This window comes from Marmota flaviventris, chromosome 1 (assembly GCF_047511675.1).
Source record: "Marmota flaviventris isolate mMarFla1 chromosome 1, mMarFla1.hap1, whole genome shotgun sequence".
Classification (NCBI taxonomy): domain Eukaryota; kingdom Metazoa; phylum Chordata; class Mammalia; order Rodentia; family Sciuridae; genus Marmota; species Marmota flaviventris.
In genome coordinates this window covers 29,468,632-29,611,702 of record NC_092498.1, presented here as the reverse complement: position 1 = coordinate 29,611,702, position 143,071 = coordinate 29,468,632, and the positions used below count along the sequence as shown (strand labels likewise).

General features: G+C 47.9%; 2 protein-coding genes across 2 annotated transcripts; one reads left to right on the top strand and one right to left on the bottom strand.

The window, feature by feature from the left end:
* Positions 1-40,593: 40,593 nt before the first annotated feature.
* Positions 40,594-63,200, bottom strand: LOC114079097 (ubiquitin-protein ligase E3C-like). The gene is made up of 5 exons (XM_071612185.1): positions 60,350-63,200; positions 53,599-53,787; positions 53,427-53,493; positions 47,396-47,526; positions 40,594-41,996 (listed from the first exon to the last, which is right to left on the bottom strand). The coding sequence occupies exons 1-5, from the start codon at positions 60,596-60,598 to the stop codon at positions 41,826-41,828; spliced, it is 807 nt and encodes a 268-aa protein (XP_071468286.1). The 5' UTR covers positions 60,599-63,200; the 3' UTR covers positions 40,594-41,825.
* A 13,936-nt stretch (positions 63,201-77,136) lies between these two features.
* Positions 77,137-115,387, top strand: LOC139705963 (ubiquitin-protein ligase E3C-like). Its single transcript, XM_071613008.1, has 17 exons — positions 77,137-77,151; positions 77,636-77,689; positions 80,518-80,592; positions 81,030-81,176; positions 85,408-85,523; positions 89,625-89,794; positions 92,717-92,858; positions 93,214-93,434; positions 94,386-94,537; positions 96,758-96,945; positions 101,467-101,553; positions 105,213-105,370; positions 105,511-105,743; positions 111,994-112,098; positions 112,934-113,021; positions 114,651-114,901; positions 115,382-115,387. Exons 1-17 carry the CDS (start codon positions 77,137-77,139, stop codon positions 115,385-115,387), a joined length of 2,208 nt encoding a protein of 735 aa, XP_071469109.1.
* Positions 115,388-143,071: the final 27,684 nt, after the last annotated feature.

The following is a 143,071-nucleotide window of genomic DNA, read 5'->3' as shown; positions in this document are numbered from 1 at the left end:
GCAATATCTTTTATAACCCTCATTCCTCCTATGCTTTTCATTTCACTTGGAAAAAGTAGAACCAACATGATGTTATCTAACTGGGTTCACCAAGAACTGTCTTGATGTCCTGTTAGGAGCTATCTTAGCAGAGAAGAGGATGATGAAATCCAGCACAGTGATTGCATTTTAAAGCAAGAGACAGATTTGGAAGGTGGTGGTGGTGGTAGGGAATTTCTTACCGTGCTTCGTGTAAACTGTTGCCCTTTATTGAAGTGGCTGTCCTTTTTTAGCATGCAATGCAATTGCTGCTTGGATCCCTCTTTCCCTGATGCTTTTGATACCCAGGGCCAGTGGGTACCAAAATTTGTAACTCCTGAACATCAGGGCTGTGGTTAGCTAGCTTACCAAATTTTTTGATGCCCTGAAATTCTTCTGACTCAAGGCCTGCCAGAAAGCAGGGCAGAAAACATGGCTATCCTGATGAATGGATAAGCATATGCTAGGAAAATGTAAAGAGAAAGCTACCTCTCACTGGTGAAGAGTCAGAAAATGCCATGTGTTTGGGTAGAAAATAATAGAAACACAGACAACTTATCTTGGTCCATGAGTACAAATTTTCTAACTTTTTAACAAGTTTCCTAATTTTTAATTCTAAATGAAAGGTAAAACTAATGAACATAAAATGTATGGAAAAGGATTGGTTTTGAAAAACTCCTGAAAATTATTTATTGCTAAATGATTTTAATACTCTGGCACCTTGTATAGGCAATTGTACCATCTTATAATCTTCTTGTTAAGAACATAAATACCCAGAAATACACATATATGTAGACAGTAATTTTTCTATATATGATTTATATTTACATGTACAATTGATATTCCCACTGAGACTGTTTTATCTGGTTGGCTTATTTGTGATTTTCATGTTTGAAAAATATATTTTAAGAGACTTTATTGTCTTATGTTTGCCTTTTTTCATTCAAGGGTAGTTCAATAACAGAGAATTAAATATAAACTTGATTCATAGAAAAGAAATCAAGGACAAAATTTTCTCAAACCTTCTATTGTCTGGTTTAAACATATCATTTATTTAATGTTCTCTAATGAATTTCTTTTGGCATACTATTAGGTATATGAACACACACACACACATACACACACACATACTTTAAAGGAGATAGGAATAAGCCTATAGGAAATTAAAAGTAATAGAAATATGACTATCACAAATAATATTGAATCTGTGGAGTAGTATTATATTCTCTTTGTATCAGTATTAATCACTCTTGGAAGTCCTTATATTGGGGCAGGGTATATCAAGAGGAAGAGGCTGCTTGATTTTTAGTTCCTTAGAGAGTTGGACTATTTGGCCAGAGTTATGGAAAAGGGATTGTGTCACAAGTGAAGTTATGGTTTCAGGATTGTTTCCAAATATTCCTGCTCTGGTTTTTGGGGTAAAGAGCTGAGGCTTCTTGAAGTAGTCTTTTTTGGTCAAATAACTTAACAGGCAGTGGATCTGGTGCCAGTGATTCCATTTCTAAAGGATTTTCCTTTGAAGTGTGTGTTCCCCAATATGTTTTTTCCAGCCAAACATATGCCTGTGATTTGAAATCAGCTCAAGAATTTTCTTTCACACTTAGTGTTCATGTTTAGTTTGCTGGCATTATAAGATTCAGTATTTCTGGGTACTTATGTTCTTAATAAACTTGTTTGGTTCCTAGATCTTTACAGTGATATTGCCACTCAGGTTGATTCTCATGGGTAGAGTTTAGTTATCTCTGACTATAGATACTCACTTGGAAGTTATTTTTTCAATGAACCTAATTTTGGGTAATAGTTAAAAGAACATGTGTTCCAGCTTGTGTATACTTTGCATCTTCTAGATTTGTTTTGAAAAGTACTTCCTATTTTTTAGCATAGTCTTAATAGTTCAATTTTTTTTAATTCTGCCAGGAATATATGGGTTATTCTTGGCCAGCTTTGTGTCTAGATGGTGACCTGAAATTCTATTGATTGGATTACTTTCCCTTGAGAATTCATTGAGTATGGGAGCAAAAGATTGAAGACATTGAGATCTTTGTGTGTCCTTCCTTGTTCTAGAGCTGTGAGACTTGTGTTTGAGAAGACATGGTATTCTGATTCTGTTAGTATTGTGAATGGTCATTTGGATTCAAATCATGAATGCTGGAGAAAGAGGCCAAAGTGAGAGCATTAGCTTATTAGAATAACTGTGATGGCATCTTCTGGAAGTAACCAAGGAGAGGTGTAGGTTCTGTACTCTTGACTTTGAAAGTAAGCCTTAGATTTTCTTTTCTGGGGAACTAGTTTTCAGATCCCGAAGGACCAATTTTGACAGTAGAAACCTTCCTAAAACTCTTCCTTCTTTTTTATCTTTTTTTTGTGGTACTAGTGATGGAACCCAGGGGAGGTCTACTGCTGAGCCCTCTCACCCCTTTTTGCCATCCTCCTGCCTCAACCTCCCAAGGAGCTGGGATTGCAGACATGTGTTACAATGCCTGGCCTAAAACTCTTCTTTCATGATAACCAATATAAAAAATATTTTAATTTACTCACACACAAATTTACATTGTAAGTAAAATTCAGATCTTGTATTTTTAGTTGATGCCATTTCTTGGATTTAGGTGACTTCTCATTATAGCGGTTTGTCTAAGTCATTTTCCTTCAGTCGCATAACTAAGGTCATTCTGAGGCCTTGTGACTCCCACATAAGGTGCCACTTTGTTTCTGTCCTTCCATGAAATCATTGGCTCATGAATAGTCATTTGGATTCAAATGCTGGAGGCTGAAGAAAGAGGTCAAAGTGGGAATTAGGTACTTTTCACTCAAGAGACTGACTTCTCTTGAGAACTCCACATGACTCTCATTTCCTCTCAGTGGAGCCTCACCATGCTCAGGGGCCCATTGTCAAAGGAAACCAGGATGAGAGAGGCTCATCACATTTGTTGGCTCGGTTTGTAGCTCTGTCTACTTCTCTAGACTTAAGACTTGGAAGGCCAGGTGCTTCCAGAGATAGACTTTTAGTTATCACATTCACAATGAATACCTTTAAAACATACAGTGTATCTTCATACATATGAGTCTAACTAGGTCATAAAACTGATATTTCATAGAGATTTTGGAAAAAAAATGGCTTCTTTTAAATTTAATATTGTCCCAACTTTTGAGTTAAACTAGAGCTCTACCCCATCTACTCTCTTTCAAAAGACATCTAGTTCTGGGGAGGCTGAGGCAGGAGGATCGCAAGTTCAAAGCCAGCCTCAGCAACTTAGTGAGGTCTGAAGCAACTCAGTGAGACTCCATCTCTAAATAAAATATAAAAAAAGGCTGGGGATGTTACTCAGTTGGTTGAGTGCCCCTGAGTTCAATCCCCGGTACCAAAAAAAAAAAAAAAAAAAAAAAAGGAGAACCAGTTCTTCCTTCTATAACAGGCTGTCTTCATTTTATTCATCCACTCAACACACATTTTTTTTTGTGACTTGTGTATTGATAAGCTTTTTGTGAAGAAGTGACTACTTAATAATAAATATGTATGGGTTTTGCCCTCAGGTAGCTCATGATCTAGGAAGGTCCTGGCTTATTAGTAATTAACTCTAATAGAATATATAAAATGATACCACAATGGCACAAATACATAGGGACACAAAGAGCTTTCATTCTTCCAGAGGACTAGGCAAGCCTACCCACAAGTATATTCCAATAGTTCTGATGTCATCTTTGAAAGATTGGGGTTCATCCAATCATGGATATTCATCTTGATAAGTACATTCTTGTTCTCCATCTACTAATTTCAAAAGTCATGATGTGGAATTATATTAGTAACAGTAATGGAAATATTGGGTTGCATTTTTCTTTTCAAGGACAGACCCTAAAAAAGAAAGAAAGAAAGAAAGGACAGAAGATGATGATTGAGGTTTAGTGGGAATGTCATTAAAATAATTAAATTAATTTTGCTCTTTTCTCTACTAAGACCTACCTTTTGACAGCAGAGAATTTTTTATTTGTGCTTTTTAGTTATACATGACAGTACAATGTATTTTGACATATTATACATACTTGGAATATAACTTCCCATTCTTGTGGTTGTACATGATGTGGAGTTTCACTGGTCATGTATTCATATGTGAATATAGAAAAGTTATGTTCTATTCATCCTACTGTCTCTCCCATTCCTACCACTCCTCTCTTCCCCCCACTCCTCCCATTCACCTCCATCATGCTATTGTGAGTCAGCATCCACGTATCAAGAGAACATTTGGCCTTTGGTTTTCTGAGATTGGCTTATTTCACTTAGTATGGTAGTCTCCAGTTCCATCCACTTACTGGCAAATGCATCATTTAATTCTTCTTTATGGCTATGTAATATTCCCATTCTATCTATCTATCTATCTATCTCATATTTTCTTTATCCATTCATCTGTTGAAGGGCACCTAGGTTGGGTCCATAGATTAGCTATTGTGAATTGAGATGCTATAAACATTGACGTGAGTGCTTCATTACGGTATGCTGATTTTAAGTTCTTTGGGTATAAACCTAGGAGTGGGATAACTGGATCAAATGGTAGTTCCATTCCAAGTTTTCTGAGGAATCTCCATACTGCTTTCCATAATGGTTGTACCAATTTGCAGGCCCACCAGCAATGTCTGAATGTACCTTTCCCCCACATCTTTCCAACATTTATTGTTACTTATATTCTTTATGATTGGCATTCTGATTGGAGTGAGATCAAATCTTAGAGAAGTTTTGATTTGCATTTCTCTAATTGCTAGTGATATTGAGCATTTTTTTTCATATATTTATTGACTGATTGTATTTCTTCTTCTGTGAAGTGTCTGTTCAGTTTCTTAGCCCATTTGTTGATTGGGTTTTTTTTTTTTGTTGTTGTTGTTGTTGTTATTAAGTTTTTTGAGTTCTTTATATGTCCTAAAGATTAATACTCTAACTGAGGTGCATGTGGCAAAGATTTTCTTCCAATCTGTAGGCCTTTGTGTTCTTGATTGTTTCCTTTGCTTTTAATAAGCTTTTTAGTTTGATACAATCCCCTTTATTGATTCTTGATTTTACTTCTTGAGCTTTACAAGTCTTGTTGAGGAATTTGCTTCTTAAGCCAACATGATGGAGATTTGGGCCTACTTTTTCTTCTAGTAGGCACAGGGTCTCTGGTCAAATGCCTTGGTCCCTGATCTACTTTGTGTTGAGTTTTGTGCCGAGTGAGAGATTGGGGTCTAGTTTCATTTTATTATGTATGGATTTCCAGTTTTCCCAGAACCTTTTGTTGAAGAGGCTATTTTTTCTCCTCTGTATGTTTATGGTGCCTTTGTCTAGAATGAGATAACTCCAGTGGGTTTGTCTTGACAGCAGAAAATTTGAAAGGTATCAGAGTTTTCTATTTGGAATGAGACACATTTTTAGGAAATGTGGAACTACAGATATAAGTGAACGAAGATAAAGAAAGGAGGCATTATCGTTCCAGAATTTTCATGTAGGACTTAATTGGGATGGCTATCTGACAGAAGGGGGAACAGGGTAATTTTATGTAGCTGTAACCAGTCTAGTGGTTTTACTTAGGCATGATTGTTTATTGGAGTGGACTGGAAGGAGCTATTGGACACTGTGCATGTGTGTTTGTGTTTGTGTGAGAGAGAGAGAGACGGGGGCGGGGAGAGGGAGAGGGAGGGAGGGTCAAGTCATTCCTTTGTGCTTCCATTACAGATAAGGTAGTCAGGAAAAAAAAAGAGCAAATATTTTTACTGGATGGAAATTCATTGTATGAAAGCATTTTCATACAAAGGGCCTTTTTCCAATTTTAGAATGGAGCCCTGAGATGGAATTTAGAAAGTCTGTCATAAAGATTTGTTGAAAGGAGTTTCAGTTGATTAAAAAAAAAATCAGTGTCTTATCCATGATATAATTTCAAGAGATGAGCTTATGCAGTTCAAAGAAACAATTTCTCTAACCTCAGGGGAAGAGAATAAGGAAGTGTCCAAATATCACCACAATTTTCCTCTTGTCTTACTTGCCTACTCCCTGCTCCATGCTCTTTGTTTCGGGGCCTGCAGTGCTAGGGAAAACAAAACAAAACACACCCCTCTTCAAGTGTGCCAGGGGCCGGTGCCTTTCCATCCCTCCTGAAAACCAACTGGTTAGATGAATCACTAAATGTCTCTCCACTCTGTCTGCTTAGCGCTGCATCGTCCTGGATCATATCCACATTCCTACCTTTGACTTTAAACCAAAGTTAGGACTTGCTTGTTCCTTTTGGCACATTTTCAGATTGTGAGCACATTTTACGATATGTCCATCTGCACAGCTATCTAAATAAGAGCAGTCTTATGGGGAGTGTGGCTGAGAGTTCACTTAAGATCCTTCACAGGCTCCTGCCTGCCTCTTCCAGATTGGCAGCCACAAATGAGGTTAATCATGACTGTGTTCAATATAGTAGAATGGTCTGGTCATACATGACACCTGGGAGTGTTGAGTACTGCTCTGAATCGAATGCCTGGTACTGTTTTGGTGACTTGAACTTTGAGCTGTGTTGACTTGTCAGGGGGACAAGTTAACAAATCTTAGTTAAATAGTTCATGATATATTACTAGGAATGTTAGATAAGGCAGTTCCATGTAACTCCTGTCATTATACATTCTTGGATTGAAAATAAGCCAGTCTCTCAACAGTTTGGAGAGAAAGCCTTAGAACTGGCCCTTTGAGCACCAAGAAAAATGATAATGATATGTGGTGATGTTCGGAAGGGCATCTCTGTGTCCTCCAACTTGCTAATGTGAAAAATACATTACTGCTAAGAAAATACAAATGTGGACTAAACAGTTTTTAATAGCTGAAGATCTATATGCTTTTCCCCAAATGGTTACTAAAGTAATGCAATCATAGCTGCTTTAATTTAGTGTTAATGCAACTCTGTAAACCATTATGGACATTATCTGTGACATTCCTAGTCTGTAATCAATAATTGGACTGGGGTAGTGGCTCAGCGGTAACACATTTGAGGAACTAAGTTTGATCCTCAGCACCACATAAAAATAAATAAAATAAAGGTATTGTGTTCAACTAAAAAATGAATATATAAAAAATAGTGACATTAAGAAAAGAGAAAAAAATTGTTAGCAGTGATAAACATTTAATTAATGTCCATAAAAAGGCTTGTGAGGACATGATTCATCATTGGATTTTTGGAGGGCAAATTTCCAAAGAAGCACATGTTTATTACAAACTAAACTTAGAAAGTTTTCCAAGGATCAGTCATATATTTAATATCTTGCATAAAAGCAACGTGATTTCATCAGAACTTCTGAGTAACAGAAAATGATGTCATAAGTAAACAATCTTTAGTTAATAATGAAAGAGTAACCATCAAATGGTTTTGCTCCTATTCAACTATTATAAGATAAGCAGCTAATTGCAATTTACAGGGAGGTAAATTTTCCAGCTTTAAATTATGAATGACACCAAAATGTGGCATTATCATTTAATGGTGGATCATCTTTGCCAGCAGCAGCAGCAGTAGCTCAACTTTGACTTCCCAAGGAAGGGCAAGCATGCCCATTATGTGTGCTGCTTTGGTTTGCAGGTTTTTAAAAATTCTATTCTAAAGTTTTCAAGTGATACCTGATCTGCTCATGCACTTGGTAAGGATTAGTTATTTGGCTTTATTCTATGGGAATAGGAAATTGGCAATCGAGTGCATACTTACAGTTTATAATCTTGTTCCACAATAGAAAGAGATGATTAGTGCTTATGTATTTCATTTGATCATGTGTATTTGACTTTTGAAGGTGGATCTATTCATAGGAGAATAACTTCAGTTTAGTTGTAAAAAGGAAATGGCCTCCTCTCCAGTTGACAGTAACTAGATGATTGGCAATAATTTGATACCTAAAAGAATGTTCATTTTCATATTTTACCTCCTTTTAAAAATTGGCACATCTCCAGATAGGATCTTGTAAGAAATTTCATTTTAGCCATGCTTCTAAATCCAACTTTCTTAGAATTTAGTACATGGATACTATTTGGGCTTGATTTTGCTTTCTCAAAAGCAACAACTTAGATAGGACTTTATACTTTGCTTGAAGTGTCTTGCCTCTTTTTACCCATATAGTATCTGTTTTGCAATCAAGTATATGATACGAAATTTGTCACTATCATAACCTCAGAGTCTTGGAGTGTGTTGTCAAGGAAGCCTGGAGAGAACTCCAAGAGCTCAGGCAGCTTTTCACCCTGGATAACTAGATATTTAATTGCATAAAAGCAGATAATCTCTAGAGGTTCTTGTGCTATAATGTTAACAATACACGTGAAGCTTTCTTCAGAGATAAAAAAAATTAAAATAATTAGCTAAAATATTGTTTTATTGCTCAATAATACCCAGGTTCTCCATAGCCCTGAAGCATTTTATTCACTTTCCTGATCGTGTCTGTTTCTGGATTGTGTTAAACAAAACTCTTCTTCTCATTGCTGAATTCCCTATTGATACCTTGATTTTAGGTTATGACAAACACAAGAGCTTTCTACCTAATATTGTAAAAAATTATTTTTGAGAGTAGTTTAGGGGCAGGGGCTGTAGCTCAGTAGTAGAGTGCTTGCCTTTCATGTGTGAGGCACGGGGTTCAATCCTCAGCACCACATAAAAATAAATAAGGATATGTGTCTATCTACAACTATAAAAATTTTTTAAAAAGAGCAGTTTAGAGTGAGAAGGAAAGTGAATATGAAAATGTGTAGGTCTATCTCATGGAAACAGTAGTGCATATTGATTATATAAAATTTGAAAAGGTGACTAAGTATGAATAAGAAAACTCTTACTTTTAAGACACTCGGTTTCTATTAGACAAAACTATTTGGAATATGTGGACAATCTCTCACCCGGCTCAAATTATGAATGTTCTATTATGTACACATCTTAACCTACATATGACGACCTCAGTTGTTTGGCCACTAGGAGACATAGAATACCTTCTTCCCTCTCCTATTACTTGGGATGCCCTTCAATCCCATCTTCCTTCATTTTCTTCTTGAAGTCACAGACTTAATTGTTGCTTTTGTAGTTACTGCTTCCAAATCTGCTCCTGTCTGACATGGCAGGTAGGGACTATTAGCTAGTACATTGGGGTGGATTGTGGAAGAAGAATTGGTAGGTGAAAAGCCCAATGGAATGAGATGAGAGGGGTATATAACCCCTTTGGACTTTCCCATTTCCTTCTATTCTTATATTCCATTCAAACCCTATTTTCAATTAATACCTCTAGCGAATATCTCTCAGACATCTAGATCTATATATTTGTTGCTGACTTCTCTGAAACTTCTAGCTGTCTTCTAGGCATTTCCTTATCAACATCTATTTAATTTGCTCCCTTCTTTTAATTCCAAAGTTTGAATCCTTACTATATCTTTCAGTTACCAATGAATTGGTCTCTCTGATTCTAGTTTCTTTTCCTTCTAAGTAGTCTGGCACATTGCCACTAAATTCATTGTATGACTTAACTTTACCCATTCAATAAAGTACTTGTTCTTCAGCATAGCATTTGAGATTATCTACTGTTTGACCCAAACTTACAATATTAGTGTAATTTTTGTATGCAACAGACTACTACTGGGTTTTCATCCCACACTGTGTATCAGGATATTGTGGAGATTTAAAAAATTAAAAAGCTGGGGGCCCATTTCTAGAAATTCTGGTTGTTCAGCTTGAGGGAAGCAGATGCAAAAGTCAGTATGTTTTCAAAGCTTCCCAGATGATTCTGATGTTTCTGTGTGCAACCAGGATTAAAAATTGCTGTTTTAACTCATGTGAAATACTGTTGTTGACCTATGGGTGAAAGATGGGATTAAGGGACTCCCAGCAGCTGCCAGAGCCATTTAGCTCTGGGGAGTTCCCTGGGTCCTTATCTACATCTTAAGGATTATGCCACCTCTGTTTACTTAAAAAGAAGGGACACTGAATGCAGTAAAGCCAGTCACACTGGGACCCTTGATTTTACACCTATAGTTGCCTCTACGTGAAAACATCTGGTCCACTCATGGGAAAGTCTATGGTGCCACTGATGGGAGTCATAATTAAATGAAAGTTCAAAACCTGGAGAGATATTTTCTTATCTGGTTGTCTGATTGTTTCTTAGGGATAATCTAGGTTAAATGTGTGTCTAAAAAAATATAATAATAATTTTTTATTGTAACAATCTGGTATTGAAAGACCCCAGCCCAATAACTTTAGGCCCAGTAATAAATCACCAGGGCTTGCTTCCGCACCTGCACAGACGTCAGATGTATTTTTCAGAAAATCAGTTAAGTGTAACCGATTAAGAAAGGACAGGATGGTTGGGAAAGGAACCGGCACGGTTGGGCAAACGGGATCATACAATGAAAAACCATACAATGAATAACAAATGGTTTTTATGTGGTTTTTCCAGGAACCTATAGTGAAAAACAAGTTTACCCTTTAAGTGACCTATATGCTGGATTCAAAAGAGCCAATGAGATACCTGTTACTGTGCTAGGAGGGAAACTGACCACTGTACCCTATAAAAGATCTGTACCCCAAAGCCCGGTGTGCCAGTTCACCGAAGCTCCTGCTGAGGTTTCGCTGAGCACCCGCAGGTGCCTGTGTATCAATAAATCGCCTCTTGCTTTTGCAGCCAGTGCCTCGTGCGTCTTTCTTGGACAGGGAATCGGTGGGTCTTTCAGTATCTGAATGGGTTTCTAAAGCATTGCACTATCTTGCAGTTAAAAGTTGGGTTTAAGCAATTGTTTAGTTTGATTTCAGATAGTTTATGCTAGAAAACTTAAATACTTGGGTTTAAAAAAAAAATTTAAAGAGTTTCAATTTTGAACTGGGTAGCCTGAAAAAAAATTAAAACGTTGGTCTGGCTCATAAAAATGACATTAGATAATTAAATAGCAATAGTCTTAGAAATTTTCAAAGCTTAATTTCAGATATATATGGTAGTGTGTGGGCAAATTTAATGTAACTCAATGCTACTTTAGAAACTTCAGAACAAGCAAAGTGGCTTAGAGGTACTAAAGAAATTTCTTCTGATGGTAGAGATCCTATTTCCAGTTTTATGTGAACAAGTTTTTCTAGTGTAAAAAGATATAAAATTTTAAATTTTGGAAATTGCTTCTTAAATTTGTATCATAATTTTCAACATCTAAACCTGGAAATATATCTTAAGGTTAAAACGCCTTAGGCCTAAAGTGTCTGCTCAAAATAGCAGTTTTTTTTCCCTGCTCCTTCCAGACCTTGGTCAGGGCTTAAGCTGATATGCAAACAGAAGCAGCTTGGAGCTCAGGCCCAAGGAAAAAAAAAAAAAAAAAAAAAGAAGGTAAAAGTGTCTTTTTACCTGAACTCAAACTAGACCAAACCAAGAAGTAAATTGTATGGTATTTACTAACTACTGGCCAGTCATCTTTTTTTTTTTTTTTTAGGACTCTTGTTTTTTTCTTAGATTCTGTATTATTTTTTGAGCTCGTGATTCTGATCCTGCAGACCTAGGTTAATGTTTTTCTGATCAGTGAAGTTTTTAAAAAAAAAACAAAACAAAACATTGCAATGGAGATTTCATCTGCGAAAAGCTACGAGGCCTTTATTATTGTTATGTGTGCACACTCTTGTTATGTGTTGTATGTCGGTATGTCTGTATGTGTGTATATCCATATATCCTGCAGTGATATAACAATTGACAGATGAGGAGCGCTCATAAAAAAAAAAAATTTGAAGCACAACAAGGATGGTTTGAACATTGGTTTAACAAATCCCCATGGTTAACTACTTTGCTATCCACCATAGCGGGACCTTTAGTTATTCTGCTAATAATCCTAACGTTTGGACCCTGCATACTCAATAGATTGGTGCAATTCATGAGAGAGAGACTTTCTATAATCCAAACTATGGTTCTAACTCAACAGTACCAGTTGCTTAAACAACAAACAGGGTCACACACAAGCTTAATCCAAGAACCTGAGCAAGCAAAACAATGGATATAAGATTCTATCCATGATAAAGAAAAAGGGGGGAATGAAAGACCCCAGCCCAATAACTTTAGGCCCAGTAATAAATCACCAGGGCTTGCTTCCGCACCTGCACAGACGTCAGATGTATTTTTCAGAAAATCAGTTAAGTGTAACCGATTAAGAAAGGACAGGATGGTTGGGAAAGGAACCGGCACGGTTGGGCAAACGGGATCATACAATGAAAAACCATACAATGAATAACAAATGGTTTTTATGTGGTTTTTCCAGGAACCTATAGTGAAAAACAAGTTTACCCTTTAAGTGACCTATATGCTGGATTCAAAAGAGCCAATGAGATACCTGTTACTGTGCTAGGAGGGAAACTGACCACTGTACCCTATAAAAGATCTGTACCCCAAAGCCCGGTGTGCCAGTTCACCGAAGCTCCTGCTGAGGTTTCACTGAGCACCCGCAGGCGCCTGTGTATCAATAAATCGCCTCTTGCGTTTGCAGCCAGTGCCTCGTGCGTCTTTCTTGGACAGGGAATCGGTGGGTCTTTCACCGCCTGCCATGCTGAGGTCCTGGTTCCATTCCTGGTACTGTCATGAATAATGACAATGTGGTTATGTTTATTGACATCAGGCATATCCAAGACACATTAATGAGATAGTAAGTGTAGCAAAACATAGTTTTTTTAAAAGTCATATTAATGGCCTGGGTTATAGCTCAATTGGTAGACTGTTTGCCTCACATGTACAAGGCCCTGGGTTCAATCCCTAGTACCACACAAAAATTTGTATATTTATATATATATATATATATATATATATATATATATATATATATATATACACACACACACACACACACACACAGAGAGAGAGAGAGAAAGTTGGAGGAATGGTCAGGAAGAGCTTTAGATAGAGACAGATGCAGTTTCACAGGCCTGTAATCCCAGAGGCCTGGAGGCTGAGGCCTGAGCATTGCAAGTTCAAAGCCAGCCTCAGCAATTTAGTGAGGCCCTAAGCAACTCAGCGACTGTCTCTAAATAAAATACAAAATAGGGCTGGGGATGTGGCTCAGTGGCGAGTTCCCCAGAGTTCAATCCCAGGTATTCCCCCTCCCCCCAAAAAAATTGCTTTAGATGGTGGTATTTCTTTCTTCTTTGTGATTTTATCAAGTTTTAATTTTGATTACTATAAATATAAGAAATAGATTGACTTATTTATTATCACTTTTCAAAAAGAGTAAATTTTTATAAAATGAAAACCACAAATGACAGAAAGCCCATTCAGAATTCTGTTCGTGTGGCTTTGAGGTGCTTGAGTTTGAAGTAAAGCCATAGACAGAACATAGGAGGGTATTACCATTCATCCATTGAGCAGGTGTCAGTAGCCAAGGGACACTACTTTGGGCTTCCCACACAATCTCTCTCCCAGAGACAGGATCTTAGGGCCTCAGCCTGAAGCAAGGACCCATCCTTTGTTTTGGTGCTGGTGCTGAGGGCTGGGGAGCAGCTCCAGCCCAGAGAAGGGACTGGCAGATTAGCATCAGAGGGTGGGGGTGAGTTAAGAGCTAAAACCCTGGCTGGATTGAGAGTTTCAGCATCAGGGACCATTGCCAAGGGTAACCAAGAAAAGAAAAAAGAAGATAAAAGGGTATGGTTTTTAAGAGAAGCTGTTCCACATTCTTCAGATGAAAACAGAATCCCTTTGGGAAAACTTTTAGGTGGGGGGGTATAAAAAAGGAAGACCATGCCTGGCACTGTGGCCACGCCTGTGATCCCAGCAACTGCAGAGGTGAGGTGGGAGGGTGACAAGTTCAAGGCCAGCCTCAGGAATTTGGCAAGACCTTGTCCCAAAATGAAATAAAAAGGGCTGAGGATGTAGCTCAGTGGTAGAGTGTTAAGAGTTATGGAAATAATAATTCTACAAAAGAGCCCCCAAAGAAAAGCAGAGAGACAAAGCAACTCAGGAGGAGGTAGAGGAAACTAGCCAAGTGTTACCCTTCCCCATAACAATGGGTCCTGGGAAGGAGGCCAATACTGAATGTCAGGCTCTGGACTTTGACCTTCCCCCATTGCAAATCAGTCCTAAAAGGACACACAGTAAATACTTAACAATGGGCCCTGAAGGAAGGAGGGAATACTGAAACCCTGGGAGACAATAAATCCCCGAAAAAGAAACACCCATCCCTCCCAGTCCCGACTCCTATCTCCCCAAGTAACCTAGAGCTTCAACCTTTACAGCTGCCCTCCTGAGTTTTAACCCACAGAGCAAGCCCCTCACAGTCTGAAGGGCACACCCACGAGTTCCAATGATGAAACCACCCTAATGTACCCTATAAACCAAAACCCTCTCTGTAACCACTGGCCATTTTTGCATCTAGAAAATGAGTACCCAAGGCGCCAGCTTTCCTGTGAAAAACCAGCCTCTACCTCAGAGCAAAGCCTGTCCAAGGAAGGGGGTGTGACCCTTGTCCTGGGAAAGACCCACAGAGCACTCCTAGGCACATACCCACCCTGCTGAGTTGTTTATCTACAAATAACAGGAGAGGTCTGCAGCACCAGGTGTCCCTGACTCAGTCAGGCTAGGTGGGGACCCATAGCAACCCCCTAGCAACCATCAATCAGCATGAGACAGGGAAAATACCTGGGATGCCAGACGACCCTCCTAGTAGTTTATGGTGGTTGATAACCTGTTGGGAAACCCTGTAGTTCAGCAAGAACTCCCCTCTTGGCTTAAAACCAATCAGTTTAAACAAATCCCCCTTGCTCTGATGTATGTGAGGTCCCTGCCTTCCCCAAACAGTGTATAAAACTGCTGCAAACCCTGGACTCGGGGCCTCTCAGCATCACCAGTTGCTGTGTGCTCGCGGAGAACCGAGCTAGCTCGCAATAAGCACCTCTTTGCTGCTTACATCAATCTTGGTCTCTGGTGGTCTTTTGGGGGTCCCGAATTCGAGCATAACACCTGAATCTGTGGAAGTCTGCACCCTCATTTTGCGCTTTCAGAGTACCTCTGGGTTTAATGGTCAGTAGCAAAAAAAAAAAAAAAAAAAAAGCTACTTGGCTTCCCTTGGAATGTCCGTAGTGGGAGCAGGATTAGGATGTAGCAGGGGTTCACTTGATGCTTTGACTATGTCCCTTGTGGCTTGGAAACTTACATTTTCCCCCACTCTTCTCTTCCCTAACCTTCCTGATCTCCTCCCTGATCTTCTTTTCCCTGATCTCCTTGCGGATCTCTCCTCCCTAATCTCATTTTCTCTGAATCACATCTATCAAAGCCCCCTGTTCCTATGGATGGGCAGAATCACTGTCTTTGGGACAGAAGCCCCTGTGTTTCTCCTTTGCTAGCAAAGCAGTAAACCTTCTTTTTGCTTTTTCTCAAGACTGTGCCTCATATTGGATTGGCCTTGAGGACAAGGACCGAGCTTCCGGTGTCGAGAGCTTGGCATCTCTGTCTCATTTTGTGTCTATCTCAGTCGCTCCACATCCCTCCCCTTGGCTTCCAGGGACAAGGGGCTGATCCACTGAACACCTTGTGATGGGAGGAAGTGCCCTGACTAGGACCCGCCTGGCGGGCTGTGGAGCAGACCTGATGAAGATCACCTGCTCTCCCTGGCTGAGCAGACTCCCCACTGTGGCTTCCATTCCCCTCTCTATAAAACTTAAAAGTCACTGTCAGCCACTGGAAGACAGGGCTGAGGACAGGGGTCTTTCCTATCCCTGCATAACATTGCTGCGTGAAGTACTTCTCCTGATTTTCGCCATCACCTTTTCCAGTGGGTTTTTGCAGGAGGGGCCAGTCCTGATATATGGGATCCCAGGTCAGGCCTCTGGGCTAGGACTTCAGTGGCACATTTGGAGTCTGGTCTATCTCACCAAGACTGGGTCCCCACAAAGCACTGCACCTAATCCCAGATGACTAAAGATCCTACAGTGGTTATCAGGTGACACATCTGGATTGTTTCTCAGCCCTCTCTTTTAACGCATTGATATTAACCAAGCCTTCTCCAAATTCCTCCCACCCTTTTTGGTACTGAGGATTGAACTCAGGGGTGCTTTACCCCTGAGCTACATGCCCGGTGGTTCTTTTTATTTTTTATTTTGAGACAGAGTTTGGCTAAGTTGTTTAGGGCCTCACCAAATTGCTGGGACTGGCCTCAAAGAACTTGAGGTCCTCAGCCTCAGCCTTCAGAGTTGCTGAGATTATAGACGTGTGCCACCATGCCTGGTAATGCTCATTTAAAAAATAGTTAATCCAGCTCAGTACCCTGTTTTGGGACATTTACTAAGCTCGGTGCTCTTCTGACTCTACAGATTAAAGGTGTGTTAATTATCTCCTGAAAGAAAATTTCAACCAACAAATGTACACACCTTTAGGGAAATGGGATTTTAATAAAAGCTTTAGGGTATGCAAAGTCCCCAAGGCCCTTTTGTTTCCTTACATGGAGTGGGTTCTGTAAGGACGTTCAGCTGGCCCTGGAGCAAGCAGAGTTTCCAGGGAAGGGGGCTTGGAGATGAGCAGGTCTGGATAGGAAATGGGCTTGGAGGCAACAAGGGATGTGGGGTCCTGGGTTTCGGGAAGTGGAAAGCGGTTCAGGGAGGCTCTCCAGAGAGTGACATTCCCCTGTCCTACCTGGGTGGCCTAGAGGAACTTCCACCCCGCCCAAATCCTGCTGGTCTCTGAGTTCAGGCCACCTGAAGGCCAGGAGTGGCTCTGGGGGGGGGGGGGGGGGAACTGGCCCAAACTGGAGGGATCTAAAGGGCTTCCAGTGACCCCAGAGGACCTGTGACCTCATTGTGATCAGGCAGGGCTGTTCCTCGTCTCTGCACTCCTTTGCCCTGGCATTATCCAGGCCCATCTCAGGGTGGGAAGTGGGTTGGAAGCTCAGCTCCTGCTTGTGCTTTTCTTGTTGTTGTTATTGGGTACCAGGGATTGCTGTAACACTGGGCCACACCCCAGCCCTATTTTGTGTTTTATTTAGAGACAGGGTCTCACTGAGTTGCTCAGCACCTCACCATTGCTGAGGCTGGCTTTGAACTCAGGATCCTCCTGCCTCAAAGTCTCCCTCACTGCTCATTCAGTGCTTGGTCTTGGTCTTGTTATTGGTTATATAATTGCAATTCCAATTGCCCTCAGAAACTGAGACCTTGTGTACAAATTTTTTAAAAGGGGTTATGTCAGGGACTAGAAGGAAATTCTCCTTCAAAGAATAGCCTGACACTTACAAGAAACAGCCCCCTGGGAGACATCCTGCCTGGGAGACACCCTGCAGCCATCTATCTCCCTGAGACATCCTGCGGCCACCTATCTTCCTGAAACCTATCTTCCTGAAACATCCTGCGGTTATCTCACCTTGTGCAGACATCCAGCAACTGCCCATAAGAGAGCTTCCCCATCCCCAGCATATAAATACCCCTGTGTGAACAATAAAAGTTTGCAGCTTGATCAGAACTCTTGTCTTGCTGTCACCTTTCGTGTCTCTTGTCCCTTCATTCCTCCCCATCTAGGTTCGCTGCCCACGTTGATGTGTCCTGCCGGACGGGACATTTGGCGCCCAGTGTGGGGCTCGAGCCTTTGACTGAGGGGGAACGCCGTCCTCCGGGAAGACTTGGCCAAGCGGGAGCGCGAGATCGCCTCGGCAGACACGACCGAGAGACAGATCCAGGAGGAGAGTGAGGACGACGCAAGGTGAGTGACCCACCATGGGACAAGCAGTTTCGTCACATGAGTTGTTTTTGTCAGGCCTCCTAAGACACAGACACGGGGGGGGGGGGGGGCACGTGTTAAGAAAAAGGACTTAAAATTATTCTTTTCATACATAGGAGAATTTCCTTCTAGTCCCTGACAGGGTTAGGTGTGTGACTCAGTGGTAGAGGGCCCCCACGTTCAATCCTCGATAAAAAAGAAAAAGGCCAGCCAAATCACAAAGACCAAAGTCGCAAAGAGCACCAGCAGGAAGGAGCGTGGGTCCCAGAACAGGCTGGTCACTTGCTTTTGTCTCTAAACCCAGAGCAAAAGAGTGTGCAAATTCTGTCCCCAAACAGACACTTGGCTGCTCCTGGGTGTCTCCACGTGTGCACTCAGCAGCACCCCCACAGCGAATGCATGTTCTCTTTTCTCAGGAAACTGTTAGGTTCCTCAACATTTCACTTTTTTTGAAATAAGGAATTTGGGAAGTTGCCTTTACTTTTTGTTTATTTTCTTTTTCTTGGTGCTAGGGTGGGAACCCGGCGCCTCAGGCATGCTAGCTAAACAGAAGCTTTACCACTGAACCACCTCCCCAGCCCCAATTCCTTCCTCAGGTAGCACCCACACCTGCACGGGCCCTTCCCTGAGCCCTGAGGAGTCTCCTGGAGGAAGGAAAGGCCTGCTGCTTTGACCAGGAGATGCTCTTGAAGCCAGAATTAAAAAACAGAAAGATCAATTGGGCCAGATTGAAGAAAACAGACCAAAGGTTGGAAACTGTGCCCCTGGGAGATTGAAATGTGAATGTGAATGTTCCCAGAGCCCAGCCTGGACTGCCCATCCTAAAGAATTGTTAATGAAGCAGCTCTACGCAGCCAGGAACTGCTGATCAACTCACCCTAGGCCCTTCCCGCCCGGATCACTCCCTCCTGGCCCCTCCAGCCCACCTGTTTCCCACGTTTTGGCCATCCCACCGAGCCGTCCTAGGCCTAGTCACCGGAAGGAGATAGAGGGGAAGGAGAACAAAGGAAGCCTAGGACTTACATAAAAGGGCAGAACGCCCTCCTTCCTTGGGATATCAGGATACCAGCTATGGCCCCCTTCTCCCTCCTGGGAGAAGTCTATGTTACTTACCGCTTTTTAAATAAACCCTGCTTTATATGCCTGCCTCGGCGTGCTTCCCTAATGTTCAGACTTCAACATGTAACCAGCGGTATTGAAGCCAGATTTAAAAATTAGGTAGTCAGTGTAGTTAGGTAAATCGGGTCTAATATGGAGTGAAATCTAAAATGGAGGCCATGTTGAGAATGAATTTCCGGAAAAGTTGAGCAACTCTTGGAATGCTAATGAACCCCGGGAAACAGCCCACAACAGATTTGAAGATAGCCCATCCCAAAGAAATGTTAATGAACAGCAAACTTGACTCGGAAGTGCCCAGATTATATCTTTGGCCCACCTGTGTCCCAACCCTTCGGGCCTTCCCACCTACCTTCCATCACAAAAACTATAAAAAGGGGAATACATTTGTCCTTCAACTGGTTCCACCTCTTGGGTCCCCTTCTTCCTCAGGAAGAAGTCTTTTCTGCTATCCTTTAATAAACTTCTAATTTTCCACTCTGACCTTGCTCCTCTGGTGTTATTCTTCAACATTGGGGAAGCAAGGACTCGTCACCGGTCAACAGCGGTAACAGTATCACTCAGACTGGGGACAGTCACCTTCAGACTGAGAGACCCTGTTGGGTCGCCCAAGCCCCCACACACTTCTCTTGTATCCAGAGGGCCCAGACCAAGTGCTCAACTCAGTGTGAGGGTCAAGCAGGGACGAAGGACAGGCGAGGTTGCTCAACCCTGTGAGTCTGATGGCTGAGCACTTGGGGCAGGAAGACTGTGACACCGCTGTCCTCACTTAGAACACTGTGCAACTTGCAGGGTAGTGGGCTGGGGAGATGTGGCTCAAGCGCTCGCCTAGCATGCGTGCGGCCCGGGTTCGATCCTCAGAACCACATACAAACAAAGATGTTGTGTCCGCCGAAAACTAAAACAATAAATAAATATTTTTTAAAAAAATTATTAAAAAAAAAGAAAAACTTTCAGGGTAGTTCTGAAAATACTGTTAATCCCAACAGGAAATTCCAGGGTGGGGCTCAATGGTAGAGTGCCTTCCTGGGAAGCCTTGGGTTCGATCCCCAGCACTAAGAACAAGAGAATTCCATTTTAGGATGGCTATGAGATTGGAAATGGGGAAGCTATCCTTTGCTTTTTTTTTAAATATATTTATTTTTTAGTTGTAGGTAGAAACAATATCTATTTCATTTTTATGTGGTGCTGAGGCTTGAACCCAGGGCCTCACGGGTGCTAGGCAAGCGCTCTACCACTGAGCCACAACCCCAGCCCCTATCCTCTGTTTTAATCTGGTACTTTTCCTTACTTCACAGTAAAAATAATTTTAAAGTCGGAAAATCATGGCAATTGCGTGGCTCATTCATGAGAAATGAAGTCATAATGTGCTCATTGTTGTTTTGCCAGGGTGACAATTGCTTCTTTAGCTGTTAACACAGGGTAACAATGGCTCCCTTTCTCTCTGGCCTCAGGTGATCTGAGTCCTGATTAACTGACCTGGAAGGGTGCTGGGGCTCTGAGCTCACCAGCCAGCCCGGTGAGTGTGACTGTGGCTTCCCAGGCTCCTTCTTGGCTCCCTCCTGTCACCAGAGTAGCCCTAACACCCTCTCCCCCTGGTCAACCAGGAGTGCTCTGTTAAGGAGCACCACAGGCTGTGGAGTGGGACCCTGGGGGACATTGAAATACCTTAAGACCCTGAGAGTGAGGAAGTAGCTGCATCTCTATGGGGTTTTGGGTGTTGTTCCTGCCCACCTACAGGATCTGTAGGGGGGATCCGGATCCAGAAGGAGTTCCTCCTCTGGGTGGGCCACACCTTCCCGTGGATGGGGTGGGGGCAGTGCAGTGGTTACAGAGTCCAGGGCATTGGGAAAGAAGCCTCAACCCGACCTGTGGGAAAACATCTCTGTTTCAGAGTCCATAAGGTAGGAACCGCGTCCTCCTTAGAACTAAAATCTCCACCTGGTACATACCTGTAATGACAGCATCTCAGGAAACTGAGGCAGAGGGCAGAGGGGAGTGCTCTGAAGGAGCAGGAGGGCAAGAGGCCTCCACCCCAAAGGCTGAGGGCCCATGGTACCAATCTGAGCTGGAGATGTCCTGGGCAAGGGTCAGTTCCTGGCAAAGGACCATAGGAGCTTTCTCACACAGCCCAGGGCTGCCAGACCTGGCAGCTGGGCCCCCCGTGTGCCCTGCATGGTGAAAGCCCTGTCCAGGGGAAATGGCTCCCTGGAGCTTTTCCTGCACCTCCATCAGGGCAGGGAGAGGAAGACCAGCTGAGGGGACCAGGAACCGAGAGGCAGCTTCGCAGAGAGGGCCTGCGACCTGTGGCTGAGGCCTGGACAGGCAGAGGGGAGAGCTCTAAGCCTCTGGGCGAGCTCTGGGCTTGAGAAGCCCCCTCTCTCAAGGCACAGAGGCTTCCGGGATGGAGGTGCAGCCTGCGGTGTGTCCTCTCAGGCCATGGAAGAGCTGCCCCCGCCCACTGCCCCCTCCCACACACCTGCGGTAGCTCCACAGGGTTACAGGCTTGTGCCTCCCACTGCTGTCAGCTCGATGTCTACTGTTCATTGTCCTTTATCTAGTGCCACTGTGCCAATGTCCCTGACGAATCTGCATGGCCAGACGAGTACTACTGAAGACGGCCTGATTGAAAAAGTTTAATTATGGGCAAGGACCTCAGCAACCCAGGGAGACCCTGTCTCAAAATGAAGAATAAAAAGGGTTGGGGGGGCTGGGGATGTGGCTCAAGTGGTAGTGCGCTCGCCTGGCATGCGTGCGGCCCGGGTTCGATCCTCAGCACCACATACAAACAAAGATGTTGTGTCCACCAAAAACTAAAAAATAAAAAATTGAAATTCTCTCCCTCTTTAAAAAAAAAAAAAGGGTTGGGAGTGTCAGTGGTGCAGGTTTTACCTGGCGTGCTCAGGCCCTGGGTACAATTCCACTACAAAGAAAAAAAGCAACACGAGAGGGCAAACGCACAAGTGCCAGGAAGAAAACTGGCCCAGAACCCTGCAGCTGCAGCCCGACTCCGTCCCTCCGTCCTGGAGGGTGTCTCTCCCTGGGAGAGGGCCGCCTTCTGCCTGCAGTGCCCATTCCTTCACCCCAAAGGCCCTGCTGTCCCTGTTGCCCAGCTCTCCTGGTGCACCTGTCCAGGCCGTGGCTGGAGCATGCAGAGATTCTTTTCTCCGGGGTGTGCCAAGAGCTCCGCTGGCCCCGAGTCCAACTCCCCCTTCTCTCCAGGCTCCTCCTCTCCCTGATGGTGTCCCCCGGAAAGATATGTGCAAGTCCTAGCCCCCAGTACCTCCAAATGTGACTTTATCACTACAGATGCAGCTGAGATGAGGTCTCCCTGGAGCAGGGCGGGTTCTGATGGGACGTGACTGGTGCCCTCATGAGACACAGAGGACACACAGGGAAGACCTCAGGCAGCAACAGAGGCGGGGGTCGCAGAGGTACAGCTGCAAGCACAGGAACAGCCAAGCAGGAGTGTGGACAGTTCCTCCCGGAGCCCAGGGACCAGAGCCCTGAACTCAAGTGAAAAGAATCAGCATTGCTTTTTTTTTTTTTTTTTTTGTGACACTGAGGCTTGACAGTTTTGGGGGACTTAAGTTAACCCACAACAGCCACTAGGTGGTCCACTGGTTCTGAGGAAGACAGCCTGCTGTCCCTCCTGGGGCTCTCTGAGCACAGCCTGCAAAAACCTCCTGAGGTCACAGGTCCCTCACAGTGGCCTCCGTCCGTCTTCGAGGTCATCGACACACACCAAGATTCGTAAATTCATGCATGTAGCAACTTTTGTAGATGAATAATATGCTCCTAGAGATGTAGGAGACAAAATATGTAGTGTGTTTCAATCTATGAGGTTCAGACTCATTCAGAATGTCACTGGTGGGCACAGTGAGGCATGCCTGTGACCCCAACCCTCGGAAAGCTGGGGCAGGAGGACCTCGATATGCAGGCCAGCCTCAGCCACTCAGTGAGACCCTGTCTCAAAATAAAAAGGACAGTTCAGTGGTAGAGCACCCCTGGGTTCAATCCTCAGTACCAAGAAAAAAGTGAGTGGACCGTGATTACGGGATCGCTTGGAATTCTCCCTTCCAATATAAACCAAATCACAGTCCCTACCACTTGAGAGGCCACAATGATTTCCTGAGGTTAAATGTGGTGGTTTTTATTTTTTAGCTGTAGATGAACACAATACCTTTATTTATTATCCATTTTATGCGGTGCTGAGGATCAAACCCAGGGCCTCACGGCATCCATGCGAGGCGAGTGCTCTGCACTGAGCCGCAGCCCAGCCCTAAATGGGGTTCTTATCCTCACACCATGGAAGCTCTCTGCTCTACTAGGCCACAGGCCTCCTCTAACAGCCTCAAAGGCCAGCAACCGGGGGGAGAGGACTCAGCACTCTGAGGAGGGACCTGGGCCCAGAGGCCATCAGTAAGACCACCCTGCCTGCAGCCCCAGGTACCAGCTCTGACTCAGCACCTCTTTGAGGCAAGGTGGGGGGATGTAAACCCAGATCCTGGCCAACTGGTGACACCGCTGTGACCTCATCAGGGAGTTCCTTGCCTAATTAGGTGCCAGGCAGGGAGAGGTGCCTATTGCCCAAGCACAATCACCTGGGACATTCCTGACAGTCAACGCCTCCAGGGGATGTCTGCAGGAGGCTGTCTCTATTTTTTGGCTTAGCAGAAACTTCATCTGAACTCTGGAGAATTCAGAGCTGGCCCCTGGAGAGGAGAAGGCAGTGCTGCTGTAAAGGGAATGCCCTCAAGCCGGTCACACGGCTCCCGGGCGACCCTGCCAACCACAGACTTAACCAGGGCTGGGAGTGTGTCTCCGATGCTTGCCCAGCGAGTGTGAAGCCCTGGTTAGGAAAAAAGATCACCAGCACCATTTCTGCAACCTTGGAAACAGCAGCTGGAAAGAGAGTGCCAAGACAGGGGACAGAGGCCCGCTCTGGCCTGCTCTGCCCAGGGTGCCCACCTCCGAGAAGGGAGTGCCCTCAGCCATGCCACAGTTCTCTGAGCCCCAGCGGGGCCTGGAGACAGAGCCTCACGTGGGCACACGTGGCTCTTCCGCAGTTCTGTGCTCCTGAGAGTCTAAGATGCTCAGGGACTGCAGTGCCCGGGAAGGGAAGGCCCAAGGCCCCTCGCTTGTCCTGAAGGGGATGAGTGGCAGGTGGCCCTCCATGGTGAGATGGTCCCACTGTCCTTCACCTCCTCTGACTCAGGTGTGGCAGTTCCCTGGGTGTGTCAGCAATGACCTGCCCCAGGAAGAGGCAGGTCCTTGTCTAACCAGGGCCTGGGCCTGTATAAGCCCACAAGATGGGCTTTTGGGGGCTGGATCTGGGAATCACCAGGGCAGCTGCTCCATGCCTGCCTGTGAAGGGTGGGACGGAACACCAAAGACCAGCCCACCCCCTGCCAGTCCTTACTTGCACCAGGTGCTGTAGGAGGCACCTCACTGTAGCTGCCCTGTGGCTGCAGGTCCACAGCATGACCTTGTACCCCTCAGACCTCTCCCTGCAGAGACTTGGAAGGTCGGGAGATTGGCCCAAGTGCCCCTGCAGAGATCACTGTCCAGCTGTGGCTGCACCCACCCTGTGCTTCCTGTAGGACCCCAGGTGGCCTCCCAGGACAAGGCTGGGCCAGTCCTGCTGTAGGGCCACATGCACCTGCACCAGCACCCCCCCACACACACACAGAGGCATATGTACTCACACACATATACCTGTGCATATACTTACAATGCACATGTACTCTCATCTCTCCAGAGAGCTCCCACACCACAGCCTGCTGTTCACTAAGGTCTGGGGGTGGTGCATCCCTCTTACACTTTTTTTCTTTTTTTTTGTGGTGCTGGGGATTGAACCCAGGGCCTTGTGTGTGTGAGGCAAGCACTCTACCAGCTGAGCTATATATGGGGGACTGAACTTGGGCGCTCAACCACTGAGCTGCATCTCATTCCCCTTTAAAATACTTACTTTGGGACAGAGTGTCCCTAAGCTGCCCAGAGGTCCTCCGGCCTCACAGATGTCTGTTTCCTCCACTCTCCCAGTTGGTCTTCAGGACCTGTGTGCAGAACTACCTGTCCACCACCCGCCCGCTGTGCAGGCCAGCTGCTGGTCTTCCTCCCAGAGGCCTCCAGAGCCAGGAGGAATTCGCACACCTGGGTGGCAGACAGTGCCAATGGAGGTGCACTGCACAGAATAGGCACAGCTAGAGGGTGGGCTGGATAGCACTTGCCACGCTGTTCTGAGACTGTGGCGTGGCCACTTCTCCTCCCAGAAGCCCTCCTACCCGGAGGCTGAGCAGGTGTACCTGCCAGAGTCCCTGCACCTTCGTGCTCTGCCCACCTCCAGCTCCTCTCCCAGGTCCTCCAGGGGCTCAGCCTGGGCCTCCCTCGGAGAACACAGGCATTTCCAGGACGTCCCTGCCTATTGCCACAAGGCTGGACGGGCCGGCTGTTTTCTGTCTGTGGCTGGCAGATAAGGCGACCGTTGGGCACAGGAGCCCTGGCAGGCAGCTCTGGCTTCAAAGGCATGCTGTAGAGCACCCCCCATTGCCCCTGGCCCTGCCTCCCTCACAGCAGGCAAACCTGTCTGCATCCCCCAAGACTCAGCCTGCCCTGGGACTGGGCCTGACCGCCCACCTTCCCACCAGCACATGCACACTGAGGCAGGGCAGAGACAGTGAACCAAGCTCCTAGGTGCCCCTGAGAAGACCCTCCTGGTGCCCCACGTGCGTGGGCTTCCTGGTGGCCTCGGCCTGGCGGGCTCTCCTTCAGTCATTCCCATGTTAGTGAGAATCAGCTGACCTTGCCATCTCACTGAGACAGGCCTGTTCAGGGAAGAGGAAGTCTGTGGAGCAGAGGAGCCCGGCATTTCCAGGAGAGCAGGTCTGGGTGGGGCAAGGCTCAGAGAAGGTCTGGGATGCCCCAGGTGACGTGCTCTTGGGCAGGGCTGCAGCGGGGGCAGCAGATCCCACAGGAAGCCCCCACTCGGGCAGTTCTGCCTGGGAGCTGATCTTTCCAGGCATTTGGAACCAAGGAGCAGGGATGATTTTTTCTTCTTGTTTCCGTCCCTTGTGGGGCAGCAGCTTCGTGACGAGGGCCTGTCCTCTGCTCCTTGTGGGATTCCCTCCTGGGTGCCCCCAGCCAGGACCAACACTCATGGGCAGCCTAGTGAAAGCCGAGCTCCTAGGGCAGCGATGAAAGCCTCAGGACTCTAGGTCCTTCCGGCGGTCAGTGGGCTGTCTGTCCCGGGGTGCTGGGGAGAGGTCTGGCCCCGGCTCCTGGCAGTCTTCATGAGGGATCCCGTCCTGAGGCGCATGGTGTCGCCCACAGCTGTGGGCCCCAGTGGCCGGGCCTGGGAGGGAGCCGAGCCTCTGACCCAGGGTCCCCTGTCTTCAGATGGGCTGGCCTTTCTGCACTGTCCTTCTGCCCTTCCCGCAGGGCTGTGTGGTGGCAGCACCTCCCGGGATCTTGCTGAGTTAACCCAGGTGGGTCTGGAATCTGGGATCCTCCTGCCGCAGTCTCCTGAGTTGCTGAGACACCGGTGTGTGCCACTGTGCAGAGCTGACTGTTCCTTATTTTATTTTATTTTTTGAGGTACTGGGGATGGGACTCAGGGGCACTTGACCTCTGTGACAGGGTCTCACTGAGTTGCTTGGTGCCTCCTCATTGCTGAAGCTGGCTTTGAACCCCCAATCCTGCCTCAAACTTCAAAATCGCTGGGATTACAGGTGTGTGCCACCGCACCTGGTTTACTGTTCCTTATTAAACAAAACTTTTTTTGTTTTACTTGGCAGTGTTGGGGATTGAACCCAGGGTCTCATGCATACTAGATAAACACTGCACTGAGCTACATTCCTGCACTGCGTCTTCTTTATTTATTTATTTTGAAATTTCAATTAATTAATTAATTGATTAGTTATTTTGGGTACTGGGGATTGAATCATATCCCCAGCCTTTTTTTTTTTTAAGAGAGAGAGAGAGAGAGACAGAGAGAGAGAGAGAGAGAATTTTAATATTTATTTTTTAGTTTTTGGCGGACACAACATCTTTGTTTGTATGTGGTGCTGAGGATCGAACCCGGGCCGCACGCATGCCAGGCGAGCGCGCTACCGCTTGAGCCACATCCCCAGCCCCCCCTTTATATATATATATATATATATATATATATATATATATATATATATATATATATATATCTTACTTAGAAACAAGGTCGTACTGAGTTGCTTAGGGCCTTGCTAAGTTGCTGATGCTAGCTTTGAACTCCAATCCTTCTGCCTCAGCCTCCTAGCCGCTGGGATTACAAGTGTGTTTCACCATGCGCAGCCCTAATCTTTGTAAAACAGTAAAACCCAAAGGTTTTCTTAGGACCTATCATAGAAAAATGATTCACTCTTACTATTACTGTCAGTCAATACTATGAAAAATGATGTGTAATGCAGAAATACACACTGACTTGGGGAATTTCCATTAATTCCCAGACAGCAGGCTGTGCCCTGTTCTGAGCTACTCCCTTGTGTACAGAGGAACAGTTCTGAGGCTGTGCCTGCCCTAGTGACTCCATGGTGTACAGAGCAGAGCTCTCAGGCTGTGCCTGCCCTAGTGACTCCATGGTGTGTAGAACAGCAGTCCTCAGGCTGTGCCTGCCCTAGTGACTCCATGGTGTGTAGAACAGCAGCTCTCAGGCTGTGCCTGCCCTAGTGACTCCATGGTGTGTGGAACAGCAGCTCTCAGGCTGTGCCTGCCCTGTTGACTCCATGGTGTACAGAACAGCAGCTCTCAGGCTGTGCCTGTCCTAGTGACTCCATGGTGTACAGAGCAGAGCTCTCAGGCTGTGCCTGAACATTTTTTATTCCATTAAGTACTGAGGCAATGACTCTACATCCTTAATTTGCAAGTAAACAACCACCATTGGCTTGGCCCCACCATAAGGGACAGTCATAAATGTACTAGTTGTGCTAATAAAAATGACCACATTTTCATATTGTTCAGAGGCACAACTGAATCAATCAGAAGCACCTGGATGCACGGGTGTATCAAAAACTATCGGGCCAGGTGCGATGCCATACTCCTATAATCCCAGTGGCTGGGGAGGCTGTTACAAGAGGATCATGAGTTCAAGGCCAGCTTTAGCAACTTAGTGAGGCCCTAGGCCATTCAGTGAGAGACCCTATCTCTAAATAAAACATAATAAAGGTCTGAGGATGTGGCTCTGTGGTTAAGGGTCCTTAATGTAATACCTGGTACCAAAACTGCTCCCCCCCAAAAAAAAAAAAAAAAGATCTTCTTGGAAAAACCAGGCCCATGAGCTCATCAAACACTCTAGACCAACAGCTGACCATCCAGTGAAGAAACCCCTTCCCGTGAAGCCTATAAAAGGAACACACCCCCCCCACACACACACACATACAAAGTCACCCTGATCTATCACCTGGTCACCTGCCAGGAGCCTCACCCATGAAAATCGTCACAGCAACAAACCTCTGAATCTCTGTCCTCGGGCTTTAGCAGAGTCTGGTTTCTCCTGCCCATGACAACCAAGCAAGTCCCACTCCAAGCTGACCGTCTGACACTGCCATCCATCGGGACCTTGGCCTAGAAGTACCTGCACTTTGACAGGGTGTTCTGCACCCTGCACAAGCTCCTCTGCTGGGTCTCAGTCTTCTCTGGCCACCAACAGCAACCAGGCTTCTTTCTGGCTGCCCTCTGCCTTTGCCCTCAGTTCAGCCTCCTGAACCCTGTGGCTGCCTTGACCCTTCCCAGCCTTTCTGTGACCTACGATAAATGTGTCAAGGGGATGTGTGGCCTGAGCCTTATGGATATTAGAAAGTAAGATTGGAATAAAAGAACCTGCGACTGCCTGGCTTACGACAACCAGGTGGCCCACAAGTATTCTGTGAATGCCAGTGACGGAAGTGGTGTCGCTTGTGAATTTATTGTTACTCAAAAATTCTGACATTCGGGCTGGGGTTGTGGCTCAGAGGTAAAGCGCTCACCTTCATGTGTGAGGCCCTGGGTCAGTATTGTGTCCAACTACAATTAAAAAATGAACATTAAGTAAAACTCTGACATCACTGTGGAGAGGCGGTGTTTGGTCTGTGAAGGACACCGCTCGCTCACAAGAGACCCCAGGGCTTCTGATTGCCTTCCTGATTTCTAACAAGAACCAGCCAGGGATGTGAATCCCAGGGTCGCGCCCCTCCCTGCGGCCCATGGCAGGTGCCGCTGACCCCTCTCCCTGGCGGCATTGGGCCCCGGTTCACTCACACAGTGGTCACTGTGTGAGACTGGCCAGAGCCGGCCTTGGGTGCCAGGGGGAAGTCTCTCCAGGCATCCTTTAGCGCATCACCTCCGCGTGTGGCTGCTCTGCCGCCCACAACATGCACAGCCCGCGGCCGGGGCCCTGCAGGTGGAGCGGCAATTAGGCCCAACGCCATGAGGTCAGCATGGAGTCGGAGGCCCTGCCTGGAGGCCACAGCCCTGATTCACAGGGCATGGGTCAGGAGTAGCAAGGGTGACTAAGAGTCAGCCCTTGGCAGCCCCAGACAGCAGGCGTGGAGCGGGCTCTCGGGTGGTGAGGTGCGGATCCACAGAGCGGCCCTGCAGGATGGGACTCACCTCCAGAGGAGAGCCAGGGCAGAAAGTGGCTGGGGCTCCGGCTCTGCGCTCTGCTATCTGGCTGTCCCTCCCTGGACCTCATGCTGGGGGTGTGGGACCCATGCTCCTGCAACCTTGGGGCAGAGGCTGAAGGCCAACCGCTGCCTCCAACTCACCAGCCAGCTCTGGGGTCCTGTGCACCCTGCGACCCCTCCCCAGGGGGAAGCTCTGACGGGTGCATCCAGGTGTCTGGCCCACCCCAGTTGGAGTCTTCTGGGAACAGCTGGCCTTTCCCTTCCACCCTCCTGTCCCCTCCCATGTGCTCCAGGCAGGGTGACTCCTGAGGGTTCCCTGAACCGCAGGCCGCGTCCCTCTGCGCCTTGCCAGGCAGACCGGAGTCCTCACCACCCCCTGACGTTGGGTTCAGAAGGCCTGCTCCCTAGAAGTGGGTGCGCTGCGTCCTGAACTCTGACCTCTGCAGCCCGCAGCTGCTAGGAAGGGGCACCTTTGTCTGCACAGAGGCTGGAGCAGGAGGATCCTGGCTCACGGGAGGGCAGTGCTGGCAGGCCCCATGGCTGCAGCCCGCACTGGGCTCCTACCTGGCCTCTGGGGAGTGTCCTCCACAGCCTTGCATCTGAGGGCCTCGGCTCCTGGGCCTCGGCTCCTGGCCCCCGGGGAAGGTGTGGCCCATGAGGATGAGGACAGCCGGACACTGCCCCAGAGAAGTGCCCCCAACTGGGCTCTGCTGTCCCTTCCTTGGGTGTGAGGGGTGGGCTCCTCGGTCTTGCTGTCCCTCTCCACCCGGTAGCCGGGCGACTCTGCAGTCACCCTCGATACTCTTAATCTCTGTACCTTTGCATTTGTGGGATTCTCTTGGGAGGCGCGGGGAGTGAACCCAGGGTTTTCCCACTCAGTCACATCCACAGCCTCTTTTTTTCTTTTGAGACAGGGCCTCACTACGTTGCTCAGGGCCTTGTTAAGTTGCTGAGGCTGGCTTTGAACTTGTGATCCTCCTGCCTCAGCCTAAGGAGCTGCTGGGATGCAGGAGTGTGCCTGGAGCACCCAAGGGTGGGTGGGGACCTCCTGATGGGAAGTCCCCCATCCTGGCATCCAGGGCCTTGGCGCAGGGTGAGGGGCTGCCCGTGGAGGGGGCCGGTGGGGAGGGAGCGCCGGGTCCTGGCTGCTGCTCTGCACACCCGTGTGGACCGCCGGATGGGACCAGTCGTTTTGAAAGACGTGAGTGCCCTTGTGCCTTGATGTCTTCGGGTTGGCTGCAGGACCCCGCCCACACCCTCATGCATCAGGCTCAGGCTCTCCCATGGAGCACTGCAGCATTGCTGAGGACCCACACGCCTTGTCCCTAAGGACACCCGACACATCAGACTTGCTGCTCTGAAAACCGTGGTTCCTGGGGAAGAGCAGCCAGAGGAGCATCTGGGTGCCATGAGCAGGGTGGAGCCTTCCCTGGACACGTTCAGCTGGGGTTGAATCTGCAGATGTGCAGGCCACAGCTGGAGAGGCGGCTGTCACTGGAGCTGCGTGTTAAGTTCCCTGCAGGATCCAGTGTCCTTTGTGACCCTGGCTGGGCCCTGCACTGCCTGCCCATGGACACTGGATCTTCATGTCACCTGAGCACCAACAGCTGCAGAGGCAGCAGAGGAACCCTGCTGAAGAAGCATGTTTCTGGGGAAACATTTAAGGGCGTCCCCATGGTCCCCCCCGCTGGGCACAGGTGCCCTGGGCAGTTCTGGGCTGAGCAGGGCTTCTCTGAGCAGCACTGTGGCCTTGGACTGATGTCCTTCGTCCTGTGCTTGCTAGGAGGCTGCCAGCATCCTGGCCTGAGCCCAGCAGATGCCAGCAGCTATGATGACCTCAACTGTCTGCACATGTGGCCAAGTCCCTGGAGAGACAGGACAGCACAGTGGGTTGTGCCTCAGGGGGTGGGTGTTCTGGAAGGAAGTCACCTGGGCCCAGGCAGCTAGTGTCAGCACTCAGGTCCCCCCTCCAGTAGAGACTCAGCGCAGCTGAGGTGGACATGCCTGGTTGGTCCCTGAGTCCCCAGAAGGCAGGAGGAACGGAGCCCAGCAGCCCAGCCCAGATGGGACCGTGAGCTGGTTCCGCCCAGCACCTCTGGGAGCTCTGCATTCCCGGAGGAGGAGGAGCCAGTCAGTTACTTAACCTGTGCCTTGGTTGGCTCATGGTCCCGCTGAACGGGTGGCCCTGGTTCCTGGGAAGGTGACCTGAGTCATTCCTGAGAAACCCAGAGCATCTGCTGGGCCTTCCACGCCCTTGGTGGCAGCTGGCCATGGTCAGGGGTGTGCCTCCCGAGGAGCTGCTCTACACGTCTCTCTGCCAATTTGCTGGCAATGCCAGTCTGACCCTGGGAGCTCTGTACCCTCCTTCTAGACCCCCGGCTACTCCCTAGCACTGTCCAAGTGAAGCCCGAGGCCTGCAAGGCCCCCTTCCTACACCTTCCCACACCAGCTCCTGAAGGTCCTCCCAGGCCCCAGCGGCTGGCACCTGGCTCCACCAGGCCCTCCCCTCTGCACCCAGCTCTCTCTCCCCCATCCCAAACACAAGTGGACTGGACTCCCTGACTGAGCTGATAGAGGACGCCCAGGGCACAGAATAAGGCCTGGTGCAGGACTTAGGCTCTGTAAATATTTATTGGAAAATGCAGGAGTAGGAAATGAAATCAATTCATCACGGTCAGTTCAGGTCAGGCAGATGACCACTGTAAATAGAGCATGCTCCGTGGATCTGCAGACCCCATGGTCTGTGGCCCGGCAGGATCTGAGAGCCAAGGGTCCTCCATAGAGAACATGGGGTCCAGAGGGGCCCCCACCCTTGGACGGGCTTTTCTTCCTGCCACTCGTCCCTGCCTGCCTGCTCTGGGCTGCCGCTGCCCATCAGGGAAATGAACTGCTTCAGGGTGAGGCTTCTGCCAAATGCAGGGTGCCCCTTGAAACCCGATTTCAGATAAGCGACAAACAAATTTTTTACAAAAAGTATTTTTCACTCATTGAGAGAGATGTGTTTGTGCTCCAGTCCATCCGCAGTCTCTGTGAAGCCCTGCCCTGACTCGGGTCCTTGCTCCCTTCTGCCCTGTGCTGCCCCAGGAAGGAAGGGCACCTGGCAGCAAGAGCCCTTCTTCAACAGGCCTTGAAGAGTCCTGGGCTCCCCTGCACGCGCGGGTGCTGTATCTGTGCAGTGCTGCGGATTGTTCCCAGGCCCTCCCCTCCAAGCCACACCAGCCCTCTTTTTTCCCCCTGGTACCAGGAATTGGGCTCAGGGACACTTGACCACTGAGCCACCTCAGTAGCCTGTTTTTTTTTTGCTGAGGCTGGCTTTGAACTCTTCATCCTCCTGCCTCAGTCTCCCAAGCCACTAGGATCACAGGCGTGTGCCACCATGCCCGGCTACCACCAGCCTTTTTTTTTTTTTTAATATTTATTTTTTAGTTTTTTCGGCGGACACAACATCTTTGTTTGTATGTGGTGCTGAGGATCGAACCCGGGCCGCCCGCATGCCAGGCGAGTGCGCTACCGCTTGAGCCACATCCCCAGCCCTACCACCAGCCCTTTTATTTTTCATTTTGAGACAGCGTTTTGCTAAGTTGCTGAGACTGGCCTTGAACATGGCAGCCCCCTACCTCAGCTTCCCAAGCTGTTGGATGGCTGGCATGAGCCAACACATCTGACCTTTTTAAATTTTGAGACAATTTATTTTAAATTGCCCAGGCTGGCTTCAAACTTGTGATCCTCCTGCGTAACAGGATTACAGGCATGAGCTACCAGTGACACTGCACGTGTAGTTTTAACAAAGGGAGATAGTAAGATAGATGTGGTGGCGCATGCCTATAATCCAGGGGCTCCAGAGGCTGAGGCAGGAGGACCAAGAGTTCAAAGCCAGCCTCAGCAACTTAGAAAGGCACTAAGCAACTCAGGGAGACCCTGTCTCTAAATAAAATGTAAAAAAGGGCTGGGGATGTGGCTCAGTGGTTAAGTGCCCCTGGGTTCAATCCCTGGTACCAAAAAAAAAAAAAAAAAAGGGAGACGCTAAAATGAATTTGTATGCTGAAGTGTGAGGATGAGCCAGGCCTCCTGCCCACAGCCCAGGAACTGTCCGACCTGGCACAGGACGCCACACAAAGAGCCTTGACCCACTTGCCCAACTTTCATTTGCAACCAGGGAGGCTGAGGCCCAGAGAGGGTCAGTGGTATAAGGGAAAATATTTGAAAATAAAAACCATTGACAAGATAGGGGTGAAGCAGCCTGACGGTGCCCTCCCAGAATGTGGGGTCCTAACCCCTGGGACCCATGCCCGCCATGCAAAGGTCTAGAGCTCGAGATGTGCCGAAGTTGTGAAGGGTGTCATCCTGGTGGGCTCCCCATGCCATCGTGTGTGGCTTCAGAGGGACAGTCATGGACAGTGAGCCGCATGATCACCTGGCCGAGGTTGGGAGACAGCCCTGAGCCCAGGGGACCGAGGGGCCGGATTTGGAGTCCTGAAGGAGCAACACCTTGGTTTTGGTTCAGTGTCACCAAGACAGGACTTCCGCCTAGAGCAGGGCAGGACGGGCTGGTGCTGCAGGAGGCCACCAGCCCACAGCAATGGCCAGGAAGGCCAGCCACGGGCACCGGAGGGACCCTTGCTGCAGTGGGGGGAAGGCTGAGGCCATGACGGGGTACATGGTGGCGACGGCCTGTGTGGAGATGGCAGGAGTGGTGACAAGCAGGCGTCTGTGACACAGGTGTGTATGGCAACTTCAGACACACGGTGATGGCTTGTGTAGACGGCTGTGACCATGGCGTGACCACTGCTTCATGAGGACTGCACATGTGACATGACGTGTGCTCACTGCATGTGACATGGTGCGGTCATAGCGGTCCGTGGGGTGACTGCGGGGGGACAGGTCCAGGGGTGCTGGTCAGCAGGTCAGCCCTGCCCGGCGGCTGGCCATCTACCTCACCCACTTCCCAGCTGGAACCCAGGCCTGGGTGTGGAGGCCCGGGGTCATGCGTGGGCGCTGTGAGCTGCTGCCCACTCCCAGTGCAGGCTGGACACTGAGAGGGCAGCACCAAAGAGCCTGCGCACGCTCCCCTCTGGTGGAAGGGGGTGGCGGACACGGCGGGCACTTTCCAGTGGAGAGAATGCTCAGGCGGGTCAGTGCAGTCCGGGTCCCCCTGCACGGGGACCACGGGAAACCTGGTGGGCAGAGAGGCGGCATGGAGAGAGTCAGCCTCTACTACCCTGGAGGTAGAGGGAGGGCTCTAAGGACAAGGGTGGTCTTAAGGCTGGGAAGGCAGGAAGTGAGCTGTCCCTGTGGGCCCACCGTAGGATTGTTTTCATTTCTTTTTTTTTTTTGGGGGGGCACTGGGGATTGAACCAAGGGATGCTTTACCAGGGAGCTACATCCTAGCCCTTTTTTAAAAAAATTTATTATTTTTTAATATATATTTTTAGATGTTGATGGACCTTTATTTTATTCATTTATTTATATGCAGTGCTGAGAATTGAACCCAGTGCCCCACACATGCCAGGCAAGCGCTTTTACCACTGAGCTACAATCTCAGCCTCCTTTTTATTTTCTTTGAAGTAACTCACTAAATTGCTGAGGCTGTCCTCCAACTTGTGATCCTCCTGTCTCAGCCTCCTGATATTGGGATTATGGGTGTACACCAATATGCTTAGTTCATTTTTAATTTTTTTTTGTAATTGAGATTGAACCCAGGGGAACTTCACACACACACTCTCTCTCTCTCTCTCTCTCTCTCTCTCCTCAGGATCTCACTAAATTGCTTAGGGCCTTGCTAGTGGCCGAGGTTGGCCTGAAACTTGAGATCCTCGCACCTCAGCCTCCCCAGTCACTGGGATTACAGGTGTGTGCCACAAAGCTCACCTCATTTTCATCCTTTGATGATGCAAATCTCACAAATATAAATAAAAGGCAATAGAACTGCTTAAGCCAATTTTATTGATATGATCCACAATCTACAATCCACTTTTAAGGTCTATAATCCTGTTTTCAGTACATTCACAAGGATGGCAATGACCACCACCATCTGAGCATTTCCATCGGCCCACAGAGACATGCAGCAGTCCTGAGCTGTCACTCCCTCCTGTCCCCAGGCACTGGTGGCCACCACAGCACTCTCCTCTCTGTGGACCTGCCCTTCTGGTGATGTCCCACAGATGCATCCGTACCGTGTGTCCTTTCGTTTCTGGCTTCAAGGCTCATCCGTGCTGCGGCGGATGTATTCTGTGAAAGGGGATCTTGCCATGGTGCCCAGGCTGGCCTCGACCCCCCAGCCTCCGGCAGTCCTCCTGCCTCAGCCTCGGCAGCTCTGCCACAGTCCTGCATTCTCATGTTTTCCGGGGTATGGATGGACCACTGTGTGCTGATGGGCCAGCAGGGGACAGGCACTTATGTTTTCTTGGCCTGCGGACAATTGTGAATTGTGGCTTTCTGGACGCAGGTCTTGTCACCCAGGAGTGGAACAAAGGGCCAAGGTGACAGACATGAGCATCAGCTGTATCTTTCCATCACTTTAATGGCCACCTCGAGGTGCGGGCAACAAGTGGCAGCAGCACTTCAGCTGCAGCCAGCAGCAGGCATGGGACCTCCCAGGGTGGCCAGGGTGCAGACCCTGGACTGGCCACTGGGTGGCGCCAACGCCCCGTCCTGGCAAGCAGGTGGGCCCATCTCCCAGTCAAAGGCAGGCTCCCAGGGGTGCGCGAAGATCTGGGCCCATCAACAAGAATCTGAACACTATAGAACACTATAGATGGGAACTTGACCAGCTGCATCCTGGGCCTTATTCTGGGTGCCTGGCACTCAGTGGGCATCTACAACACCACACAGTGATATTTATTCTGGGAGGAAGGTGGAGAAAATGACCAGTGAGATACATAAGTCTGTCAGACTGCACTCGATGCCACAAGAGAGGCGTGAACAAGGAAAGGGATGTGTGGGGGCACGCGGTGGGTCTGAGACGTGCACTCTGGAATGTCAGAGACCTGGGCAGCCGAGGCTGGAGTGTCAAGCTCAAGGCCATCCTCACAAACCCAGGGAGACCCATTTCAAAATAAAAATGAAAAAGGCTGGGGATGCAGCTCAGTGGTCAAGCACCCCAGGTCCAATGCCCGGCACTGGGGGAGGGTGGGGCGAGGTGGAGCTGAGCCGAGCTCCACCAGCCCAGCAGGGAGGGTGCCAAGCCCCAAGGCAGGAGCTGTTGCCCGTGGGCCCAGCACAAAGGTGGGGACAGGGAGGAGGGAGAGTGACTGTGAAGGTGTGACACAGCGTCTGGGGACTGAGTGACAAAGGCAGAGATGTCCAGTGGCACTGGCCCAGGGGTGCTGGTCAGCAGGTCAGCCTTCGATTGAGCAGGCAGCTGTGCTCGGGCAGCAACACGGGGTGTGGCCTGGGCCAGGCCCTCCAGTGAGACTCTGCTGCCTCCCTCCCAGGAGCCTGGGCATCAGGAACCCTGCAGGAGACATGCCAAGCCCCTGGCGAGAGGCTGCCCTGCCATCCACCCTGGGCTCAGCACGGAAGGATACACGGAGAGTATGTATCTCCAAACACTGCCGGGAAGGTTGACCGGGGACGCTGGAGGCAGACTCGGGAACCACAGGGCAGAGCCCCAGTGCCCTCAGTGTGGCACCGGTGCCAAGAACTCTTCACTGATGGGCAAGGCCTCGGCTGCATGAGCATCTCCAGAGGAGGCGAGCCACCACAAGGACAGCTGAATGCACACAGGTGAGAGACGGTGGCCACTAGGGGACCCCACGCCCCAAGTCCCAGAACCCAGGACGTGGCTTTATTTGTGGAGAAGGCTCTTGGCTGCTGTAACTGAGGATCAGTGGGCTTTGATTCCCATGGACAGCTGTCCTCGTGAGACAGGCGGCCACATGGCTGGGGGCTAGGGGGCGCAGCAGGTGCCAGGAGCTGAGGAGGAGGTTCCTTCCCAGAGCTCCCAGAGGGAGTGCGGCCCCCAGAACTAGGAGTGCTGCTGTGAGTGCCATCTGTCCTGACTTGTGATGGCGGCCACAGGAAGCTACCGACCGACACACAGGCTTCTCTTCCCCCGTGACACGCGCCTGTCCTGCTCCCCACTCTATACCCTAAGGAAGCTTATTTCTTTTTCTTTGGCACTGGGGATTGAACCCAGGGGCATTTGCCCTTTTTGTCTAATTTTGAGATAGGGTCTCCTTGAGTTGTCCAGGCTGGCCTTGAACTTGTGAACCACTGCCCGAGCTGCTGGAACAACAGGAGCAAGGATGGTCATTTCTTTTCAATACCAGGGATCGAACTCCAGAGCACTCGACCACTGAGCCACACCCCCAGCCCTATTTTATATTTTTTCTTTAAAGACAGGGTCTCACTGAGTTGCTTAGCGCCTCGATGTTGCTGAGGCTGGCTTTGAACTCTTGATCCTCCTGCCTCAGGCTCCAGAGCTGCTGGGATTAATGATATTTCTGATGGGCATTGCCTCCTCTCAGTATCCAGGAGCGTGCGGGGAGGAGTCCAACATTAGCTGTCCATCTTGAGCCACAATGTAAATCATCCTTTAAAAACAAACATGCACGGTAACAAGGAGGTTATGACCCTACATGCACATGTGACTGCACCACCGCAGCCAGAGGGAGGAGGAGTTGTGCTCCATTTCCGTACAATGTGTCAAAATGCCAGATACAATGAAAATGCAGACACCAGGATCCCTGGAACCCCCACCCCACATTACTTCACAATCCCCGGGCTATGGAAACGGATGGGGCATGAAGCCCAGGTGGACCTCGCTGCCCATCTCCATCCAGCCTCCAGGTGACCAGGCAGGCTGTCCAGGAGCAACGAGGCTCAGGAAGAGACCTTTTCTGAGCAGCAGCCCAGCAGTCAGGGCCCCTAGGGTACAGCTGTGCGCCATCCGGGCTCTGTGGTCCATTCAGAACTCGGGCAGAGCAGACAGGCCAGGATCGTCACAGTGGTGGGCCAGCACTGGCTTCAACCTGATGTCACCGCTGTGCAGGCGCCTGACAGGAGAGACACCCGCCCGGCTTTGGAGCCTGGCACTGACTTCTCTCTGCTGTGAACACCAGGGGCACGCTGGGCACATGCCCTGCCACTGAGCCTCAGCTGGCCCAGAACCCTGCCCTGGACGAGGCTCCGGCTTGAGGATGGGCTGTGGCTGGCTTCCCTCCTGTCCAGGCCCATGAGTCTCGGCACAAGCAGCTGCTGCGCTCTCTTATCCCTTGCTCCTTCACGGGGCAGCGCGTGCCATGTCCTTCCCCAGGACTTCTTCCGCATTCACAGCGTGGCTATCGGCTGGAGGCCTGGCTGCTGGCCTCCTCCACGGTGCCATCATTCCAGCTTCTGATTCAAAGTGAGAGGTGTGCAGCTCTTCCTTTCCCTGGGACACTCCAAGGCCGCTGTTGGGCTGCTACTGGCCTAACTTCAACACAGTTGTGTCTCAGGGCACAGGGAGGCCAAGGGGGACAGCGACGGGGCGATGGTCAGTGGAGCAGTCAGAACACAGGACAGAGTTCATAGTCTTATCTGGGTGCAGTTCATGGTGCCCCCAAACAATTCCACTTGTGGCAAAGACCGCTGCTCACAGGTCACCACCACAGACATAAGAACAGAGTTGGAAATGTCGTCAGACCGCTGAGATGCGGCCTTAGGGGATGCGCACCTGTGATTCCAGCCACTCAGAAGGCTGAGACAGGAGGATGGAAAGTTCAAGGCCAGCCTCAGCAATGTAGGGAGGCCCTAAGCAACTTATTAAAACCCTCTCTCAAAATAAAAAGGCCTGGGGAGGGGCTGGGGATGTGGCTCAGCAGTAGAGCCCTTGCCTGGCGTTTGAGAGGCACCAGGTTCCATCCTCAGCACCATATAGTACAATCAATTCATTATGTCCACCTAGAACTAAAAATATTTTAAAAAGAAGTAACCTTCAACTGGGTGTAGCGGTGCAGGTCTGCAACCCTAGCTACTTGGAGGCAGAGGCAGGAGGATTACAAGTTTGAGGCCAGCCTGGGCAACACAGGAAGACCCTATCTCAAAATACAGTAAAAATGGCCAGGAGTGTGGCTCTGTGGTAGAGCTTGCCTGGCATGTCTAGACCCTAGGTTGGATCACAAAACAAACAACAAACAAAAAACCAACCTTCAGAGGCTTCTGGAATCGGAGACCGTGTGGTCAGTGCATCTTCCCACTGGACCTGTGTGTCCACAGTCTCGACAGATGGCCATCCAGCACCAGAAGCCCTGAGGCTAGTGGGGCCACCAAGTGCACGACTGAACAGTCTACTGGCCGTCCTGGGAGGTAGGCTCGGCGGCAGGAGAAGCTGAAAGAGAGTCCCTTCCTCTCACGCTGTTTATTTCTTTTTAAGGGACGAGACAGTTCACGTGGAGCCCCCCCATGCTTGTGCAGAGCTCACTGTGGCTTGCATGCTGGCACTGCGTGGCCAAGCAGCACAGCTGAGCAAGGGTAGACTGCAGGTCAGACTGGGCGGCCCTGCAGCTGGGCTGTGCCGCTCTGAGGCACGGCATGGTGTACCCTGACAACGCTGCCTTCACAAGCCCGATGGCAGACGACAGCTCGACAGCTCGTAGAAATGCCTGCAATAGCCAGCTACGAACTCAGCACTGAGCTGAAACCAGAACAGAACAGAACCTAGAAAGCAAATAAAAGGATGAATGAGTCCTCTCTGAAAACTTCTCAACAGCCTGAGGCAAACCAGAGACCTTGGAAGGGCTGGGGTGTGGCTGGTGGAGAGGGCTTTCTTAGCATGGGTGAGGCCCACATATAAATAAGTGAATAAAATAAAGATCCATCCACAACTAAAAAAAAAAAAGATCTGGCAAGACAGCATCTGAGACTGGGCGGGCACTGGCCTCTCAACATCCTCCTGGCCCTCGCGGCCCCACGTGGCATCCAGGGCCCACAAGGAGCACCCTGGCCAGCAGCCTGCCTGGGGAGCTGTCACCTCACTGCAGCAGCCCTCCGGGGCAGGGCTCCAACACCATCTTGGGGAGAAAATAGAGTGCAAACCCTCAGCCACTGGAACATGAGTAAGTAAGTGCAGAGGGCCAAGGAGAGACATGGCCTGCGTCCCCGCCAGTCCTCTTCAATCTCAGACACTCCAGGTCTAAAATACCAATAATCAAATACACAAAGATATGAACACTCAGCATAAACAACCTTAAAAAAAACAACCCAAAGACAAATGCTATTTATTTGTTTATCAAGACTACAAATAGCACTTAAACACTTAATTTATTATTCAAATTAAGAAATTATACATTTTGTTTTGATAACGGTCATTGTCTTAAAAGTGTCGTTCTGTTTTCCCATTTAGAAGCGTATTGCTAATTCTGGTCTATTGACTTCAATGGCGGACAGGCCTCCAGCGGAGGGGATGCGGGAGCACAGGGACTGGATCTGCAGCACTCCCCAGCACCAGCTCGGCAGCACCCGGTGCTGCTGAGGAGACAGAGGTCCTGATAAAGTGCCTTCGTGAGACTCCCCCTCCCCACACACGCCAGGAACAGCCCGTCTCCATGTCAGAGCAGCAGCCGGAAGCACGGGAGTGAGGTACCCCAAGACGCCCTGGGTGATAGGCACTGCAGCCGGACTGAGGAGGGCGCGTGTTCACGGAGAGACGCAGCCCGCCACTTTGATTCAAATGACTTTAATAGAAGCTGCAGGGCCTCCACGCCCCCAGCCACCACTCACTGCAGGCCACACGCGTGCGGTGGTATGTGGACCCTCCTTGGCCTCCCCCGGAAGCTCTCCAGGCAGCACGTGGAGACAGACAGACAGAATGCATGACCACCTCACACCCCACAGCAATACCCAAGCCATCATGATGCAGGTCAGCGCTACACTGAGAACAAGCATGCCGGTCCCACCTGGGAGAAGTGGGGAGAGAAGCACAAGTACACTACCACCACCTACTGTCCAACCTAACCACGGGGAGGCAGCAGGAAGTGCCTTTAGTTTTAACAATAGGCTGTAAACAATCAACCACAGGAGAAGCAGTGGCCCCAGAGGGCGGCGCCTTGGCCCCTCAGTCGGTCTGTGACCGTGGGGTGCCCCACAGGAGGTGGCAGCCGCGGCTCAGAAGGAGTCTAACAAGGTCAGCAAAGCCAAAGCTTCATCTTTGGTTAATTTCACTGAGTTGCCACTAGTCTAAAAACTGTGCTCTTCTTGGCAAAGTTACTACATCAGCCACCCGGCACAAAACAATTGTTAAGCAATGTCCATCTAAATAAGTGACCATGTTGTAATAAAAATCATCTAAAAAATGAGGGAGGGAGGAATGCCAGGAGGAGGGAGGAGCCTGGAGAGCCGGGGTCCAGCCGGAGCACTCTCTGGGCCTGGGGAGGTGCTGGCTGCTCTGGGAGGGTCGGGTCCAGCTCAGCTCAGCTCAGCTCAGTTCAGCTCAAAGCCAGCAGCACACTCGATGGCATAGAGCAGCTTGCTTCGCAGAAGGGTCTCATCGTAAAACTCTGGGAGCTTCAGTAGGTTCATGCAGGTGCTGGCTGTGGGGAGCCGCTCGAGGTCAGAGCCTCCGTTGTGAATGCAAAAGGCCGGGTACAGCTCCTGGAAGACAGCAAGGCACAGGACACACCTTACCCACACAGTCCTGCAGAAGCACGCAGGCGAGCGCACACAAGGACACCCACTCCACAAGGAAGGGCCGAGGAGGACCTGCTCGGCATCAGCCCAGTGCTGTGCCCTGTGCTCGAGGGGCAGGTGCACGCGGGCTTACTGGAGGCCACCTCTCCAGGGAGCAGGGTTCCCGCAGGCTCTGCCGTTGGACCTTTAGAGATGTACTCAATGTGTGGAAGGTGCAAAGGTCAAGAGCTGACTTAGGGCAGGGTGGGGTGGCCATCAGCTGATGCAAAGGTCAAGTGCTGTCTGTGTCACTGAAGGGCCATGCAGACAGCCATGGACAAGCCTGATCCAAGTGAGAGGAAGAAGGGAAGGAACCCGCTGACACTGGGGAAATTAAACAGAACCCTCTACCTAATCCCTGGTCCAAGCACGGGAATAAAGGTCATCACTGGGAAAAGAGACCAAATAGAAAACCAAAGGAACTCGGGAACAGGGTGCACACCTACGATCCCAGTGGCCTGGGAGGCTGAGGCAGCAGGATTACAAGTGCAAAGCCACCCTCAGCAACTTAGCAAGACCCTATCTCTAAATAAAATAATTATGACTCAGTGGTTAAGCATCCCTGGGCTCAATCTCTGGTAATCAAAACAAAACAAAACTTACAAGTCTACATCCATTTTTTTTTTTTTTTGGTAGTGCAGAAATGAAACTCAGGGGCTCAAACATGCTGAGTAAAACACGGCAGCCCCACACCAACTCGCCAGCCTAAGTCGGAGCCGGATAGACTGAATTTGAACACGCTTTCTCTATTCCTGACCAATGGGCAGCAATAAGCAGGATGGTCTCAGACCCTGCCCCGCCCCCCGATGGACCTGCCTTGGAATCTTTGTCACTGCCAAAGGAGAATCCACATTTAGAATGTGCAGGGACCACTACTGTTTTATGAGATACACAAAGAAGCCACTAGTACCCTCACTAATGACGAGGCAAAACAGAGGGGACCCAGAAGATGAGAGGAGATTAAAGAGACACACTGTGCGGACACGGCCTGCTGGCACCGAGCGGCGAGAGGAGCGTGGGCATCTTCTGGATACTGACGGTGCTAAGGAACTTTTATCTTTTAGATGTGGTAAGGCACTCTACAGTTAGGAGAAAGTGTGCCCTCACTCCCAAAAGCCTGTGGTTTCTTACACAGTGGGAAGTCCTGGTGACCCTCCCCAACCAGTTTCTCATTCTTTCTTTTTTTCTTTTTTTTTTTTTTGGTACTGGGGATTGGAGTCAGGGGCACTCGACCACTGAGCCACATCCCCAGCCCTATTTTGTATTTTCTATAGACAGGGTCTCACTGAGTTGCTTAGCACATCGCCACTGCTGAGGCTGGCTTTGAACTTGCGATCTCCCTGTCTCTATCTCCCAAGCCTGTAGGATTATAGGTGTGAGCCACCGTGTCCTGCTACTCTCATTCTTTCTTGAGGGTGCATATAAGTAGCATTATTTATTAATGGGCATGGGGGCTGTTTCAACGATTTACAAATAATTATGTGATTAATAATTATGTTCTGAAGTCTACAACTGTCCATGTGTAACTGCAGGCTAAGTACCCACACATCATGCCCGGCTAAGTGCAGACCTACTGTGAGAGATCTAAGGAGAAGTGGTCCCTTGGACACTAATAACCAGTGACTATGTCCTGCTCTTGAGCACAGACAGCGTCAGGTCACAGCCTGGTGTTCCCACCCAACAGAGGGACGCCCGAGCACGGCCTGCCCTGGCCTGCTGGCTGCAGAGGCTGGCGGTCCATCTGGTTTGGCCCCTCACCGCAGGCATGCAGATCAGGTCCGGGAAGCCAAGAGTTACCAGCCCGAGGGGCGCCCCCAATGCCCTTGTGGGAGGGGAGAGGGCAGGCTTCACTTAGTAGCCCAGGACAGGAGGTCAGGACCGAACCCAAGAACCATGACCTGAGGGTATGCGCATGCCACACACACCTCTTGGGAGCTGTACCCCAGCCCAAGGTTACACAGGGTGGAAAAGCCTGCCCACAAGCCGATCACGGGGATACACACAGGATGTACACATGGCACTCATGACATGAGAGACACTGATCCCCCCCAACCACTCGAGTAGAGAAGGGAAAGCAGAATTGGAGCAGAGTTCCTATCCTGATGGGATTTCTGGGAGCAGCTGTCCATAGTCCCACATTGCTGCCGGCCAGAGCTTCTTACCCTCTGCCTTGCAGTCCTCTCTACTGTTAATAACCTCCACAGGAAACGCATGTGGGGCCAGGCGTGGTGGGTCAGCCTGGAATCCCAGCAACAAGAGGCTGAGGCAGGAGGGTTCCAAGTTCAAAGCCAGCCCCAGCAACTTAGCAAGGCCCTGTCTCAAAATGAAAAAGTAGAAGGGGACGTGGCTCGGTGGGGATGCGCTCCTGGGTTCAATACCCAGTGCCCACCCCTAAAAGTACACAGATCGTGTGCGTGCGCAGACACAGACACACACACACAGAGCATATAGTATTTGCTAAAAACCACTGTTTCTCTAATTGTAGTTTATATGCTACTTTTAAATTGCTCATGAAAATGTTAGAACAGGAACCAAAGGACAACTAGAAATTACATTTAATTTACCACTCACCATTTTGAATATTCAGGGCAACTACTCTCTCAAGTGCTTGAAGAAACTAAAATAAAATCATCCTGTTTTTGAGGCAGAAAAGGATCTCTGGTGACAGAGGTGGTGAGTGCTGGCAAAGCCTCTGAGTAAGTGGGAAGCTCTCAGTGAATTCTGCAGTGAAATGCCACCCTGTAGGGTTTCCTTCCTAATGCTAATTGAATTTTCTACTTGCAGCCTAAAAGGTAAAAAAATGAAGTTCTTCATTGAAATCCAAGTCGAGGGCACCATTCTGTGTATAATTAAACATAGCACGACGGGAATCTGCATTAATCCAGAGTGAGAAAATCATCCATTTATTATGTGGTCTGATGGTAACTCAGTGCTTTGGTACAGCACTTTAATGATTTTTTTGGTCTGTAACAACCACATTTATTAAACACATTAAACTTTAATTAGCTTTAGCAGATGTTATTCTTCTGCAATAATCTGGAACTGAAACTGAGGGTTTTGTCACTTTTAGCGAGTCCTGCCTCTGCAGCCTGCAGGATGACAGCCCCTCCAGCCTGCAGGGTGCTGGCAGCCTCCTAGGGGCATGCCGAGCCACGTCACAGGACAGCTGCACAAACACTTAGCATGGAGAACTCTAAGTTTTGTGTGCAGCACGTAAGACAAAGTCCAGAACAGGAAGACCATCTCCTAGCACAGCACAGCGTACCTTCCTGGCCTAGCAACTCAGTCATGCCTGCGCAGGGCCCTGTCAGGGAGACAAGTTCTCACCACCGTTTGTTTGGGATTTTAAAAGGTAATGAACCAAAGCCAGGCACAGGAACGCGTGTCTGTATTCCCAGCGATTTGGAAGGCTGAGGCAGGACAATCAAAACTTAAAGGCCAGCTTCAGCAACTTAGCAAGACCCAGCCTCAAAATAAAAAATAAAAGGGATGATGGAGATGTGATTCGGTGGTCAAGTGCAGCTGGTTTAAATCCCCAGAATTAAAAAAAAAAAAAAAAAAAAAAAAAAAAAAGAATGAAAGAAAGAAAAGAAAAGCAGGGTGTGGTGGTGCACGCCTGTAATTCCAGTGGCTGGGGAGGCCGAGGGAGGAGGATTGGGAGTTCAAAGCCAGCATAAGCAACTTAGTGAAAATTAAATACAAAAGAAAAAAGAAAAAAAAAGGGCCGGGGATGTGGCTCAGTGGTGAAGCATCCTGGGTTCAGTACCCAGCACCAAAAAGGAGCTAAGGAATATGCCCTCCCCAATGTCTATGACCCCTGTGCAGGAGATGGTCTGGAGGTCTCTGCATGCCAAGGCAGGCTGGCATTCTCTTGCACTCTCCCAGGCGGGCTCCCCCATGCCCACTGGTTGGCACTGACTGCTCGACAGGAGAGCATCCCTGGCCCACTCTCTTTGCAGGGGAACAGGACCCCACCTAGGCTCTTCCTGGAGAGTCGCGACCTCGAGGTTGGCACTGTTTTGAAAGGAAGATCCCAGAAGACCTGTCTCTCAGGGCAAGTGTTACTGGTAAAATCACCTAGTGGCATCGAACTCTCAAGCTGCATTTGGGTGACGTGGCACACGCCTGTAACTGCCCAATTCTGGAGGCTTGAGCCTAAGTAACACCATCTACTTGGAGACTTTGCCAGCACTCGCCATCCCTGCCATCAGAGATCCTTTCTGTCTCAAAAAGGTAATGCTTTCATTTTAGTTTCTTCAAGTACTTGAGAGAATAGTGTCTTGTGTCCTCAGAATAATGCTGAGTGTTGAATTATTAATGTTATTTCTAGTTCTCCTTTGGTCCCTGTCCTAACATAAGATCAACGCCAGCCTGGGCAACGTGGTGAGACCCTGTCACAAAATAAAACAATGCTCGATGCGGCTCAGTAGCTAATGCCCTGGGCTCGATCCTCAGTACCAACAACAGAACAGCAGAAAAACACACTTCAGTGGCAAGACTATTTTGGGTGCTGCACATGGCGCTTGCACTCTTTCACCTGCCGATGCCCTGGGGGCAGGCAGGCAGTGCTCCCTGCCACGAGGGCCACTCTCCACCCATGGGAGGAAGAGCCAGCCAGGAGCATCCCCTGGTGCAGTGCCGCTTGCACACTCAGGACCACACACTTTTTGTGGTACAGAGACTGAACCCAGGGCACTTTACCATTGAGCATCATTCCCAACCCTTCTTATTTTTTTCTGAGACAGGGTCTTGCTAAGTTACCCAGGCTGGCCTGAATCTTGCACCCTTCTGCCTCAGCCTCCTGTATTTATTTATTTTTTGGTACCAGGGATTGAACCCAGGGGTGTTTAACAACTGAGACACATCCCCCCTTTTTTATACTTTATTTAGAGACAGAGTCTCACTAAGTCGATTAGGGCCTTACTGCATTGCTGAGGCTGGCCTTGAACTTGTGATCCTCCTGTCTCAGCCTCATCAATTCAGTGAGGCACTCTGCCACCATATCCAGCTCCTGCAAGCAATTTCAATTGCTAAAAATAATAATCCAAGTTATATGAGATCAACATTAATACCCAGAGGTAGAGCTAGACAACACGAGGTACACGGCTGCGAGGGTCAGGACGTTTTCTTCCAGTCATGCTAAGAACTGCCCCAGACCCCGAAGATCCACGAGGCTCCTGCTTGTCCACACAGCTACTCCAGCTGGATGCAGGGTCATCCCTGGGCCACTCCAGCACAACGTGCGCTGCCATGGCAGCAGGCTGGTGCTGGGCGCATTCCAGGCCGGGGAACTCGGCGCAGAGCAATGCATGCAGGTTGTGTACCTTGAACCCCAGGAGAGGGGGTCGGGAACAGCTCGTCACAAACTTGAGCAGCTTGCGCTTCTCTTCATCAGTGAAACCTTCTACGACTCTCCAGAAGATTTTAATGACAGGGTGATCGGCAGAATAGCCTCCTACAATAAAACGGACAGACATCTGATTGAAAGTAAAACACACAGGGCTGGGGCGGGGCTCAGTGGCAGAGCACTTGCCTACCCTGTGAGAGGCACTGCCCACATGACTGAGTCTGCTCAACCCTTAACACCACATGAAAACAAATACATAACACATGCAAAAGCAGGGTGCTCTTTCTTGCTCTCTGTGGCACTGGGCTGAACCCAGGGCCCCGTGCTTGTTGGGCACATGCTCTGCCACAGAGCCACACCCCAGCCTTTTTTACTGTTTCTGTGGAGACAGTGTCTCACTGAAGCGCCCAGGCTGGCCTGGGACTTGGGATCCTCCTGCCTCATCCCCGGGAGGGGCTAGGAATAGAGGGTGTGCTGCTGTGTCTGGCCAGCAGGGTCCGTGGGATGCTCTGAAGCCCTGAGGTCAGCAATCAGAGGGAACTGCAGGTTCCACCAGGCCTGTCTTGAAAGCTAATCCTAAAAAAAAATCTGCCCCTAACCCCAGAGACGGTGGGCAAAGCATGAGGGACCAAGTGTCAGAGGGCCGAGGCAGACAAGAACAGAACAGGGAACAGGCAGGTGGTTGGTCACTGGTGGCACGAGGCTCTGCTTTCTAGGAACTCTGCTGGTCAGAAACCAACACCCTGCTGAGCAAACCAGAACGTGCAGGGCTTCACATGTGGTCAGCGCACCCAAACACGGTGGACCCTGGGTACTGGCCATGCCTAACAACCAACCTCACATGTGAGCAGGAGACTATTGTAAATGTTGGGTCTGCTACTTACAACTTTTAATCTCCTTAAGTGCTTCCTAAAACTAAGATAATTGCTCTAGTTGTTCCCTTATTGTTAATACACTACAGAAATAACATCAATAAGACATCTTAAGTGCATCAATTGGCACCAAATGAATATGGTAATTCTTTAACCCTATTTACTGGAACAGTCAAGATCATTCAAGGTGGAAGGTTTCAGTGAGAGCGGGTCATTCAAACCACCCAAGACAAATTCTTGGCAAAGAAAGGTCAGATGGATTTCACTTTCTTAAGCTTATGACCCGAGAGTGAGGACAATGTGATCCTGGTGCTATTTGCCTTCTCATAAAATCTGAGCTCAAATTTAGAGCAAACAGGTTAACTACAGAACACACACACACACACACACACACACACACACACACACGTGATATTGAACATATTTAGAATTTTACAACTGTGCAACAAAATCCGGCTTTGAATATTTCTATGTCCTCAAAAAGATTCTAATCCAAAGACAACCATGAACCTACTGTATGGGTAAACATACGTTTAGGTGTTTCATATACAAACAGCATTCAGCAGAACACAGGGAGCTGGGTAGAATTTGTTGTTGTTGTTATGGTGGTAAAATACATAAAATTCACCATTTAAACTACCCCACCCAATCCCACACTGGGGATTGAACCCAGAGCCCTTTACAACCCCTTTTGTTGATTTATGAGACAGGGTCTGTCTGAGGCTGGTCTTGAACTTGGGATCTTCCTCCCCAGCCTCCCCAATCACTGGGATTACAGGAATACATGACTCCATCTGTATATCTTGATGGTTTCTTTTGAAACACAAAATATTTTAACTCAGAGGAAGAAGGAGGTATCGATTTCCTTTTCTGGATCACATGTTGGTGTCACAACTACAATCCGACTGCTCTAAAGCCATGAAGCCCCTGCCGCATGCTCTTCACAGATTCTGGAGCCCTAGCGCTTACCTATCCTGAGTTCACCTTTGGGTGTATGTGACATAAGGTTCTAAGTGCAGTCATTCTCGGATGGGTACCGTCCCAGTACCTGCCGAATCATCCTGGGTCCTCCTGAAACGCCAGCTGACCACAGCTGCAAGGACTTGTTTCTGATTCCAAACTGGGTTCCGCTGAAGGCGCGTCTGTGCCTAGGCCAAGACCACGCTGCCAGACCACAGTGGCTTGGTACTGAGTTCTGAATCAGGACTAGGTCTTTCAATCTTCTTCTACCAAATTACTTTGGCTAACCTTGATCCTTTTTAATTTTTAAAAATATTTTTTAATATATATTTTTTTTAGTTGTAGATGAACACAATACCTTTGTTTATTTTATTTTATTTTTTTTTAAAAGAGTGGGAGAGAGAGAGAGAGAATTTTTTTTAATATTTATTTTTTAGTTCTCGGCGGACACAACATCTTTGTTTGTATGTGGTGCTGAGGATCGAACCCGGGCCGCACGCATGCCAGGCGAGCACGCTACCGCTTGAGCCACATCCCCAGCCCCTTTGTTTATTTTTATGAGGTGCCGGGGATCAAACCCAGTGCCTCACACATGCTATGCGAGCGCTCTACCACTGAGCCCAACTCCAGCCCCTTGATCTTTTTAAAATTCTTTTTTGGTCCCAGGGATGAACTCAGGGGCAGTTTACCACTGAGCCACATCCACAGCCCTATTTGGTATTTTATTTAGAGACAGCGTCTCACTGAGTTGCTAAGCGCCTCACCACTGCCAAGGCTGGTTTTTAAGTCAGGATCCTACTGTCTCAGCCTCCTGAGCTGCTGCGGTTACAGGCATATGCCACTATGCCTGGCTTGATCCTTTTTTAAAAACACACACATATTGTAGATATTGTAGATGGACACAATATCTTTATTTTATTTACTTACTTATTTTTACGTGGCACTGAGGATCAAACCCAGTACTTCACACATGCTAGCAAGCACTCTACTCCTGAGCTACAACCCCAGGCCTAATTTTTTTTTTTTTGGGGGGGGGGATATAGGGATTGAACTCGGGGACAGTCGACCACTGAGCCACATCCCCAACCCATTTTGTATTTTACTTAGAGACAGGGTCTGAGTTGCTTAGCATCCTTTTGTTGCTGAGGCTGGCTTTGAACTTGTGATCTTCCCGCCTCAGCCTCCCTACCCACTGTACCTGGCCCCAGGCCAAATCTTGATCCTTTATGTTCAAAATAAATTTTAAAATCAGCTTTATTATTTCTACAAAAAAATCTGCTAGGATTTTGACAGAGACCAGACTAGATTTATAGATCAATTTGAAGGGAATTACCATTTTAACGATATGGAATGAGTCTTCAATCCATGTACTTAATCTCCTTTAATTTCTCTTAACAATGTTTGCAGTCTTCAGTGTACAAGTCTATATTTACCTTGCTAAGTTTATTTGGGTTTTATCCTTTCTAATGCTATGATGAGTGGAGTTATCTGATTCCATTCTTGGACTGTATACAGAAATACAACCGGTGTCTATGTATCAACCTGAACAATCCTGCTGAGTTTTCAGGGCTTTTTTTGTCACTTTATCCATGACAAGTTTTACTTCTTTCTCTGGTTTTCAAACTGACGTCTTTCTTCCCACGTTTTCTTCGGTTTCCTACTGCCTGCCTGCCTTGTTGCACCAGCTAGAGACCCAGAGCCACGCTGCAGGAATGGTGGCAGGCCACCCTGTCTGGTGTGCCTGGCACTCAGGGTGCTGCCAGGGGCATGCAGGGTCTGGGGCAGGCTCAGGGGCTCCCTCCCAGCCCGGCCGCCTGAGCATTTTGTCTTGAGTTCAGAAGCCTCCGGTGCTGGCTTTCCCTCTACCGAGAGGCTCCTGTGGGCTCTGTCCTTGCACTGCCCTGTGCGGGGCTGCACCAATGCACCTGCGGGTGTCTGGGTAAACACCCCTGGCTTAGTCCCTTCAACTCGCTGCAGCTTCAGTTCCCATTCCCCAACCTTGCTGCAGTGCTGGGGACTGAACCCAGTGCTCCACCTGAGCCACACCCCCAGCCCTTCTTCCCTTTTCACTTTTAGACAGGATCTTGCTAAGTTGACCAGGCTGGCCTTGGACTCATGACCCTCCTGTCCCAGCCCCCAGAGTTGCTGGGATTGCAGGTGTGTGCCAACGTGCCTGGCTCCTGGATTCAGTTTTCTGATGTTCTGCTCAAGATTTCTACTTATATGTTCATAAGGGATATTAATCTATACTTTTATTTGTGTGTATTTTTTGGTCTGCTCTGATATTAGACTAATGAAGACCACTGAGCAGGGGATCTTTTGATCTCCTTTACCTGGGCTGAAAGTCCTGCCCAGGGTATGTGTTATGGCTTAAAAATTATTTGAAAAGGAATGTACACTAATTTCAAGATGTAAAAAAAAAGAACAACACATTGAAAATGTGGGATGACACAGACTGTTTCAGAATCTGCTGCGTCTTCCACTCCAAGTGTTTTCTAAGAGCCACATAAAGTACTCAACGTGTCAGGGCCCATGACAATAGGGATGGGTGGCTCACAGTGCCCGCCCCTTTCACACTCCCATTGAGCCTGGTGTCCAGGTGAGGAAGGGCTGCAAGGGCAGAGGGTGTGCTCGGCCTGGTCAGGGGCTGGCGCGAGCCAGACCCACTTGCAGTTCACCTCCCGGGATGCGCACACCCTGTGGAGAGCAATCCTCCACCTCGCGCCTAACTTCTACAGAGACAAATGACGACAGGCAGGGACACACTCACTGTGCTCTGAGGTCAAATACACCAGATCAACTGCACCAACAGGGACAGCGCAGAAACACGTTTTTACTACTGATGTTACACAAACACACAAAATCCCAGAATATCTGCTATAAACACAAGCTCACACAGTACTAGAGTAATGAAGTACAATGGAAGACCACACCAACACCACAGTGATTGTGTAAAATCCTGCATTAAGGGCGACCTTTTTCTTTTTCTTTCAACTATTGCTGAGTATACACAGGGCTTAAACAAAAGAAAGCAAAGCAAAACCCAGGAACTTGTAACACTCAGGATGTCGGAGGACTCTCCACGGGCCTAGGGCCATGTGCCTTCTTGGGGAAGTAGAGGTTTAAGGCTTTTTGCCCATTTGTATAAGTGGGATTTTGCCCACTCAATGAACTTACAGAATATTAAAAATATACTCTAGGTCCAAATTCCTTTTCAGATATATGTATTCTGAACATTTTTGACTCATTTGTGCCTTTTCATTTTCTTAAAAAGGAGAAAGGTATACATTTAATTTAATCAGAAAGTAAATAGTGTTGTGGGAGGATTGTGAAGTGAAATCAAATTCCATGCATGTACGATTTTGTCAGGACAAACTCAATTACTGTGTATGACTACAATGCTCTAACAAAACCTGGAGGGTGAGTACTTGAGTCGTGGCTCAGTGGTAGAGTGCTTGCCCGGCACGCACAAGGACCTGGGTTCAATCCCCAGCACCATAGGGGGAAAAAAGTCTCTTTATTAAGGCTAATTCTCAGTCATCATTATCAGTGTGCTTGTGTGCATGGGGGTGAGCCTATTTGTTTCTTGGTGCTGCACCTCTCAGCCACAGCCCCAGCCTCTAGCTCTCAAGTGGAGACAGGTGTTGCCCAGCTGGGACGTCCCAGGTGTGCCCCCGTGCGCCAGACCCAGCACTGCTTTTAACAGCAAAAGACTGGAAGCACGTCTGGGGTGGGGCTCAGGGGGAGCTTGCCTCCCACACGGGGACCCTGGGTTCCCCCTTCCATCCCCAGCAACACCCCCCTAAAAAAAAAAAAAAAAAAAAAAAAAAAAAAAAAAAAAACAGCAAATGCTCACAAATGGAAACTTACGGAGGGAGGATATGAAGAGGCAAAGAAGCCCAGGGACAAGGGGACAGGAAGAGGCTTTCGCCAGGCACTGTGTCCAGCACTCTGTAGTCTTGTCTTTCTTTTTGGTGCTGGGGATCGAGCCCAGGGGTGCTTTAATAGTCAGCCCCAGCTCCAGCCCCAGCCCTTTCTGAGACAGGCAGGGTCCTGCAAGTTGCACAGGTTGGTCTGGATCTTGAGATCCTCCTGCCCCAGTCTCCTGAGGAGCAGGGATTACAGGCAGGTACCTGACTAGCACTCCAGTGTTTGAGCAATGCAAATTAAACGTACCTGAATAGTTCATAAAGGATTTTAGGTCCTCCAGACTTATGGGAACTTGTGCACCAGAAATTAATACCTGGGGGGAAAAAAAAGTCTGAATAGTAGCACATGAGGTAGATTTTAAGGAAGCCTTTTTATTCCTCGAGACGACTACGTCCCTGAGCATCAGCAGTCAGGGTACCTGAATTTCCTGCTGGTCGAACATTCGGAGCCACTCCAGGCTGATGACGTTAGCCAGGCCCTGTCGGAAAGCCAGGCAGTGTGGGCGGATCTGCTTGTTCAGCCTGTAGTCTGCCACCAGGTGGATGTACGCGATGCGGTTGGCACTGGTGACGGGGATATCCTTCCCACCAAGCTTGAGTTCAACCACCTGGGAGTAAAATACAGCACCATCAGGACCCTCCAAGCATGTGACAGGGCAAAATGAGGCTCCCTGCGGGTTTTCGAGAGCCACCATTCTGCCTTTTGCAAGCACTAAGGCACCCCGCAGCAGCGTACCCCAGGTCTTCATTTTAAGTCAGTGGTCACAGTGGGCAAGGACACGAGCCCAGGGGTCACCCCGGTAAAGGGTCCACGCGGGAGGAGACACCCTAAGGAACTAAGGCTGTGGGAAGCAGCCACTCGCGTCCGTAGCACTGCTGGGCTTCTCCTGTGAGGAGCCGGGCTCAGGACCCCGCTCCAGGGCCTGCAGCAGCGCTGGTGACACAGCACTGTGGTGAGGATGCACAGCCAAGGGACACGGCTGCCCCTCACTGTGCCCTTAAACCTCTCCCCAGGACGAAACCGTGCAGCCTGCTTTGTGCACCTGGAGTGTTGTGAGGGTGTAGCCGTCTGGAAGAACCCCACAGACCACCCAAACACAGCAGTGCCATCTACACAAGAGCTCGCTTTTATTTTATCTTGCAATGCTTGGCTCAACCCAGGGTCTCACTCATGCTGGACAATGCTCTACAACTGAGCCACACCCCCAGCCTAAGAGTTGACTTTTAAAGTTCCTTGAAGGGGCTGGTTCAGTGATGGAATGACATATTGACAAGGGCGCTACTCTGGTGGACACCAAGAATGGCCCACAGTGGGCTCTGTAGCCTGTTTTGTTTTTTTGGGTACTAGGTATTGAACCCAGGTACACTTAACCACTGAGTCACATCCCAGCCAAGCCCTTTTTATTTTGTATTTTGAGACAGGATCTTGCCAAGTCCTTAGGGCCTTGCTAAATTGCTGAGGTTGGTCTCCACCTTGCAATCCTCCTGCCTCCGGCTCCCGAGTCCCTGGGATTATAGGTCAGTGGTGCCGTGCGGGGCTTGCTAGCCTTCTCTCAAACGGCCCGTCATCAACACCCCCAATGGCTTTCTTCTCACAGCCTTTAGACCTTGTACACGTTTCACATTCCCAGAGTGACAAGATGGGGCCGCCCTCTAGGCGATGGCTCATATACCTGATCTCTTACCGCATCACAGAAAAGCCATTTCAATCACCCTACATTTGCATAGTCTGCTCATTCTTAATTTTATAAAGATTATGTACCTTTAAACCTCAGAGTTGAATTTGTTGAATTTCTTTGGCTCCGTCTTTCTTCTGATGAACTTGCAATTGTAGGAATAATGGGTCTGACAGTGAGCTTTCAAACCGTGGCCTCTGGGTGAGCAAAGACTGCCCCTTACCGTAAGTCCTTCACTTACACTCCAACAGTCCACCTGTTGGCCAAGTCTCACCAAACTAGCCATCACATTTACATGCATTAAACTTTAAACTGATAAAGGCAGGTAATAAGTGATGACATGCCTGTGTGATCTGGAAGACAAAGGACCAGTGAAGTTCTCAGCTAAAGGAACATATGACCCTGCCTCATCACACAAAACTGCTATTTCTAACAACTTTAAAATGCCTGCATTACTTTTAAACCAAAATCCTCTCTCAGGCTAAATCTAAATAACTGTGTGTGTCTGTGTGTGTGTGTTTGTGTACACACACACATTTTTTTTTTTCATAATGTCTTATATTTTTTTTTTTAAGAAAGAGTGAGAGAGAGAGAGAGAGAATTTTTTTTAATATCTATTTTTTAATTCTCGGCAGACACAACATCTTTGTTTGTATGTGGTGCTGAGGATCGAACCCGGGCCGCACGCATGCCAGGCGAGCGCGCTACCGCTTGAGCCACATCCCCCACACACACATTTTTGAGGGGCGTACTGGGGACTGAATTCAGGGGGCACCTGGCCACTGAGCCACATCCCGAGCCCTATTTTGTATTTTATCTAGAGACAGGGTCTCACTGAGTTGCTTAGCACCTCGCTGTTGCTCAGGCTGGCTTTGAACTCACGATCTCCTGTCTCAGCCTCCTGAGCTGATGGGATTATAGGCTTGTGCCACTACGCCTGGCACAACTATGTGTATTTTAAAAGTCACATCAAACGCCTACTGAAATTCAGGGTGGGAGGGCTCACTTAAAGCGGCTCCCCCAGCAGGCACTGCACCTCTGGGCTGGTGATGGCTGGCTGGGACCTGCTGCTGCACTGCTCACTGACCCTCTAGCACCATCTTTCTGAGTGAGGAGGTGGCCTGCCCAAGGCCACGGGGCTCAAGTGCGGCCTCCCACGTGGCAGATGACCCTCACGGCCCTGCTCCAGGAGGATGTGCATATACATCAGCAGTCTAAAGCTCCATGTACATTATTAAACGGCACAGACACAACCATATTGATTATAGCTAAGAAAACGAATCTGGCAGCAGCAGCAGCATTGCTGTGAAAGGGAAGAATGAACAATGAACAATGACCTGCCAGCAGGATGAAGGATCTGTGCATTAAAGATCTTTAAATCACAGTGTTATAAACGTAACCCTAAAGAGAGGACTACCTATGTATATCTACCTCTACAAAAAAGCCAAAAGATTCTCTCCAAACTAGGTGGCTTTACCACTGACTTTCTCAGTTCTTCTAATGAGCATCTTTAGTGCAATTCTTCTCCTTTTTTTTTTTTTTGAGAGGGGTGCTGGGGATTGAAACCAGGAGCTTTCAACTACTGAGCCATATCTCCAGCCCTTTTTTGTATTTTATTTAAAGACAGGGTCTCACCGAGTTATTTAGGGCCTTGATGTGTTGCTGAGGTTGGCTTTGGGATTATAAGTGTGTGCCAGGGTGCCCAGTTGCAATTACTCTAACACATTGCCATCTATAACTCCTAAACTTAGTAGGCAATCTTTTGCTTGTAGCAGACTCCAGCACTGCCTGCAGGGACCTGATGGAGGCCCAGGTGGGTGGCACAGCTCTGCAGGGCTCAGGAGCTTTCACTTGCTCTCACAAGTTACCCAGGAGGCACAGAGCACATCGCCCTGAACTCTGAAAACAAACCTCACCTGCCAACTAACTTTGGAATTTTGCGCTATTGAGACTTTGGCTGTACACTACGAAGAAGACACCAAAACTAAAGCAGCTACATAAGTTGCAACAAAATTAAAACATGGTCCTGCATCTCTTGTCCCCCCCACACACTTATTTTGGTACCAGGGATTGAACCTGGGGTGCTCAACCACTGAGCCACATCCCCAGCCCTCCTTTTTATATTTTATTTAGAGACAGGGTCTCACTGAGTTGCTTAGCACCTCGTTAAGTTGCTAAGGCTGGCTTGGAACTTTTAATCCTCCTGCCTCAGCTCCCAAATAGCTGGGATTACAGGTGAGCACCACTGCCTTCAGCTAAAACTCTTATTTTTCTGTGGTGCTGAGGATCGAACCCAGTGCCTCATGTATGCCAGGTGAGCACTCTACCACTGAGCCACAACTCCAGCCCCTAAAACTCTTTTCTGATTGTGACCCCCAGGTACAACTTTTTTGTGGGCTGGCTCAGAGCCCGTCCCTGCTTCCAGGCCCTGCGCACTCAGTCGAAACCTCTTCTTCTGCAGAGGTGCTCAAACATGTCCTTGCTCCTGGTTTTTCCACCAGCTGACACCACCCACTACAGGATGTCATACACTCCAGGCCCGACACGCCCAGCACCAGCTCTGGAATGACACAGGGGCTCTCCCTGGAGTCCAAGAGGAAGCTGACTTCCTAGCAGGTGAGACCCGACAGCCACCTGCATCTTGACCTTCCTCTTGCCTTGGGTTCCGTTTCCTCCTCCTCCATTTTTGCTGGAGCATCACAATTAATGTTACAGTGGGCTTTGTTACACATGTGCACACACACACCGTAACACCACACTGGCCACACCCAGCCAGCACTTCTCTGCTCCCTTTCCTCCTCCCACTGGGTCCCTTTCCTCGACTGATCTTCCTTTGATTTTCATGAGATCTGCCCCCATCTTTTCCTTTTTCCTCTCTAGATTCCAGATGACCCTTGACCTCTGAGTTTGGCTTATTTTACTTAACATACTGTTCCCAAGACCCATCCACTTTCCTGAAAATGACATCATCCCATTTTTCTTTATGGCTGAGTCGAACTTCGTTGTGCGTGTGTGCCACAATTCCTCCATCCACTCACCCACTGATGGACCCTAGGCCGGCGCCATGTGTGGCTATTATGGACTGTGCTGCTATATACACGGGGATGCGCATGTCACATGACTTGAGTTCTTCAGGTCAACACTGAAGGGTAGAACAACTGGGTCACGTCTAGTGGTTCCGTGTCTAGTCTTTTGAGCCTCAGCCTCCTGAGCTGCTGGGATCACAGGCGTGTGCCACCACTGCACCTGGGTATTTTCTATTTTTGAGACAGGGCCTCACTAAGTTGTCCAGGCTGGCCTTGAACTTGTGATCCTCTTGCCTCAGACCCTCATGTCACTGGGATTACAGGTGTGTGTGTCACCATGAGCAGCTCTAAATTTACCTTTAAGTGATACATAAAAACAAAATTGTATGAATTTATGGGATACTATAGGTATTTGAAACATTTATGCACTGTGTAATGTTTGAGCAGGTTAAACATACCCATCTCATCTACCATTTCTGTTATGGTGAAAACATTCAAACTCCTTTCTTGGGGCTGGGGCTATAGCTCAGTTGGTAGAGTGTCTGCCTTACATGCACAAGGCCCTGAGTTCAATCCCCAGCACCACAAAACAAGCAACAGACTTCCTTCTGGATTTTTACTGTTGTCTGTAGTCAGCCTACTGTGCACACCAGGTGTGATTTTGTGGTGTGGGGATGGATGCCCCGGGCCCACACCCACCTTGCACCAGAACTTATCCCCATCTAGTGGAGGGATTTCTAAGCTGGGCAAAGCTCATGAACGACCCGAAGGCCTAGATTAGAACCGGGTGATAATATCCATTTGAGAAACAACTGCAAAGTTTACAACAGTATATTTGTGGGTAAAATCCAGCTGTTAGATTCAGAAAAGCTCTGCTCTAGAGAAACACCAACACACCTGTCTTTCCTGTGACTTGAGTTTTTACTCTGAAAAGGAAATGTGAATTGATAAAGCACAGGAAGTCACTTACACATCTAACAAGTCTGGGCCACATGAGATATTAACAAGTATGCCTTCCAACTCCTGGTGGGAGCCTCTCGCGTCATCCCTGAGCGGTCTGACTGTGGCCGTTGTGTGTGGGGATGACCAAGGCTGAAGCGGACAGGCCCTGCCAGCACCTCAGGTGCTGCTACCTCAGGCCATCCAGGCCCACTGAGCCCCACCTGCTGCCTGCGCTCTCCATGTCTAAAGCAGGGCTCAGGTGGCAGCCACTCATCTACACATCTCAGCATGCTGCACACATGTCCACTGCAGCCTTCGGCCAAAAGGAGGACGAGGAACCAGAAAAAGGAGCCCAGTCCTGGTACCCACAACTGCACAAGAACGCACGAGAGTCCATGGTATGAAGTGTTCCAGGAGGCAGGTGGGGAGAGCCTAAGTGGGCTGCGGTGCTCGAGATACGGCAGGGGCTACTGCTGACGAGCAGTGTCTTTTCTAGGACAAACAAAATGTTTTGGTTGGGTGCAGTGGTGCCCACCCACCTGCAGTTCCTGTGAACTGGGAGGCTGAGGAGGGAGGACTGCAAGTTGAAAGCTAGCCTCAGCAGTTTAGTAAGGCCTGTGGCAACTTAGTGAGACCCGTCTGAAAATGTAAATAAAAAGGACTAGAGGGCAGGGGCTGTGGCTCAGTGGTAGAGCACTTGCCTCACATCTGTGAGGCCCTGGGTTCGATTCTCAGCACTGCATATAAATAAATGAAAAAAAATAAGGTCCATCAACAAGAACAAGTACAGGGCTGGAGCCGGGCACTGTGGTGCACGCTTGTAATCTCAGCAGCATGGGAGGCTGAGGTGCTAAGCAACTCAGTGAGACCCTGTCTCAAAATAAAATATAAAAACGGATGGGGATGTGGCTCAGTGGTTAAGTATCAATGGGTTCAATCCCCAATGCCAAAAAAAAAAAAAAAAAAGGCTGGAGATATGGCTCAGTGGAGAAGTGCCTCTGGAAGAACTGAAAAGGAAACACTCTAAAGGTGGCTGCTCGATTCTACAAACACATCAACACCACTGAGCTGCTCCAGTTCATGCTGTGACTTCTCTCTCAGTAAAGTTGTTTCTGAGAGAGTTAAGAGGGTGCAGGTCAGTTGCAGAACACTGAAAAAAAGGGGAAAAAAACCCCAAAACTAAACCAAACCCCCCAACACAAAACTTAGTTTGAACCTCCAATATAGGCCTTCTTTTCCTTTTAAAAAAGAAAAAGTAAAGGAACAAGGACCACCACTCATTCAGCGAGGCCAGGAAGCCTCCCACACGGGCTGCACCTGGAGCGGCGTACTCCCAAAGGTCCCGTCCTGGCGGTGCTGCCCCATGCCGTGGCACAGGAGCAGAGGACACGGGTCTTGATGAAGGCAGGCGGGCAGGCCCGGCCGGCCTCTCACTGCAAGGCTCACCCGCCCTCTCGGGTGAGTCAAAAGGGCGGTGGAGGAAACGCTGCCCTGGGGCTGGAGACAGACGCAGGGGCCCTGCTCACCTGGGCCTCTCCCAGGTCGTTGTTCACCACAGTGAAGTTCAGCCCCAGCTCCTCCATGTCCTCCTCGTAGCTCTTGAGGAACAGCAGGTTCCTGTAGACCTCGGGGTCCAAGGAGGCCAGATGGTGGATGTCCACATCGGCACTGGTGCCCAGCAGCTTGGAGAGGAAGAAGCCGGCAAAGGGCAGCTCCACCAGCATGTTTTCATAGAGAGCCTTCAGACAGGACAGAGCAGGGCACAGGGTTAGCATTCACAGATACTTCTGTCATGCTTCCTCAACTGAACAGGGTCCTAGGGCAGCGGCTCTTTCTCCGCGGCCACGGCAGGGTGAGCCCGCGGGCCAGGCCTCAACCGAGGCACTCCCTGGGAGCGTTCAGTCTGCCACAGCTCACTGCAGACTGTGCGGGGCTGAGACACAGTGCTGAGACAGAAGGGACGTGGGCCACTCCTCTGCACTCCCAAAGGGTCAGAGGGGATGGTAGACGTAGAGCCCTCACCGATGTCCCAAGAATCACCAAGAACAAAGCAGCAGCAGCAGCAGCAGGGATCCGTTCACAGCCCACAGGACAGAGCCTGGGGCCAGGGTGCAGGCAGGGAGACTCCTTCAGAGTTCCCAGCTCCTGGCTCTTCTCAAAGTCACCCTCCCTGCGTGTCTGCTTTGGAGGTACTGGAGCCTAAACTCTTTCTCTAAAGACTGGCCGCTGACTTTGAGACCCACTCTGATCTAGCACTGACCCCATTTTACTTGAGTAAACCTGCACAGACCCTGTTTCCAATGAAGTCACATTCACAGGCAGGGGATGTTAGGTGGTGAGCAGAGCTCCTCAGGCTCGCCGGCCAGACCATCTCTGCCCCACTGTCCCTGCAGCATAGCGTACGTGTGGCTGTGTTCCACAATGGACTTCATGTGATTTCACAAGTTGAGAAATACCATTGATGCCCACCTTCATATCTAAGGATGTGGACATATTTATAGTATAGTTTGTAAGCAGTGAAACATACACAGCTGGTCATACCTGAGCAGGGACCCTGAAGACCAGGATGTGGAGCCCTAACCCCACACACGGCACTCTCGCCCTTCCCTCACACCCTCTGCAGTCAACCCCTTGTTGCTGCTACGTGGTGGGCAGGGTTCCCTGGTGTCAGGACCTCCCGGAGGGGGCACGCAGCATGCAACCCTTTGTCTGAGATGCCCGATGCTGCCTGTTCTTTTGTTTATTGCTGTGTGATGTCTTTTCCTCTTCACCTGGCGGTGGACACACAAGCTGATGAGTAAATACTGAAGGACAGGCCTGGAGAGCACTCAAGGCTGGGCATGGGGTGTGCTTGCCCACATTAGGTACTGCCCAAGCATTCTCCAAGGTGCCCAGGGCTGGTGTCAGCACCAGTAATGTGGGTGTCCGTGGCCACATACTCCTGGGCATGGCACTGTTGGCCTTCTCATCTCAGCCATGCTGGGTGTAGCAGGGGGCACCTCGCTGACTCTCCTGGTAATTAAAGGAGTCAATCAAGCCCTGGTGCTAGCATATCACGCTCCAGAGACCCTCTAGTGAATGCAAGGTTCCCTGCATCACGTCAGGGGTTCCTGTGGCCCAAGGCTGTAAAATCCAACAAGAACCAGAATTTCACTGTGATGTTTTCAGAAGTCTTAGTATTTTGTTTGGACAGATGGGCCTGGAAGCCACAATAAGCCTTTCTAATGTAGCAGCTGGCTGCCTCCTCCCAGTTCTCACTATGTGTAGGTGCCATGTTGAGCACAGTGTAGGACATCTGTGACCTCCCATACATGTGGCTCTGGGACAAGGTCAGAGGATGGCTCCCACAGAGGCCAAGAGAAGACTGGATTTCCTCCGTGAGCGCCTCGTCTGTGGAGGTCTGCGTTCACAGTGACCCCATGAAATGCTCCCCGCCTTACCTTCCCAGGACAAGAAGCACAGTGCGATTACCCTACTTGGTAAGTGGAGAACTTGGGCCTGGTTTTAAAGTAAAAAGTGCTCTCTAGCAGAGGGGTCGAGAACCTGTCTTGTGTTTGGAGTACATGTGGTCCTGGGACCCTGCCTAGGCCTGAGGGACACCAGCAAGGACAGACAGAGGCCAAGAGCTGCACTGGCCCCATACCGAGGGTTGTGCTGAGGAAGATGTGCTTGGACATAGCCAGGAGTCCTTTGTCCCAGGATTTAGAGAAGCACATGTCGCTGGGTGCCTCATGAAAGGCCCTGACAGACAGCTGCTTCATCTGTGGGGTAGCCTCCCACAGATGGCCCAAACAGGAGTCACTCTTCTGCCAGATCATGTAACACACACTCAGGCAAAAGCTAATGGTCCAGAGCAAACAGATCCTGGGAGGTGGGGTGCGCGAGGTGCCTCTGGGGAGCTTCTAGAAAGCAGCCCCGGCGCTCTGTCATGGTTCCCAGCACAGCACAGCATTCAGTCACCTCTTTCAAGCTTTCTATAAAGTCGCGAGCTCCTAAACACACGCTGAAGCCTATATACTCCAATAGAGCGTGCTCACATCCCCCCCCCCCCCGCCCGCATTTGGTACCGGGACTGAATCCAGGTGCTTAACCACTGAGCTACATCCTTAGCACCTTTTATTTTGCATTGAGACAGGGACTCACTACGTTGCTTAGAGTTTTGCTAAGGTGCTGAAGCTGGCCTCCCACCTCAGCCTCCTGAGCCTCTGGGATTACAGAGGTGTGCCACTGGCCTGCTCAGATGCCCTTGAGGTATGTAATCTAAGGACTCACCTGTTGCCATCACCAAAAGACCCAGAAACAGCTGTGAAGGTTTTCTCAAAAAATAGTGAACATTTCAATGTCATGAATCATGCTGGTCACTTTTTTTTTTTTTTTTGCCTGGTGGTGCTGGGGATTGAACCCAGGGCCTTGGGCATGCGAGGCGAGCACTCTACCACCTGAGCTGGTCACTTTTGACAGGCACTCTGGAGAGTGCTTTTTCCCCGGGCTGTCTATGTAAGAAGCTCAGGATCAATCAGGTCATAGCAGCCCCTCCAGGAGACCCTGGCATCCCCGGCTGGGCCAACCACAGCACCCTGGCCTGGTGCTCTATTTCTCATCTGAAGATTAATGACTGCCCAATTAATTCTGAAAAGATGGCCAAAAAAAGACCCCTTAAGGACAGAAGGAGTAATAAAATGGCAACTCACACTTAGTCATCTATCTACTGACAATGCCAACGAAAAGCTGTTCCCCAAAGCCACGGCAAGTTCAGAGCAGTCAGAGCTATTAACCTGGAGCATGGATGCGCACCATCACGTCCAAGTCAACACTCCGCAGAGCACTGGACGGTGGGGCCCAGGTGTCGAAGAAAAGCCCTCATTTGTACAGCAAACTCTAAAAGTAAACTGCTAGCGTAAATCACCTGACGTTCAATATTTAAGGTCATTGTTTGCCATCTCTGCATTAGTAACAATAAACCAGCAAGATTCTTTAAATATATCAGAGCTACCTGAATTTTAAACAGAAATCCCACTGTGACTCATAAAATGCAAATGCATAGGTATAATTTTTTACATAAGGCAGGTTTAAACCTTTAGAGCATTTAATATACAAGCACTAATAAATGATAGCACTAAAAACTATGACTGCATCAGCTAAATGGATTATAAATTAAATTTCTATAATGTATGCAACTGAGATACAAATGTAAGCATAAATCAAGGTATTTTCTAAACATAGGTTAATTAATTATACAACTTAAAAACTGCCTATTTTTTATGCAAAATAATCCACTTAGCATTTTTCAGCCAGTCGCACAACACTTATTCCTAGAAGCATATCAATAACTACCTGTCATGAAAAAATAGCAATAGGTATATGGAAAAAACCTGTAACGTATTTTTCAACTGTCTGCCCTTTATGAGTGTTTATAGCTAGAAATTGTGCCAAAATGATTTGAAATAAAAAGGATTAATTATAGTAGAAGCCTTTTAATATAAGTGAGTGCAGTTGCTGTGCAATTAATGCAAATTGTGGCTCTATCAGGAGAAGAGATGTGAGCCCATCACAGGTCATTCCTGTTTGCTGCCAAATAACTCCAGTAATTTACTACATTAAGAATCAATAAAAAAATAATGCTTTCCAAATGCATCTCTATCAATCTTCAGGTAGTTCTAAAGTGAACATTTATAACTTAATCTAAAAACTATATGAGATGATGTCTTGCTTTAAGGCCATCCTAACTGAGTAAGCAGATAATAATTTTAATGATTTCAAGTCATGATAACCACAGAGTTTAAAAAAAAAAAAAGAAACATAAGGTAAGGATACACCATCTAACCGTGTGTGCTTTGGAACCAGCAACTGGGAACAGGAAACGTGGCCTCTGGACTGGCTGCTCCCTGCAGGAACATGCTGCGCCTCCAACACAGGGCCCAGCACAACCACGGCACCCACGCACTGACAGACGTGCATCGAGTGCCCACTGCACACCAGGGCCCACCTTGCACGGGGACTGTGCACCCGTGAACTGGCCTGCGAGTCCTCCTCTCCTCACTCGACCTTTCTGGTTATGCAGGAATGTGTACACTGCAAGACCCACTTCAGGCCCTGGCCGACCACGATCCTCTTCCAGGCACCAGTCTACACTGTCAAGTCCTGTAACACTTGTCCACACAGCTACCCCCACGCTCACACCCACACCTGTGCTCCCTGTGGTGTTCTGGCATCTCACGGGCAGGACCATCACCTGGAGGTCGCCATGCTGCCTGAGGCTGGATGGGCTCCCACCCACTGAACCCTGCCACACCTAATGCTGAGCACAGTTCAGGTTTGCTCGAGTCAGCAGAGATGGACGGCTGCTCACTCACAGCCCAGCAAATGGCCAGAGCTGGCTTCTGCTGCATGAGGCAGGAGCAACTCGGTTACCTTGGAAATGTGGAAACCCCGCCTTTCCCAGGATGGCCCCCTCCTGTGGGAGGCTCCCAAGGCCCCAGGACGCAGGCGCCTGCATCTTCTTTGAGACTCTGGTTTTCCAGAAAGGCATTGAGCCTGGCAGGCCCTGCTGTCTAGACTGTTGGGGCTGCCTACTCCGGTAGTCTCACCCCAGCTGCCAGGACCAGGAGCCAACCATGGTTCTGATAATAGCCATGCCAGTGGTATCTCTCCTCTTCCTTCAGAAAACCCACAGGGAATGCTGGGAGGGTGGGCGGTGCAAGGCTGGCCTCTCACAGCTTCCTGTCCCTGCTGGAAGCACAGGAGTCGGCCCACAAGGTGAAACCTCGGCTGGCTTGGAGCGGTCCTCCAGGGGTGGGCAGTACCACTCTGCTCAGCCATGCCCCAGCAGGGCCCTCTGCCTGGGTCTGCTGGGACATGTCTGCCTGCTGGGCTTCCTCTGGTTTCTGCCCATCTTCAGCAGCACCCACCAGCGGTTCTGGCAGAGGCCTGATGGTGGCTGTGAAGGGGTATGCCAACCCTCTGGCTCTTCCGCCCGTTTCCGACTCGCTGTCTGTCTTTCTGGGCTGGAGCCTCGGTATGTTCCAGAGGCCAGTTCCTCCGCTCACGTCTGACTTACTGTTAATCGCCAATACAACAATCTACGATTCATTAAAAGCATGCTGAATTCCACTGAAATACACAATTATAAGCCATGCTGAAGTTATACGATCTAATTAAAATTTTCAAATATATGACCAAGATATTATTGATTTATAGACATTCTGTTCCAATTAAATCAATATTCTTCAGCAAGAAAAAAAGAGCTATTTTCAGACAGAATTCAAATATGATAAAGAATTGTCTTCAATAAATATTCTGAACTTCATTGGCTTAAATGGACCCCGGTGCTTCTACTGTAGGGAAGTTCACACAACATTACCACATCCTTGAGCTGTTTATTTATTCCCCACCGGGAGGCTGATTTACAGGCGATGGAGTGCAGTTGTGACCCACCCCAGAAGCAAGAACCATCTGCTAATGGAACTTTTAACTGAAAAGTGACCAGTGACACAAGGCAATTCTTCCCACACAAGATCACTCTTGAAGACCTCTTTGCACTTTATCACAGTAAACAATCACTAACATATGCATTAAAGAAAATTTAAATACATTATGACCCAATAAATACCAATATCAATCAATATGCAGTTTTCCTCTCTTGAAGATTTAGTGTCCAGGTACCACACTATTAGTGCTACACTGTCTACTTAGACCTGGACAATCTTAGCATGTTGATACAAAGTTAACCGTTTGCAATCAGATGACACTTGTGTGAGAAAATAGTACCTCTTTAGGAATTTCCATTCAGAAAGCTATGTAAGAAATATCTTAAATATGTGGAACTATAATTAATTGCCATCCTCAAATAAGTATTGTTTTTAAGAATTACTTTCACTTTTTATCAATCACACACATCAGCGGGGTTCAGTGAGACATTTTAATACCCATGTGCAATGTGCACGCTGAACCACCCAGCTAGCTGCCCTTCATCACCCTCCACCCCTTCGCAGCCTCTCGTCCTCACTGCTGGATACCCAGGCTGGCTTCTTCCAGCATCCACCTGGGAGAGGACAGGCTCCGGTGTCTGTCTGGCTTGTTTACTTGACAGGCTGTCCTTTAGTCCTTTTTTTTTTTTTTTAATAATTTATTTTTTAGTTATAGGTGAACACAATCTTTTTTTTTTTTTTTTTTTTGGTATTGAGGATTGAACCCACTGAGCCACATCCCCAGCCCTTTTTTATATTTTATTTAGAGACAGGGTTTGCTGAATTGCTAAGGGCTGAGGCTGGCTTTGAACTCGCAGTCCTCCTGCCTCAGCCTCCCAAGCTGCTGGGATTACAGTTGTGCGCCACTGTGCCCAGCCAGCCCTACTTCTTAGAGCTGAATGATCCGCCCGAGTGTACCTGTGCTCCATTTCCTTTGTCCCTCCTCTGCCGGTGGGCACCCAGGTCCAGTCTAGGCCTTGGCTGCGGTGGACCTTCAGGCGTCTGGGCCAGTTCTGTGGTCTTGGATACACACCAGAACCTGTTTTCAGTTTCTTGAGGAGCCTCCGTCCGTATGTTCTTCCTAAAGGTCCAGTTTACGTTCCCACCAACAGGGTGCAGGAGCTCCCTTTTCTCATTTGTGACTCATTCGTCCACTTACTTTCTGAGGTGCTAGGGATTGAACCAGGCCTGTGCACGTGAGGCTGGTGCTCACCAGCTTGGCCGTGTCCCCAGCCCGAGTGCCCGTGTCTTTACGTTTTCACCAGGTTACTTTTTTCTTTTTGATAACAGATAGCCTAATTGAGGTGAAATCATTTCCTTGTGGTTTTAATCTGTGTTTCCCTGATGGCTAATGATACTGAGCATTTTTTTCAGATAATTGTTGGCTTTTTGTATGTCTTTTCTTGAGAAGTGTCTCTTCAGATCATTTGCCCTAGAATTAAGAATTGTTGTTTTCTTGATTAAGAACCTATAGAGTGAAATTGTATTGAGTGATTTGAGTGAATAAAGCATTGAGAAGGGCAAAAAACAAACAAAAAACAAAACAAAATTGATTCTGTGCCGGGAGTAGTGCGGCATGCCTGTAATCCCAGCAGCTCGAGAGGCCGAGGCAGGAGGATCCCAAGTTCAAAGCCAGCCCTAGCAAAAACCAGGCGCTAAGCAATGCAGTGAGACCTGTCTGTAAATAAAACACAAAACACGGCTGAGGATGTGGCTCAGTGGTGGAGTGCCCCTGAGTTCAATCCCCCGTAGCCACCCCCCCAAATCGATTTTGTAATGGTAGTTGTTTTCTGAGAGGCTTACGTGTTCTGGATACTAACCCATGAGGTGAATAGCCGGCAGGTGATTTTCCCATTCAGTGGTTGTCTCTTCACTCTGTGGATTGTCTCCTTTGCTGTGCACAAGTTTTTTTATTGAACAGAATCCTGTTTATGTATTTTTACTGTGTTACCTGAGCTTTGGGGATTCTATAAAAATATCAGTGCCTATGCCAATATCCTGAAGTGTTCTCTCTCATTTCCTTCTGAAAATTTTATAGCTTCAGGTCTTAAATTTGGGTCATTGATCCACTTTTTTTGAGGGGGCATGGGGTACCAGGGATTGAACCCAAGGGTGCTTAATCACTGAGCTACATCCCCACCAGCCCTTTTTATTTTTTTATTTTGAGTCGACATCTTGCTAAGTAGCTGAGACGGGCCTTGAACTCGAGATGCCTCAGCCTCTTCTCTAGGATTACAGGCGTGCACCACCACCTGCAGCCCCTGATCCACTCTGCGCTGATTTTCATACAGGGTGAGAGAGCGTGGACAAGGTCGTTCTTCGGCATGTGGGTGTCCCCTTTTCCCAGCACATCTGTTGAAGACGCTGTCCTTCCTCCAGTGTTTCTGACATCTGTGTTGGGAATCACTTGGCTGTAGATGGCGGGTTATTCTGGGGTCCCCAGTCTGTCCCACTGTGCCGTGTGCCTGCTTTTCTGCCAGTGCCATGCTGTTTTGGTCAGTGTGGCACTCGACCACGTCTTGAAATCAGGTCTTGTGGAGCCTCAGCTTTGTTCTTTTTGTTCAAGATAGCTTTGGCGACTGGGTCTTCTGTGCATCCACGTGAGTCTTAGGATTGTTTTTCTCCATCTGTGAGGGGTGTCCTTGGTGTTGATGGGGATTTCTGTAAATTGCTTTGGGGTCCTAAGGACAGGCCAACAGTAGTTCTTCAGTCCGTGAACCTGAGAGGTCTTCCTCTTCTATGTGTGTCTGCAGTTCCTTGTGTCAGTGTTTTGTGATTTTCACTGTAGAGGCTTGTACCAGCTTGGTGTGTTCTGTGAGTGTGTTTGTTTCTAGTCTGTTTCTGGCTTTTCTGTTCTATTGACCTGTCTCCTCTTCATCGAGACCCCACCATCTTGATCACTGTAGTTTTACAGTGTCAGTCCCTTTGCTGTCTTTAGTCTTTGTCCCTCCACACACCACTTTGTCAGTATTCACAGAATTGCTTTGTGATTCTGACTTGGATAATTTTGAATCTATAGATCAAATTGAGAAGAATTGATATCTTGACAATATTGAGTCTGGGAACATGAGGGGCTCTCCATTTGTTCAAGTCTTCTTTTTTTTCCTTTTCTTTCCTTTTTTATTTTTAGTGGCACTGGGGATTGAACCCAGGGGTAATCTAGAGTCACATTCCAATTCATTTTATTGTATTTTGAGATGGTCTCAGAATTTCCAAGGCTGGCCTGAAACTTTCAATCCTTCTGCCTCAGCCTCTTAAGTCACTAGGATTTACAGATGTGCACCCAACTTGTTCATTTCTTCTTTTATTTCTTTCAAAAAGGTTTTGTGTTTTGCCTTGTGCCTTGTACATATTTTGTTAGATTTAATCATGCCTAAGCATTATTTTGGTGCCAGTGTAAATGGTTTTGTTTTTTTTTAATTTCAAATTCCCGTTGCTGTTTCTGAAGGTGGCTCAGGACTCCCAGGGATACCATTATTGAGACATCATCTGCAGAGTGGGAGGCCAAGTTTGTGCCCATGTTTGGACGATAGCAGTCATGCAGTCATGTTGAGAGTTTACTGGGGAGGGGATAAAGGCAGCATGTCATACAGCAGGCCATGGGGAGTAGCTGCACCTTCCTCAGGAAACACCTGAGTTCTTGATGCCCTGCTATGGTTCCTGATCTCTGTGTTGGTCATGGGCTCTATGCCCCTGGTTCTCTCTACCAAGTATAGAACGTTTTAAAAATGTTTTCTAACAATAAAGTTTTATTTTAAAAGCTTTTGTGCATGCTTATTGTGTGAGCTTTGTATAAGCTATACATGCTTATCCTTTATTTGGGGATTTTTAGGTTGTTTCTGTTTTATTGTGATCAACATGATAGCCAGCAATTTTTAATTGTTTTTTAGGATAAATGGCAGAAAGAAGTTGAACTGCTTGCATGTTATTAAGGCTCTTGAAACACTTTGTTCTCTGGAGAAATTATGTGGATTTCTGTTCCCTGGTCTATGCAGTTAAGAGCTGTCCCTGCATCTTTCTTTCACTGCAGAGTGAAGATACAGTGAGCCCCAGCCCCAGTGATTTCTTTCAGTCCTTATTTGTTGCAGCTAGATACTCTGCTGTGCTCAGTATTCAGTACTTAACCCCTGTTGCAGGACGCCTTCCATGGGACCTCTCAGTTAACCTTCCATGTTCTGTGAGGCAGAGGTGTCTGTACCATGAGAGAAGAGTGGAACCCACTGTGCTGGACGTGTGAGCTCTGGTCTGCTCATCCCGGAGTGAATCGGAGGCTCTGTCTAGCCTGCACCCCGGTGTCTGCCTCCTGTTTGAAGTGTGCACTCCTGTACCTGCAGGAGCAGAGACGGGCTTTCACGTCCTATGAAAACATGCACAACAGCTTTTAAAATAAAACTTTATTGTTAGAAAACATTTTTAAAACGTTCTATGTTTTTAACTCAGTTTCTTTTTTTTTTTTTTTTTTAATATTTATTTGTTTATTTATTTTCTTAGTTCTCGGCGGACACAACATCTCTGTTTGTATGTGGTGCTGAGGATCGAACCCTGGCCGCACGCATGCCAGGCGAGGGCGCTACCGCTTGAGCCACATCCCCAGCCCCTTAACTCAGTTTCTTTATGATGTAGCTTTAGGTTGCCTGATTATGTTAAAAGTGTTAGTAAACTAGTGTGTTGGCAGGTAGCATGGTTTCTGGGACATCTCTCTCCTGTGGGAGAAGTTTACAGCAAAAGTCAGAACTGTCAGGTATGAGAGGAACCTGAAGAAATGTTGAACTACCAACTGTGGCGTAGCTGTTCGTCGTTTCTGGGCTCTCTTGGTCACATCTTGCAATTTGAAAGTTGTAATTCTTGATAAGAGAAAGTTGGGTAGATTATCACTAATTTTCCTTGCTTTAAAAATGTTTCCAATCTCCAGTTAGTGGCCTTTAAAATTTAAAAATTTTTTTAATTGAGGGGAAATTTAAAGAAGACCTTCTAAAGGGCACAGGGTGACATCTTCTTTTACTGAGACCCTTCACTTCCCACTGTGGCTGTTTCCTTGGTGTCCTTTCAGAATTGGTCTAAACATGATTAAACATCTCCCCTATTTTCAGAATGAGTAAGAGAATGAATCATTCTTCACCTCCCACTATATCTTAGTGATCCCGCAGGAACTTTTTTATGCCTTTTATTTTATATTTATACACACACACACACATTTAGTTGTAGATGTATACAATACCTTTATTTTATTTATTTTTATGTGGTGCTGAGGATCGAACCCAATGCCTCACAGGCGTGAGGCAAGCTCTCTGCCTCTGAGCCACAGTCCCAGCCCCATGTCTGTTACTTTTAATGGATGCATAATGTTCCATTGCTTGGATTATGGCACCCTTAAGATAATCACTTCCCTATTGATGGATACAAAAAGACTGTGGATTTGGTATTAAAATAGTGCCATTCTTGGGTGCAAGGACACATGCCCATAATCCCAGTGGCTCTGGAGATTGAGGCAGGAGGGTAGCAAATTTGAGTCCAGCCTCAGCAACTTAGCAAGGCCCTAAGCAATTTAGTGAGACCCTGTCTTAAAAAAATAAATTTTAAAAAAGAGCTGGGGTGCTGGGGTTGTAGCTCAGTGGTAGAGTGCTTGCCTGGTATGTGTGAGACCCTGGGTTCAATCCCCAGGACTACATAAAAAACTAAATAAACAAAATAAAGGTATTGTGTCCATCTACAACTAAAAATATTTAAGAAAATAAAAGTCCCATTGACAAAAAAAGAGAGAGACAAAGTGAAAAAGAGCTGGGGATGTGGCTCAGAGATAAAGTGCCTCTGGTTCAATTCCATTGCCCCCCACCCTGGAATAGTGCTATGTTTACCATTAAATTCTGATGTAAGAAAAGAACATCTTTTGGAACTTATGAAAATGCGATTTAAACTGCATTTTGCTTATTTATTTTTTATTTTTTAAAAATACCTTTATTTTATTTGTTTACTTTTTACATGGTGCTAAGGATTGAACCCAGGGCCTTGCACATGCCAGGCAAGCGCTCTACTGCTGAGCCACAACCCCAGTCCCATTTTGCTTAGTTTTAAATGTGCTCTCCTGACTATAATGTGATAGGACATTTCTCCCAGTCTCAGTGGGTTGTTGGTCTTCTTCTCCCAGACACGTACTTAGGAACTTCTTGGTTATCGAGCTCTTCTTAAAACTTTAATTTCTTATTGTTTCCTTAGTTTTGTATTCTGAAAACATGGGAAAATAAGAGGTACATGTCCAAGGGTGATAATTCAGAATAAACATTCAAGCAAGCTGCTGAAAGTCTTCATTCCTTCCCTCCTGCCCCTGTCTCCCCAGGGTTGGCTCTTCCCTCAGACTCAGGCTTTGGGCTTCACAGGGGCCAGAGCTGCCCCCTGAGTATGTCGGCAGATGCCTCTTCCTGGGGAACAGAGGCTGGGGTCCTGGCTCCATGCCCTCCCGTCCCCTTGGTGGTGTGTCAGGAGGTGGTTCCAGCCAGCACAGGACCTGCTGCCCTGCAAACCTGCTCCTGCGGTTTGGCTCTCATATATTTTAATCCTATTTAGGTGGTTTTCAGTTGTTTTTTTTTTTTTTTTTGGTGTTGTTTGTTCTTCTCTAGTTCAAGTAGCATTGCAGTGAAGACCCTTGTATGTGTGCCGTTAGAGTTGAGGTTTTCATATTTTAAAGATTTTCATTTCTCTTTACACTGTTTGTATCTTTGGTTAATTTTTGTTTTATTGTTGGTCTTTTCATATTGAATGCTTTTACAAATAGTTATTTTTGTGATATTATAGACTTTGTCACTGTCTTTAACCTTGGGTAGAAAATTTGAATATCTATGTAGTCAAATTTATCAGTAAAATAAACTAAGGTCTTTGCATCCTTCTTTTTCTTCCTTTTTTATTTTTTATTTATTTTTGTTGTTTTGTTGTTCTAGATGGACACCATACCTTTATTTTATTTATTTGTTTTCATATTCCTCACACATGCTAGGCAAGAGCTCGGCCCAGTTCCGTTTGCTCCCTCACACTCAGGGCTGGAGGGCCAGGTGCCTCGCAGCAGTGATGCACAGCTTCACCGACACTTTAACCCAGGCACCCTGTTGGCTGACTGTTCTCAGAGCACGCCTGGTTCTTTCAAAGCTATCTCACACCACAGCTGCAACCCTTGCCCACCCTAAAACATATAAACCACAAACTTCACTATTTGCTCTGTGAGCATGAGGCACATTATCTTTCTTCTCAGAAAATTAAAGATGGTCAAATTTCACAGATACCACTTAGAAGTTTTTAAATGGGGAGAACTGCTTTCTTTATATAATAGCATGACATTAATAGTTTAGATTTAATTAAAGCATCAGAACATAAAAAATTTTATGGTCAAAAACTGAAGTATAAGGGCTGCAGTTGTGGCTCAGTGGTAGAGCGCTTGCCTAGCATGTGTGAGGCACTGGGTTCAATCCTCAGCACCACATAAAAATAGATAAATAAGTAAAATAAAGGTATTTTGTCCATCTACCACTAAATGTTTTTAAATCACATGATAATTTTCATAAAGCCAAATGCTCAAATTTACTGCTAGCCATTTATAATTTTTTTTTGTTACTAACATCTTGATTAAAAAATGTGAGGCAGCCGGTTTCATGTTTTGGGGTTATCTTTCATTAGCAGCTGTTATGGTTTGGGTGAGACAGTAGTGAGAAGGATCTAAGGGGGAGTGATTGGGTCTTAATCCTAATGGGATTAACTGAGTGGTAACTGAAGGCAGGTGGGGTGTGGCTGGAGGAAGTGGGGCACTGGGGGCATAACTTTGGGGTAGGTATCTGTATCTGGAGAGTGGAGACTCTGATCTTCGTGTGAGCTGCTTCCCTCTGCCACACTCTTCCGCCACATTTTTCTGGCTTATCTGGAAACCTGAGGAATAAAGCAGCTGTCAATGGACTGCCACCTCTGGAACCATGAGCCCTCAAATAGACTTCTCCTCCTCTATTGTTGTTCTGGTCAAATCTGGCAGTCACAGAGGCAAAACAGCTGAGTAAAACAGCAAACACCTACTCCCCTTAGGTATGCAAACAAAACATCTAGCTTCATGCCAGCCCTGATCCATGCCTCCTGGCTCTCGCACACTAACACACCACTAACATTTTACTTGATTCACAGACTGGTCAGCTCAAACACTTCCCGAGGAGTAAAAGAAAATATTAAAAGTGAACAGAAGTATCTGTGAATAATGCATAGCCAACAGGATGTGTGGTTTTCTCTTTCTGGGTAGACCTGCGTAAGAGTCTATATGAAAACCTAAGAGCAATCAGTTTCACATATGCAAGTAAAACAGTATCAGCCACCAATAAGCTTTTAAAACAGAATGCACAATGATTCCCAATTCAAAAACAGTTTTCAAAAAGACCAGATGATGGCGGGGCACCAGACCCCGCCAGCCTTAGGAAGTCAGGGCCCCCCTCCTGCCCAGCTGAAGGCTGCAGGGAAGCCTCGCCTGGAGCCTGGGAGACAGATTCTGTGGAGTGTCAGCCCAAAAAGAAGATGGGAAGTGACCCTTCCCAGGGGAAGCAGACCTCAGCACAGGGAAGGAGTTGTGAGAAACCCCAAGAATAGTACAGAGTTAAGTTTCTGAGTTTCTTGAACCAGTGGGCAGTGGCGCAAGGCAAGACAGCCTCCCCTGCTCCTTTACTGGGCAGTGCACTATGCAGAAGGGCACAGTTGGACCAGCCCCAGAGAGTTTTGGTTTTTAAACTGGTGTGTGTGGGTGGGTGGGGGGGATTCAGAATCCAGTTCTGTCAAAGAAGGTGACAAATGCCATTTGCCTGACCCAATTATGGACCTATGAGTTAGGTTCTGTGTTGGTTGATAATCAGAATGTTAAAAGTAGTTGTCCTCCTCTTAGACTAAGCAACCTAGTACCTCTTTCTCTTTATCATGATTATGAGGAGTTTTTGTTGCTCTGTGGAGCCTCATTTCATGGGGCTTTTCATAAATGAATTTATTAGATTATTATGTAATTCAGATTTAGTTATTAAAATCTAACTATATGCAATGCAGTTTTGTTTTCATTGTGTTTATTTCCAAGAGGGTTTTCTAATAATGACAAGTGATACTGTTTCCATATAGTATAGAGATATACAGGGTTTCCCCCTGAAATAAATACATTTAAGTTAAAAAGCTTTCTTGGCAAGATTACCAAAACAGTTACTGTCCTTCCTGTTGTATCAAGTGTTGGTCATGTTTTGTAACTGGGGGTGTATCCCAGTCACTTAGGGCTTTTCCAGTGGAAATTGACCATAGCTCCCCTGGTAGTTGGCGAATATCTTGAGAGAGAGACTCTGAGACCAGCACATCCTGTTTCTCCTGAAACTTGTGCCCGTGGTTTGAGCATGCATCGGTGGATCTCGTCTGTAGCATTTATTATGTGTTCCATGACTCTTTTCTTCTTACACACTTACCATCCCATGAAGAGGAGGTAAGTATGGAGTCATGGAGACACACACACTCTCTCTCTCTCTCTCTCTCTCTCTCTCTCTCTCTCCTGTGGATTAAAATCTAATACTAGTATTGTATAAGGGTTAGATCATGAAAGAAAGTTGAAAAAACTCAGACTGAGTGCAGCTTCAGGACATGAAAGACAAAGAGGAACTGTTAAAATTAAAGATAAGAAAAAACTGAAGATTAAGAAGAACTAACCAAGTGCATCTGGGCAGAAGGTGGTGTCCTGCCTTCATGAGGCTTTTAACAGGGTTCTAGAACTAGTGGAAAATGAAATGTATTTCTTATCAAGTACATGTGCAGTTAGTAACATTGTGCCAGGTTTTGCTTTGTTTGTTTTTTGTGTGTTTTTTTTGTGGGGGTTGGGGATACTACTTGGAACTGAAGGGGGGGGCTGCACCTCTGAGCTACACCCCCAGCTCTTTTTATATTATTATCATTATTATTGTTTTGTATATGTTGCTAAGGCTCAAATCCACATGGTACGCAAGAACTCTGCCACTGAGCTACAGCCCCAGCCCTTTTTTAAAATTTATTTTTTAATTTTGACACAAGGGATTGCTAGGTTGCCCCAACTGGCTTTGAGTTTGGGATCCTTCTGTCTTGGTCTCCCAAGTGGCTGGGATTCCAGGAGTACTCCACCATGAGTCACCGTACTGGCACGTGGCACCAGCTTTAATTTCCTGTAGATGATTACATTTGGTCATATGAGAAAGTAGATAGAACATGTAAGGGATAAGGGAGCTGATACTAATTTTTATAACTTTTCTGTCTAAAAAGTTTTAAAAGTCAATTTAAAGAGTAATGTTTAGTACACTGGTAAATATTTTAAAATAAGCTTAAAACCATTTTCTATTTATTTTTCATCTGGACCTGTAATAAGGGCTTTTTTTTTTTTTTTTAGTTTTCTATATTGGAGAATATCTGGGAGGATCTTTGACTTTGTATCTTGATAGCAAGGAAACTGGATTCTGTGTATCGTGTGTTCACATATCAATATATTGTTTTAACTTGGCTTAATTACTCTGACATTGTTCTGATAGGTATACCTTGTAAGAGATTTAACTTTATATTTAAAAAAAAAATTTTTTTTTTGGTAGTTGTACCTGGACAGCATGCTTTATTTGTTTCATTTTTATGTGGTGCTAAGGCTTGAACTCAGTGCCTCACACATGCTAGGCGAGTGTTCTGCCCTTGAACTGCAGTCCCTGCCCCACAATTTAGTTTTACTTAGGGTGAAATTTTTCTTTTTTATTTACTGACAGTAAAGAAGTTGACTTTTCATTGACATTTTCCTGGAGATCCTTGTAGACCCACTGTAACTGTTAGGAGCAGTGTGGAGATGCCCTGTTCGCATGTCCAGGCCCCGGGTGGGTCAGCTTGCAGAACTGCAGTTGATGTCACAACCAGAACATTGGCATTGTTGCAGCACACAGATCTCTCTCGGATTTCCCTAGTAGTACTCACTTGTGCATTTGATTTTTCATACATCAGGTCTTACACTTAGGAAGCTGCTGAAATGCTGGCTTTAGTTTAGTCTCTGGTCTCCAAATTACCATTTAACATCTGTGCCTCTCACTGGTCATCTGATTCAGTCAGATAATTTGATATGATGTTTAGAATCATTTTTTTTTTCAGTTGTAGATGGACACAATACCTTTATTTTATTTATTTTTATGTGGTGCTGAGGATCGAACCTAGTACCTCATACATGCAAGGCAAGCGCTCTGCCACTGAGCCACAATCCCAGCCCTACCCTAGAATCACTTTTGGGTGAAAATATTCTATGATCGTTGTATGAGAGTGTTTTCTCCTTTTAAATTATAACCTCCTTTTCTCTCTTTTTGGATTCAGGAAGAAAAGGCTTCTCTTTTACATCGCACTCAGGAAGAAAGAAGGAAAAGAGAGGTAATGGTAGCTTGGTGATGTTCTTCACAGATGGGTGTTTTCCTGCAGCATTTGAAATAGCCTGTGTATGTTGCATCTGTTGTAGGTTGGGGGACTTAGTATAACACTTTTGGGTGTGTTGGACTTTGAAGTACAACGTTTATTCTGGAACCACTGTAGGAAAAGATGGGCCAAAAAGGCCTCCAAGTCCAGGGGCTGGGGTTGTAGCTCAGTGGTGGAGCGCTTGCCTAATATGTGTGAGGCACTGAATTCGATCCTCAGCACCACGTAAAAATAAATAAGTAAAATAAAGGCATTGTGTCTATCTATAACAAGGCCAAGTCCACTGGAAATGGAATGTGGGATTTTAATTGGCTTTGTTGCTTATGGGAAGGTTTCCAGAAGATCTAGGAAGAGGTTAGTGTACAGTGCTGAGTTTCTTCAAGTTAAGGGAGAAAAACTCATCCTTAAGCATGTATCTTTGCTACTTATGAAGAGGGTAAAAACAGAAAGCAGCTGATGGTATATCTTGCATCTTTCTGAAGATAATTTCCTAAAATACTGCTGGTTAATCAGCAGCTGTGGTATCTTAGGACCTACTTCTCTAAGTAGTTTCTTGTTATTTTAGCAACTTGTTTGAGCATCTCACAGACATTTATCAAGAGCATGTTGTGTCAGGTACTACTCTTCTTATTGGGTGTACAGGTGGTAGGTGAGACAGGCTCCTGCTCCAGTGGATATTAGCAGGCACTGGCCAGGACAGCAGGTAGTACTTAGCTGCAAGGTGGTATATCACAGCTAGTAATTGGGGACCTGTGGGAGCTTAGGGGAAGGGCTCTCTGAGGAGTGTGGAGAGGGTAGAACCTGAGGATGAAGCAGCAGCTGCCTTTGGGAAGCTAGAGGGAGAACATTCCCACTTAAAGCAACAGCAGTGCAGAGGTTTTGACTCATATCACTGTTGTTTTTGATCAGATATCGATTGTGGTGGGGACTGTCCTGTGCATTGAAGGATATCTGGCCTTGACCCACCAGATGCCAGCAGCACTTCCTCCCCAAAATTGTAACAACCAAAAAAAAAAATGTCTCCAAAAATATCAGGTGTCTCTAGTAGTTCAGAATCCCTGCTCGACCCAGGAAGTCATCTCTTTGTTGCTGGCATTCTCCATCTGTCTGGGGAGATGCCCCACCATTATTTCTTCTGTCAATACTTGATCCCATTCTTACTCTTCTCCTTCTTGGGTGCAGGCTGGAAACAGGATCCATCTTTGTGTATGTTTCCTATATGCTCTTCTGTATGTTTATTCTTGCACACATCTGTTCTTCATTTTGGATATTTTCTTCTGACCTAACTTCTGATTTACAAATTATCTCTTTCACAGTGTCTAATTGTTAAATTTATCACTAAATTCTTAATTTCACTTTTCAGTTCTAGATTTTTTAAATTCTTTTATATATTCTCCAACTCTCATCGTTTGTTGTTCTTGAACACAGTTTAGATTTTTAACCAGTTGATTTAGAGCAGGGGGCAATGCTAGGATCAAACCCATGGCCTTGTGCATGCTAGGCAAGCACTCTACCACTGAGCAACACATCCCAGGCTAAGTTTTTATCATCATCATCATCATCTTAATTGTAAATGGACACAGGACCTTTATTTTGTTCATTTATTTTTATGTGGTGCTGAGAATCAAACCCACTGCCTCACACATGCTAGGCAAGCATTTAATCCCTAAGCTATAGCCCCAGCCTAGGTTTTTAATGTCTAAATTCTCATAATTGAACCTTCTGTGGGTATAGAGAACATTATTTTTGCTTTTGGCAGAGAGTAAGGAGAGGGACACAGTCACCTTTAACTAATGCAGGGTGGGACTGGGAGCTGCCTGTCAGGCACCTGAGATGCAGGCCTTTGGCCCCAGCAGGACTCTGTGGTGTTGGAGTCCCAGGAGTGGCTGAGCGCTGGGGTCTGCAGGTGTGCAGGCCATAGGGTCGCGCCTGGGTTTGAGCTCTGGCTCCTCAGGCTCTGTGCTGCTCATCCTCATGGTAGTGTCAGATTCTGCAGCTATACAGCAGGAGCAGTGCTCACCTGTAGGTCATCCTGAGAAGGGATGTGAAGGTCCTTTCGTGGTGCTGGTGCATAGTGGGCACCCGAATGTGTACCCAAGAGAGATGAAACCTTGTGTCCACAAGAAACCTAGAATGAATGTTCATAGCAGCAGTCTTCTTAATTGCCTTAAGTGGAAATAGCCTGAATGCCCCTCCACACATAAAGGGGTACACAAAAAGTGTGATGTCCATGCAATGGAATATTACTTGTCCATAAAAAGGAATGAAGTACTGACACGTGGTTCAGTGTTCATGAACTGTGCAAAAAGGCAGACCCAAGCAGCAAGTGTTGTATGGCTCCATGATGCAAAGTGCATGGGACAGGAGACTCCAGCGAGGCAGGAAATGTGTTGTGTCCGTGGGTGGCAGCCAGGAATGAGGCAGGGTTGTTGCTGCACAGGGTTTCTTGGGAAGTGAGTTGTTCTAAGGTTAGTGGGATGGCCACATGGTTGTGAATAATCTAGAAGTGTGTGCAGTGTTGGTGACTGTAAAGAATGGGTGTTATGGGGGGCTGGGGCTGTGGCTCAGTGGTAGAGTGCTTGCCTAGCACGTGTGAGGCACCAAGTTCAATTCTCAGCACTGCATAGAATAAAGTGAAGGTCCATTGACAACTAAAAAATATTTGGAAAAAAAAAAGGATGAATGTTACAGTGTGAATTACATGGCTTTTATTTTTTAAAACTGTTTACTAGTTAATGTGATTCACTGATTCTGACCAATTGCTCTTTTCTTCCTCCATTATTCAGGAAGAAAGGCGAAGATTAAAAAATGCAATAATTATTCAGTCATTTATTCGAGGCTACAGAGACAGAAAACAGCAAGTAAGTTTATTTGTAAAACACAAATATTAGAAGGATCTGCAAGAGCTTATTTTAAATATTGCCTTATTATAAGTATCATTTTTTATGTATTTTTTTCTACCTGAAAGTTAACGTTAATGGTAGTAGTATTTTTTCTTAATAAATAGTTGTATTAGTTATATTTATACAAAGATTTATAGACAAGTGAATTTTTAGGTGATTTTTAAGTAGTAAAATACAAGCCACAACTAATAATCACAATAGAATAAAGGTACTTGTAGTGGGCATCCAGGGTCTTGATGCGAGTCCGAGGTCTTGATGCTTTGTCGCACCTTTTACACAGCTTTCTGACAGCGACTCGGTCGTCTGTGGGTTTCCACCAACCCGTGAACACATCTGCCTAGGTGTGGAGAGTTCTGCTTCTGAATTCATGCTTACGGGTTGCTCCTTCCTTTCAGTATTCCCTCCAGAGAAGTGCATTCGATCGCTGCGCACACTCAGCACAGTCTGGTGGCACTTTCTCCGTCACTAGTGCCCCCAATCTTACCCTCCTGGTAAGGCAGGTTCTGTTTTTTTACAAACAAAGCGAAGATGCAAAACGATTGGTGAGTGTTTGCTATATTTTCGCTTGTCTTGGTGTATGTATTTTGGGGCTTTGTGTTTTTTTTTTTTTTTCCTTAACATGTACATGGTGAGTATCTGATCAAGAATCAGGTCTTGTCAGGATCTGGTGACTCAGGCCTGGAATCCTAGCAACTTAGGAGGCTGGAGCAGGAGGACCTCAAGTTCAAAGCCAGCTCAGCAACTTAGCAGGACCCTGTATTTAAGTAAATAAATAAATTAAAAGGCCTGGAAATGTGGCTCAGTGGTAAAGTGCCCCTGAGTTCAATCCCTGTACTACAAAAAAAAGAGGTAGAACTAGCCAGATCCCCTCCAGGGTACCTGAGCCCTCATGGACTTTTCTCAGCCAATTCTAGTAGGTCACCTGTGGTGATGTATTTTACTTCTTAAAATCTAGTATACATCTTAATAGGCTTCTCATTTTTTTTGTTTTTGTTGTTATAGAAAATTTCAAATATTAAAAAAAGTATAGGGGCTGGGGTTGTGGCTTAGCGGTACAGTGCTCGCCTAGCATGTGCAAGGCCCTCAGTTCAATCCTCAGCACCATATATAAATAAATAAAATAAAGGTATTGTGTCCAACTACAATTAAAAAAAAGTATATCATGTGGACTCCCTCCAGTGTGCCCCACCTACTGCACAGTCAGCAGCAAGCTCTTCAGACATAGCCCTCCACACCTCTGCCTCAGCTCACTGTGACCATCTCTCTATCACATCATGTTCATCTGTATTTACAATAGCAACCTCCAGAATATATGGTCTCTAATTTATTTACCCAGGGCCTCCCACATCCAGGCAAGCACTGTGCCACTGAGCTACACTCTCAGCCCTGGACTCTTTTTTTTTTTAAAACATCTGAAACGCAAATGTATTTCTCTAAAAAATTTTATGGGCTTTTGCTATGGTTAGGAGAACCAGTGTGCATTAATTGTGGAAAATACATATAAATCCATTGATGAATAATCTTTTAAAAGGGGGGGGGGCGTATTTTAATCATTCATTTTCTAGCACATATAAAAACATTTGTATGTGATTGTTAAGTCAAGTATATGTTTATGCTTAGAGATTATTATTTGTCTGTGCCATGCAGGGTGGTGCGCAACTGTAATGTGTGCACCTTGGCAACTTAGGAGGCTGAGCAGAAGGATCGCAAGTTCAAAGCTAGCCTCACCAGTTTAGTGAGACCTTGCTCAGTGGCTGAGCACCCCTAGGTTCAATCCCTGGTACCAACCAACAAACAAATTATTATCTGTCTATAATAGAAATTCCAAGTTATATTAAAAGGTGGGTCTGCAGTGTACAGAAAAAACATTTTCTGCACTACAAACTGTGCATGCTAGAAAGATCCCCATGTGAAATAAACATAGACGGCTACAGAGGTCTGGGATAGAGCTTGGCCTGAAGCCCACCCTGCTGCCTGAGCTGAGCAGGTGGGACTCGGCATGGAAAGAGCTCTCTGTGACAGGAGCCCATCTGCAGCAGCCCAGCCGCAGTTCATTCACCTTAGACGTTGCTAATAGCAAGCTTTTCAAAGGCTTCCTTCCTGTCTGCAGTTTGTGAGACAAGGGAGGGGACTGAGGGCAGGCAGTCTGACTCTCCAGACAGGGCTGACCTAGGAGCAGACACCCAGGTGCTAGGTGTGACTTGAGGTTCTCTCCAGAGCACTGTTTCTTTGTGTGTGTAAGATCTAGTCTGCAGTCCCCATGTGGTTTCTAAATGTGAGCCGGCACAGACCTGCAGCCAGAGAAAACTTGGAAGTAAATGTGCACCTTAACACCAGGCTTCAGGCACGTATGCACAAACCTGTAGCTCATATGCAGATCCTGTAATGCTAAGTGCAGTGTCACCAAACCTGGTTCATACAGTAAAAGTAAACTTGAGTGTTTTCTATTTAATTTGCTAACAAAAACGCAAGAGCTTCCATCAGGAAAACGTCCCCTGTCCCTTTTAGTTCCCTAATTCCCACTCCTAAGATCAAGTGTGGGGCCTCCTTTGATAGTTTTTCAAAGCTACTTGATGCAAAAAAGTAAATAGGCTCCCCATTCTCACCTCCTCTCTTAATTTATTTTTTTTAGAATCATGACTTAAAATAGTTCTGTTGAGTTAGTGTGCTGTAATCCTGCATTTTTTGGTGTACAGTTCACCTGCTTCTCAGTTGCTTGGTTCTGATTCCCTTGGTCCAGCCTTTCTCCACCTCCAGAAGTTGCATCTCCAGGGCACCAGCACTGGGCCTGTCGTGTGCTCTGCCTGCCTGGCATCATCCTGGGAGAGCCTTTGCTTTGCCTCCGTTTTATACCATCTTTGCCTGGCTCCTCCACATCTTCGGGCCTCCTTGGTTCACTTCTTTAGAGCCTTACGATGGAGAGCCTTAGTTGAGTAGCTGGGGACATAGCCCATTGGTAGTGTTGCCCCGCACGCAAGGCCCTGAGTTTAACCCCCAGTGTGTGCGCACACAAAAGAGAGCCTCAGTTGACCCTTGAGACAGGATGCGGAGGAGACGGTTTTTAAAACTTTGCCCATTTGCCTTTACTACATGAAAACAACAAAATGTCAAACAATTCAGTTTGCCATGGTGTGACTTTCTGGATAATAACAGTATGTCTGTCAAGATGGTGAAATTCATACAAAACTTTTCTAGAAACTGGTCAAGTGTAGTGTAGTATAGTATCACTATTGCTTTGGGTTTTTTTTCTTTATTTCTTTCTTTTTTAGTTGTCAATGGACATTTTTTCGTTTTTATATGTGGTGCTTGAGAATTGAACCCAGTGCCTCACACATGGCTAGGCAAATGCTCTACCACTGAGCCATGACCCCAGCCCCACTTTGGGTTTTGTTGTTGTTTTGTTTTGTTTTTTTTACCCCCTCAATGTCAGACATGACTAGCTGATTAACAGATGAGATACCTGATTCCTACAGTTTCTATGATTGCCCATCTGTCATTTTTATAATGTTATACTTTCTGTATATCTTTTTTAAAAATTTTTAGTTGTAGATGGACAGTATCTTTGTTTATTTATTTTTATGTGGTGCTGATGATCGAACCCAGGGCCTCATGCATGTGAGCACTCCACTGAGCTACAACCCCAGCCTCTTGCTGTACATCTTATTTTAACTTGTTAATAGGTATTGCAAAATTTAAGATGAACTATGTGGGGATATGTGGTTAGTATTTGGATCTTGTTGGCACTTCAGGGTTATACATGTGTAGTCAGCTCACACAGATGCAGAGCAGGTCAGTTATTTCCCTCCAACTTAGGACAGGCTCTAATTTGTTTTGCATAGTGTTCTTCTGTTATTTATAGTGTCTAATTGCATTTTATTTCAAACAAGCATTAACGTGAAAGTAGAAACTATTTGTGACACATTCATAACTAGCCACATTTAGGAAGCCATCTTTTAATTCCAGCTGGTTGTAAATGGATCTTAGGAATAGAAAAAATAGAATAGCTCACTTCACAAGAGTATCCTAGAGGAAGTAGAGGGGATTCTTCCTAAGTATTGCGCTTTCAGATCACTTATAGCAGCTTTGTGCAAACTGGGTGCAAGGGACAGAATCCAGTTCCCCTGCTGAACTCATCCACCAGTCACATTCCATTCCTATCATATACCTGGTCTTTTGTTGGGAAGCATGGAGCCGTATGCTTGTCTTCTGCTAAGGAACAGAAGCATTCAGAAGAACCAGGGTGCTGAGGCAACTGCACATGCACATGCACACATGCAGGTGTGTGCCAAAGGGAAGAGGTAAAAAAGACAGATGTGTGGCTGGGGTCATGGCTCAGCGGTAGTGAACTTGCTTGGCACGTGTGAAGCACTGGGTTCAATTCTCAGCACCACATAAAAATAAATAAAATAAAGGTCTATCAACAACTAAAAAAATATTTGAAAAGAAAAGAAACAACTGTCTCTTGTAACTTCAGGGTCTGCTGTATTTCTCTTGTATTTTTCAATGATGCTTGCTGATTTTTGCAAATGAACTGATTTGACATGGACATGAGCTTTAAGTGCACTTTTTTTGAGTAACATTTTTATTAATTTAGCCTTACCATGGATGTATTATTTAAAGGTGGAAAGTGCAAGTACCAAAAGCAAAGCCAGACTCAGGAACCTTACTTATCAGGTTTTGATTAGGTCTAAGTGTGTATTGCTACTATGTAAATTGGCAAACATTTAAATTTTATGGATTGAGAATTACGTTTTGTGTATTTTATTATTCTAGATATGGCTGTATCAGAACTTAATTAAACACAGCTCCCTGTTTTTCAAGCAACTGGACGGATCTGAGAGACCGACATGCTTATTTCAGATAAAGAGGCTCATGAGCCTCTGTTGCAGGTAAACTGTCCCTGTCAGCAACCTGACCAGCGCTGGGCACCTTAAATTTGATTTTCATTTTCTAAGACAGTGGCTTTTCCATGTTTTTGTTTTATTTTGGATGGAAGGACTTTGGAATAGTCTATGTATTGCTCTAGGTAATTCTGGCCTGTAAGACTTAGAAGTTAAAACACAGATACAACTATCTTCCAGAAAGTATTTCTTGCAAAAATTCCCTGGGATTATCTTGTGAAGTGCTAAGCCTTTGAGTTGCCAGTGAATGGACTGGCCAACTCAGAGGATTCCTGGTAGGAGGTGATTCCTTTCTGTAAGGGTTTCTACCACATTCAGTTTGGAAGCCACCTCTTGAGAAATGGGCTTCATCAGGCTCTCTCATTTATGAATGAACTCAGTAGGCATTTATGAATGAACTCAGTAGGTTTGGGGATTACCAGACAAAGGTGTGGACTTGCCTTTTCTCTTTGAAGAGCTGGAAAATGAGAAAGAAGTAGAGCTTCTGATTTACGAGATCACTCGTCTCCTTGTCTATAAAAGTGAGTGACTTATGGGTTGAGTGTATGGCTCAGTGGTAGCATGTACTCAGTGGGCACAGGCCCTGGGCTGGACCCCAGGGTCAGTACAGTGCTGAAGGTCAGAGGACCTGGACTTGGTACTGCCCTGTGACTGTCTTGCTTGGCATTGGAGTCACTGGATCCACTGTTAATTGTAAACTGACGAGGTGGGGGGTGGGGCCTGCCTCCTGGGACTTCCGTCTCCACTGCATGGCCAGATGATGGGAGTGCTCTCTTCGTGGCCCGTTCTTGGTCTCCTCCAGCCTCAGAAGATACTTCACACACTCATGTTCCAGATGTCACCATGAGCTGTTAGTATCTCTAGATTGGCATCTTGTACAAATTCTAAAAATGCAGGTTTTCTGTGTCAATTTCATGTGATACTAACATTCAGCTTGTAAGTAGCTACTTATCCACTTAAATTAGTAAATTTATTTTGAAAATAAAAATTGATTTTTCAAAGCTAATGAATATTTTACCTTATTTACATTTCTTTTTACATCAGTCTCTACTGGGAACAACATTAGGGTTGGCTGTCAGTCCTGTATTAAAAATTATTTAGGAGGGCATGGTGGCACATGCCTGTTAGCACTGCAGTTTGGGAGGCTGAAGAAGGAGGATTGCAAGTTCAAGGCCAGCCTCAGCAACTTAGACCCTTAGCCACTTAGTGAGATCCTGCCTCAAATAAGAAAAAGGGGGACTGGGGATGTGGCTCAGTGGTTAGGTGCCCTGGTTTATTCCCTGGTGCCCAAAAAAAGGACTGATGGAGTTTCTGCAAGGTGGCAGGCAGGGTTTTTAGCACTGAAGGTCCAGCTGTGGCAAGCTGGGGGTTCTTGCTCTTCTTGGTTTGATCTAATCTATAAATAAGTAAAATAGAGGTGTTTTTATACAAAAAGATAGATGAGTTGTGGGAGGCTAAGGAGGAGGAGAGGAGCTGTGAACTTTGGGGTGGCCTTTCTGGACGGTCTGGGAGAAAGGTGCCTTGGAGGCCATGGTGGCTGGGGCCGTGCATGTTCCTGCTCTGGGGCGGGAGCCAGCACAGAGCCTGCGGGTCTCAGGTGTTCTGGAGGACGTGGGCTGTATGCTGGAGCACAGAGGAGCCGGGAGCTAGAGCAAGGTGAGGTAACTCATTTTGTCTCCTTGAAGGTTTTTATTAGGGTAAAGAATGGCATACTAAGCACTCGCTGCCGCCTCCCAGCGCTGCCTTGCCTACACTCCTGCAGACCACAGTGTCATGATTGACGGGTGAAAGTGATGCAAGAGGCCAGGAGTCTGGTCTGGCAGTTCTGGCAGTGCCACGCCTCCACCCAGGATGGGCACCCAGCCTGTTGGGTCACCATCACAATGTGCTTTCCCTCTCTTTTAAAAATAATCTAGGTGACCACACAGTACCTGTGTTGTCTCCTGAACACCCCCTCCCCAGCCTCCAGTGCGCTTCGCCGGAAACACCGCTATTGTTGGAGTGAGTGCAGCAGAGGGAGGGCACAGGCAGACCACCAGGAGGCGACTGCCAAGGGTGACCCAGCCCGGTGCCGGCAGAACAGACTAGGGCTCAGTTAAGTAGAGCCTGGGTGGATGCAAGGCCTCCGTTTCAGCAACTAGAAGGCTGTGATGGTTTTGAAGGTGAGGGAGTTATAAAGCTGCACAGGACTGAGCGGACCGTTTAGAAGAGAAAAAGAGGCCTCTGAGCACGCCCCACCATAGGAAGCTTGAGAGGAGGGGGACCCAGCCAGGTAGGAGGCTGCTGGTCAGAGTTGATGGCTGAGCCTAGACTGTCAGGTGATACCAGTTTCCCCAAGAAGAAATCAGATTCTCCAACGAATGTGTCCTTCCTCAGTGAGGGGACCAGTGACATTGCAGCTGATTGAACGAGCATTCATCTCAGGGGCATTTGTATCTCTATCTGACCGAGGCCTTTGCTGTGTATAGCTCTGAGTGGGGGCATGGGCTCAACTGTGTTTCCTGTTGAGTCCGCTTCTGTCTTGGGGTTGAGGAGCACCCTGGGATGAGCTGGGCAGGACGCCCTGTGGCTTGCTTTTGGCCTGCAGTCTTCGCCTCCCCTCATAGTGCCACTGGCCTGGAGAGCAGTGAAGGGCTGGGGTGGGGCTGGTGCGGGGAGGCGGTGGAGTTAGTAAGGCTTTGCAGGGTCCAGTGTGCAGTTCATAGAGAGCAATAGCATTGGCAGCGTGTTTGTTGAGGAGGGAACCTTGACAGTACAGAGGGAAAGATGCTGGGACAGTGCCTCTGAGCAGGAGAGGACAGGGCATGGCTCCAGAGTCGCAGAGTGTGGCTTTGGAAAGGGGAAAAAGACAATTTACCTTATTGTCAAGAGGCAGACAAACCCCATTTTAAAAACAGCAAGATGCAAGCAGACACTTGGCTAATATTTTATGTGCCATTTCATGGCACATGAAAATGCCATGATCGGTGTTCAGGGAGGTAGGTCTCAGTGACGTACAAATGCACACGAGGACGGCCTGCAGTACCAGGGGTTCAGATGCAGAGCAGTGGGGACCTGCATTGCATCTGTAGAGGTTCAGTGGTTTCTTTCAAAGTTAAGTGTATAGCTTCTCTGAGCCCTGGATTACCAAGAGAGGTGAGGCCCAGTCCCTCGGGTGTGCCCCAAGTGTTAACAGCAGCTTCCCTTGGGAGACAGGTGTCCATCCTGTGAGTGTCCTCCACCATGCTCTTCCCATCAGTAGACCAGTGCATGGCGGGTGCAAGGACCAGCTCAGGAGGTGCCACTGGGAGGTGCGGCTCTTTCCATGGGGAATAGCAGGAAGTGCAGGCTCATTTGTAGGCACAGAGAAAAGCTGGAGGGAGGGTGTTCTGGAGGCACTGAAAGCACCTTTTGGAGGCTGTGTGTGCAGTCTGTCCAGTGCAAGGTGCGGCCCCCTTAGATGGGTGCAGAGTAGTGTGGATAAATCATGTCTTCATAAAGTTGTGGGGTTTTTTTGTTTTTTTTTTTTTTAAGGCATTAAATCTTTTTTCAAATAAGACTCACTTTTGTGACAGCAGAACTTGTCCTTCTGCCTGTAACTCTTCTCCTCATAAGAAGGAAGGTAGGGGTAGGTGGCACAGGGCCAGAAAGTGCTCTCTGGGCCACAGGGGTCCCACAGGCACCTTTGCAGGAGAAGCCGTGCATTCAGAAAGAGGCCCTCCCCCAGTCTCTGGAGACAGCTCCTGTTGGCCCAGTCAGTGGGTTGTGATGCTTCTCCTGCTGTGTTGCATTCTGTTCACTTGCTCTCATCTGAACAAGAGTATGGCAAGTTGGAGGTCAGCCTGGGCAACTTAGCCAGACCCTTTCTCAAAAACCTCAATATGTTGGGGTGTGGCTCAGTAGTAATGTGCTCCAGTTTCAATCCGCAGCACCAAAAACAAAGTCTGAATGTTTGCTTACTTTTTGTCTGAGTCTTGCTGTCTTCAGAGATCTCTGGCACTCAACAGAGTGTCCCAGCTGCTCACTCACAGCCAGTAAGAGGAATTGGGGAGAACTCTGGTGACATTAGCCACCCCGTAAGTATGTGAATGCTTTTTTTCATTTTTACAGGTTGCTGCAGAGCTGTAATGATGACAGTTTGAATGTTGCACTTCCAATGCGAATGCTTGAGGTCTTTTCCTCTGAGAATACTTACTTGCCTGTTTTACAAGATGCTAGCTATGTGGTGTCCGTAATTGAACAGATTTTGCACTACATGATCCACAATGGTAAGCAGCTGGGTCAGGCCTGTGGGTGGTGTACATGACCTGCCTGCTTCTGGGGGCACGTGCTTTTGCAGGAGGGCTGCAGCCGCCGCCACTCCAGAACCCATGCTCAGCCCCACTCTGAAAACGTGGGGCCATGCTGGCTCTCTGTGCTGACATTTTTTGGCTTAGAAATGAGGAAGGGCAGCATCTGCTTTCAGAAATTGCTCCAGGCCCCTGAACCCAGGGTCTGTGTCCTCACTGGGAGCCGCTATTCCTCAGAACTGAGCAGGCGCCCTGTTGCTCCCCTTATCCTGAGCGGTGGGAGCCCAGGGCAGCTGGCTGAGGGCCTGCGGCACTGAGGAGATGGCCTGCCCAGGCTGTCCTTGTCAGGGGATGCTGCGCTCTCACACGGCTGGTAGAAGGGAGTGGGGCAGTTCGTCTGAATTTTCTCTGACTCGGTGTTAACACTGATAACTGTTCTTAAAGTGCATTACATAAAGTAGAATAACTGTCTATGAAATTCCTCCAAGGACATTATTAACAACACGGTTTTGGAGAAAACTATGATAATAAATAATATTCTAAATACTTGTGAATTAAGCCATAGTCTGAAATTAAGAAAACCTCAACCCACTGTCCTCACAGGTAGAAAGCCCAGCACATTAGGACTCCTGGGCTTAGAAGCCTGAGTCGGCACTAAAGTAGACTGCATTAGTCAGCAGAGGAGCTCAGGAGGTGCTGGTGAGCCATGCCATGATGGAGGCTGACAGCTCTGCATCTCTTCTCCTGAAGTGCTGCGATCCTCTGGTGAACCACGGGGAAGGCTGAATTGTATTCTGATGTCCAGCCTCACCGTTTGGCTTGGGTTCCCCCCCCCACACACACATTAAAAACGTAGAGAAGCTACTGAGTTAATTAAAGATAAATTGGAATTTGTGGAATTTGATTTTTTAAAAATTGTTAGAAGTGGTGCTTGTATGAATTGATATATTGTTATATATGTCAAAGGATAAGCATTCAGTGAGCATTTTAGTTTTCCTGTTTTCTGAAAGTATAGGGGAGATAACCTAGAAATATATACTATTTGAAATGTGTCTAAAAATAGGAAATGCTTGAACATCTTCTACTGTGACTGCCACCTCTGGCGTCGTCTTGGGTGGCTGCTGTGTTACTTTTAACAAGGTGCTTCCTGGCTGACCTCTCTGTGCAGCTTGAGCCTCCCACTTAGTAACCACAGCTGGTGTTCTGATGTATGTCGTGTGCTTCTGTGCACTGAGAGCTTTGCACTCTGGTCGTGCCGTAGTTCATCTGATCAGAACACACCTGGCAGTGTTAAAGTCCTGCTGTGTTTTCTTTAAAAGAAATTCTTATGTATTTGTGTCTTTTAAGTTTTACAGCAAATGAGCTTTTAGGCTTCCCTTTGATGTCACTAGTAGTCAGCGTCCGCCAGGTTAGAGTCAGGATGGTCATACCGCAGGTCTGAGTTCAGCACCGAGTTCAGTAGTCGGAGCTCAGTGTGAGGCTATGTAAGACTCCTGCTGAAAAGTGGCCAGGCAGGCGCGTGGCGTGCCTTTCCTCTGTGCTGTCAGACAGGCCTGGGCAGCCAGGAGGTGCTCATAGCCATGCCAGCACGTTGCCCTTGGTGTTGGACAAGAACAGGGCAGCTCTTTCTTAAAGGTGATGTGGCTAGAACCCTGGTTTTCGCACACAACCAGAAATACGTCAGGTGTGTAGGAAGGCAAATTTGGGAGTAATCCCAACAGTTACTTGTGCTTAAGTGTAAGTGGCCTGTAAATCGGCTCACTTCCTTGGTACCTGGTTTGTGGTCTCCATAAGTATCATTTCCTCTAAAAAAATCTTACTAGGCCCTGGAGATGAGGTAGATTGCTGGTCTCCCATGGGGTGAGGGAAGTGGGATGGGAGCATCCTGTCCATTACAGAGCAGGGTGCTCCTGATGGCCACAGGATAGTTGGAGGGTCCCTGAGGGTAACAACTATAGTAGGTTGAGGCATAGCAATACATCTAAACCCAGGAGCTCAGCATGACGCTAAGGACCCTAACTAACTAGGCACCAGGGCGCTTAGGAGACAGTTCAGAGCATCAGCCTTATTAGGACCTAGATTCAAGAAACTAGTTAGGCAAAATGCATAACATGAGACAGTGGGAGACTAGATCACTAGCTAGGTGATTGCAGTATCAAGGAATTACCGTTAATTTACTCTGTCAGGCATAGTGGTACACACTTGTAATCCCAACTACTCGGGAGGCTGAGGCAGAAGGATCACAAGTTGAAGGCCAGTCTGGGCCATATAGCCAGACCCTATCTCAAAATAAAAAAATTTAAAAGGCCTGGGAGTTTAGCTCAGTGGCAGAGCACCCCTGAGTTCAGTCCCTCTATAATGCCACACCGCACACATTCACACAGTGTCCTTAGCTTTTGAGGATATACTGAAATAACCCTGTCTTAGATTTGCCTCTACATGAGTGGATACAGATGCAATGAGACATAAGGGTATAGATGGCTGGCATTGACGCTGTTGGTACCGAGTGGTGGGTGCCGAGGCTTACGTGCCATTTGGATGACTTCCATATTTGTTTCAAGTTTTCCTTAGTGAAATGTTAGAGAAGAATTTACTTAAATTTGGACTTGTAGAGATTTATAAAAGGAACTTAAAAGTTGAGAAATGTTGTGGGGCAGTGGTGCATGCCTGTAATCTCTGCCACTCAGGAGGCTAAGGTAGGAGAATTGTGAGTTTAAGGCCAGCCTCGGCAACTTAGTGACACACTGTCTCAAAATAATGTGGCTCAATGGTAGAGCACTTGGCTAGCATGTGCAAGGGCTTGGGTTCCACCCCTAGTACTGTCCAAAAAATAAATTAATAAAAGTTTTCCTCAATATAAAAAAAAAGTACTCAATTTTAAATGTTTTTTTCCTTTCTTTTAGGGTATTATAGGTCTCTATTTGTTGATCAACAGCAAGCTTCCATCAAGTATTGAATATTCTGATTTATCTCGAGTTCCTATAGCAAAAATTTTGCTGGAGAATGTCCTAAAACCGTTGCACTTTACCTACAGCTCCTGCCCAGAAGGTGCAAGGTGGGTGAGAGGGGGTGGTGGAGGGGCATCTGGCTGTCAGGCGTCTCTATGGGATGCTGCTGTGCATACAGACTTGAATCAGTGTGGCTGAGTTCATGGGAACAGCACTAGTGTGCTGTGTCGTCCTGCAGCCTCATAGGATTCTGGGATTCTGGTGGCCTGGTTATTCAGCTTCCCGGTACTGTCAGGATGTGGCCGTCACCTGACTAGGGAGGCTGTGGATCAGGCTGACTTCAGGTTGGTCACCTGGATCGGTCGAGGAAGTAGCTGTCTGTTAGAGGAATGTTCAGTTAATTGACTGTCCCTTGGTGAGCAACGTGCTCTGGTGTCACAAAGCTCTCCTTTTCCTTTTCAGGCAGCAAGTTTTCTCAGCCTTCACAGAGGAGTTTCTGGCAGCACCTTTTACAGATCAGATTTTCCGCTTCATCATCCCGGCCTTAGCAGATGTACAGACCGCTTTCCCTTACGAGCCCTTTCTGAATGCACTGTTGTTACTAGAGAGTAGATGTTCAAAAAGGAGCCGTGGAGCACCGTGGCTTTTCTATTTTGTTTTAACTGTTGGCGAAAATTACTTGGGTATGAAACACAAGATACATTTTACCTGAACTCCTACGTAGGTAGCATGAGCAGATGAGCCGGGAGAAGGCTGCGCTGTGGCAAGTGTCACGTGGTAAAGATGGCTTCCTGGGTGGGGCCTGAGCAGGGCGCTTTGCCTTGTCCCTGGGCTGGTCTCCAGGCACAAAGGGAAGGCTGCTCTTCCGGCCTGTGTTCTCTGAGGCTCGTGGGTTTTTCTGGTGTGCCCATTCTGGAATCAGAAGGCTTGCCTCTGGGAGCGTTAACTCCTGTATGTGTGCACGGTTAGAACCGAGGGACCTAGGGAAGACGAAACTGGTTTCCCGCTCACCCTAGCTGCCTCTGGGTGGCCTGTGATCACTTCAGTTCTGGCCTGTCTCCCTGGAGGTAGGGACAGACCCCCACAGCTTGAGGACTCAGACCCGCCAGCCTGCCCGCCTTCACACACTTTGTGCACATGGTAGTTGTCACCCATCTTCTGAACAACCCACAAAAATTGGATTCCCTCAGTCCCTCCTTAGGTTTGATAATTTGTAAGCAGCTCACAGAACTCAGGGCAGCATTTCTGATGGCTACCAGTCTGTTACAAAGGACATAGATGGACAGCCAGAAGCAGAGACTCATTGGGCAAGGGACTTAGGAGGGCACACCGCCTCGAACACTCCCTGGTACCTGTGGGTGGGAGGGCAGGCTGTCGAGGCCCCCTCGCCCCCATCACCTCATCAGCATGAGTTCAGGCTGCATCCTCGGGATTCCCCAGGGACCCTCTTTGCTTTCAGGACACCTAAGAGTTTTGGTTGTTCTGGGACAAGGACCAAATCTACTTCATAGCAAAGCACAGTTGGAATTTTAAACACTCAGTTTAGGCTGAAATGCTTCCTCGGGTAGGAGGAGGTCACACCTGTTCCCTTCCGTGGGTGGCACTAACTAAAGCTGTGGTGCTTGTTTCACCAGGGGTGCTCTCTGAGGAGGGCCTGCTGGTGTATCTGCACGTGCTCCAGACTTTCCTCTCCCAGTTACTTGCCTCCCCTGCCGGCGCCAGCTCCCAGGACTCCACCAGCGACTCTGAGGACGAGAGCGAGGAGGCCTACAAGCCCGCCAGCCCCGTAAGCCCACACCAGGCCCTGAGATGCACCGGGAGCCTTTCTGGCTCCCTGACCCCGGGGCCCTTCCTCACACCCACCACCCTGCGTGGTTTTCTCTGTGTGTGTGAGGGGGTGACGTGGCGGTATGTAGCTTGGTCTTGGCTAAGTCAGGTCATTTGTGTATTAATTATTGCTCATGAAGCATTTCCTGCAGTGAGATTGTTGAGCCCAAGGTGAACTCTCCTTCCTGTCCTGTGAGCACTGCTGGGCGTGGAAGGCGTGTCAGGACTCACTTTGGAATCCATGGTCACATCTTTAAGCTCCCCTTCCTCCTTTCTCCCTGGTGTTAGGGAGTGAGCCCAGGGCTCTGCCGCTGAACTTAGTACCCCAGCCCCCTTTGTTCTGTTTTACTACAAGTAATACAAGGCATTATGATCACATGGACACCCATGAAATTGTGTTTGCTTAGATATAAACCTGATGCTGACCATTTTTTCCTCCTACATGAAAAGGCTTGAGGTGTGGCTGTGACAGGCTGCTGGGTTTTGTTCTCCATCTGGAGTCTCGTACTGATAGTGCTCACTTGAGAGTGGCCTGGTGGTCTAGGTGGAAGAAAACTTCAGTGTCTGTTGACGTGAGGGTGGGTCAGTACTGTCCTTTACCAGACAGCTTCTTCAGCTGGAGGGGAAGAGCAGCACAGGGTCACTGCCAGGGTCACGGCTGGTTGAGGGCTCCTACAAAGAAGTGAAACTGAGTTTTTTGGTGGGTGCTGATAATGTCTCATCTGTCAAGACTCAGAACTGTGCACCAAAATATGGATTCTGTTGTAGAGTCAACTAAAGAATGAGGTCTGTAGATAGAATATAGGTAAAATTTTTGGTTTTAGAAGAAAGTAAAATTTTTAAGTTGCCTTCCACAGAATCTATGAAAATGAGATTTATGTAAACTACTGCCAGTATGGCAAAGAGGGCATAGGCTGTGTTAGCTAGGGAGGCAGCAGACACTTCCTCCTCTGCTGGACGTTGCCACAGGGAAACTCTGTGGAGACCCCTAAGCAGAGGGAACCACAGGCCCGCTGGCTGAGGTTGTGCAGCCGACACTCGACAGTGAGGTTGTTGGTGAGTGTTTTTTTCTTGTTAAGTCTGTGGAAAAGCTACTATACTTTACTTTTCCTCTTTTTTAATACGTAAGGTTTCAGGGCCTGTTGATCACATGGCTTTGTGCTCTGTCTGATCCTCTTCATTTTTCCCCTGCCTGGTCTTGTCCCTTCTCTCCTGTCCGCCTTGGAATGGAGGACTAGTGGCCCACGTGGGAGCTAAGAGTCCTCCTTTTGTTTTTAGCCAGGTCTGCTACATCCTTTTCGCCTGTGGCCTGATTTGGTTGTCTGAGGTTCTTAGTGTCCTTAGGATTCTGTGTAATCTGTTTACTTACATGTACAATTGATTTTAAAATTGTACACTCCAGAACAGCGGTGCCCACGTGTATGGTCTGACATTCATGTTGCTCCTTAAAAACTCAGGTTGACAGGTGGAGTTTCGGCTTTTACTCTGAAGCAGTGTTCAGTTGGCGCTATTAAGTTTGGCCGAATATTGAAAGTGATAAGACAAGCTAGCGCTGATGTTTCCAGCTGTGGGCAGGAGGAGGAACCTTTGGAGTGCCTTACCCACAGGAGCTGCATGCACAGCCCAGGGCTTCTCTCAGCAAACCATTAAAATGGTGAAGACTAAATTTACCACGAACGCCCTTTGATTTAAAAAAAAAAAAATTGATACTTTTACTTATTTTGCTTAAAATAATCTCTGATAATTTAAAATGGAAATGCCCTCAGAAAGTAGTATGGATATACCATGTTTGCTGTCTCGGTACAACTCACTCTACAATGTATGAAATGAATTTTTCATAAAATGTAAATACTAAGCCAGGTGTGGTGGTACATGCCTGTCATCCCAGTGACTCAAGAGACTAAGGCAGGAGCATTGCAATTTTGAGGCCAGTGGTTAAGCACCCTGGCTTAATACCCTGTGCCCCACACTGCCCAAAAAAGTAAATACTGAAGAAGGTCATATTGGCAGGCAAAAACTGAATGTGACCGTTTTGTGTCATCCACTGTATAAAAGTGGCGTGAGCAGTGACCTAGAGAGGCTGCCTGTAATGTTCCCCATTTTCTCCTGGAAAGCGTTGATGTTGGGGGCAGGCGAGTCCTAGCAGTGCCCTCCACTCAGCAGGACTTGTGTGTTTCAGGAGGACGGCAGAGTCTCTGCCCCATACATCACCGAGGAATGTCTAAAGAAGCTGGACACGAAGCAGCAGACCAGTGCCCTGCTGAACCTGGTGTGGAGGGACTCGGCCAGCGAGGAGGTCTTCACCCGGATGGCCTCCATCTGCCACACGCTGATGGTGCAGCACCGCATGATGGTGCCCAAAGTCAGGCAGGTCTCCCTGGGGTCCATGTGCAGAGCCAAGCATGCCCTGGCTGGGGCGCAGGTCCCCATCAGTTCAGCTGTGTAGAAAATGGAATTTTTTTTTTTTTAAACCAACTAATGCTGTTGGCATCTTTCCTGGCCCCATACATGCTGCCTCAGCAGGTCAGGTCATGTCTGATTCTGTAACACCTGCAAATGAGAGTGTAGACCAGGCTACCTGTCTTGAAAGTTGGACGCAGACCTTTGTGACAGCCAGTATGTGAACATTTCTTCTTGGGCTGTTTTCATAACACCCGGTTTATCAGGTTGCCCTTGGCAGTTTACTCTAGTAGGTAAATGTTTGTTTTACAAGGCTCTGAGATAAACTTTTGGTTGGGACTAAAACAGATGCCCAACTTTTTTGTAAGGTGGTTCATTTGAACTTAGATGGTCTCAATGGTGGTCCTAAGCTGTGTCTTCCCACTTGGAGTGACAGTGGCTGGTTGGATATCTGAGAAACAGCTGGGTGTAGTGCAGAGCAGAAGCAGCTGTTGTGCTGATGTCGCACAGGCAGGCTGCAGAAAGCACCACCTGTCAGTGGGACCTGTGCAGATTCCTGTCCCCCCATGGAGTTCTGTCTCTGCAAAATATCACCCTGTCACACACACAGAGCGCAGCATTCTCTGGCAAGGGCCAAGAGAACGGTGAACCAGCTATCAGAGTGGCCTGGTGAGCATTCCCTGGCTCTCTGCTGCCCACTGCAGTGGGAGAGGCAGGGCACTGTGAACTGTGACCAGGTCATCCTTAGGCTCTGTACAGGCAATTGCTGCAGAGCTGGGGGTGACCTAAGCCAGGGCCTCCTTGCTCTCATGTGCCACAGAGCCTGCTGCTTTGGGTAGTGGCCACTAGTTGACTCTGCACTGCCCTGGACTGAGTGCCCCAGTGAACTGCTTAGGGTGCTGAGTAGGTGGAGCCCCTTTTGTACAGACTGGACCTCATGGGCACAGCACCTATCTCTTCCAGGAAACCAGTATTGAGAGTGTTTCCAGAGCTCATGAAATAGCACATAGCCTTGCTTTAACTTTTGTAGATTTTAACTCCTTTCAGATTTGATTTTTTTTTAAGTATTTAAAAGATGATTGACATATCCCAAGCTGATAACTCATCCTCAACTCCTGTCTGGCTAATGTCAGTTCATTGTCTTTTTAGAGCTTGGATTTGCAGTTTTAATTTCTGTTTTACATTGATTGTTAGTGTAAAAGATTGTAGAGTCCCATTTAGACTGGTATGCAAAGATTTCCAAGACAGATGTGTGCATGAAAAAGGAAGATTAAGAGATCAGTACTCATAATTACCTCCTTTTTGTGTAAAAAAGAGGGAAAGGATAAGAATATCTGATTGTATTTGTTTAGAGAAACGTACAGAGTGGGCACTAATGAGCATGTGTGTGGAGGTCTTTACAGCCCTACTGTCTCTGTGCTGCTTGAATCTGGGTGAAATAGAGTAAGTTGCTAGCTGCTGTTTTCACTTGTTTTTTGAGGTGCTGGGGATGGAACCTGGAGCTTGTGTTGAGCCACATCCCCAGTCCTAGCTTCTTTATTTGAGAGGACATTGCATGTCTTGTTATTGGACTTGTGAGTCTGAGGAAAATCTGGATTTAAAGTTATTTTTTCCTTGTACTGGGAGGGCAGTGCTTGGCAAGCATGCAGGAGGCCCTGGGTTCAGTCCCCACACGGCAAAAAATATATTACTGCTTAAAAATGTGAATAGATCCTAGATGGTTCCCTTGTGGGATGGGTCCAGGAGGGCACTGTCCAAACTCCCCCAGGTCTAATGGCAGCAGGGGTTTTCAGGCAGGGACCTGCGGCAGCCTGTCTGAAAGTGCCCACTCGGGGGCTGTAGCCCGTGTGCCTCCTGTGACGTTCTGTGGGCCAGTGGGCAGGTGCGCCACTCTGAGCTGAGCAGGGCCTCAGTGGCCTCATGGGCGGGCTTGGCGTGGCGTTCTACATTCTTTTTTTTTTTTTTAATATATATATTTTTTAGTTGTTGGCAGACCTTTATTTTTATTTATTTTTATGTGGTACTGAGAATCAAACCTAATGCCTCACATATGCCTCATAAGTGCCCCAGCACTGAGCCCCAGCCCCAGCCCCAGCCCCACATGCGACATTCTTCATCCTTCCTCTCTTGGCCCTTCCACCCGCTTCCTCCGCAGATGCTCCTCTCCTGCCTTCTCTTTCACTCCTGGGTTTCTTTTGTGGTCTCCTTCATGGGTTCTCTCTCTGTCTCAGTGTTTTGAAAGCTTTGCTTCTTTTTCCTTTACTTTTTGGGCCTTTTTCTTTCAGTTGATTTTCCAGGTGATCTCTTTCACATAACAGCTTCACCTGAGTTAGGTTGACTCTCCGGGTTCTCTTTAACCTGCTGACACCTTGGTGCTCCAGCTTCATGGAGAGGTAGAGGGAGGGACCTGTTCCCATACACCCACACACCTCCCTGAGGCCCTCCATCCGTCCTATGCTGGCGAATGTCCCCGTCATTCATGGTGCTGTCTGTGCCCAGTCCTGGAGCCGCAGTGCCTTGCACATGGGTTAAGCACATGCAAGGACCCTGCAGCATGCCTGGAGCAGGCCCATCCTCTCAGGAAGTCCCTGGGCCACGCTGTCCTGGGGAGTGGACTTAGACTTTCTTCCAGCAGTGTCCTGCCTGCCTTCTGTCTCCACAATGTGTCTGCTTCAGGTGTTGCCACACTAGATTTTTGGAAGCAAAGCCACCTTGCTTAAACCTCACGGTGACTCCCTTTGCTTTCAGAAACACTTCCTATTCCTTGGACTGTGGATTTTTAGCAGAGTCTTTCATACCAGATATTTGGAGTCACCTCTGATTTGACCTGTGGCTCAGGCTGCTTTTCCCAGCCTTGCTTGATCTCTTGGTTTTCGATCACCCGTCCCACTTCTCCTACCCTCTCCTTCTGCACCCACGGGTGTCTGCACCATAACTCTGCCCCTCGTCCTGGTCTGTCCTGGAAGAGATGGGCTGGCATGTTCTTCTAGGCCTGACTGTTTGCTCTAGCAACAGGTCTAAAAGCTTTGAAACCGAGTATTAAAGGTATTGTTTGAGGGGCCAGGACAGTTGGCACCATAATTTGCCTATAGTTCTTATATAAATACATCATATCAAGGCATCCCAGATCAATTCTGTATGTTTGATTCCCCCCCCCCCAACAAAAACTAGTAGAATGAGCCAGCATAGGAGCATCCGGTGCTGCTAATCACACTTTGGAGCTGTGTGCCCTGCACGGGGCTGTGTGTGCCCAGCACAGTGGATGTGCAGCAACAGCAAATGGTCTTTCGCTCTTGGTTTACAAGTTCATGGTTTTTTGTTTTTTTTAATTTGTTTTACATAGTTGTACAAGTTCATGTTTCATGCTTTAATAATGTAGGATAAAATTATTATTAATAACTTGAATGGACAAAAATAGATTTCTTTCATTGTATATGCAGAATTAAATATTATATATTGATAATTTATAAAAAAATTTATAATGATTTTAAAGATGTACTGGAGAAAGAAATAAGTTTATTTCTTTGCCTATGATTTCATGGTTGCTTTTGTTAATATTTTCAGTATAATGAATGGATTTAATCAACTATTGATCATGTTAAAATTTGCATTCTTTCGTGAAGGTCAAATAAAACTAACGAGTATTTTATTTTATTTGTACTGGGGATTGAACCCAGAGGTTCAATCCCACTGAGCCACCTCCACAGCCCTTGTTAGTTGTTATTTTGAGACAGGGTCTTGCTAAGTTGCGTAGGTTCTCACTAAATTGTTGAGGCTGATGTCACACTTGTGATCCTCCTGTCTCAGCCTCCTGAGTTGCTGGGATTACAGGCGAGCCACACGTAGCCAACATTCCTTCCTAAAAATCATATTTTCCTACCTGGGTCTTACTGTGAATTCATCTTACACATGTTGAGATTTTTTTTGACCCTTGCATTAAAAAAAAAAAAAAAAAAGTTCATAGGAGATATTTTCTGATGATGCCGCTATAACTAGAACATGTCTCCTATCACAGTGCAGCACTCAGCCCAGAGCCAGTTCAGAGTCCAGCTCTGCCCATTCTTCAGAGTTCTCCAGTCTCTAATTGGTGTGATAGAGGAAATGCTGTTAAAAACTTCTTAGTTTTAAAATGTCTTTTTACATAGAAATGATTTTTGAGATGTTAAACTTATTTTTTTGTGTTTGTTTCAGGACAGTGACTTCAATCGGTCATTAGATAGAGATTCTAAGTGCATACCATTAGTGTCCCTGTGAGCAGGAGACCATGTCACAGCATGTTGGGGGAGCAGCCTCAGCCTGTGTGGGTGCCTCAGGCTGCCCCGCCGGTGGCTCTGCACCAGGGTCATGTCAGACGGGAGCTCGCTGTGAGGTCACTGTGGCTGTGTTTTTAATTGGGCCTTGTCTTCAAGTACAGCTTTGCTTTATAGGAAGTGCATTGAGCGATGACTTGACTGCTTCTCTTTGTCCCCCACTCCCGCTTCTTTTCAGGCTTCTCTACAGTTTGGCCTTCAATGCCAGTTTTCTGCGGCACCTTTGGGTCCTCATCTCTTCCATGACAACACGGATGATCACAGGGTATGTACTGCATCTGCTCACCTGTGGGCCTCCTGCTGTGGCCCCCATGCCTGACACAGTGTGGCAGGAGGGCGTTTGGAAGTGCTCGGCTTTGTTTTAGAGGAAAAATTCTGAATGGTCTTAATTTCACACACACGAAAATTAGTGCCTTGTTTTACAGTTATTTTTATGCATTATTAAGAGTAGCTCAGTTGATAGAATGGAAGGAAGAGTTGGTTTTTCATATACGCGAGAGGTTGGTGGGTTGGGGTGAGGGTCTGGGATTTCTGCACTCCACTCCTCTGCAGTCCAGTTTGGTCTGTAGCATGTTGGGTGGTGTGCAGCAAGACCCTGTGCTGAGATGTGTGCCTTTCAGTCAGTCCCTGTCAGCCCCTGAATGATTGGAACTGGGATTTGGTCATCTGCATGAACTGTGCTTCCTAACAAAGGGGATCGTCACTGTGGACAGCATCACTGTCCTGCTTTGCCTTTATTTAATCTTAAGCATCTGTGAGGAAAAGAGAGGGTTTGTTTTGTTCTTGTTTTTTTCTTCTTCATTGGTTGGCTTTAGTTTTTGGTCTCTGGGATTGAACCCAGGGGTGCTTTACCCCTGAACTACATCCCCACCCTTTTTACTTTTTATTTTGAGACAGGGTGTGTGATCCTCCTGCCTCAGTCCTCCCAGTTGCCGAGATCACAGATGTGCACCACAGTGCCTGGCAGTAGGGAGTTTTTAGTGGTGAACCCGTGTCTGCTGAAAACTCAAGAAGGTGGAGTGGTTTATCTTAAGTCAACCTTGAGTACCCACAGACAAATGAGAGCCACAGAGGATACCCTGATGTCTAGAATATTTCTGTCTGAAATAGGAGGCTTTGAATATGTGCCATTGTGCTGTGGTGCCAGGCACATTTCAGCCACTCCTGCCTGTGTCAGCCCTGAGAGCCTGGGTTTTCATGAGTGACAGGTTTACTTAGGGCCGAAGGAGACTGGGGATTGTTAGGACAGGAAATTATCATTTCCCAGTGAGTATCCCCGCTTAGCAACAGAGACACCACCAAGGACTGCCTGATTTGTTTATGGCATTTGTCTCTTGGTGAGGAAATGGAGTCCTTGTGTATGAAAGACAATTGAGATATTGTTAATTATATTAAATTAATAATATTTTATAAGGTGATAAAGTTATATGGGTTTTTGAAAACAATATTTCTAAAAAGGCAGTTGAGAACTTCTTTTATTCAATTTATTCACACAAAGTCCTCTTAAGAACTGTCCTGTATATTGATATCTTCCAATTACATATGTTTCATATTTGCTGTCAAGAATAAAAATTTAAATGAAATACATAAATTTTTTGAATGTGTGGCACTGGGGATTGAACCCAGAGTCGCTGTGTCACTGAGGCACATCCCCAGCCCTTCTTATTTTTTTATTTTGAGAGAGGTCTCTAAGTTGCTAGGCTGGCCCCACACTTGTGATCCTCCTGCCTCTGCCTCCTGGGTCCTTGGGATTACAGGCATGCGCCACCGCACCTGGCTGAAGTACACAATGTTTTTAAGAGTGGCACTGAATTTAATTTGAAAATAGTTTTGCAACCAGACTTGCACAGCAGAGTCCTGAGGGAATGTGTTGAGAGCTCTGAGACTTGGGCCTGAGATCCTTCTGCCCTGCAGTTGGGCTAGCTAGGAACAGCCAGTGTGTCTAGCTACTTGTCCCAGTGAGCAACCATTTCAGCGCATCAGACATTTTTGCAAGTGATATTTTTATTCGCATACTTCACCTTAAATACTTGCTGTTGGAGTTGGACCCCGGGTGTCCTCCTTGTCAGGTTTCAGGAACTCACAGCCAGCTGGCTGCCCTTTTCTGGTGGGCATCCCTCTACCGGAGCCTAACACCTAGGTGCTCTGCCCCATGTGCTCAGCATGTGCAGATAGGCCAGCGATCTTGAGTAGTGCTCAGGATTCTAGGCGCATGTCCACTTGGTAGGCAGCTTATGTAGAAGGCAGGAAACTATTTAAGGTGCTGCTGGGTCCCCACAGATAGTGTGCAAACCTTCATTCTGAGGGTAGAAACGGGGCAGTAATTCAACCAACTTCCCCAAGTTATGAATCAGTGTCTTTTCCATTTCTATAAATCATGGACTTTTAATCTGCTCATAAGTCTTCTGAGATGGACCCTGTGTCAGAGAGATTTGAGTCTGTGTTTACAGCAGGAAGCATGGTCAGCAGAGGACACAAACACTGTTGTTTCATTGTGCCCCAGCTGCAGGTCCCCAGCGCACACGGGCCCTCTTTACCAGTCCTGTTTTCTGTTGCTCCAGTCAGAAGGACCCATTCCTCTTGCGTCCTCATGGGCTAAAGAGAACAAGGGAGTGCTGGTTGATCCCCAGGGGTTCACATGATCCACATGGTGTCCCTAGAGCATGGTTCTGGAGCCGTGCACACAGGACTCTGAGCAGGACTGAGTGAAGTGGGCCCAGCACTGCTTAGACTCAGGAAACTGCCCGTCTGGCTGCTGTACTCCCCTAAATAGCATGTCCTCCTAAGTAGTATCAGTTATTTTTGTGGTTTTTCATTAAGTGGCCAGGGAACTAAAAGGTACTGACCATTATTTTTACAAATATCACCTAAACGTAGGACATTAAATTCTTCTGCTTGTCAGCAAATTTTTTGCTGAACGCCACTGTGTGGGTAGTGCTGCACAAGGCATGGTGGGGAGTCCTTCTGGAGGTGTGAGGGCCGGGCTGGGGACAAAGCCAGGGTTGTACAGTTAAGTCAGCCTTCTGCCTTCCCTTTGACTGTAAGGTACGATTGCCGTTCTCTGTCCCCACTGCGTTTTATTTTGGATGGATGGCTTTCCTTCCTTAACTCACGGATTGACTGATTATCCTGCCCAGCGTCAGTGCCTGGCCTGGTAATTCTGCCGTGTTCGGGCGTGCAGAATGGCAGCTGGCCCTGTGGACCTTGTCCTGGCGGATCTTGCCATGTCAGGGAGGTGTGAGGGTGGTGCCATGTAGGTTTGCTAAGCCAGGCGAATGGGACTGCGAGGAGACATGGAACTGTTACTAAATGCCCACCAGTTGAAGAACTGGACTTGCAGAGGGGCAGGGAGCAGACTCCCGCTGAAAGATGTGGACTCACTGAACAGGTCAGAGCTCTTCAGAGTGGTAGAGACCCTGCCTTCCCTAAAGGCTGCCCCACCACTGTGCCACCTCAGTGCTTGCTTGGCTCAGAGGGGGCCAGCAGGAGAGGAGTGGGGCTGGCCAGTGCACGGGGCACTGAAATGAGCCAGCCGAAAGCAGAAACTGCGTGTGGAGCTGTTTGGAAAGTTCCGGTAGTCGGGAGCTCCGTGAGTCTCTGGGACCTCTGCTGACTGCCAGGTGGAGAGGAGGCCGTGGTGTTCCTCGTAGGAGGGAAGTCCGCATCGCCCTCCCAGCGCCCTCTCCAGGGCCTCGGCCTTGGGCTGAGTGCCCACTGGCAGGAAGAGCAGTCCTGGGGGGAAGCCAGGTCTGTACCCCTGACTGGCCTGTGTTGCCCCAGTGACTCTGCCTTGCCTTCAAGTCATTTTATTGTTAATGTCACTGTAGTTTTCATTTGTCTAATATCATTTCCTAATTAGACCCCAAACTAAACCTGATTTTGAAATAACTGGATAGCTCTTTTCCCCCCTGTCTCCACCCCAAGGTCGATGGTGCCGCTGCTCCAGGTGATATCCAGGGGCTCTCCCATGTCCTTCGAGGACTCGGGCCGCATCATCCCGCTCTTTTACCTCTTCAGCTCCCTCTTCAGCCACTCACTGATTTCCACCCACGATAATGAGTTCTTCGGCGACCCCATAGAAGGTGAGCGTTCTGAGGAGCTCCTTGGCTGCTGCCCAGAGGCTGTCGGTCTTCACAGAGTGGGCAGCTTCCAGGCCTTCGCAGTGTGCATGCCATGTTGAGAGAGGGGAAAGGGGGCTGATTGGAAACGGGGGTGTTTGCAGTTGTAGGGCAGAGGCGGTCGTCCATGATGCCCTTCACGCTGGAGGAGCTGGTCGCCCTGTCCCGCTGCCTGCGCGACGCTTGCCTGGGCATCATCAAGCTGGCCTACCCGGAAACAAAGCCCGAGGTGCGGGAGGAGTACGTCACCGCCTTTCAGAGCATAGGCGTCACCACCAGCGCTGAGATGCAGCAATGTATACAGATGGAGCAGAAGCGTTGGATTCAGTTGTTTAAGGTATTCCATGTACGGGTAGGTGTCGTTTCCTGGGGCTAAATAAGCCTAGATTTGGTTTTGGCCTGATTGATTTCAGAATAATAGAAATACAGGTTTGTTTCAAGCATGTTTTTTAATTTACAAAACTTTTTAAGAAAAGTTACCTTTATTTTTGCATTTGCCTCATTTTAATACCTTGTTTTTGATATTGTCACATGCATCTTGTAAATTGATAAGGTATAAATGATTAAAGTTTTCTCTTTTTTGTACCAAGGATCAAACCCAGGGACACTTAACCACTGAGCCATGTACCCCAGCTGTTTTATGTAGAGGCAGGGCCTTGCTGAGTTGCTTAGGGCCTTGCTAAGTTGCTGAGGCTGGCCTCAAACTTAGGATTCTCTGCCTCATGCCTCCCAAATCTCTGGGATGATAGGTGTGTGCCACTTTGCCTGGATAAATGTTTTCCTTTTTATTTTTCACTAATAGATCTCAAACAGCTTTTACAGTTTTTCATCTTTTTAAAGGCAGAGTAACAAAGGTAGGATTGGTCACTCATTTTTAATGCTAGGCGCATATGAATTATGCTAAGATGTGTCGTTCTCACATGCAGAAAGTGGGGGGATGTTCCTTTGCTGGGTGCTGGCTGGGAACCAACACCACTGGGAGTGTCACTGCTGTGGGGCAGAGAGGGAGGGTGCTGCCTCATCAGCAGCAAACGTCAGCTGAAACTGCTCATTAACGGAGGGCGGGCAGACGTGGTGCACTTCCCAAATTGAGTGCTGGATTTACAGCTCCTCTCCCACCAGCGACCCCGCGCCCGGCAGCGCTCAGGCAGAGCCATCGACTGTCCCTTCAGGTCTTTTATCACTGCTTTTGTCAAGCTATCTATTTAATTGAAAGAAGTTAATTGAATGAAAATGATCAACTAAGCTTGTATTAATACTGCTAATGGAACTTTCTTCTTGGCCATGTTTGGAGGAAGATGTCAAGCTAGACTTTAGGAAAGGCACATTAATGCTTGCACTTAACCTGATGGGCTAATTAAGGAATGCTTATTCATCCTACAAGTCCAAGAGTCTCTCTGCAGCCCATTCTGCCTGATTTTACAACACATTTCACTTAGGAGCATGAGCATTAGCAGCAGTGAAAGTAACTGATAATGTTTTGATTGCGTGAATACAGGGCTAATGCATCATTGAATTCATAATTTGAACAGATGGGTGTGATGCATGTTTGCACACTTTATTTTAATTACTTATCTCTGTCTCTAAGTAGATGTTGAAGTTCACATGTTGAGCCCTTAATAAATCCTTTCTTAAAAGATTGACAGTTATGTGATTTTTCCAAGTTAAAAATACGCTCTCACCTATTCAGGACTTATAATTGTTGTGGGAGCTTTATCTGAATAAGAGCGTTATGGTGGCATATGTATTTTCCTTTTAGGTTTTAATTAAACTCTGGGATCTTTGCTGGAAACGCTTTCCCTCACGTGGGAGACCAGACTCCGTGCTTGTGCCAGATGATTCCGTTGTTTTACAGCACCTCTGGAGAGTGTCATAATTTCCTATGACAGGCTTATCTTTCAGGACATAGAAATCTCTGTATTTAATAATGCTATAGTAGTTATTTTCTACCCTGGCCCTATTTTGTTTTGTTCAAGCATTTAATTAAAATTTTGTTGCAGTGACTTACTGCCACTTCGTTAATCATTGAAGATTTTAAGAATTAGTGAAAGGATCACTGGTTTTTTGGTTTTGTTTGGTGCTGGTACCAAATGCAGGGCCTGTGCATGGTGGGCTAGCACTCTACCACTAGCTATACCCCCAGTCCTGAAAGTTCACCGTTTTTGGCATCCAGTTGCTTTAGAATTGAAATCATTATCACCAAGACCTCTTGGGCTAAGAATAGGATTAAAATAGGATTTAAAGGATTCCTGGTTTTTTTGATGGAAAATCCCACCCCAAATCATTTTATACTTCCTGCTGTTAAGCCATTCCTTAAAAATGATAAAAATCAAGGCATAATCCATAATCAAGCTATTAGGTTTTCTAAAAAAAAAAAAAAAACAACAAAAAATAACCTTTATTATGAAGTACTCAGCAGCACTTGCCCCAGAGTGGGTCCTCGTTCTAGGCAGTGTTCCAAGCTCTGCCTCTGCCCATGCGCTTCCTACAGTGATTGTATAGAAGAACATTCATCCCCCTGGATAGCGGCGCACAGCTGGCAGTTGGTAGAGTCAGCTGCTCTTCCACATTTGCCCTCTGAAAACCAAAATGTAAATTTTACCAGCACTTTTTAGGTATTATAGAGCCCAATCCAAATTGGAGTGTCCAAGGTAGAACCAAGTAACAAGGTGAGCACGCTTGGCCAGCGACTTGCGGCCTGCCCCTGACTTTGACAGAACTGCAGATGAGGCATGACTCTTGCGCACCAACCATTTTCATTTTTCAGCTGGTGATGGTCCTCCCGAACTAATTTGTGTGAGAGGCTCTGGAGACTGGTCACAGAACATAGAATTTTAAGTGGATAGAGTCATCTTTCTTTGTCACTAGAAGAATTGAGGTCAGTTTCTAAGCCCTGAATTGACACTGCTAAAACAATTTATGCATTTATCAAATTTATAAACTCCTCTTGAAGTGTCATTTATAGCTGTGATCACCTTAGCACTGGAGTAGATGGAGCTGTGCTGGCCGCGTTCGTGGGTGCCCCTGTGTGCAGGAGGCTCTACCCAGCACTGTGGCCCAAAGATGAGTCCTCACCCTCCCTCTCCATGCTGGTCTGCTGGTAGAGCACTGTGGTGTCCGTGATTCTCACTTCCTTGGTGTGGTCCGTTTGCATTTTTCTGGGGTTTTGTTTTTGTTTTTAACTTTTTTTGTGTTAGGGGGGTGGTTACCAGGGATTGAACTCAGGAGCACTCCACCACTGAACCACATCCCCAGCCCTATTTTGTATTTTATTTAGAGACGGTGTCTCACTGAGTTGTTTAGTACCTCACTTTTGCTGAGGCTGGCTTTGAACTCGTGATCCTCCTGCCTCAGCCTCCTAAGCCCCTGGGATTATAGGTGTGCATCATCACACACAGCTTTTTAAAAACTTTTTTAATACAGGAAAAAATTAAAGCAACAGCAGTATACTAACTACATTCCCGGCCTGCTGCTATTAACACTCACTGTTGAAGAGAAGGGGCAGAGCCTTCTACCATACTTTGCTCTTGAAGAGCTGGACCACATCCTCCCCTGTCTTGGAAGGCTGGTTTGTTGATTTTTATTTTGGAGGTGGGTGGGTTACTGGAGATTGAACTCAGGGGCACTCGACCACTGAGGCACATCCCCAGCCCTATTTTCTATTTTATTTAGAGGCAGGGTCTCACTCAGTTGCTTAGTGCCTCGCAGTTGCTGAGGCTGGCTTCAAATTCTCCATCCTCCTGCCTCAGCCTCCTGAGCTGCTGGGACTACAGGTGTATACCACCATGCCCAAAGATTTTTATTTCTTGACCACTAATTAAGCTGCATACTTTAAGAAGTAATTTTGTAGTGTTTTAAACACATGCTGGAGAATATGTTATCTTTTAAGATATATCACTTTTCCTGTGCAAGGCTCTGGGTTTGAGCCCCAGTACTACAAAAGCAACAAACAACAAAATTCCATGTATAATAATTTTTTTAAATATTATTTTTAGTTGTTGATAGTTATTTTATTCATTTATTTTTATGTGGTTCTGAGAATCGAACCCAGTGACTCACATGTGCAGGAAGCGCCCTCTACCACTGAGCCACAACCCCAGCCCCCACATATAGTAACATCGTTTGTTTATTTATTTATTAGTTGTAGTTGGACACAATACCTGTAATTCATGTATTTTTATGTGGTGCTGAGCATCGAACCCAGGGCCTCACACATACTAGGCGAGCAGTCTACCCCTGAGCCACAACCCCAGCCCCGCCACATAGTAATTTTAAACAGGCAATAAGTAAAGGCCTTGCGACGACAGTAGTCCCTGAGGCATCTGACCGTCCATGGGCCGACTCAGCCCGTGCAAGTGGTCACAGAGGGTCCCTGTCCCCAGGGTGTCACTGTAGTGAGGAGAACAGGCATTCACCGCCACTCTGATAATGGCCATGCTGAGGGCTGGAGCTGTGGGCGAAACGCTGAGCATGCATGTTCCTAGTCGTGCCACTGGTATTCCTGGGGTCCGTTTTGACGGGCTTTCTGTGGTGAAGTCAGATATGGGAAAGAGTCTCACCTGCTCTTTTTGCCTCAGTGTGCATTTTCTTGAGTTCCTGTGAATGAAGTGCTGCTGAGTATGCTTAGTTTTGAGTCTCTTGAAGAATCAGCCATGCTGACTGGGTTTGTCTTTATTACACGGTTTGGGTTTTGCTTAGCAGATCTTACACATCATATGGAGACGATGTAATTTCCTCTCCCAGTTGCCTTTCAAAACTTGGACTGTGGGGGCTGGGGTTATGGCTCAGTGGCTGAGTGCTCGCCTCACATGTGTGTGGCACTGGGTCGATCCTCCGCATGCATACAAAAATAAATAAGACAGATACTGTGTCCATCTACAACTAAAAAATAAAAATAAAATAAAATAAAAAACTTGGACTGTGTACTTACCTTTTGGTTGCAATAGTGTAAACACCAGTTGTATCATTCAGAAGTGTCATAAGAGGAACAGCATAACAGTGTATGCATTTCTAAGTGTTGAGTAATTTGTTACTTTCTGAGCATTTATGTAATCTAAGGTGTGGGGATTTTGTCTTCGTATTGTGGTGCTGGGAACTGAACCTAGGGCCTTATGCTTGCTGGGAAGAGACAGCAGTTAGTACTGACCATGCTGTGGGCCAGAAAGAACCAGCGCTGAGCCTCCAGAGCTGCAGGAGAAGGTGTCATCAAAGAGCACCGCAGGGTCCAGGAGTGGCCAACTCCAGGTGGGCCCTGATCCCAGCCTGAAGCTGGTTCTGTACTCAGAAAGGAAGTGCTGCTGTGGTATCAGGGTAGGACTTAAAATGCCACCATGTAGAAGCCCCGTCTCAATTGGTAGGAAGTATCCACCAGTTAAAAGCCGAATTCTAGATCTTGAGAGGCTTTCCCCATTGTAGTTCCACCTGCATATCCAGAGTGCTCAAATGTTCCTTTTTCTCTGCCCAAAGGTGGGTTATCCAAGCAGTGTCATACAGTGAGTGAAATGCAACCTATCTGACCCATTTTCTTTGGGCACATAGAATTTCTGGCATGCCTATATACCGGGATTTGTGCTTAATAAAGACAGCACTTGAATCTCTTATCACAAGTACATGTTAACGTATGGAATTGTGGTGCTGTTTTAAAGGGAAAGCTCCATTGAAAATTGAAATTGTGGGATCTTGCTTATCCAGTGAGTGTGTTCGGAAATTTTCACATCACTCTAGTTTTCTTACTTCTGTGATTATTCCAAATTATATTTTATTTAATTGGAAGCAGTGTGTACACAAGCCTGGCCTTTACAGAAAATTGCATTATATAATGTTTCTTTGACTCCATAGTAGTTGTATGATTGAATCCTGGTTCTAGAAATTTAAAACTTTGGCTTTACAGTTTGGGTGTTTGCCTTTATTACATGGTACTTTACTTGTAATAAAGATGTAGTATAGAACTTGGGTCTCTTTTAGGTAGTGCTGTTAGAGCTCTTTAGTCATCTGCTGTAAAAACTGACAAATAACTTCAGATCCCAGATCAGTGCTCAGGCACCTGCTGGGTTCCCTGTAGTCATCTGGGTTCTGTTCATAGAAGCTCCCTGTGCAGCCAGAGAGGAGCTTTGGCTCAGTGAGGAACATGCTGCTCTTGAACTAAGTAAGCTGTAGGATGTGCCAGAGTCTGCCCGCCAGACCCCAGGGAGGCAGGCCACCTCCAGAGGCTCTGTGAAGGATGCCCGAGTTGTTTTCCTTGGAGATCCTGGGGCTGCCTGCCCCAAAGCACTCCATACAGTGTTTCTCAGAAAGATAAGAAAAATTTTACCCAGTGGAGAAAATTGAGGTGGCCTTCACTTTAATTCAGATAAACTGATGTGTCCAGGTTTGTGCTGTAAAGTGTGGTCACTGTCTCCGTGTGGCTTTTAAGGACCATCGTGTGTGCATGCTGTGGGGGCTTCTGTGTGTGCTAGCAGGTGACTGCTTTATTTCTGCAGCTTTCCTCGCTCCCTGGCTGGTGGCCTCAGTGGCCTTCTCCCCTGCCCTGGTGGTGGGTGGTAGCTGCTGGACTGCTTGTCTGACCCAGCCCCTGTTCTTCCCTTTAGGTCATCACCAACCTAGTGAAAATGCTGAAGTCCAGAGACACCAGGAGAAACTTTTGTCCTCCAAATAACTGGCTGTCAGAACAAGAAGATATTAAAGCAGATAAGGTGTTCTTGACAGATTCTTAAAGTACTTTTCACGAAATTTTTTTTTTCTTTTTTCTTTGTGGGGAGAAGAATAAATTCTTTAAGGTTGTATTTCCTTAGTAAATTAACACTGGTGGTCAGCCTGTTCTTTACATGCCTCCTGGGCTGGGGGTCAGGGCAACATCATCAATACTAATAATCTCTTCACAACTTACGAGAGACAGACCATATCAATTTTCTAAAGGAGCAGAGACAGAGATAAGTATTGCTAAGATCCAGGTCTAAAGCAGGTCGTGTAAGATATTAGAGCATAGCCTTAGCAGAGGGTATCAGGTGTGTCCAGGGAAATTCCTGGCTGCGCTCACTGCAGACTCCTGGGGCTGGAGATGAAGGGCAGGGCATAGAAGGAGCAGGCGACAGGCCTGCTGAAGACCTGAAGGTGTGGGCGTGGGAGAGCAGTTCAAGTGTGGTGTTCTCCTGGACGCCCACCTTCAGGTCCACCTCGGGGCTATTGCTGTCCCCTGAACAAGGCTGGGGCCCACAAAGAATTTCCCACCAAAAAGAAACCACCCTTGGCACAGCAGGGAGGACCCTCCAAGGGGGGCATGGGGTGTGAAGAGGGGTCAAAGGTCCCTTTTGGGCTCCTGCCACCCCAGGGACTCTGGATGTCATTGAACACAGCTGCAGCACACTCAAATCAGCATGCTGGGAAAGAAGGAGCTGCCCTGTGGGGCACGGGTGTCGTCCATCGGGCGAGAGGGCAGGACAAGGCAGCCTGCTTAGGACAGAGGCCCAGCTCACTAAAATGAGTGGGAGCTGCTGGATCCTGAGTTGCTGACCTGGTCACCTCCCGCAGGTCACCCAGCTCTACGTGCCCGCATCCAGACATGTGTGGAGGTTCCGTCGGATGGGGAGGATCGGCCTGCTGCAGTCCACCCTGGAGGGTGAGTGCTCCCACTGGCACTGCCTGCGGTGGCCAGGCCGTCGCGTCCCGTTTCCTGCGGCAGTGCTCGTGCCTTCAGGGTGCAGTTCTGAGGCTGGGATGCACCGTCGCTCCCCAGCCAGCCACCCTCCCTCAAAATCACCTCAGCTCCGGGTGCCGGGCACCTTCCCCAGGGCAGCTCCGGGCTGGCAGGGTGGTTCCCGGCCTGTGCTCGCCTCTTCTGGAAGCCCCTAAGCAGAGTCCCCCTGCTGGGGCAGAGCGGCTGCCTGCGTCAGGCACAGCCTGGCCCCTGTGCTCAGCCTGTTCTGCCGTGGGTGTGCCTCAGGTTCTGGTCCACTTCTCAGCATGAGGAAGTCGGTTGTTTCTTCTTCAGTCTGGTGATGATGGACTTGGCTGCACTAAACCATCTGTGGGCAGATTTTTATGTGAACAATCTTTTTTTTCCCACTTGAATAAATATCTGAAAGTGAGAATCCTGAGTCCTATGCCAAGTGTATGTTTGACTTTATAAGAAACTATGAAACTCGCTTCAAAGTGGCTGTACCACTTTGCATTCGGCCCAGCAGTGTCTGAGAGTTCCAGCTATTCCATACGCCGGCCCACACTTGAAATTGTCTTTTTTTTCTTAAACCTTTATTTTAAGGATCGAACCCGGGTCCCGCACGTGCTAGGCGAGCGCTCTACCGCTGAGCCCCGGCACCTGGAATTGTCTTTTTTAAAAAATCATTTTTAGCCGCTTATAAAGATGTGCCATGCTATCTTATGGTTTTATTATTATTTTTTTTAATATTTATTTTTTTTAGTTTTCGGCGGACACAACATCTTTGTATGTGGTGCTGAGGGTCGAACCCCGGCCGTACGCATGCCAGGCGAGCGCGCTACCGCTTGAGCCACATCCCCAGCCCCGATATCTTATGGTTTTAATTTGTATTTCCCAGCTGATAAATGATGTTATCTTTCATGTACTTGCTTTTTTTAACTACTCAGTTTTGGGAGTTTTAATGTATTTTGGTTATAATTCCTTTATATACCTATATATGGAGTGTCAAAGAGACTCTTACTTAGAGCTTCTGATAACTGATGAGAGCGTTCAGGGTCGTCCTCTTCTGGGCAGTGAGTTCAGAAGAGCCCAGCCAGGGCTCGTTGTGCTGTGCACAGCTCTCCCTGGTAGAAAGTACAGCTGAGGCCCACAGAGCGCTTAGCCCCGCAGGTCGTCTGGCCTTCACCACATCCCCCCGCCCCCAGGAGAAGAGCGGGCTTATGCACAAGGCGCAGCGTCCTCAGATCCGCACTTGGCAGCCACACCAGCCAGTGAGATTCAGTAGCTGATAAAGGCATCAATTGCTGCTTGATCCAGAGTCCTCATGTCAGATTGGGCTCCAGCTGGTGGAGCCGGGGAAGGCTCAGTTTTGACCCCACTCTGCATGGGCTCTGTGCATATGGCTGGACCGATCCCACGGGTTTTAGATTGGGCCTGGGGTGTGTTTGTGGAGCTGGAGCTAGACAGGCGCATTAATAGGTTATTTTAGTCCTCTTAAGAGTGGCTTTACGAATGCCGACTTTGGTAATGGGCAGTGGACATGGGAAGGACAAGGTACATGGACCACTAATTCTTTGATGTGCCTGGCAGTGGGCCTGGAGTCCCCACCGCTGACTGTGTCTGAGGAGCGGCAGCTGGCTGTCCTGACGGAGCTGCCCTTTGTGGTCCCCTTTGAGGAGCAAGTGAAGGTAAGCCCCTGGTTCCTCTGGGCGTTAGTTGCAGTCCTGGGGCCTGTGCTTGCTGGGCAGTGGTCTGCAGGGAGCTGTAGCCCAGCCTTGCTTTCTTCACCGACAGACTCTTCTCTGTGTTTTGTCCTGTTAGCATTAAGAATTAACATACCAGCAAAAACATCTTTGATTTCTTTGTTTAAATTTTTTTATTTTGAGAGATAATCTCACCAAGGTGCAGAGGCTGGCCTCGAACTTGCAGTCCTCCTGTCTCAGGCTCGTTAGGCTCCCTCCTTGCCAGCGTTTTTGATTTATGTTGTTCTTATTAGGTTGTAAGAGCCTGCAATAATTTTTAAGACCTAACAGATACCTCTTTATACAGAATAAAACAATTTTCCCTTGAGTTATAACTGATCAAAGGATTGTTAACTAGAGATTTCTCATGGAGTCTAAGTGCATTTACTCTTCTCTCTTCACTATTTCCTATATTTTGCATTATTTTTAAAAATGCAAAATCTTGTGAGGAGAAGCTTCTGTACATTCACATGAAAGCCAACCCTGTCACCAGCACTACTTTACAGAAATGGACAAGTGAGCTTACGTCCTTTCCAGATGATTCTGCTAATGTGCAGAACTTCGTGTTTGTCTTTCCAGATTTAAGTTTTGTATTCTCCCTGTGTGGTGTGTGTGTGTGTGTGTGTGTGTGTGTGTGTAGTTGTAGTTGTTGACAGACAGCATACCTTTATTTGTTTTATGTGGTGCTAAGGATGGAACCCAGTGCCTCACACATGCTAGGCGAGTGCTCTGCCACTGAGCCCAGCTCCAGCCCTTCCCTGTGTTGTGAAACTTGGTAGAAGCCCCCAGGCTTGAAGAGGCTCTTTGTGGAGGCTGCACGCGCTCTCCGGAGCGACAGGAAGGTGCTCGGATGCGGCTGGTGCTTCCTCCCTTGGCCCCGCGCCAAGGTCCAGCATCAGAGCACTGTGTGAACAGCCTCGCTGCACAGACACACCGGCTCCCACAGAGCCGGGCCTCCTTCCCCCACCACCTGAGCCTTCACGAAAGATTTATGAATGAAAAGACAGCATGGGATGTTCAAAGTTTATTGTAAAATGGGGAAAGGCAGCAATACTAGAAATATAAATAGTCATTTCTTGATAAAAATCTAGTATCTTGGCTGTTAAATTTCACTTCAGAATTTTTCTCTTTGATTGCTTGTTGTGTAATATCTCGAAACTTTCCCTGTTTTGTTGTTAGATCTTTCAAAGGTTGATTTATGCAGATAAGCAAGAAGTTCAAGGAGATGGCCCATTTCTGGATGGAATTAATGTCACAATAAGAAGAAACTATATTTACGAGGATGCTTATGACAAACTTTCCCCAGAAAATGGTATATATGATTCTGTGTGAGTGTTTGCTGGGGGGCAGGGCTGGGAACTGTGTTAGGAAACAGTGTTGTTAAGAATTTGTGTCCACCTCTTCTCCTGTGATGACGTGGTGGTGCCCACAGCACTGGGAGTCAAACCAAGGCCATGTACGTGCCAGGCAAGTGCTCTCCATAATAGGAACTCCAACAGAAGCCTTTTAAATACTGGTCTTCAGGGCTGGGACAGAGCCCGGTGATAGAGCACTCCCCTGCATGCACAGGGCCCAAAATACAAGAAAATACTGATCTTTTAAAGGCACAGTACTCTCCCACACAGTACTGTTGTCTCTCTACTTTGCTACCTTTAATTCTAAAAACATTGGTGGCTGCAATTTACCTTCTGCGTTTTTATATAAATGCATGTTTATGTAAGTATCAATTATAAGTCACATTAAGTGCACTGAAATAAATGCTGTCATCCTCCCTATTTCTTTATAGAACCCGTGCTTCAGTGGTACTTCTGTTAGTAGAAGGGTTGCAGTACACAGGAGTCGGGGTTGTATTTGGACAGCGAGGCCGTGCTTGGTCTTTAGTTACTGTGTGACCCGCACTGTTCAGTGCTACAGCTGTGACTTTAGAACTCCTGCATGGCAGGGTGATGAATCACTGTGGAGAAATCAAAAACAGAGCTTGCACAGACCTGTGGTCGATCTAGGTTGTCCGATGGGAAGCAGCAGCTGGAGGGTTTACCCTCCTGAGTGTCTGTTTTTGTGGCCCCGGGATCACACCCAGGCCCACGCGGTGCTCTGCCCCTGGCTGCACCCCAGCCCTGTGGTGATTCTCTGAGCTGGACTGAAGAGCTGCTCTTGTTTCACTGTGGCGCCACTGGAAGGAAGCTGACCCACCGTCCCCTACTCCGTTCCCAGTGTTTTTCACATCATTTGCTCGTAACCCGCTAGTGTGACCTGAGGCCCGGTGAGTTCACGCAGTCTGAGCCGTGAACTCTCCCCACATCAGATCTTTCTTGCCGTGGATGTTGTCTTTCAAATCCTGCATGTGAGGTGGAACGAGGCGCCCTGCCTGCCGGTCTACCTGAGTCTGGGTGGACTGGAGGGGAGCACATATTTGAAAAGCTGCCGTCCCCTGGCGGGGACCCCCGGTGCCCTCACAGGTCGGTAGCATGGTTCTGCATCGTGTCATTTCATTGGCAGAGTCGGTGCTTAGATCTGCCTGAGGGAGACTCATTCTCCCCCTTGCTCGGTGCACACAGCAGGTACTCAATAGTTACTTGTCAAATTTGCCTTCAGACCCCATGAGACGTGACAAAACAGTAAGTGTGTGAGTGGTTGGCATCACATCTAGAGAAGAGTGTGGAGTTTAATGGTGGAGGCCCTTCAGAGGGACAGGACTCGCCCGGACCTGCAGAGGAGTCCGTAGGGCAGTGTTTGTGTCCTGCTGGTTGTGGGGGCTGATTGGACTTGGTTTGGGTTTTTCTTTCCTTTGTTTGTTTGGGGGGGGGTGTTTGTTTTTGTTCTTTTTTTTCCTCCCTTGGTGCTGGGGATTGAACCCAGGGCCCTGGGCACATGAACCGAGCACTGTACCAACCGAGCTGTATCCTCAGCCCCCCTTTTTATTTTTATTTTGAGACAGAGTCTCACTAAATTGCTGAGTCTGGCCTTGATGTTGGGATCCTCCTGCCTCTCCCTCCAGAGTTGTTGGAAAGATAGGCATGCACCACCAAGCCTGGCTGTAATGGTTTAAATTCTTACAAATATTCTCTAATTCAGGCTTATGAATTTGAATATTTAAGGCTTGTGTTGGGTATTTTGCTCGGGCATTTTGCATCTTGGAACATTTAATTTATGAGAAATGGTTTGAATTGCTTTGTTGGCTAGTCATTTTCATAGGCTCAGGTAATGTGATTATTTCATGTATCATCAGGTCATTAGAACAGGATTCTCTGGGGAATAGTCTTGTCTGCATGTGAGTGGACAAGCGCCCGCAGGAATGGTGACTGATCTTGTGCAGCAGCGTGGGCCTTTTGGACGTTATTTTTCCATATGAGCATGTGCAGAGAGAGCTGTGTTTGCTCCGAAGACTGCTGGGTGGCTGTGCTGCAGCTCCTTGGGTGGGAAGCTCCCCTGGGCTCCTCAGGTTTCCTGTCTTGGTTTCTGAGAACTTCCCTTTGTGTGTGTCAGTGGGCGGATTTTGTTTCACTTAATGGGCAATTATAATTACATGGTTTTCCTGAAGAACAGCCGGCATTAGGGTAAAATTAGTTGAATATTTTTCGTAGGTTGTATTCCACTAAAACCTCACTGTGTGATTAGATATTTCTAATTTGCCCTTAGAAAAAATAATGTCACTGGGCGCATTGGCTCATGCCTGTAGTCCAGCAACTCAGGAGGCTGAGACAAGAGGATCGTGAGTTCAAAGCCAGCCTCAGCAACATCGAGGCTCTAAGCAACTCAGTGAGACCCTGTCTCTAATAAAATACATAATCGGGTTGGGGCTGTGGCTCAGTGGTTAAGCACCCCTGGGTTCAATCCCAATGCCAAAAAAAGAAAAGAAAAAGTAGTGTCAAGATAGACACCTAGAGGGCTAGATCCGAAGCTGGAAATAGTGCCTGTTGCCGTGTGCAGGTGTGAGCTTCAGGAAACTGAGGAAGCTCCACTCAGCCATGCTTGAGGGCTGCCTCCTCACCACGGGCCCTTGAAGCTCTGGGGAACAGAGCGCCGCACCACTGTCAGTGCTGCTGTTTGAAAGGGGCTCACAGGCCAGCTGAGATTACAGGTAATTACATGGTTTTCCCGGCATTAGGACAAAATCAGTTTAATGTTTTTCGTAGGTTGTATTCCACTAAAACCTGTAATCTCAGCTGCTCAGGAGGATCTTGCGTTCAAAGCCAGCCTAAGCAACTCAGCGAGACCCTGTCTCTAAATAAAATACAAAAAAGGGCTGGGTGTGTGGCTCAGTGTTAAGCACCTCTGGGTTCAATCCCTAGTACAAAAAAAGAAAAAGTGGTTCATGGATGGACCGAGGTTGGGCATTTCCACTGGGCACATTTGCATGCCACACTCTAGAACCCCGTTATGAAGTGTTGGGCACCCTTGCTGGGACTTCTGCAGTGCTGCCTGTTATACTGCCTGCTCTAACCCCTTCCTCCTGCCCTCCCTCCTCTCTGAACAGAGCCTGATTTGAAAAAGCGGATCCGTGTGCACTTGCTCAATGCCCATGGCCTGGATGAAGCTGGCATCGATGGTGGTGGTATTTTCAGGGAGTTTTTAAATGAACTACTAAAATCAGGATTTAACCCCAACCAGGGGTTCTTTAAGACTACTAATGAAGGGCTTCTGTACCCCAACCCGGCTGCTCAGATGCTCGTGGGAGATTCTTTTGCCAGACATTACTACTTCCTAGGCAGGATGCTTGGAAAGGTAAAGTGGCCATTCTGTTTCTGTGTGTCATGGTCTCTGCTTCGTCCATAATCTTTGTTCAGAATTTTTAAAGGTTGTCTTGGTGAATCCTAAATAGTATGTATTTATGTAACAACTACATTCATCTTTGTATGTTTACATGCGCAGTAATTACATCCTTCAAAATGATCACAGTATACAAATACAGGCAACGAGATAGAATCTGGTTTGGAGATGGTTTACAATGGTTATCTGCTACGCAGGTGTACGTGCTGTAAGCATTTCAAGTCTTCTCTCAGTTGCTTTATGGATAATATTGAAAGTGAATATTTTTAAAGTGCTATGAGATGGAAGCAAGCCCACAGTTATTCAGTATAGTTTAAATATGTTGTGTATATTTTATGCAAATTCTACAAAATTTTATGTCTGAGAATGATATTCTGGTGATGCTTTCGAAGCCAAAATGTTAACATGTGCCAGTCATGTGTACAAACTGGACTTATTAGCCTGCATTGTGAGGGCGATTACTTATGTAACAGAGCAGGAGCTTCAGGGGTAAGTTCTCCCCAGTTCCAATCAGGAACAAGACAAGGGTACATGTGGTCCTGACCTAGTGCAGCAGGGAACGAGGATCGGGACACTGAGATCTGGAAGGAAAGCTCTCTTAGCAGCGCCACTGACTAGAGGTGTAATTCCCAGAGCCCGAGTCCCAGGCACAGCAGGTTTTTACTTTAATACATAAGGAAGTTTGGGGTCCATCAAAGCAGGGAGTCTGCAGTTCTATTGGAGATGCATTCTACATTCCTTACATGGGTACAAGTTTGCAGCAGCTGAGGGACTTTTCACTGCACCACGCCTAAAGGGGGCCCGTCTGTCCCTGCCACTTTGTCTCCTGTTTCTGCTCCTGTGGTTACCTGTCACAGTGCCCACGGCTGCTGCAGGCCTGGGGTGAAGTGTCGGAAGCAGAGCTGCTGTGTGGCAGCCTCCAGAGCTGTTAGCCTGGGGGTTGGCCTGCCAGCTCCTGAGCTCCTAAGCTTTCCCTTCTGATCCCCACACTAACCGGGGGTGTGCTTTGGAGACCAGCATTGCTACTGCCCCCCCACAGATGAACTTTAGTCCAAAAAGCATTGTTTTCATTTATTAGTTACTAACATTTTTAAATGGGGAGATTTTTTGTTTTGTTTTGTTTGGTACTAGGAATTGAACCCAGGGGTGCTTAACCACCGAGCCAAATCCCCACCCCATTTTTATATTTCACTAGAGACAGGGTCTCATTGAATTGCTAAGGCTGGCTTTGATCTTGGGGTCCTCCTGCCTCAGCCTCCCAAGCTGCTGGGATTACAGACGTGTGTCCCCATACCCGGCTAAAATAGGGAGCTTTGACCTACAAGTTTATATTTCTGGGTTGTTCATTTTTATTTGGGGTTTTTGTTGTTTTTCACTTTTTGCATTTTAAGTAAACTTAATGGTGGTAGTTGCTAATTCTATAAGAATGTGGCTAAGCAAGTATTCCAGTAAAATTGGGAGCTGGAACTTCAGCTTAAACTTTCCTAAATGAGGGGCGAGTTATGAGCTGATCCCATGGGACTCATGGCAGTTGGATGACAGAGGGAAAGGGCCTCTCGCGTGTGCAGGAACTCCCTGGTGTTCAGGCACTCCTGGACCAGCACTCACAGAACAACTTTGATAAGTCCTACCCCACCTTCTCTGTCTGAGTCCGACGCCAGAATAAGAGCATCCCAAGAAGGTGCCGGGTAGCCACAGCACTCTCCTGAGGGCTGACTGCTGGCCCTCTTCTGTCCTCTTGTCTGTGCCCCCTAGCACCAGCTTCTGCCAGCCAGTCTGGGCCTTCCATATATTGATTCCTAACTTATTTTTTATTTTGAGTGCATTGCTTGAGGTATCACAGAAGGACACAGCTCATGTCTGGCAACTGTAAAGTGTTACTGCATTCTGCGTACAGCATTTCTGCTAATAAAATTCTTATTAAGTAAAATTAATGTTTTATGTTACCCATGGATCTATGGTGTATTGTTAACGGGTAGGTAAAATTTTTTTACATTTGAGGAAGTTTTTAGGGCAAAGTTTATGTGACCTGAAAATACTTTTTATTTCCATTGCTTTAAAAGCAGAAGAAGGTGGACACAGTGGCACACTGTAAACCCAGCAGCTCAGGAGGCTGAGGCAGGAAGATCACAGTTTCAAAACCATCCTCAGCAACTTAGCAATGCCCTAAGAACTTAGTGTAACCTTGTCTCAAAATAAAAAGGGTTGGGGATGTTGGCCCAGTGGTTAAGAGCCCCTGGGCTCGCTCCCTGGTACCAATACAGACAGACAGACATGGGTATGAACAACAGGTGCCTGATACTTAGTACTTCCCCTGCAGCAGTTTTTAGAAACACACTGACTGTGCCACAGACTTTACCAGCAGGCTCAGCTTCCGGCCAGGTCTCCCTTAGAACATGCTGGGCTGATTGCTTGCATGTTGACCAAGTTTGTTTTGTCCACCCTTCCCCTGTCCTTCCCTTCAGAGCCACACCTTCTGTTTCAGGGAACCTTTGTCGGCCTGATGTGGACTAAGCTCAGCTACTTCACAAGGCCTTGTACACATGGTGAGACGTTTCCATTCCCGCCGTGGTTGATGGAGGGTCACAGACTGGGGTGTGGGCACAGTGCCTTCTGTCCATTCACCCATGGGGGGACATTTGGATTGTCTGGTTTTTGTCTTTTATGGTTGATGCTCTGAACATTCGTGCACAGGTTCCACAGTATTCTGCCTCGCCTCTCCCTGGGGACTGTTCGTGCTGAGCACCTTGTAGCGCACTCTGCGTGTCCCCTGCCACTCAGGCCTGCGACGTGTTCCTGTGACTGGACCCCTTGGTGTGCTCCAGACACTGAGCTGCACACCCTTGCTTTCAGTTACATGTGGTGCCCTTGACGGTCTTGTCTTTTGTTTGGTGCTTTTGTCTTGTCTGAGAAGCCTCTTATATGGGTACATGTCAGGTACACGGGTACATCTCCTGTGTGTTCTCCTAACAGCTTTGTCCTTTTGGCTCTTGCCTTTGGCTTTGGAGTTAGTTTTTATAGACTGTTACTGTTGGGGCCCTGAAGTTCTTCACACCCTTGTTGAAAATAAGTTGACCATAAACAGGACTCTGACTTCCCCTCTGCTGAGCACTTCGTCTAACTTATGCCAGTGCAAGAATGTCTTGATTGTGGTGGCTTTGTAGTGAGGTGTGCATGTGTGTGAATTAGTGGCAAATGGTAGTAAAACCCCAGGCCTCAAGAGCAAGCGGGCAGTGGAAGGTCATCAGTCGACTTGAATACGCAGTAATTCTTCTTTATTTATGTTTCTTTCAGATGTATTATACTATAGGTTGCTACCCATTTGTTCAGATTCCAGATGTCACTACTTTTATAATAACACAGATTTTAGGCATTATTCAGGTTTAGTAACTGGGCTCCAGCTGACCTCACTGTGACACTCCCAGAAACAAAATCTCTCTCTAGGCTTACCCTTAGGGTAGTAACAAATTTCGGCTGTTAAAGAAAAGAGGTTTATTTAGCTCACACTTCAAGAGGCTCGATGGTATGATGCTGGCATTGGCTTGACTCTGGTAAAGTTCACGGCAGATGGCATCACAGTGGCTGAGAGCACGTGTGGGAACAAGAGCTCACTTAGCACGACAGGCAGCCAGAATGATCAGGGGGCAGGTGCCGCAGGGGCAGTGTTATGCCCTCCTGCGGACATCCCCAGTGTCACCAAATGCCCATCTGTCCCACCACCCATCAGCACAAACTGATGGGGGACACACCACACTCAAGCCACTCAGGCTCCCTCTGTAGCTGGAGCCGTGCACTGTCCTTGGGGTCTCTGCTGGGTACCGCTGGAAGCCGCCCTCTCTCAACAACACAGAGATCTGTAAATGCTGTCTGTAGTGTTTTCAGTGAAGATGAGCCCAGAAGCCTCTAAATCATCAGCAGCGAAGAGAGGAAGAGGGAGTGAGAGTGGAGTGAGCCTCAGTTTTGCAGACTGACCTGACGTGCGCCTACCCCCCGCCGCCACCCCACCCCCATGCCTAGTGGTTCTCCCCTGCCACAGGGACAGAAGATAGGGTTAGGGTCACAGAGTTGTTCTTCCTAAATATATAAGTCATCCCATTTTGATTAGTGTAGAGACTGATTGTTATGTAAGTCTGATGAGGAGAGGGACCTGGTTTTTCCCTCTCTGTTTATTGATATGCTGCTCATAATTTGAGCTGTTGCAAAGGCGGCGCTCATGGGACAGCAGTACTGTAGATTGGGGACAGGTGACAGATTGCTCATAACACCCTCTTGTGGAATGTGTATAACATGCTTAAAGCAGGTTCCAGGGACGAGAGTTTGTGAGCTAAACCTCACTCCCAGAAATGAAGATCACATAAGTTACATTTCAATAACATTGTTTAAAATAATGGAGTTTAGGCAAAATCAATAACAATCCTATAGTTATTTCTCTGATCAAAGATATTGGAAGAAGGCACAAAGATATGGGAAGACCTCATGTATTCATGAATTCGGAGAATTGATATTGTTAAAATGTCCTTAGTACGCAAAGCAATTTACAGACTCAATGAAATCCCCATCAAAACACCAAGGACACACAGAAGACCCAGTCGCCAAAGCTATCTTGAACAAAAAGAACAAAGCTGAGGCTCCACAAGACCTGATTTCAAGACGTGGTCGAGTGCCACACTGACCAAAACAGCATGGCACTGGCAGAAAAGCAGGCACACGGCACAGTGGGACAGACTGGGGACCCCAGAATAACCCGCCATCTACAGCCAAGTGATTCCCAACACAGATGTCAGAAACACTGGAGGAAGGACAGCGTCTTCAACAGATGTGCTGGGAAAAGGGGACACCCACATGCCGAAGAACGACCTTGTCCACGCTCTCTCACCCTGTATGAAAATCAGCGCAGAGTGGATCAGGGGCTGCAGGTGGTGGTGCACGCCTGTAATCCTAGAGAAGAGGCTGAGGCATCTCGAGTTCAAGGCCCGTCTCAGCTACTTAGCAAGATGTCGACTCAAAATAAAAAAATAAAAAGGGCTGGTGGGGATGTAGCTCAGTGATTAAGCACCCTTGGGTTCAATCCCTGGTACCCCATGCCCCCTCAAAAAAAGTGGATCAATGACCCAAATTTAAGACCTGAAGCTATAAAATTTTCAGAAGGAAATGAGAGAGAACACTTCAGGATATTGGCATAGGCACTGATATTTTTATAGAATCCCCAAAGCTCAGGTAACACAGTAAAAATACATAAACAGGATTCTGTTCAATAAAAAAACTTGTGCACAGCAAAGGAGACAATCCACAGAGTGAAGAGACAACCACTGAATGGGAAAATCACCTGCCGGCTATTCACCTCATGGGTTAGTATCCAGAACACGTAAGCCTCTCAGGAAAAAAATAAAATAAAATAGGCAATAATCTGAATAGACCCTTCTCAAGAAAACAGATACAAAAAGCCAACAAATACATGAAAAAAAATGCTTAAGGGCTGGGATGGTGGCTCAGTGGTAGAGCGCTCACCTAGTATGCACAAGGCACTGGGTTCCATCCTCAGCACCACATAAATGTAAAATAAAGATATTGTGTCTACCTAAAAAAACTTAAAAATAAATATTTTTTTAAAAAATGCTCAATATCATTAGCCATCAGGGAAATGCAAATCAAACCCACAAAGAAATATGATTTCACCCCAGTCAGATTAGTTATTATGAAAGAGAAAAAAACAACAAATATTGGTGAGATTGTAAATCAGTTACAGGCATTATGGAGAACAGTACAGATGGTCCTCAAAAAATTAAAAACAGATTCATCTTCTGATCCAGCTACCAGGTACTCCCCTGAGTGTATATCCCAAAGAAATGAAATCAGCAGGGACTGGGGATGTGACTCAAGCGGTAACGCGCTGGGTTCGATCCTCAGCACCACATAAAAAAATAAAATAAAGATGTTGTGTCCACCGAAAACTGAAAAATAAATATTAAAAAAAAAAATGAAATCAGCATATCTAAGAGACGCCTGCATGCTCACACTTAATGCAGCACCCTCCACTGCAGCCAAGGGCTAGACTGGACCTGGGTGCCCACCGGCAGAGGAGGGACAAAGGAAATGGAGCACAGGTACACTCGGGCGGATCATTCAGCTCTAAGTAGGGCTGGAGGACAGCGAGTCGAGGGAAGTAAGCCAGACAGACAGGTGTGGGAGCCTGTCCTCTCCCAGGTGGATGCTGAAAGAAGCCAGCCTGGGTGTCCAGCAGTGAGGACGAGAGGCTGGGAAGGGAGGAGAGGGAACGCAGGGCGGCAGATCACAGGTACCAGGAGTGAGTTCTGGGGCTCCCAGCACAGGAGGGGTGACTTCAGTTCACCAGAACCTACTGTGCACTTCATGAGGAAGAGAGGAGAGGAGCCTGAAGGCTCCGCAGCAAGAGGTGACGGGGACCGGGGACAGAAAGGCTCATGGCCCTGATGTGACCAGTCCATGCTGGAGCCCTGTGTTGAAAAGGAGCACCCTTTTCAATACACACATGCCAATAAAAAATCTAATTTAAAAAATGATTGTAAAATATAAAACTACTTGAAAATAACAGGAGAAAATCTAAGTGATGTTGGGTTTGGCAAAAACTTTTTAAACAACACTAGAAGCATGATCCATGAAAAAAAGATTTCATTAAAATTAAAAACTTCTAGCCAGGAGCAGTAGCTCACATCTGTAATCCCAACTACTCTGGAGACTGAAGCTAGAGGATCTCAGGTTCAAGGCCAGACTGGGCCACTTAGCAAGACCAAGTCTCAAAAATAAAAAAGAAAAAGGCTGGAGATGTGTAGCTCAGAGGTAGAATGCTCCTGGGTTCAATCTCCAGTACTAAATAAATAAAAGTAAAAAACAGACAACAACAACAAAAACCTTCTGTGAAAGACCCTCTTAAGAGAATGAACAAACAAGCCACAGGCTGGGAAAGAATATCTGCAAAGGACAGAGCTGAAAAAGGACTTGTATATAAAATACATACAAAATGTATATCAAAATTTCAAAACACAGTAATAAGAGATGGGTGCAGTGGTGCACACCTGTAATCACATCAACTTGGGAGGTCAAGCAAGTCAGAGGCCAGCCTCAGCAACTCAGCAAGACCCTGTTCTCAAAATAAAAAGGACTGGGGTATAGTTCAGTTAACCTGGTTAGGTGCCCAGGTTCAATCCCACATACAAACAACAACAAACAAACCCAAAAATGAAAACCACGACAATAAAAAAGCAAACAACCCAACTTAAACTTGGCAAAAGATCTACAGATACCTCATCAAAAAAGATACATAGATTGGCAAGTGGGCATATGAAAAGACCCTCAATACCAATGGCTAAAACCAGAATACTGACAACACCACAGGCTGACAAGGACGTGGAGCAACAGGAATGCGCAGTCACTGCTGGTGGGTGTGCAAAAGGCTGTAGTCACTGCTGAAGGCAGTTTGATAGCTTTCCACAAAGTGAAACATCTAGTTTTAACACAGAATCCCAAAGTGGTACTTCTTGGTATTTACCCAAATGACTTGGAACTGATGTCCATACAAAGATCTACACACAAATGTTTACAGAGGTTTTATTTGTAACTGCCAATACTTGGAAGCAATCATGGTGTTCTTCAATACAATATGTCCCTTACACAGGTGAGTGAATAAACTGTAATGCATCCACACAATGAAATACCATTTGGGGTTGGGGATTCAAAAAGACACAAGCAGATAAGCATACCGCAAAGTGAGAGAATTTGAACTGCAAAGGCCAAACCCACCGAATGCACAACACCAATAACAAAGTAAAGACTGTCAAGCCTGCCTGGCCATGCAGCCTACGACCTTAGCTATTCAGGAGGCTGAGGCAGGAGGTTGCAAGTTCAAGGTCAGCCTGGGCAACTTAGCAAGGCCCTATCTTGAAATGAATTAAAAAAGGGCAGGGGCTGGTAGAGAAATTGCCTAGCATGCACAAACTCTGCATACAAAGCCACAGAGACAAGGAAAAAAAAAATCTGTGGTTGCCAGAGATTGAGGGGAGAGAAGGATAAACAGGCAGAACAGAGAAAGAAGATCTTGAGGGCGAGGACTTTATTCTGTGTGTGCTATAAGGATTGACAGATGTTACTGCACATCTGTCAGTCCCAAAGAACGCCCAACACATGCAGTGAATCTTATTTATACTATGGACTTCAGTTAACAATAATGCACTGACATAGGTTAATCAGCTGTCATAAGATCCACACTAAGGCAACATAATAACTGAGGAAGGGTAAGGCGCAAGACAAGGGGCACATGGGAAGTCTGCCATCTGCTCCGCTGTCTGCAAACCTAAACTGCTCTGGAAAACAATCTACTAGGTTTTGTTTTGTTTTGTTTTTAAGCCGTGGACAGTTGGACAGGGTGGCCATACCTATAACCCCAGGACGTGGGAGGATGAGGCAAGAGGGTAGCAAGTTCAAGGCCAATCTCAGCAACTTAGTGTGACTCCATTTAATAATAAAAAATTAAAAAAGGCTGGGGATATAGCTCAGTGGTAAAATGCCCCTGGGTTCAATTCTCAGAACAAACAAACCAAAAAAGACAAAAGAAGAAAAACAAGGAAGAAAGAGAGCACGCCATGGGCCTGAACACTGAAGTGATCTCAATCTACTGCCACTATTAATCAACTACCTGCGGCAACTCAACAAAACTGAACCCTTTTTGACCACACCCACCCACTGACTTCTTTCCTTCTGCTTACACCTGACTCTGCCGGGGCTCTTGCCTCCTCCAGGTCTCTGAAAGCCACAACCCCTTTCCTTCCTTTCTCCTCTCTATTTGAGTAATCCTTCTTCATTCCCCAAAATGCTCCTTAGACCCTGAACCCCCTCTCCCTGGCTTCCATCTTCTGGGCCCTTTCTAATAGGTCTACTCCCTTGACTTCCAGATGGTCTGCAGGGTCCTTCCTACACTCTGACCTCTAACTCCTGCTACTCATAACCAAGGTCTCCATAGTTCCAAATCCCAGGGGTGGTTAGTACATGCCTCGGCCACCCCTGCAGCAGTCAGCACTGCTGGCCACTCTTCCCTCCTGTCCTAAAATGCATGTTCTCCTAGGACTCAACATTCTAAGCCAAGGTCTGCTGACAGCCACCCAGATTTCTGCCCAAGTGCCTCCCTCCCCCATGTACAATGCACTGCTGCACCCCACAAGAACCCACCACTCCTCGGGCGTCCCCTCCTAGCCCTGACACACACCTAGGCGCTCTGTGCCAGGAGACTCCAGCCCTGCTCCGACTCAGCTCCCAAATGGAACCAAACCCAAGCCGAGCAAGCTTCCTCTCCAGACTCTGGAACTGAGATCAATGCGTGTGATCAGGTAACCACACAGCCAAGATCACGTGAGGGAGAAACAGCACTGCCTGCAGAGGCAAGAATAAGCTCAAGAAAGATGCTAACTACCATGGTACTGACAACCCAGATTCTGGTTAAGTTTCTGACCTTTACTTTCTGTGAGCTACCATCATCCCCCTTATTGACTTTTTTCCCTTAAATTTTGATTTACTAAGTGGGTTCAGTGGAGTTGAAATCAAATGATCCCAAAATGGTATTCTATGTACTAAGAAAAAAAAGTGCCAATTAAAATATGTCATGTCATCAACATGTACCTGATTTCAGAAGTATTAAGAAGTAAAAGCCGTCTACACCTAGTGCTCCGAGGGCCTGTTCTGCACTGCAGGACAGGGCCAAGCAGCTGGCACTCCCGGGTCAGCCCACGGGAGATCCATAGCTCAGTAACCAGTCTACTGCTATTTAACTTGTCACGTTTTATTTTTTTAAAATATTTTTTAGTTGTAGATGGACACATACCTTTATTTTATTTGTTTGTCTTTATGTGGTGCTGAGGACGGAACCCAAGGCCTCACACGCGCCACAACCCCAGCCTCACTTGTCAAGTTTTAAATTTTACCTTCCCAGCAAGATTATAAGCTTGTCAAGACTTCCTCTACAGAGCCTTTATAGATTAATAAACACTACAAATACTCATTTAATTTAGAAGATATATTTATTCAAAAGGTGATATCTGGTTTCCCACTAAGCTGAAGAAAGGGAAGACTCCAAATAATCACTTAAGACATGAAGAAAAGCTCACTATAATTTTTGTTTATTCAATAAGGGAAAGGACTCTTGTAGACCCAAAGAGAGTGAAGAACAAGCACATGTAGGTCCCAGGGAGTGAGTCCCAACCCTTAGTTCAGTGAGGATTTATAGGTTTTGTGAAACGGATGTGACTCCCATTTTTGAGAAACCAGCTTCTACCTCAAGGCCTGTCCAGAGGGAGGGGGTGTGACCCTTGTCCTTGGAGAAACCCATAGAGCGCTCTCAGGCACATACCCACCCTGCTGAGTTGTTTAACAGGAGAGATCTGCTGGTCAGGTGTTCCTCACTCAGTCAGGCCAGGTGAGGACCCATAGCAACCCCCTAGCAATCACCAATCAGCGAGAGATAGGGAAAATATCTGAAATGCCAGGTGACCCTCCAAGTAGTTTCGGTAACTGATAACATGATTAGGCCTCCCAGCAGTTTAGCGCACACACTCTTGCAACTCCTCACACACTCTTGCAACTCCTCGTGGCCTAAACCAATCAGTTCAAATGTATGCACCACTTGAACTAACCAATCACCCTTACCCGACTTGTTCCCGCCAGTGAGTGTGCTAATCAATGTTAAGAGTTGTTTGATTTTCCCCGTAGTGTGAAATGATTGCTGTGTGATGTTGTGACGCATAGAGTATCCCCCCAAACCTATAAATCCTCACTGAACTAAGGGTTGGGACTCACTCTCTGGGACCGCTGCTTTGGAAATGGTTGTGAGTCAGGCTCGAGCTTGCAATAAAGACTCTTGTGTGGGAAAAAAAAAAGACTCTTGTGTGATTGCATTGGATTTGGCTCCTGGAGGTCTATTGGGGTCCCACGAATCTGGCATTACAGTGCTCAATCCACTGGCCACCAGGGAACAAAAGTAAGGCCACAAGGAATCCACAGCCCTCCCAGACTTGCCAAAATGAAAAGGACTCACAAAACCAAGTGTTGGCAAAGACATGGAGCCTCTGACCCTCTCTGATGCTGCTGGCCGCAGCACTGGCAGGCACCCTGCTGAGGGTGGCTCACAGATGACACATGACCTACAAGATAAGTGATGTTCACCAAGACACACAACAACAAATGCCCTTGAAAAACAGAATGGACTGTGGCATGATCACACAGTGGACCAGGGTGGCACATCGGGATGTATCTCAGAGATGACGCTGAGTCAAAGAAGCACAAAGAAAGGACAGGATGTATGCAACCTTACCTAGGAACAACAGGAAAGCTCATTTATGGAAAATAAGGTCAGAGGAGGAGTCACCCCAGGAGGAAGAACACTGAAAGAGACTCCTAAGAATGTTCTTCATCTGATGTGAGCACTGAGCCATCTACATATGGGTGTAAAAAACTTTTAAGCTAAATTTAGCCCTAGTTCCCACCCAGATTCCTGTACTGGCCCAGGGCACCCACTCCCCATTTGCCCTCTCTGGAGAATGACCTTGGGGACCTATGCCTGAAGAGAGGACAACTCTGGGACTCTCTCAGTGGGAATGGGCCAAAGCTAGACCCATGGCCAGGAAGACTCTGCTACCTGCCCCTCACCTGTTCCAATTTCACAGGCAGGAGGACCACTGTAAGATGATTAAGGTATGTGGATCTGACAGGGTCAAGTTTTTAAAAGGAGGGAACTGTTTTGCACAGTTAAAAAGCAAAATGTGCAGGTGCGGTGGTGCATGCCTGACTGCGGAGGCTGACGCAGGAGGATCCCAACCAAGTTCAAAGTCAGCCTCAGCAAAAGCGAGGTGCTAAGCAACTCAGTGAGACCCTGTCTCTAAATAAAATACAAAATAGGGCTGAGAATGTGGCTCAGTGCCCCCAAGTTCAATTCCTGGTAGGAGGGCGGGGAGCAAAATCTCACCTTGCCTTGAGATTCTGATCAACAGATAAGTAAAGATGTGTTACTTGGTGAAAAAACTCCAAGCCTGTGTCAGGACAAGCCAGGCACTCATGACCACAGAAGCCACAAGGTCCATGCATACAGGGGCAACATGGGAGGTGCTACTAGCTCCAAAAACAAGTATGCAATCTTTCCACCGCCAACTCTGTCCTGGAGTTCTCTCAAGTCCCCGCCTGTAGAACCCTGTTCTGGTATGAAACTGTCAGTAGTTCACAAGCCCCTTCCAACTCAATTATGCCTGAGAAGTACCTATTTCCAGCACCTAGCTCTGCAGCTACTTCCACCAATCACCACCAGACACCTCAAATGTTAAATGTGCCAGCACACTTCTCGCCCACCTGGGCCCAGGTCCACTTCCACTGCCCTCAGAAACCACCCTGGCTCACAACTTTTGGGGCAGTTCTTACTAGGACTTGAAAACCAGTCCGGGGTTAAAAGCCAACCCCGCTGGAAGGGCGACAAGCTATCCCCGAGGGGGTAAAGACCACTCTGTACACTGCGGCCCATTAAACTTGGCCAACTTTACAAGCACCGCAAGCACAGGGCCCACACGGCTGGGTCCGACGCAGGGGCGGAGCAGCGGGGCAGGGCCACCCGACGCCAGCGGCTCGGGACTCCCAGGACTCGCTGGCCATCATGCACGCGGACATTACGGGCTGGGTGGACACCGCCGGCCGGAGGACGCGGCGGGTCAGAGTGGTCATCTGCGCCGCAGGGTGGTGGGGAGTGCTGGGGGCTGGGAGGCGGACCAGGGTGAATGCGGGGGTGGGGGGGGGTGTGGGGGGGGGACGGGACACAGAGGGTCCACAGGGAGTCAGGGTGGACGCTGGGGCTCAGGTGGACCATCAGGACTCAGGGTGGACGTGGCGGTGCGGGGAGACGACGGGGGGGGGGTGTCAGGGTGGACCACCGGGGCTCAGGGGGACCCCCGGGGCTCAGGGTGGACCCCCGGGGCTCAGGGTGGACCACGGGGGCTCAGGTGGATCACGGAGACTCAGGGTGGACCATGGGGGCTCAGGGTGGACCATGGGGGCTCAGGGGGACGACGGGGGCTCAGGGTGGACCACGGGGGCTCAGGGGGACGACGGGGGCTCAGGGTGGACGACGGGGGCTCAGGGTGGACGACGAGGGCTCAGGGAGATGCGGCGGGGCGGGGGACACGGGCACCGCAGCGGCGCCCCCCTCGCGCCCGGGCAGGCCCAGCCCGGCGCTGCCCTCACCTTCCTGCTCGCGCCGCCGAGCGACACCTTGGGCCTCGTTTTGAAGTCCTCTTCGAAGCTGAACATCTTCGCCGCCTATCCGATCTGCGCGGCCCGGGGGGCGCGGGCGGCCTCGGCGCTCCGGGCGGTGTCTGCGCTCCGCACCCAGCCGGCGGGCGCGCGGGCGGCGAAGGGGCGGGCGGCCCCCGGGCTCCTGCCTGGTCCACGCCCGCCGCCGGGCCGAGCGAGGGGCGCCGCCGCGCCGCTGACCCCGCGCCTGCACCGCCGCTGCCGCCGGGAAGGAAGATGGCGGCCGCCGCGCTGCCGTGCGCGGCCCCGCCAACGCGCACGGCCCCGCCATCGACGGCGCGGCGCTCCTCCCGGCGGCCCCCGCTTGCGTGCGCGGCCTCGCGAGGCGCGTCGGTCCTGAGCGCGCGCGGGCGGCCCGGGACGGTGGGGAGCGGCGATGGCGGAAGAACCTGGGGCCCAGCGGCGTTGCGCCACCGCCATGGCGGTGCTGCGGCGTGCGGGTGCTACCGAGGCTGACGCGTGGGTCAGTTCCAAAGCCGCCGCCCCGCCGTCAGGTCCCCGAGGGTGGTGGCCAGGCACACTGCGGGCAGACGCGGGGGCGAGTGGGCGGCCGAGCACCGACGGCCCCGAGCAGCGGCGGCCCGTTGCAGCCAGCACCAGAGTCACCTTCTGCGGCGGTGACTTCGGTTACCCTAGCGACCACAGCCAAAGATGTCGAATGAAAAATTCCAGAAGTCGATGATTAAACCCTGCCCCGTCCGAGTAGCCGGCGGGAGCTCGCCGTGCCCTGCGGGGCCGGGAGTCCTGCCCTGTCCAGTGTCCCCCGCGGTGTGTGCTGTCCTCCCTAGTCCCCCGGGGCCACCTCTCACGCTGTCTTCAGGTCCTCCTCGCCTTACAGTAGCCCCGGAGGGACGGCGACGCTGGTGGCCCAGAGGGCCAGGGCGAGGGGGGGTGCCCCTTCAGCGGGAAGCTGTGCACGTGGGGCCAGCACTACCCACTGTGTCGGTGTCCTTTTTTTTTTTTAATTTGTTTTTAGTTGTAGATGGACACAGTATCTTGATTTATTTTTATGTGGTGCCTCACTTGTGCTGGGCAGGTGCTCTACCACAGCTCTCAGTTGTCCTTTGAGTGTCTTGGGACATGTCCCCCTCAGATGGGAGGGGGGGACCACTAGATGTGTACCTTTACAGTTCCTTGTATATCAATTATACCTCAATAAAACTGCTTTGAAAAAGGACCAAGCCAGAAGTAGTGGCACACTCCGATAATCCCAGCAGCTAGGGAGGCTGAGACAGGAGGGTCACAAGTTCAAAGCCAGCCTCAGCAAAAGTGAGGCGCTGAGCAATTCAGTGAGACCCTGTCTCTAAGTAAAATACAAAATAGGCCTGGGGATGTGGCTCAGTGGTCAAGTGCCCCTGAGTTCAATCCCCAGTTACCTGCCCCTACCAAAAAAAGACCCAGAACTATAAGTGCACACCATGCCAATGTTAATGCCCTGGTTTGGAGTTGGGCCCTGTTTACTCGAGGTATACCATGGGAGGAAACTGGAAGAATGGCACAAAAGGCATCTCTGTAGTGTTTTGTGGCTTCCTGGGAATCTGTATCTCAAACTAAGAAATTTTAAATACAACCTAATAATAATAAAAGTCAAATGAACGGCAAATGTATGTGTGTGCGCACGTGTGAGTGTCAGGATATTAAACTCTTTGTCAATTTGAGGGGCTGTGGGATGACCAGATGGCCGGTAAAGTATGATTCTGGGTGTGTCTGTGACAGTGCTTCTGGAAGAGACTGAATCTGACTGAACGAAGAAGACCCACCCTCACTATGTGAGTGGTTCCATCTGACCCATCGTGGGCCTGAACCAAAGAGATGCAGGGAAGGCAGCTCTCTGCTCCACGGCTGGGACACCCTGTCCTTGCACACTGGGGCTCCTGGTTCTTGTTCCAGACTTCAGGGCTTCAACAGCAGCCTCTAGCTTCACTCTGGTTCTCTCGATGGCAGATGGCAGGCAGTGAGACCTCACAGTCCCCAGAATGGTACGAACCGATTCCTGGTGATGAACCGTTTGCACCCGCGCTGTTGGTTCTATCCTCTGGAAAACTAATTCAAATATATCTACCTGTGCATATATGGAGGAGATTGCACGCGCGCGCACACACACTTTCTATACTTCTTGCAGCTCAGGTTTCCCGATGCTTACACGTCTTGTCGCTCCAGTGGGAAGTGTTTACTCCTCTTATTTCTGCTTCCTTTCTTCTCTTGCTGTGCTCCAAGTGAATCTAATATAAAATGAGCAGTGTATTTTAAGCTATTGCCTATGGAAGTTTGTGAGACCTTCCCGATTTATCTGAGGATCCTCTCTGAAAACCAGAGACTGTTATAGATGTTCTTCACCAAATTGCAGGAGAGAAAAGGAAAGAGCTGCGTGTGCCAGGAGGCTCTTGTCCATTCCCTTCCATCCTTAGTTCTCCCGCCATTCAGACTGTTGGTAAAAATTGGTTATATTTTTATTTTAAGGATATACTTATGTTTTGATTTATACACACACACACACACACACACACACATACACCAGGGATTGGACCCAGGCCCTTAGCCACAGCCACAACCTTTTTATTTTTCATTTTGAGACAGGGTCTCACTAGGTTGCTTAAAGCCTAAGTTGCTGAGGCTGGCTTTGAATGCACCATCCTCCTGCCTCAGCCTCTGGAGCTGCTGGGATTACAGGTGTGTGCCACCATGCCAGCCATGTTTTATGTTTTATTTTTTTCTGTAGTGGTACTGAACCCAGGGGCACTATGTCACTGTGCTGCATTCCGAGCCCTTTTTATTTTGAGACAGGGTCTTACTGGGTGGTCCAGGCTGGTCTTGAACCTACAATCCTCCTGCCTGAGCCTCCAGAATAACTGGGATTATTATTTAGGGGAGTAATAAATGTTAATTATAAAAACACCAACATAAGCAAGGAGTGATGTGTCCTGTCTGCCTTGCCTCCTCCTTATCCTACTTGAGATGATGGATGTTTCTATCAGGCACTTGTTATCTCTACCTCTGTCACCTACCTGTCCTCTGCTATGACAACTCACCAGGCCTTGTGTGCTTGAACAACACACCTTTGTTATCTCACAGTCTGGAGGTCAGGAGTCTCCCTGAGCTCAAGCCAGGGTGTCTTAGGGCCACCTCCCTCAGGAGGCTGTAGGGGAGAGCCTGTCCTCTGTGGTTTCCGGCTCCCACAGGGCCCGCAACCTGTGGCTCACTGTCTCTCCCACCACAGCTCTGTCTCCTCAGCCCTGGCCGCCTCCCTCCCTCCTGTAGCACCCTGTCCCTCTGGGCCAACCTGGCAATCTAGGATAATCTCCCTGTCAAAACCCTTAATTAAAGCCAGGCATGTGATGCACACCAGTAATCCCAGTGACTCAGAAGGCTGAGGCAGAAGGATCACAAATTCAAAGCCAGCCTCAGCAAGTTAGCAAGGCCCTAAGCAATTTAGTGAGACCCTGTCTCAAAATAAAAAGGGCTGCAGATGTGGCTCAGAGGTTAAGCAAACTCTGGTTTGCTTAACAAAAAACCCTTAATTTGGATGTGGAATTATTTATGGGGCTATTATTTTGCTTAGAGTTTCCTACTTTTAAATGAGAACACATTCCCTCCCTTTCCCCAAACACTTTCATCTTATGTACCAATGTATAACCATAAGTTTTCTTTTAGGAGAAATGGGCTGCATTGGTCAGTGGCAGCTCAGAGCCCTATCAGAGCATGTGATACATGCTAGTGCCTTGATTTCTCCCAACATCCCCCTGTTGTTTGACATGTATATCAAGGGGCTTTTCTCCTGTTATGATTTCTGCTGCAAGAACACTCTTGCAGGTAGGTGTGAGTTATTTCTGCAGGATGAGACCTCTAAAGTGGCACGGCCTGTCCAGCATGTGGCAAGGTGCTCACCATCCCAGATCAACAGGGAAAGGCAATCAAAGCCACATGAGGTGACCTCACACCTGCAAGGAGGGCTGTCATCAGAAGGACAAGAGGCGAACACTGGTGGGGTGTGGAAGAAGGGGCCTTGCACTGCCACTGGAGAAAACAGATGAGGGCCCCTCAAAAAATCAAAAAACAGCTCCCATGTGATCCAGCAACCCACCCCAGGTCATATGCCCAAAGGAACAATCAGCACCTCAGAGGTGTCGGCCCTCCCGTGTTCTGTGCAGCATCAGGCACGACATGGAAAGGAACTGTCCGTCAGCAGGTGGACGGGAGAGGAAGCTGCCATGTGCATGCACAGGAGGATGCAGGCAGCCTCAGGAAGGGGGAGTCCTTTCACTCAGCACTGGAGGAGCAGGAAGACACCCGGCTGGTGGAGTGTCAGGAAGGCACAGGCCGCTGGGTCTTACCTGCGCGTGAATCTGAGCTGTTGTGCTCACAGCAGCACAGGACGGGTTCCCAGGGGCGAGGACGGGGCGGGGACAGGGCAGGACAGAGCACTGCTGGTCCCTGGGAACAGAGCTTCCGTGATGCACGCATGACACACAGCAAGACGTCTCCTGTTCACACAGCGTGTTGTTTCTTTCAGAATTGCAGTTTGAGTGGGTCATAAGTGTTGCCACCACAAAAGTGAAGAGATAAACATGCATCAGCCTAACTGCCAGCTCATGCACCTTTAAATATAGATCATTGCAGTTTTTTAAAAATTATACAGTTCCCACTCAATAAGTGGCGTGGCAGAGCTGGAGGGTGTGCAGGCTTCACCTGTGGCAGTTAGGGTTACTACCCACAGACTGCATACCTGCTTCTCCTTTGGGCACCATCCTGGACCCACTAGTGAGCAGTGTGGGTTTGGAAATGGGTCCCCAGGGAACATTCACCAAGTTAAGGCCACGGATGATGTGCACCCATGGCTGTGAACTCACTCCCTACAGGGAGTCCCTGGCCATCCCAGGTCCTGTCTGGCTACCATGTCCACTAGAGCTTGTCAGAAGGGACACAATGAGATTAGCCATCACACTACAATTCTTCAGTGATAAGATCCAAAAAGACATAACTGAATACAACTATAAGGAAATAATCAGAAAACTGTCGTTGCAGCAGTGGGGATGGAGTTGCCAGAGGGCACAGGAGCCTCCGAGCAGCAGGCAGTCACAGACACATCCTCTAAGGGGCTGGCCTTCCCAGGACAGTCCCTCTGATGTCACTTCCTAAAATGCAGACCTAGTTTAGTATAATTTGTGTATGACAATTGTAATGGTAATAAAATTATTTTAGAAAAAGGTGTTTCTTTAGTAAAAGGCCAACAGTAAGATGCTCTGAATTTGAATAGCATCTACGTCCATTACCAGGGAAAGTTAAAACCCACACACAAAAAAATGAGGTCATGTGAACAAGATTAAAGCCCCAGAGAATTAGAAGGTGAAAGGCAAACAGAAAAGGAGAGCGATGGACAGTCCAGCAGCAGTCGTTGGAGACATAAATGCCCACTTGGAGAATGGAGAGACGTGGGGCGTTGGTGGTGCACACCTATGATCTCAGCAACTCAGGAGGCTGAGGCAGGAGGCCAACAGGTGTGAGGCCAACACCGACAGAACCTGCACCCAACATCAGCAGGGCACCTTCTTCTTACGTGCACGTGGAAATTCCCCAGGACAGACCCCATGCTGGGTCACAAGGCAAGACTGGGCATGGGGGAGACATATACCCACAGTGGGAGGAAACTAGAAATCTGGGAAACTCACACCTGTGTGGACAACGTCACCCCCTCAGCAGCTGTGGGTCCTGGAAGTCAGGAGGGGGCCAGAAACACCCTGAGATGAGTGAGAATTGGGACAGCCACAACAACCTCTGTAGGGACTCAGCCACCAGCAACCTCTGTAGGGACTCAATGGTGTCAGAGGAGAGAGACTTCGGTTGCCAAAATGCAAGCCACCTGCACAGGCCGGCCAGAGCCTTGCTGCTCTAGCTCCTCCCGGCCAGGGGTGGGGTGCACACGCCCTCCACCCGGGGGTGGGGGCTGGGGGTAAGAGGTGCCCAGGCATGCTCTGCTCTCTCCCAGGGAGTAGCAGTCAAGCCCTTCCTGGAGGTGCTGCCCCAAGTCCGCAGCTCGTCGGCCTTTCCTGCTCAGTCTCTGGCACCTGGGCCACTGGGGAGAACTGCCCGTGACATCAGCTTCGCAGTGGCTTGGACAGCTTAAAGTCTATGCTGGGTCAGCCTCGGCTTGGCCTTTGTCTGTGGAAGCCCATCCACCCAAGGACAGATGGGGATGTTCCCCTCACTGCAGGTCCGTGTCACCGGACTCCTGCATGGGAGTGGGGTGGGGGCTGCTGTAGGGCCCTGGGCCCTGGGCCTGCACTCCTCCAGGCACTACCTTCCCCACCTGCATGTCTGACCATGAGAGGTCAAGGCCACGCTGCAGTGGGGGTCCCCAAACCGCCCCCTCTGCCGGGAGCTCCTCTCAGGTGTTGTAAGTGTGGCTCATCTGCTCAGCAGGCCACAGCCCACATCTGCATGAGGCTCTCAGCTGCTGGAAGCCAGGGCCCTGCCCAGGCGGATGGCACTTGTGTGGGGGCCACTCCCCCAGGAGCTGCAGTCACCCTCTGAGGTCAAGATTGTACGGCCAAGATGACCATCTTCCTGTGCTGCCCAGGGTGGGAAGCATCTGCTTGTGCTGTGAGCCACTGCCACCCCTTGAGATGGCCTGAGATGCCCCTGGTGGGGCCTGACCCCTGGGAACTCCACAGCCCAACATCAGCCTCCTGACATTAGCCCAGGCCGGCCTGTGTTACCTTCTCTCTCTCTCTCTCTCTCTCTCTCTCTCTCCCTTGCCTTCTCTCTAGGGATGGAACCTCCCACTCCTCCTTTTTTTACTTTGAGGCAGGGCCTCACTAAGTTGCCGAGGCTGATCTTGAACTTGCAATCCTGCCTCAGCCTCTCAGTGCTGGGCTGTGAGTATACACCACTGCTCGGGCCTGCACCACCTTCTCTAGGCATGTTCCCTGTGGATCTCTGTTGGGCTCCCATTTCCAGGATGAATTTAAAACTTAGGTGTGGAGAGCAGGAAGTGGGATTGGACACACAGAGAGGAGTTCCAGCTAACAGCGGCCTGAGGGGCCAGGGATGCAGTAGGAAAAGGCGTTGGAGGCCCAGCTGTTACGGAGGAAGCTGCTGCCTGAGACAGGCTAGAGTGGTCAGCAGGCCGGCCAGGGAGGACAGCGAGCAGAGGCCGGGCTCTCATTGTCCCATCTGTGTTCTCTTTTTTCCCAAACAACTCTTCAGAGGACTGTGGGGCCGGGAGTGGTGGCGCATGCTTGTAATCCCAGCGACTCGGGAAGCCAAGGCAGAGGACTCTAAGCTCAAGACCAACCTCAGGAACTTAGCCAGACCCTGTTTCAAAACAAATCATTTTTAAAAGCTGGAGATGTGGCTCAGTGGTTAAATCCTCCTGGGTTCAATTCCCGGTGCCAAAAAAATAAAAAGGTGAGGAGAGTGAGGACCATGGAGTTTTGGCTAAACGCTGAGTTATGTCTGATACACAATGACCTGTCTGCCATGATTTCACGATTTTGTTGTAGAGATGGCCTTGTTATTCTTCAGTAAAACCTTATTTGTTCTGTCAATTGCACATTAAGCAATATTTACAAATGTCCAACTTTCAAAGGAAAATAAGGCTTGAGGTGTTTTCTGGTAATAAAACATTGTTCAGAGGCAGGGGACTTGGGTCCCAGCCCCTCTCTGCCTCTCCTGACTGCGTGACCTTGTGTAAGTCACCTGACTTCAGCGACTTCTCCACAGAGTAGACTAAATTGCACACCTGCTGAGGGCGTAGGCCTGGCCCAGACATGCTCTGAAGGTCTGCAGTTTGGGGTACAGACCCCGGACAGGCTGGTGGGTATAGCCATCTCCCTGGCAGGGAGTGTGCACTCAGAGGGAGCATTGCCAAGGGAGGGCCAACGGAATGACCAAGTTCTGACACTCTGCTGTTAACGCGCACCCATGCTGTTTCTGTGCCCCATCATCGTCTCACTTTTAATCATTTTAAAAGGTTAGGCAATTAAGAGTGTGTTTGGCAACCGTACCAAGCAGCCGGGGTGCTCCACACTGCCTTGGCCGGTTCTGAGCCGCAGGATGGTCAAGCTTGGCCCATGCACCAGGCTTCAGGGCTGCTGTGTTTTGGAAAGATACGTGGACACCTCTGCTCAAAGCCCCTGAGAGTGCTTGAGGGCTGGTGCACAGGGAGGGGGGCACCCAGGCTGCCCTGTCGGGGCCATACAGCCTGCCGTGCAGACTCCCTTCCCCCTGCAGCAGCCCAGCAACTACACAGGGTCATCCACCTCTTACCATGCGGGGACTGAGGCTCAGAGACAGAAGCAGGCCAGGGGGTTCCCAGCTGTGTAGCAGAAGAGCCAGGACTCAAATTCAGTCTCCAAAGTCTGGAATTTCCCCAAGACACATTGCTGCCCGACCTACATGCAGCCAGGGTTTAACTTCTAGCACCTCGATGAGGCTTTGCCTCAAAGACACCCATAAAACTTTTTCTTGTTTACTCTGGGGGGGAAATGCTGTAAAACACGCTGATGTCATAAACACAGCATTGCAGGGAGCACTCCACTTAAGTACTTTCTGATAGTTAAACATCAGAGCCACAGATGCTGCCAGAGAATGAGGACATTTTATTTAAAATTACACTGGCGCAAGACCATCAAAGCATCCTTAACAATTTCATTAAATTGAGATACAGAATAGTTAGGGTAGTAAATCTCTTCCATACACGGAGTTCATCTGAGAGCCAGGGCAGAGGCAGTGAGCCTGATATAACCACAGGCTGCAGAAGTTCAGGCCCGGCTGAGGTCCTGCTAAGGGCTCGTGTGTGACCAGGCCATGGCAGGAGCGGACACTCTGCTGTTAACTGAAGTCCACGGTCGAGGCCCCCGTGCCCTTGCGGGTGGAAACAGGCATGATGCACACGTGTGGATGGAGAGAGCCGGACCTGGCGGTTCTTTCCATACAGGTTTCTGTGACTCAGATGTGGTGAGTCCAATGGGCAGGCTGCAGCTGCTACTAGAAAGAGCTCGCTACTTGTGGCTTCTGGGGCAGGGTGGGCACGCAGAAAGCACCAGGTGGTCTGGGGGCAGAGGGAGGGGGCCCAGAAGCTTCTTCACTGAGGCTTCTGGGAAGGAAGGGGCCAAGCAGGGTGAACAGACCTGCATTGCCCAGTCTTGGGGCTGCCCTAGTGGCCTCCCTGCCCTGGAGTAACGAGGCTGGGTGGCCAGTGTTCACTGGTAGGAACTAGCCAGCCTGGGAGAGACGCCCTCCAGGATCAGCACGGCCCAGTTATCAGAGCCTCAGACACAGCAAATAAAAGACACAGTTAACACAGCATCAGGGGCTTGGAGTCAAACCTCTGGCCCCAGCTGCAAGGGAACCAGGTGCCCCCTGAGACCTGTCCCTCATTCATAGCCCAGAGCTGGTGAAACCTGTTTTAGACAGTTCATCAAAAAGTCCAGTGTAGTGTTGGGCATAATGTCGAGACTCAAGTATCAGCTGTGGGAATCCGGAGTCGTTTAGAAGGTCCAGACACGCGGCTCTCCCCTCTAGACGGGGCCTGCTGCTCTCTCCTGGAGCTGCTGCGGGCTGGGGGTTCCCCTCAGCACATCGTGAAGCCTCTGCTGCTTCCCGCCTGCTCCTTCTCTTGGTCTCCTCGTAGGGGACAAGGACATTGAGGGCCTTTGTCTACAAGTTGCACACAGTAGTCCTGCCATGGCCCCTTGGCTGAAGCTTGTCCCACAGTTTCCAGAATCACCTGGGTGCCAGGAGGTCAAGAGGTGGGAGGCGAGGTGGAGGCTGGGAGACCCTCTGCAGAGAGCCACGGCCTGCCCGCCCTCCCTGCACCCCTGCTGAGCTGGGAGTCCGGGACCTCAGCAGGGTGAGGTGCTTTCCTGCAAAGACTCCCTCCGCTGGCCTGCCTGCCCTGCCTGGCCCTCAGTGTGGATGGCGGATTAACAGGTGAAGCTAAATCCTGCCTAATGGAGCAGATACCCTAGAAACTTCTCAGCTTATGATGAGGGATGCTACCAGGGTTCCTGCTGCCGAGTGCCAGTATCAACCCATTGGAAAGTGAGGGAAGGGATTGATCTTTCAAAATCTGTGATGAAATATTTCAGACGCACAAAATGACTAAAAGGATAAAATATCAAGTTCCCACGCACCCATTCCCCAACTTAAAGATCAAACACTCTCTTCTCTGAATGCACCTGACTCCCT

Excerpts from the sequence above, each read along its gene's own strand:
- LOC114079097 (XM_071612185.1), bottom strand. The coding sequence starts at position 60,598 with ATGCTAACCCTGTGCCCTGCTCTGTCCTGTCTGAAGGCTCTCTATGAA. Across the intron at positions 47,527-53,426 it reads ATCCTTTATGAACTATTCAG|GAGGCTATTCTGCCGATCAC; the intron begins GTACGTTTAATT and ends GTTTTATTGTAG. Across the intron at positions 41,997-47,395 it reads CCCCTCTCCTGGGGTTCAAG|GAGCTGTACCCGGCCTTTTG; the intron begins GTACACAACCTG and ends GCTGTCTTCCAG.
- LOC139705963 (XM_071613008.1), top strand. Across the intron at positions 92,859-93,213 it reads TCCTGCCCAGAAGGTGCAAG|GCAGCAAGTTTTCTCAGCCT; the intron begins GTGGGTGAGAGG and ends TTTCCTTTTCAG. Across the intron at positions 105,744-111,993 it reads GTTGGATTCAGTTGTTTAAG|GTCATCACCAACCTAGTGAA; the intron begins GTATTCCATGTA and ends TCTTCCCTTTAG.